This window comes from Desmodus rotundus, chromosome 5 (assembly GCF_022682495.2).
Source record: "Desmodus rotundus isolate HL8 chromosome 5, HLdesRot8A.1, whole genome shotgun sequence".
Classification (NCBI taxonomy): domain Eukaryota; kingdom Metazoa; phylum Chordata; class Mammalia; order Chiroptera; family Phyllostomidae; genus Desmodus; species Desmodus rotundus.
This window is the reverse complement of record NC_071391.1, coordinates 65,403,133-65,547,311: the sequence shown is the minus strand read 5'-3', so window position 1 is coordinate 65,547,311 and position 144,179 is coordinate 65,403,133. Positions and strand designations below refer to the sequence as shown.

General features: G+C 36.5%; 2 protein-coding genes across 4 annotated transcripts; one reads left to right on the top strand and one right to left on the bottom strand.

Moving 5' to 3' along the window:
• Positions 1-37,485: 37,485 nt before the first annotated feature.
• ANGPTL5 (angiopoietin like 5) lies at positions 37,486-62,290 on the bottom strand. Its single transcript, XM_024574649.1, has 8 exons — positions 62,139-62,290; positions 60,090-60,234; positions 56,753-56,856; positions 54,855-54,948; positions 52,633-52,733; positions 50,947-51,067; positions 48,727-48,912; positions 37,486-38,211 (listed from the first exon to the last, which is right to left on the bottom strand). The coding sequence occupies exons 1-8, from the start codon at positions 62,232-62,234 to the stop codon at positions 37,892-37,894; spliced, it is 1,167 nt and encodes a 388-aa protein (XP_024430417.1). The 5' UTR covers positions 62,235-62,290; the 3' UTR covers positions 37,486-37,891.
• A 4,437-nt stretch (positions 62,291-66,727) lies between these two features.
• Positions 66,728-136,749, top strand: CEP126 (centrosomal protein 126). Of its 3 annotated transcripts, XR_008426929.1 has the most exons (12): positions 66,728-67,107; positions 73,592-73,711; positions 87,011-87,156; positions 94,865-94,976; positions 108,137-108,335; positions 111,941-114,089; positions 120,582-120,694; positions 123,097-123,172; positions 124,954-125,163; positions 126,090-126,222; positions 131,917-131,981; positions 136,348-136,367. XR_008426929.1 is itself a non-coding variant. In XM_053925074.1 (11 exons), the coding sequence occupies exons 1-11, from the start codon at positions 66,980-66,982 to the stop codon at positions 136,408-136,410; spliced, it is 3,381 nt and encodes a 1,126-aa protein (XP_053781049.1). In that variant the 5' UTR covers positions 66,728-66,979; the 3' UTR covers positions 136,411-136,749. The 3 variants fall into 3 exon arrangements, 2 of the variants coding, with proteins under 2 accessions (XP_053781049.1, XP_053781050.1); XM_053925074.1 differs by lacking the exon at positions 126,090-126,222 and having other exon boundaries at positions 136,348-136,749; XM_053925075.1 differs by lacking the exons at positions 131,917-131,981; positions 136,348-136,367 and having other exon boundaries at positions 126,073-126,143.
• The last annotated feature ends 7,430 nt before the right edge of the window (positions 136,750-144,179 follow it).

Below are 144,179 nucleotides of genomic sequence, written 5' to 3'. Positions count from 1 at the left end.
ACAATACATTATCAGAAGTAAGCTGGGACAGACCAAGACGGGTGGTGCAGGAGCAGGGGGAACAATTTTCCCAGAAGACTGAACAGTGCCTCCCCAGGCAGACCCAGGGGTCCCACCCTCCTGATTGTGACAGAAGCTTTCTCTAGAGAAAGTGAAGGTGATACAGGAGGTGCTGCCAGAATCTGAGTGAACCAGGACCTTGAGCTGATAAAAAGCCAGAGGCAGATCCAGAAAGAGAAGTCAGAAGGCAAATACCAAATTGCTGAGATGAATTTCACCTCATTCTTCTTCAGAATTTGCATTTTTTTTCTTCCTTTCACATAGCCTTTTAATATTTCTTCTTCTGCTGCAATTGTATTCCAACTAATTCACTATATTTTTTATTCTTATTTAAATTTTATATTATTTTTTATTTTATTGTTAATTCAAACCTTACATTATACCTCCCTGTCTCTTACTCTGCTTTACCTTCTTTCTGTCCTTCCTTATTTTTGTGGTAAATTTTATTTTCACCCACACTACACCTTGTTCTTATTCCTTACTCTTATATTTCTCCTCCCTCGTTCCTCTCAGAAGCATTCTTTCTTCCTTTAGTCAGCTTACATTCTTTTCCCCTTTTAATAATATTCTTATTTCCTTTCCATCTTTATAAATTGTGGCTTGTTCGGCATGCATATTACAGTTATTGCTGTTCTTCAACTTTGTTCCTATTTGTTCCCTATTCTTTATTCCAGATCTCACAGGTTATTCTCCCCCTTCTTACTCCATCTTGTCTTCCTCCTGCCCTTGCTTATTTGAGTTAGGAATTCTATTTTTTCCCTTTCTTAGCCTGGATTCTATTCCTTACTCTTATCATTTATCCTTTCAAAATCATTTTTCTTTACTATGGACATTTCATATTCTCTTTTCCCTTTTGTATAATATTCTTATTCTCTTTCCAACTTGATTAATCTTTGCTCAGCTGTTGTTGTTATTGACCCTGTTGTGGTTTTTCTGCAATTTTGTTCCCTTTGGTTCAATATCTTTTAAATTTTATTTCAAACGTCATATCACATTCTTCCCTGTTCTTGCTCCATTTTGCCATTGTTCTTCCCTGTTTTATTTATATTATAACTTTTATTTTCTCCCTTTCTTTGCCTGTTTCTATTCCCTACTTTTATTATTAACCCTCCCTCCTCTCATTGAAAATCATTTTTCTGTCCTTCAGTCATCTCATGTTCCCTTTTTCCTATCTTATAATACTCTTAATCTCTCTCCACCTTTATTAATCTTTGCTCAATTGCTGTTGATGTTGCTGAAGTGATAGTGGGCATGGGTTTGGTTTTCTGGGTAGTATTGCTTTGTTAACTAGCTCTTGTACAATAACATACAAGATGTATCAGGGGTTGTAACTTCCAGTCAGCCATCTGGAGGAGAAAGCCCAAAAAGTAAGCCACCAATTTTCAAACCCCAAGTACAGTAAGAGAGCCCACATAAACCGAATAAAGGACAGCTCTAGAGGATCCACATGAGGAGATCGAAAAGACTGCACCACTGAGTCCCACAGAACACCTACCACAGAAGTCCACCCCATGAAGACAAGCAAGCAAAGCAGAGCAACCTGAGACACAAAAACAAAAAAATATGTGTTACCTATAATGGGAAGACAAAGAATAAATCCCCAATCAAAATGAAAGGAAGAATCCTCAGAAAAAGAGCTAAATGAAATTGAGGCAAGCAATCTATCATAAACAGAATTCAAAATAACAGTTATAAGGATGCTCCAAAATCAGTGACAACCACAAGGAACTTTATGAACACTACAAGGAACTTAGTAGGAACTATAGCAGCATGAAAAAAAGGACATAGAAACTATGAATAAGGAACAGGACAAAATGAAGAATACAATATTTGAGGGTTTGATCTCCAAAATATATAAAAAACTCATATGACTCAATACCAGAATGACAAAAAATCCAATTAAAAAAGAGCAAAGGATCTGAATAGACACTTCTCCAAGGAGGACATAGAGATGGCCCATAGATATATAAAAATATGCTCAGCATCACTAGCCATCAGAGAGATGCAAATTAAAACCACAGTGAGTTATCACCTCACACTTGTCAGAATGGCTCTCATCATTAAAAAAAACAAACAAGTGCTGGCCAGGATGTGGAGAAAAGGAAACCCTCGTGCACTATTGTTGGTGGAAACGCAGACTGGTGAAGCCACTGTGGAAAACAGTATGGAATTTCCTGAAAAAACTAAAAATGCATCTGCCTTTTGACCCAGCAATTCCATTGCTCGGGATATACCCTAAGAACCTGAATCAAAATTCAACAGAACTTTATGCATCCCTAAGTTCATAGCAGTGCTATTTACAATAGACAAGAGCTGGAAAAAACCGAAGTGCCCATCAGTAAATGAGTGGATCAGAAAAATGTGGTACATCTACACAATTGAATACAATGCAACAGAGAAAAAGAAGGCTCTTACCTTTTGCAGCAGCATGGATGGATCTGTAGAGCATTATGCTAAGTGAAATGAGCCAGTTGATGAAAGACAAATACCATATGATCTCACCTATTGGGGGGGGGTTCCACCAGCAGAGATCCCCCGCCATCACGGATGAGAATATATCTACCAAGACGTGATCTGTTTGAGGAGGAAAGGTAACCAGTCCCTCAGAGGAGAAAGGTCCCAGACATCTCCTTTCCTGCATTTGAACTGAGTTCATCTCACACAGAGATACATAGTATACACATAAAGCTCATCAACCAATGTCCAAAAAGCTACAGTCATGAAAAACTGACATCATTTACAGATAATAGTTGGAGAAACACAGGGATTGTCTCTGGTCAGAGTTGGCTTAAGCTCAAGTGTCTGTTTCATGACAGGGCAGAGCAAGCCTCAAAGGAAACAATGTATATTCTTTCTCTGGCCAGATTAGTCCCTGGGAGCTGTCTGTTCCAGTATAAGGTCTCAGCAGCTTCTGGCATAGTTTCCAAGCTGAGTCAGACTGGGAGAGCAAAGCAGCCAAGAGATTAGGAAACTTTTACAGAAAGACAGAGGACTCAGGCTATGACAAAGCCAAGGGATGAGGGTCTTTCTGCCCCTTCTCTGTAGACCTCTTAAGTCCTTCCCTGATGGGCCCATCGACACTGTGCCTGTCTTAGGTCACCCCTCCCTTGAGGGATCTTACCCGTCATTGGCTAACCTGTCATCTACCCGGACCAAGCAGGGGGAAGTGAGAGAGGCAGGGGCTGCACTCCTGCTAGGAGGAAATGTTCTGTCTCCTTAGTGGCTCATGTCCCCAAGGCCTTTTCACTCAGCACTAGCCATGGGACCTTTTGTCCGTTAAGGAGGCCATAGTTCCTGAAAATAGGCAGGATGGCTCCCAACAACCTATAAGAGAAATCTAATGAACAAAAGAAACTACTGAACAAAATAGAACCACAGGCATGGAAACATGGAACAGACTGAAAGTAACCAGAAGGGACAGAGGAGGGGAGTAATGGTGGAAAGAAGGGGAAGGGACTAGACAAAGAACATGTATGAATGACCCACAGACATGGACAACAGTGTGGGGATTGACTGTGGGAGTGGAGGTGGGATGTGCAGAGGAGGTCAAAGGGGGAAAACTGGAAATACTGTAATAGAATGACAATAAAAATGATTTAAAAATAACTGGTTTTCCTAAAATCTCCAAAATGTACAAGAGCAGAGTCGTCGAAGGAGTGGTACCTGCTTCCAAGGGAAAGGAAGGAGAAATGTGAGCAGGGAAGAATTTATTGAGTCCCTACTGTATGACAGACATTATTCTAGACATTTTATATGGCTTCTCACTTTTATCCTCATGCCAAGTCTCAAAGTAACTTCTGTTATTATCCTCCAAGGATTTTTTGAGACTATATACTCATAAATTATTATTTAATAGAAAGCATTGCATCTCAAAATCTGAGACTGAGAACAAAAATGTTCTTCTTAATACTCATCTCTCAGAAGAAATGACAATTTCCAACTTACTTTAGACAGTCAAACAATTTTAATGCCTCCCACAAGGCAACTTCCTATACCACCAATAGACTCTGACAGTACTGGTTTGAGTATTGTGGTGGAATAACTTGGTGGGAAGCTTTTTTCTTTTCAATAAATATTCATTTTCTTTCTCTTTACCCAGCTAATTCCCAATAAATAATTAGCAAAATCAATCATAGAGTTTTATACAAGTATTACAGATTGTTATTCAGAAAGAATAATATAAAAGAATCAAGCTCTATTGCATATTTTCAATGTAAAAAATATAAAAGTAAGTAGTTCTTCAGCAAATAGAAACAGTTTAATAAGTGATCTGAAAATTTCTAATTTAATATCACCCAATCAGTCCCAATATCAGTGTATTAAGATCTATTTTGAGTATTGTCATTAATGTCCTCTCAGAAATATAATTTTTCTGTTAACATTATTTTCAAATGTGGTTTTCTATTCACTTAATGTATTCTTTCCATTATCTGATGATTTCTGTGAGGTTATAGCAATGACTTTCCATAATGCAGATTAAGCTTCAAATGCAATTCAGTGGTAGCCACAAGTCAAGTACTATAATGCAGACCTGTTGCTCTTCCTGAACTAACTTTACTCAGGACCCTTTAGAGTTAGTAGTTTACTCTAGTGCAAGTGATTTATGTCACTTGTTTTCAGTCCTTTCCTGACTGGTGAAATGGACAACAAGTTTGGGATTCATAATTTAAAGAAACAGTCCATCTTTCTCTTTTTCTGTAGAACAAGTGAGCAGTATAAAGGACCCTTAGTTTTAAATTCAATTTTTTCTCTCTGTGTGTTCGCACTTGTTACATTCTTGTGGAATGTGAATACATGGCTTTGCACTATAATCTAATTATAAAAATCAGCTCTAATAATAGAATCCATGCTTGACTCTGATATATTGAATACAAGACATAGTCTAAATTTTTTGCATTTTAAGTTATTTTCCAAAAGTTTATTTTGTAGGAGTGCTCTTTAAATAGAATAGATACCAATTCCTTATCTAGCTATTTCCAACTACAGTCTAACATGCAATGAGTCCTGTGTACCACTCCACTATTTCCATGCTTTCTTTCCTACACATTCCTTAGAGATTTGTTTTCCTTATCTGAATCTCACATACTCACTATAATAACTGGGAGGTCTTAGAAATATTTTTATATAATTTAAATTATTCTTTACTTGCTTTAGACCAATTCTTACCTTTGGGTAAGAAAGGTAAGAATTGGTGCATATCATGGGTGAATTTTGCTTGAGAATGTTATGCACGTTTATGAAGAGACAATATACTCATGAGAAAAGTGAAATGATGATGTGATAAATTAAACGGAGTCATTTTGTATTTCTCTTTACTTCATTCACCTAGCATTAGTAACCTCATTTATAAGCAACAGAGAAATAAGACAAGCAGTAAATACATTTTCTGCATCTCCCAACTTCTCCTTCCTTTGTCCTACTCTCCCTTCCTCTAGCAACGATGACCCTTCCTGTCCTAATAGTTTAGTGGGGAGTAGCTCTGACCATAGCCAGGAGGACTGAAAAGTACCAGGGCAGCTTGTCGGAACAGCCCCAGAAACCAGTGGCGTTCAAGCAACAAGCTGTCTCTCTGACCTGCCTCATTTAAAGTGCCTTCATGCCCCCGCTGCCTGCATCTACACCCTCCCATGTTCTCCCATGTGGTCAGCCTTAGAAAAGTCCTGGTTAGGCAACTTGAACAGTGAAGGAGGATCTTGTTCTCATTGCATCGTTGATTTTTCCTGGGACCCTTTCACCTAGTTCAGGAGGGAGGAGGAACAGCCACGTACATTTTCTGTTACATATACGTTAACTTTTTTACCTTTACAAACTGTAAGCTACATAGCAGTAATTTCACTTTTCTAAGAGATTTCTTTAAAGATTTAAAATCTTAGAAGGAAACTGGGACTCAAATCAATGGTGTGGACCAGAAGGAAGAAACAAACATCCAACCAGAAAAGAATGAAGAAACAAGAACTTGGAAAAATGAGGAGAGGCTTAGGAACCTCCAGGACACCTTGAAACGTTCCAACATCCGAATTATAGGGGTGCCAGAAGGAGAAGAGGAAGAACAAAAAATTGAAAACTTATTTGAACAAATAATGGAGAACTTCCCTAATATGGCAAAGGAAATAGACTTCCGGGAAGTCCAGGAAGCTCAGAGAGTCCCAAAGAAGCTGGACCCAAGGAGGAACACTACAAGGCACATCATAATTACATTACCCAAGATTAAACGCAAGGACCTACATCCAAGATTACTGTATCCAGCAAAGCTATCATTTAGAATGGAAGGGAGGATAAAGTGCTTCTCAGATAAGGTCAAGTTGAAGAGGCTCATCATCACCAAGCCCTTATTATATGAAATGTTAAAGGGAGTTACCTAAGAAAAAGAAGATCAAAAATAGGAACAGTAAAAATGACAGCAAACTCACAGTTATTAACGACCACACCTAAAACAAAAACAAGAGCAAACTAGGCAAACAACTAGAACATGAGGGTTGTCAATAAGGGAGTGGGAGGGGGAGAGGGGGGTAAAGGTACAGAGAATAAGTAGCATAGATGATAGGTGGAAAATAGACAGGGGGAGGGTAAAAATAGTGTAGGAAATGTAGAAGCCAAAGAACTTATAAGTATGACCCATGGACATGAACTATGGGGGGGAGTGTGGGAGGGAGGGGGGTGGGCAGGATGGAGTGGAGTGGGGGGAGAAATGGGACAACTGTAATAGCATAATCAATAAATATATTTAAAAAAAAAAAAGAAATAAGGAGATCTCTAAAAAAAAAAAAAAAAAAAAAAAAGATTTAAAATCTTTATTAACTCTTGGGTTTCTTAACCTAAGCAGATTCTCCCTAAAATCAAATATACATACATATATATGTGTGTGTGTGTGTGTGTATACACATATATATATATATATATTACATTGTCTTTTTTTTTTAAATATATTTATTGATTATGCTATTACAGTTGTCCCATTTCCCCCCCCACTCTCCATCCTGCCCACCCCCCTCCCTCCCACATTCCCCCCCATAGTTCATGTCCGTGGGTCATACTTATAAGTTCTTTGGCTTCTACATTTCCTATACTATTTTTACCCTCCCCCTGTCTATTTTCCACCTATCATCTATGCTACTTATTCTCTGTACCTTTACCCCCCTCTCCCCCTCCCACTCCCTTATTGACAACCCTCATGTTCTAGTTGTTTGCCTAGTTTGCTCTCGTTTTTGTTTTATGTGTGGTCATTAATAACTGTGAGTTTGCTGTCATTTTTACTGTTCCTATTTTTGATCTTTTTCTTAGGTAACTCCCTTTAACATTTCATATAATGAGGGCTTGGTGATGATGAGCCTCTTCAACTTGACCTTATCTGAGAAGCACTTTATCCTCCCTTCCATTCTAAATGATAGCTTTGCTGGATACAGTAATCTTGGACGTAGGTCCTTGCGTTTAATCTTGGGTAATGTAATTATGATGTGTCTTGTTGTGTTCCTCCTTGGGTCCAGCTTCTTTGGGACTCTCTGAGCTTCCTGGACTTCCCGGAAGTCTATTTCCTTTGCCATATTAGGGAAGTTCTCCATTATTTGTTCAAATAAGTTTTCAATTTTTTGTTCTTCCTCTTCTCCTTCTGGCACCCCTATAATTCGGATGTTGGAACGTTTCAAGGTGTCCTGGAGGTTCCTAAGCCTCTCCTCATTTTTCCAAGTTCTTGTTTCTTCATTCTTTTCTGGTTGAATGTTTGTTTCTTCCTTCTGGTCCATACCATTGATTTGAGTCCCAGTTTCCTTCTCATCACTATTGGTTCCCTGTACATTTTCCTTTGTTTCTCTTAGCATAGGCTTCATTTTTTCATCTGTTTTTCGAATAGATTCAACCAAGTCTGTGAGCATATTGATAACCAGTGCTTTGAACTGTGCATCCGATAGGTTGGCTATCTCTTCGTCGCTTAGTTGTATTTTTTCTGGAGCTTTGAAGTGTTCTGTCATTTGGGCCATTTTTTTTTTTTTTTTTTTTTGTCTTGGCGCGTCTGTTACTTTAAGGGGCGGAGCCTTAGGTGTTCACCGGGGCGGGGTAATGCTGGTCGCTGCGCTGTGATGCTGTACGTGGGGGAGGGGCCGAGAGGGAGCAATGGCCCCCGCTTCACTCTCCACCGTATTTCAGTCTTTCACTCCGCTACCCACAATCAAACTGGGCCCCTCTGGTGCTGGTTCCCGAGTAAGTGGGCCTGTGCACACTCTAGGCCCCTGTGGGTCTCTCCAACAACCTCTCCTGTGAGGCTGGGAGTCTCTCCTGCCGCCCCAACCCCCAGGGGCGCTTTCAATCAGAGGTTTGAGGCTTTATTTCCCCGAGCTGGAGCCCTGGGTTGCGCAACGGTCTGCTTCTCTGCCTGCCGTTCCTCCGGTTTATCTGTGGGCGAATGTGGTGCCGCAATGTGCTATCCGCCACTCTGCCTGCCCCACTCTCCGCCACTCTGAGTCCGGCCCTCTGGGTTTATCTGTGCAAATGTGGGACCGCAGGGTCTGCTAGTGCTTGGACTGCCTGCGCCATTTGTCTCACACTCCGCCAGTCTCAGTCCCGCCACAGCCACGCGAGTCCTCTCCACCCCAGTGCCGTCTCCGCCCCTCCTACCAGTCTGGATGAATGATTATTTTCTGTTTCCTTGGTGTTGGTCCCCCTTGCTGTTCGATTCTCTGTCATTTCTGGTTGTGCGAGGAGGCGCAGTGTGTCTACCTACGCCGCCATCTTGGTTCTCCCTATTACATTGTCTTAATTGGATACCACTCACAATATTGTACATATTTGCAAGTGAAATCACTGGAATTAATGATGATGTTTCTACTCATAGCAACAAGAAATGTGATGGAGAGGTTACGTCTAGCCCCTGGGGAAAATAGGGACAACTAACAGGAACCATCCTTCCAGCTGTACTCAGCAAAATGAGGAATATCTCATCAAAGTGGTGCTAAGAAACATGACTTCCCAGATTCAGTAATTTTAGAATTAACAGTTTTCCTATCATCTTCTAGGAAGAAGTGGTTGATGCTACATATAGCTTAAAGGTGTCTTTTTTAGGTTTTGAATACCTCAGCTATAATTCAAATCCATGGAGAAATGAGGAAGAAGCCTTTCCTACTATTAAATTACATGCTTCCCAAATCATCTTGACTTAATACGGGGCCCTGTAAACTTCAGAATTCCGCCTTAGATCAGTGGCTCTCCATCTTCAGCATGCATCAGAGTCACCCACAGGGCTTCTTAGAATGTGGTGCTGGGCCCTACACCCGGAGTTTCTGATTCAGTCAAGGGGCAGTGGGGCCTGAGAATTTACATTCCTAACAAGTGCCCAAGTAATGTAGATACTGCTGATTTAGGCATCACACTTTGAGATTATAAGAAGCTTAAATAATAGGCTACTATATTTATGACATAACTCTCTAAAATTAGTAATTTTGTCATAAGAAGTTAACAGTTAAGTAGAAAGAGAAATAGCTCTTATTATAACCTGATATGGTAAGAAAAAAATTATACAAGGTGATTTAAAAATTAGCTCTTTCAAAATACAAGATGATGTCAGAATTCCTGTAACTAGTCAGCTAATGGGATAGGGTGATGAAATGCATCGCGCCAGGGCAGTTTTAGAGCCCCTCGCCTATCGCCTGAACTACGGCATGAGGTTCGCCGTGGAAAGCTCCTCAAAGGATAACCAGCCAAATGTCACCGGTGGCATTCTGACAGGAAAAAATCTCAATAAGAGTGACTGGGAATACTAATTAAAGTAGGGGGAAAGGAGGGCTGTGAGGGAATGAGGCTTTGAAAAGGCAAAGCAAAGTCTGTTATTATCACAATTTGCCTAGTCTGCTAAGGAAAACCTACTCCAAACTCTAAGAGCAGATCTTGGCTTGATATTGAAAATACCCAGTCTTTGCACAGGACCCCTGTCTTGTCCTTTCCACTTCCTGTTAGTGGACAGTTCACGTCGGTGTTTTTAATTAAACAAGATCACCATCCAGGCCACATAAAAGGGATATCTTTCACATGGTTTTATTTAAAGAGAATTCATGTTACAACGTTTCTGGAGTGCAATTTGGTTGTATAAACCAAAAGCTTTCTAAAAAGTATATTATTTTTGACCCAGTAGATCCATGTCTTAGCATTTATCCTGAGGGAAATCACCATGAATGTATCTTCAAACATTTAGCAACATGGATATGCGTCAGAGCAGTGTTTATTTTTAAAACACTGAATAAACCTAAATGCCTAATAATGTAGAAAAATATTGTAGAAAAATTTTAATTGGCATTGAAAGATATTAAGATATAACATTACATTAAAATAAATAACAAATCCAAACAGAATTTTCTAAATTATTATTTCAGAAAAATGAGTATAAAAATAGGTGAAAGGCCAGGAGTAAACACCAAAATATTAAACTGTAATTTCACTGTCTAGGAACTAATAATTATTTATTTTTTTTACTTGTCCACATTTTTCTATAACTTCTATAAATTTTATAAATAAAAAATTGAAATAATTTCAATTTTTTAATAGTTATAATTTTACTCTATAAAAGATAATGAAGACATTTGACAACTTAATAAAAGCTCACTTTATTTTCATATATAAATAAGTGCTTTAGGCCCGGTAATCTCAGGATGATAGGATCCCGCTCAGTCCATGAACAATAAAAAAAATCATCTGAACTGATCAGTGGAAATATTCAACAAAATAATTTAACTACACTTCACAAAAACATGTTTTCCATGAAAATAACCTATGGTGGATAGAAACTGACCAATTTGTAAAGAGAGTCACATTATTTTATTAAATGCAACTCTTTGGCTACTAGGGTGCTACTAGATACAATACTAGCTTACTGAAAATAAATCAGCAAAATATGTGTGGGACTTTGTTTGCTTTTATTTGGTGTCTAGTAGACAGTGCTTTTGTTCGTGAAAAGGCCAATATTCCAATACCCATTCATTAAAGAATATAAATTTAATTTCCTTTAATTACTGTGTCCTAAAAAGTTCTGCATCCAAGTATGGCTAGTGCAGTTATTTAAGCATGGAAGCCACAACCTGCCCAGGAGCACGGAGATATTGCTGAATGGTGGCTTTTTCTTTCTTTCTTCTAAAAAATCAGTGGCTAGCCTGCTACACTAGCCAGTACACATGCCAAATTCTGACAGTACTCAAAATACTAATGGTAGATTCTTCTTGATTTAAGACTGCCTCGGAAGTAGATCCGACTAGGAGAGTTCAAGTTCTGAATTTTTTACTAGCTGCGGATATGTGATTGTGATATTATCATTCAAACAATCCTAGATTGTCAGATACCTCAGCTATTGTTTGAAAAGGTGATTCAAAAAGAAGTTCAGAAGGGATGATCTCAAAAGTATAAGAGTATTTCTGGTTCTACCATTTTTATTCTAGGCACTCCTTCTTAATCATGAAATATCCATCACTTTGCACAAACTCCAAAGGCATGAAATAATTATACAAATAATTCACATTATTCTAGTTGACCCTTTTTAAAAATCTGAACTGGAAACAATTATAAATCTATTTATAAAGACTTAACATTAGAAATGGAATTTTCTATTTGCTCTGAAGTAAGCAATGAAAGACAACTTCCTATTGAGAAATAAAAAACTAAGTGAACTGTTACAGAAATGCCCACAGACACACAAGTTTTCATCTATTTTTAAATTAAAGTTCAGTAATAACTTGTTTTAAATATTTGATTATAAATTGTATTTAAGTTTTATGTTTATATGTAACTGAATTTGATCGTCACTTTTATGCACTAAAATTACCTTATATCTTTGACTTGATTTTTTTTTAAAGGGACAGAACACTGCTTCTAAAAGTTTCTGGGTACTACTTTTTTTAACTATTTCCTTGCGTGGTTGATATCAGTACTAACCCAGTATTTGTGAAGCTCTTCTAAGTTTCATGATCCATTCACATAATTTATTATTGTGAGCAAAACAACACAGATAATGTTGCACACACAAAACATAATTATTCTCATTTTTGAAGTAGAAGAATGGAGAAGGAAATTAATATTATAGTTGAGCACCTATTAGGCAGTCACTGAGCTTTTATTAAAAAATAAAAATAAAAGTTCTTATTTAAGCCTCGTAATGAATGGAATATATAATATTCTCTAGAGAAGGAAGCAGAAGCTCAAGAATTTTTAAAAGTTGTTCAAGACTGAAAAACAATAGTGGGTTTAGGGTAATAAATAGTTAAATATATAAAATGTCTACAATTTATGACTCCATTTACTTGGGTGTTTCAAATTTCAAGGTAAAATGTATTATTACTCTTTATTTTAGATATATTTTCCACCTAGTAGTCTGGAAATAAACATCCTTCTCCTTAAGGTAATTCAAGTATATCTTTGTACCTTGCAAACTAAGGAGTCTTAAATAATTTTTTTAATACTCATTTAGTCAACATGAAAAACTGCAGTAAGCAAAACATCACATATTTGTATATGCGTTATTAAAATAGGGTTCTCCAAAAGTTAATTTTGCTAAGTCCATTCGCTTTGCCAGCTCACCTTTCATATTTTTTACTTAGTTCCTCGTCAGTCCATCCCTGCCTCCAGACTACGGGCTGTGACCAAACCAAGGGCTGAGACGACTCAGACACTCCCTGCCCCCTGGGGTTCACACACAGGTGGAGGAGACTCAGAGAAAAGTATCATAATTGGGGAAAAAAATGGAGAAAGAAGAGACTATAAACATTAATTTATTTTTTAATGTACTTTTCCTAGTCTTTTGTCATTTTAAAATTAAACATTTGAAGTAATGTTTAAAATTCTGGACAAAGACCCAAAATTTCCATTTTGTATTTCAAATAGACAATGCAGCTGTTTTTAGTGTTTTCCATAAGTGTACTTTATGTAATATTATTAAAATGTTTAATATGAAGCCATAAAATGAAATAGAATTGTTATGAAAAATAACATAGTCACACAAAATTTACCCAAATCAGAAACCCAAGGTGATGGAATTTTTCACAAGCAATGATAGGACCAGACACAAGAATGGAATGTTTGCCACGAAAAGTCAAAAACTGCATGATATATTTTTATGACTTGGATAAGGAACTTCATTTTAAGAAAAAGAAAAACATGTTGTGGCCATTGCACTTTCCAATTGTACATGCTTGTAGAGTTTTAGAGCCAGAAAGAAGGAGCTTGAATGACACGACCCTCCTCCACTAGTTCTGCATAAAAGCTGGGGACCTGGTGGAGCTAAAGGGCAACGAGTTTTGTTTGAGACTCAACTTGGGGGTTGCAATGCTAGAGGGAGAACAGGAGAGGTATCAGCATATCGTTGGATAGTAGAGAGAGCTGAGATCCAGACAATGTTTGATGGCTTGAATTTTAAAGCAACTCCTGTGAGAGAAAACTGAATGGCAGAAAGAAGACTCTAAGTAACCACTGTGATACTGCCTACATTAATGCAATCAGCGTAAGTTTCTTATGAAATCTGCCCATTATCTTGAGTCACCTGAAAAGTCCATCCCCCATCTCTTCTCCTTTTAAGGTCAGCTCAAGTATCAGCAGCAGCAAAGAGCTTCGACAGTCACCTCCGCTTACACTGATCTTGTCTTAAAGAGTCAAAGTTGTGACCTGGCTGGTATAGTTCAGTGGATTGAGTGTGGGCCTGCAAACTGAAGGGTCACTGGTTCAATTCCCAGTCAGCGCACATGCCTGGGTTGTGGTCCAGGTCCCCAGTAGGGGGCGTGTGAGAGGCAACCACACATTGATGTTTCTCTCCCTCTCTTTCTCCCTCCCCCTCTGTCTAAAAATAAATAAATAAAATCTTAAGGGAAAAAAAGAGTCAAAGTTGCCTTATGGTGAAGAGCACAGACACTGAAGCTGGCTATCTGAGTTCACACCCACTTCTACTGTTTCTAAGTTGCCTGAGTTTAGAACAAGACTCAATCTGCGTTTATGAGGGAATTCATATACTCACACAATTTAACAAATCAGTACTTTCCACATTATTTCATGTGTTAATTTTGTCTACTTAGTTAATGATAGATTTTTGCATCTGAAAAAATTCTGGAGTAAATGATGAATATTGTTATATTTTATTGAAAAATTCATATGCAAATTAATATTTGAGGTTTCAAAAATATTCTTATGTAACAACATGAAGTCTCCAGTTCTGAGTACTTGAATTTGATTTCCAACAGATCTTCTAGCTCCACAAACCTTTCAGTTTACTGACAAGAAATCAAGGCTCAGAAGGGGTGATAAGATCAAAAATAAATAGTTATTTGCACAATCAATTGATTCTTTTTTTTCTTGTATTCTTTCTCTTATACCACATTGGTAAAGAAAGTTAAAAGTTTTTTAATGGTTCAAGTACAGGTCTACCTGTATGTTAATTAATTGTGTCTTAAAAGCCTTTCAAGTACTATTTTCCAAAATCAAAAATATATCAGATATTCTTAGAAGTCAAAAAGGGAGACCTATAAAAAAAGTTTAGGTACCTTTAAGGTGGATAAAATAAATAAACACACATACACACACACACAGCAAAAGTGTGAACATATGCATTTATCCTGGAGATCAGTATTCAAAATTTTAAGATACACACAATAACCCAAATTCCTAAAAAGAGTAAGAACTATTGATATAAATGATCTATTGAGCTCCTTTTATTCTAAAATTCTAAGGCTCTATCATTAAATCTGCTAATTATAAATAGCTAAATATTTGTGGCCAAGTATTTCATAATTAGCACGGATTGAAATGTAACACATACTATTTTAAACCTTTAAAAAAGGAATGAGATTAACTTCTATTTCTATGATAATGCTAAAGTAAATAGCTTCATCCTTTCTGACTTGGGGGCACTGCATATTGGGACTCAGAGAATGAATGAACTTCATATTGCACAGAGGGCACTGTGGCACAGCCCGCAGGCATGCTTGCATCCAGGAAGGCCCCGTCATCCCTTCTTCACAGTAAAGCACTGCTTTCCCATCATGGCTATCTCTAACTGTCTGCTGCAGACCAAGACCCAAGATGGTGTTACTCCCACTGCTCTGTATAGCAATCCCATTTATACCTTCCTGAACCAAGGAGATGGTCATCAGACTCCTCAGTCTAGGACTCAGTAGACCCACCATAAGCCAATATCAGCCACTACTCAATTTATTACCCAATAGGAGCCATAGTAATGCTTCTGGTCTCCAGGTATTTTACAATGTCAACTCAAACCCTGAGCCCAATATTCCTGAGAACATCTAGTGCACCATCACCCAAGTAAATAGCCATAAGTTCCTTTGGGAAAAGAAATTCAAAGAATCATCACTATATATATCTATTAAAAGAATCACTATAGACATATATAGTGATGATTCTTTGATAGATATATAGTGATTCTTTGAATATATATATACACACATATATAGTGATTCTTTGAAAAAAAAAATATATATGGTCGTATTGCAGGGTCCTTCTCCAGGGGTAGAGCTGGAAAATTTAGCAAATAAAAATACGAGACACTCACCCTGACTGGTGTGGCTCAGTTGGTTGGTCATCATCCCTCAAAGTAAAAGGTCACGGGTTCAAGTCTCAATCAGAGCATTTGCCTGGGTTGTGGGTTCAGTCCCCAGTTGGGGCACATATGAGGGGCAAGTGATCTGATGTTTCCTCTCATATCGATGTTCTCTCCCTCTCTTTCTCCCCTCATCCCCTCTCTCTAAGAATAAATAAATAAAATCTAAAAACATAGGACCTTCAATTAAATTCAAAATTCAGATCAACAGCAAATAATTTTCTTAGCTATGTGTTTTCCTGGTACTGCATGGGACATACTTACATTAAATATTATCTGTTGTTTATTTGAAGTTCATATTTAACTGAGTGTCCACTGTTTTAACTGGCAATCTTACCTTAGCCACCTCTTCAGTCAACAGTTTATGGGTCTGAGAAATGAATTAGGTCCAGGAGCTGGTATGTGATTGTGGTTGGGGGTGACTGACCTCAGTGTCCTGCCCGTGCATGTATTCTTGTAGCCTTCTGCTTTTTAAAAAGATTTTAGTTATTTACTTTTATAGAGGAGAAAAGGGAGGAAGAAAGGGAGAGAAACATCGATCAGTTGCCTCTCACACACCCCCAGCTGGGGGACCTAGCCCAACAACCCAGGCATGCGCCCTGACTGGGAATCAAACTTTTGATTCACAGGCTGGCACTCAATCCACTGAGCCACACCATCCAGGACTACTTTTAACATGTATCATGTTCTTTAACCATCTCCATAATTCCCTCAAGGTCAAGCCACTTTGATGATTTCCTTTCCAACCTATCTGACCCTTGCAGTAATTGTGGTCACATGGCTTCTGGAAGTTACATATCACCAACTTTTCTAGTGTCAGCTCTGGCCTGCAGAGTCATCACAGCACCTGTAAGCGGTGCTGGTTTCCCATTCACCACTGCCTTCCTCATGGTGAACCCATCCCTTGGACTCTCCAGTGAAATAATATAATTCCTTGTTGGGTCTTCTAGCCTCACAAAACATATACATTTCAGCATGCCTCCTTTCCTACAGATCGTCAATTACAAAATTTAATATCGTGTACTCTATTACAAAATTGCATGAGCAGGTGTAGACGATATCTGTCCAGAAAGTATCCATCCACGTAATATGAAAAATAGAGGCATTTATTAAAGAAGATACAAGAAACATTGTGCATAGGACAGTGACACCTCAGTCTCCTTCAAAGGAGTAGGCACCTTGGGACCTCACACAGTTCTCCCAATCACCATCAGCTGCCCCGTTGTAGTTCCCTGAATCTCACTGATGGTCTGAAATCTCTTCCCTTTCAAAGGTGATTCAATTTTGGGAAAAGCCAGAAGTCACAGGGTGCCAAATAAAGGCCATAGCGGTTTAAGTCACCTGGGTGATTTGATGTTTCGCCAAAAAACCTCTGCACAAGACATGATGCATGAGTGGGCGTGTTGTCATGATGAAGGTCACCAGTTGCCCATAGCTGTGGCCTTCTGAATTATCCAAATCGTTTCCTCAAAGGAATGCTCGAGGTTAATGTAAAATTTGATGCAAATTTGTTGTTCTACTCACACAGTCATTTTGAATGTGCTGGCCACACAGTATAGATGCTCACTCAATGGTATGTCTGCCCCCACTGCCTAGTACATGAAATTGTCATTGTTCGTGTACCTGCATCCAAGTCCTCTCTCCTTGGCTGCCAGTTACATCGATGTTGTGAAACCGTTCTCATTATATTAACAATGGTTGGACTTTTTCCAGACAGACCTCATATATCTGCACTCCCCAGCTACTTAGAGTATGTTACCAGTGGTTGGCACTGAGCAACAAGATTTAGGACTCTTATTCCTTTTTCATTTCTTCCTTTTTTTTTAATTGTTGTTCTATTACAGTTGTCCCAATTTTCCCCATTGCTAGAACACTTTTTTCTTTATGCTTTTAAATATTTTCTGGGATCTTTTTTCATGATAATAAACTAATTTTAAAAAATGAAAGTGATAACAAATAAGCATATTGGAAAGGATACTCTAACTTTGGGTATCATGAAGCTTTTCTTCCTTGTCAGTTTCTATGGTTATATAAAGCTTCAGGCACCATACAGGCTGAAGCAATTTGATGGGCATAGTACAATAGATGTAAAAAAAAAAACTAGGACACTATTTGTAGCCCTGTTGTATAGAAGCTTAAAAAAAAATAACAGCCCGCACAATTGAAGTTGTATTTCTTAAATTAGAGCCAGACTGTAATTCTCAGGAAACTCAATCTGTTTTCATTGTTATCTGGAGTTATCTCATGGCTTCCCCTGCTTTAATAGGACTAAATTGATTTGGACTATGCAAGTAGAAAATATGAAAAGCTTTACCAATTTTATGCTGTGCAAACAAATTCCCTATTATTGATTGATCTTTCAAATTGTAGCTCTAATTTCATGATTTGAAAATGTACTGATAGGTGCAAGTTTTGACTAGGTTTTTCTTAAAACACTGCATTGAATAGGTTCAGAAAAAACGGAGGTGTCATAGGAGATGACTTCTACACCCACCTCCCACACCAAATATCAGCAGAGGCTCTTTTTTCCAGCCATTCACCTTTATTTTATATATCCAAGCTAGCCGAAAATTGCACAAAGAAAACTAGTAAAAGAATGAGAGGACCTGAGCTAGAATAGTATATAATCACTAACTTCTCTTTGTTTCTCCTGGGTCATTCCTTCTAGCAGTTTGTAACCAAGATCTCAAGAAACCAGATCGTATCATATCAGCCTTCACCGCATAATGGCATTTGTTATCACTGCTGACACCAGGCGCAAACAATTATTTCTTCCAGCTTCATCCTGGTTTTAGAAGCCTAGATCAGTAATCCCAGGGAGCAAATTCTCCCCAAAATAAGTGTCTCCAGAACCTGCCCTCTTTGTCCCATCCCTGTCATAATATTACTGCAGTGTAAAATTTTGGAGCTAGTCTTGGGTTCAAGTTCTAGTTCTCATGTGTGACTTTTGACTAGTTACTTTACCATTTTGAGCCTAGATTTTATTGTCTCTAAAATGACAATATCTACTATATGGCATATTTATAAAGATAAAAGATAATGTATAGTAAATACTTAGCATTATAAGTAGTACTAAGCAGTTTCTCAATAAAATGGTGATTAAGTGTATGTCATATTTCAAGTCAAATCTAAACTTGATTATATGACATCCTCTGAATAGGACTCTCTGCCTTCTGTCACTTCCCTCTTTAGTCCATCCTCCCTGTTTTTGCCAAAGCTCCTGTATTTAAAAACAATCACATTATTTCCCTATTAAAACATTATATCACAATGCTTACAAGATCAACTCTCAAATCCTTGTCTCCCCATAAAGCGCCTATATGACTTGACTCTCATTTCTTCCACTCCTCTCTTTCACTGAGCCGAAGGCAACATTTGAATGCCCACTGTGTGCCAGGTATAGTAGCTGTGGTAGAAAGCAAGACTAACATCACGCATATTCATGCAGCATATGTAACAAGCTGCAGTCACTGTCAAACATTAAGTCTTCCCTGTCCAGAATGTTTCCTTACTCCATCTCTTTACACCACTTATGGGAGCATAAACAGTCATACCTTCAAGTGTGGGCTACAACAGAGACAAAGAGAAGAGAGAGATCAAATCATAATCAGGGAGCCTTCAGAGGAAAGGAAGACAATGTTAAATGGGTAAACTCAGCCTCTGGTTTTAGTTTTAATGCTAGCAGAAGAGGGAAAGGGCTACAGGAGCCACGAGAGATGGGTACTAGAGAAGAGCTCAAACACTTTGAGGTGGTCGTCAGCGGCACGTCCTAGACAAACTGTCATTAGTGCAGGACCTGAAAGGTGAATAGAATTTCTACAACTAGAGGAGCAGAAGGACATTCCTACCAGTGGGAAGAGTGTCAAATCAGGCCAATCGCCTTGCCGGCCAAGTTTAAAGTTACTGTCAAAGAAACAAATTGTTCAAATGGTAATCTTTAGGATTGCTCAGCTATAGGAATTCTGGTTGTCTTAAAATAACCATTCTCAAATTTTGGTGGGAGTCAGCGTTACCTGGAGAATTAATAATGTATACTATGTCCTGGGCACATTGAAGTGTACTAAGATCTGAAACTATTTTACCGAATCTCCCAGGTAATTCTGATACACACATAATATCAGAACTACTGCCTTAAAAGATCTAAGCCGATTGTTTTCAAAGTGTGGTCCATAACCACACCATCATCATCACCTGGGAGCTGGGTCTAAATGAAGGAAATCAAAACCCACACCATGTCTACTGAATGAAAATCTGTATTTTAATAACATTCCTATGTGATTCATATGGACATTTCATTTTAAGAAAAACTGATCTGAACTAGTAACTCTTAACCCTACTCTCACAATGGAAAGACACTAGGAGCTTTAAATATTACTGATACCTGGATCTCAACCTCAGATTCTTATTTAATCTGTATGGTGTGTCCTGGCTGTGAGAGTTTTAAAGTTTTCCTAGGTGATTATAATAGGCAGTAAAGTTTGCAAATCACTGTTCTAAGCAAACTCCAGGTGTTCCTGATACACCAAAGTAATATTGACCCCTTGATAATTTTTAATCATGCTCCCAATTTTTTAATTCAACTGAAGAAATTTGAGTTAAATTAAAGAACATTACAGCCCTGGCTGATGTGGCTCAGTGGATTGGGTGCCAGCCTGCAAACCAAAGGATCGCCAGTTCAGTTCCCAGTCAGGGCACATGCCTGGGTTGTGGGCCAGGTCCCCCCTAGGGGGCACGTGAGGGGCAACCACACATTGATGTTTCTCTCCCTTTCTTTCTCCTTCCCTCCCCCTGTCTAAAAATAAATAAATAAAATCTTTTTTAAAAAAAGAATATTACAGTAATGTAACCTTTTCGCTAATTTATTTCATTTTACATACGTGTGCACGTGGTTGGTTTACAATATAGATTATAGAAGAAGCAATAGAATTTAACAATGTATCATATATGCAAGCTCTTGAAGTTGTAGAAGTTTCCAGGTACAAAATTTAGTAGCTGGTTACAGAAGTTTCTGTTGCGTAATTGTTTGGGGAAAGCACCTGATTTTGGAAGGATTCCCCTAACCAGTAAGGTCTTACCCCTTCAAACAGGGTATGTGAACCTTCTAAATCAATACTTGCACACAGACCATGTCTGTGTTGCCATAAACCCAGAGAGAGCATATGTAATTTAGTTTGATTTTGTATTGCAACGACACTATGTATTTTATTTTTCACTTACTCCTCACAGATTTATTGAGTGACTACTGTGTGGGAGGCAGTGGCCTGGGTGATGGGCACGGAGTGGTGCATGAGGCCTTGCGAGCCCGCAAAGGAGTTTACAGGCTGGGAGTAGTAACAGCTGTGCCGTCCAGCAGGGTGGCCATTTGCTACGTGTGGTCAGTGCCACTGAGCTACTGCATTTTTAATTTTATTTAATTTTAATGAATTTAAATATAAGCTGACCAGCTGGGATCAGTTTCGTTATTAGAAAACTAATGTTCCCCAGTAAGAGTTGTGTCTGGAACAACTTGAATATGCGAGTCTACATTCTTAACTGTACATTTTATGAGCTCAAAATATGATCAAGTATTTCATTTTTTAAAAAGTCTTAAAATTAATAACTTTTATAGCTTTTAAATAGGCATTAAAAAGAAAGACATAAAAAGCCTTGGTGCAGAAAAATTATATGGGTGAAATTGAGTTGAATCAATCAATTTAATACGCTGTTTCCATCTTCTGTAAACTGATCTTCTATTACCAGTAATATTTAATATTATATTGCCACCTGCTGGTGGGTATGTTAACATAAGGATATAATGATGTGATATTTTGTTTTAAATTAAACTACTTTTTGTTATTGTTTTCAATGAATGTATGTTTCATATTACAATTTTATTCATATTAAAATTTTAAAACTAATAAAAAAACATTGCACCATCATATAAATCTGGAACAGAGTTAAGCCATATTACAAAATATCCTTTGGGAAAATACACAAACTGAGGATTTGTGTGACTTATTCATTTGAACGTAGCATTTGACCCATTGTTCTCCTCAGTTCTAAGACTACAGGACACTTAGCCTGTCACTAAAGCTAAGGTTGTCAGCAGCCACAGGTAGATATATTCTTTGGCAATGGTATCAAAGGAGAGAGAGCAGACAAGGCAAGGTTTCTTGGCAATCAGGCAAGTATAATGCTCACATAAAGACAACTAGCAACGGCACAGAAAGACAGAGAAACACAAAGTGTATATATGTATATATGTATACATATATAATATATATGACTTTATACATATATATAATTTCTATTTCTTTCTCTCTTTACATTTCTGTTTCTCTCTTTCTTTACATTTAAAATTATAAATGTATGTGTGTATCTATATGTGAAGGTTAAGACTTGTACAGAAAAAGGTAGATCGTTACACCCCTCTGCATGTGTTTGGACTCTTGTTCTCAAGGAAATAATTATGTGGAACCCATAGAGGGGGCTGACACGTGTGCCAGCTTTCAAAAAGTGAGACCACTCTCTTAGAATTCTGACAAGGCACTTACAGCGTTGCTACCAACACAGACACTCACACACTGTCCCACGTGTTAACTGCCTCCAGTATAACTTCATGAATCCTTTGTCATCTCCAGGAATAAAGCATGGACAGCTGCTAGGATTTGTGGCCAGTTTTTAGGTGTATGTTCAATGATAAAGTTCACAAATATTGATTGACACAAATAGGAGTACTTAATATTTATAAGTATTAAAACCAGATAAACACAAAGTCTAAATAAACTTTGAGCTGAGGATACTGTCATATCATAAATTCTGGGTTAGGTATTATTTTTATGCTCATAATAACCATTTTTATCACATGGAAGGAACCTACTAATACATGTGATCAGACTGCAAAGTCCAAGCCTTTACACCCTCTCCTATTCAGTTAATGGGTGCGAATTTCCCCGACAAGGGAGTGACCTTGGGTGAGGACTGACCCAGGAGTGACTTGGAGGACCACTGAGGCCAACCCTGAAGGAGCTGGCAGCTAGAAGCTTTCTGTGAGTGGCACTGCCCACAGGCCCTTGCATGAGGAGTGGGGGGTGGGGAGCACATCTCCACACTCATCACGTGGTGGCAGTAGAGGAAGAGCTGGACTGAGACTATAAAAGGAAAACTCATCTGCCAAAACAATTGAAGGATATCTCTACCTGAAGTTGGCAAAGTATGGGAAATGTCTATAAGATTGGTTTGAAAAATGTGAAGCTACTAGACCAAGTAAGTACTAATATTTATTTCAGGTTTTATATAAGTATAATTACCAGATTATGGATTCAGCAAGAAAAGCCAAAGCAGCTAGGTGTTGCTTTCTTGCTTCTCAGCTAATTGATACAAATGTGAACTCCAGGATGGCCCCATCTAAGTTCTGCCTTCTAGATTATAAACAAAAATTTCTTTCAGTTAAGGACTTCACAAGATAGAAATTCTAGGTGCACATATAACACAGGAATTAGATGATCGCTACTTACCCTCAATTACATTCTACTAAAGGATGCAGAAGGTGTACTCTCTCCATCAGGACACAGAAGATAAATGTGCCAATAGTTTTAAAGCACTAGAGCAGTGATTCTCTTTAGATCAGATATGCTGGTAGAAGATGCTTAAAACTAAATGGCCTCCAGATCCCATGTTTGAATAGGAGTTTCCTACAAAAGTCTCTATCCCTGCCCACAGCTCAGGAAATCGCCTCTCTGTAGCACTTCTGGCCTGGAGAGGATCGGAGCAACAGGGCATCTGGCAGCTCACAAAAGCTGTAATTGACTGCCGATCTGCCCACCCAGGATAAGCTATTTCCTTAGAACAAGAGGCAGATATGACACAGAATCATAAAGGAATTCTCCTTCCAGCCTAGAGGAGGCTGAGGCCAAGGTATCCTGAACATCCAGGAGAAGAGAATTTATGTAGAACCACTGTAATGAAAACCCAGGAAGAATAATGACAGAAAGGAAGAGGAACCTGAGGGGGCCTAAGAATAACCAGGAATCAGAATTCCTTTCCCCATCCCACCCCCACTACAGTAGCAGAATATTACTTCAATGCAACAAGGTGCAGGCTCCAGAGCTCACACATGTTTAGGACTTTATTCTTTTAAAAAATTAGGTTGAGGGAACGAGACATGTGCCACCTATCAGGGAGAAACAGGGATTCTGACTTAAATTAAACAAGGCTTAGAAGTCCCAGGGAAGCTTTTTTACATTATATTTTTATTGTATTTTTTCCATTACCATTTATCCCCCCCTATACCCTCTCCCACCTCTATCCACCCCCTCCCTCCTGCAATCCCAGGGAAGCTTTTGAAATCAGGAATCAATGGCTGAGAATAGCTATTATCAAAAAGATAACAAATGCTTGAGAGGACGTGGACAAAGGGGAAACTTTTTGTTGGTGGGAATGTAAATTGGTACAGTCACTATGGAAAACAGGATGGATGTTCCTTAAAAAATTAAAATAGAACTACCATATGATCCAGCGATCCCAATTCTGGGTATATATCTGAAGGAAATGAAATCACTGTCTCAGATATCTGTACTCCCATGTTCAGTGCAGCGACCTAGTGTTCACAGACAGATGAGTGGGATATTATTCAGACATAGAAAGAAGAAAATCCTGCCATTTTCAGGATGAATCTTAAAGGCATTATGCCAAGTGAAATAAAAAAGCGGAAGATGAACACTGCCTTACCTCAGTTATATGTGGAGTCTAAAAAAAGATCAAACTCATAAAATAGATTGTAGCTTGGTGGTTACCAGACACTGGGGAGTAGAGGAAATGAGGAGATGCTAGTCAAAGGGTACGTTTAATAGCTCTGGCTGGTGTGGCTCAGTGGATTGAGCGCCCGTCTGTGAACAAAAGAGTTGCCAGTTCGATTCCCAGTCAGGGCACATGCCTGGGTTGCAGGCCAGATCCTCAGTAGGGGGCATGCGAGAGGCAACCACACATTGATATTTCTCTCCCTCTTTCTCTTTCCCTTCCCCTCTCTCTAAAAATAAATAAATAAAATCTGTTTTAAAAAAAAGATGACCATTATGTAAAGATAAAGCCCACTAAGATTTCATGTCAGTACAACCTTTAGTATGGAGTACAGCATATGTCTATGCCCACAAAATTTATAACCTAGAATTATAATAAGACTTCACCCTTGATTTATTGTCCAATCTATGACAATGTTTAGTCTTTGGGCAAGGGCCAATTTTATAAGAAAATAACTAGTGTAATTACAATGAATAAATTCTGTAATGATTTTACTCTAACTCATAATGTAACCAGTATTTGGTTACAATTAACAAAATCAATTTGATTTTTTAGCAAAGCCTATGATACTGCTAATATCAACAATAAATATGCTGAGAGACCTAATTAAAGACATATACAATGCGTTCTTCCATTTGAATCTGATTTTTCCAAGTCAGATTCCTCTCTACAATCCTCCAAAATCCATGAAAGCCATGAGAACATTGGTTAAAAACATTGTCAGAACCAACTGTTGCAGAACTCTAGAAATTAATGAAAGGTTTATGATAATCTGGGAATAATTCACTCAGAAAAAAACTGCTGAATTTTTATGAGAATAGTGAACTTGTGGTTTTATATAATTTGATCCATTCCTGCCTCTCCTCCCCAGGTCAGCAATAGTTTTGAAAACCAATAACCTGCAATCACAGTGAAAGTCAGCATCCCAGCACACTCAGGACAGGGTAGAATGAGCCCAGATAGCCACCATGATCTTGGTGAGGTCCTGAGATTTGAGGGCACCCAACCCCCCAGTCAACCAGTCTTGGCAATCTGGTTTTGTAGACCACTTACTTCCTCCTCATTGTTCTTTATGAAGAGCAGCTCTTTGACAGAGCTCCATCTCTGTCCACCTGCAGCTGAATGATGGTAGTGTCATCAATGACTTTTCAGGACCAATTGATGTCACTGTCCATAGACTAAAGCATGGCCAGCTACTTCTCACACCTAACTGTGAAGTAATCAGCAGCAAGATGGGCATTGTCAATCTGCAGAACAATGCAGGCATTGTCCACAGAATCTGCAGATATGATCCCTCAATGGTCTTGAAATAATGCCCCCAGTCTCTGACCTGGGGTCCTTTCTTCTCCAGGTGTTCCTGGAATTTGCTCTCCAGTCTCTGATTATCAGGCTCCAGGCTTCTCACCCTCTCCAGGTAGGAAGCCACTCAGTCACTCAGGCATTGCATAGTTTCCTTCTTGCCTTGAATGTCCCCTATGCCTGCCAGACACCCTCCCATGCCCCCAGCCAGGCCCCCCCAACCTCCAGCTGCCCCACACACTGGTGGAGTGGGACACAGAGATCTGGAAGCCAGAGCCCCCAGTTCCTGCATAGATGTTGGCCACGCTGCTGTCTGACCCAGCCCAGTGGGTAGGCAATTGCACAGAGCCCAGGGTCCAGTAGTTGATAGAGAAGGTGCAGTGGATGCCAAAGCTCATGTTGTTCAGGGAAGAAGGCAAGAGTCCAAGACTCAGGTTCAAGCCACTGAAAATTTTAATTAGAAAGTCCAACAGCAGATTTGAGAAGGCAGAAGAAAGAAATCAGCAAACTCGAATATAGATCACTTGAAGTTAACCATTTAAGGAATAGAAAATAAATAAAATAAAGAAAAATGAATAGAGCCTTAGAGTCCTGTGGGACACCATCAACTGTATAATGGGAATCCAAGAAGGAAAGGACAGAGAGGAGCATTAAAAATCTGAAGAAATAATGATCAAAACTTCCCAAATTTGATGAAAATTATTAATCTACATATCCAAGAAACTCAAAAACTTCAATTAGAACACACTTAAAGATGGAATTAACATATTCTAAAATCTATTATGTTGATGGCTGCAGAGCTCTGAATATACTAAATACCATTGAACTGCACTCTTTAAATGTGAATTTTATAGTAAGTGAATTGTAAAGCTGTTTTTTAAAAGAAGGGAAGGAGATACTGATACCTGCTACAACATGAAAGAAATTTGAAGACATTATGCTTAGTGCAAGAAGTCAGTCCAAAAAGGAACACGTTGTATGAGTCTATTCACATAAAATGTTCATAATAAGCAGTTCTATAGAGCAGAAAGATTTGTGGTTGCAGGAGCTGGAGGGGGAGGCAAATGGGGAATGAGTGCTAATGGGTATGGGATTTCTTTGGGGGATAATGAAAAGTCTCTGCAATTACATAGTGATAATGGTTATACAATCTTGTGAATATACTAAAAATTACTGAACTGTATGTTTTTAAGGGTGACTTTCATAGTTTGTAAGTTATACCTCAACTCTTTTTTTTAAAAAGCCATTTTTTAAAAAAATCACACCCCCCCAAATTTTCAGTGGTGGAAGGAGATAAACTATTTTTAAGCTTGTACATGATAAAGAACATTCTTGTGCTAGAAATTTAGTAAACTGAAATGTTTAAAACAATACCTATTTAAAACAATATTCACTAGAAGATAGTTATTACTCTGAAAAAAATGTTCTTTTTCTGTCTGTTCTATAAACAGCCAAAATTTGGGGGGGAATGTACAATATGCAACATACATTTAAAAAGACATGACCAAATGTCAAAGGAAGATGTTAGAGGATAGTTATCTTGCAGCTGAGGCAGGACAACTTTATGCTTATCTCTAGGAATGCCTGGGATTCTGGCATTGGCTCTTAGCCAAGATAAGGGCAATGAACTAATGATTTATGACATCGTGTTTAAAGTTCAAGCTCCCCCAGTGTCAGCCAGGACTAGATTGTTTATTGATGGCTTATACCCAGTGCAACCAGTTGGACAGCCTGGCTTGGCTACGTGACCAAGACAGACATAAAAGACCCTGATGGAAACTTTTAAGAACCTCTCCCAAGATAAAGATCTACCATCAAACAGTTCTTGGCAATTCAATCTGGAGACAAAGTACATCCTTATGTAAATAAGAAAAACACTGGGGAGCTACATTGGAAAGTTTCTTGGGCTCCAGATGCTTGCTTGCACTCTCTTTTCCTGCTGTGCTATATCCTTTGCCTTCATTGATTGTGCTCTGTGATGACTCATAAGTTTTTTCCAACCTAGTGAGCTGTTTGTCCTAGTAATACATTGCATGCTGCAAACCATAATTCTTTAAATAAAAAGTAAAGGAGGAGCAATCTCAGAAATTCTATCCCACTGAGGCTCTCAAAACCCAGTGATCAGATACACACAGGCAGCAGTCCTGTCCCTGGGACAGTGCCAACATATCCAGCAGTTGTTCATGAAAAGAGATGCCAAAGAGAATGCTGCCTACCCCAGACCTGGAAACTCAAAGTTGTCCAATTCAAACCACCAAAATTAGTGCAAGAGTATAGAGCTGTGGAAGAAGAACTTAAACTGATCAAGAACTTTCTCAGTGAGTCCAGAAAGTAAGGGGCAGGCAACCAACTCGTGAATTTAAAAACCTACTTTTATGTATCAGCTCACCCCCATATCATCTAGCATCTAGACCACAGAGATTTGCATAGGCTTCCATGGCACTTCAACAAATTTATCACAAACATCATCTGACTATGTTTGGTTACAGAAAGTTTTGGGGTAAAATTTATCAGAGCAATCCTGGAGCCTGAACATCCAAATCAGGACAAGATCCCCCCAAATCTCCTATTCCCACAGCTCATAATCAGGTCCTCTAGAGCCACCGGAGCCATCATATATAATCCTGTCTCACTGACACAAGTGTTCAAACTTCTCCAAACTTCTCCAAATTCCTCCTCTGATAAGTACCAGGGACACATGGGTCCATAACCTCATTGCAGTGGAGTAGGTCTTCGATGCTTTCGTCTGTTTTTCCTGAGCTCACATTACCAAGAAGATACCCAGAAGGCACAACTCCCTGAATGTGATTACTAAACCCACCCCTTCCACTTGCTGTTTAATCACTGTCATTGATCACTTGAATTTCATCCTTTCTACCCATATAGTATATCCAGTAGACAGCCTGACTTGCCAAAACCCTAGTGGATTTTAACAATATTCTGGTTCTAGGTACACTGGTTTGTACCTAGAACACACTCTATGTTCTAATTGTCACACACTCTATGGCCATACCCTAGACCTCACCACCTGGAACCCTATGCTCTAAGACCCTGAAATCCATGCATTTAGATAGCAGCCTGGCCATGCAGCCAGTTCTTCCCACTTGCTTAGGTGATAGAAGGGACTCCCATGGCCTGCTGGAGCCCTAGTGCAGGGATTCCTTCCAGGGAATAAATACTCAGAGCCAGTGCAAATCCTGCCTGAGCCAGGGATTTGCTTCTCCTCTTTAAAATGTCTTTGGACATTTCTCTGAAAGCTGACAGCGCAAGGGAAGAAATAAGTTCTCTAAACTTTTGGCTTTGTTTGTTAATTTTTGGGTGGGAGGGAATACAGTTGATTTTCCTTCAAGACCACCTGTTTCCTAGGGAAGAGCGTGAAAGCTGAGGAACAATTATCCAAAAACTCTCCCACCCACCCCCAAAGAAAGGCTCTGGTCCTAGTCCCCCGGAAGATGACTACCTACTAGGCAAATTGGAGGAAGCAGGTGAAACGCCCACATACACACACAATAAATACAGGTGACTTCATTATTCCGCACACCTTTGTTTAGGGCAAATATCAATCCTTTTTCTACCCAAAATTCTTCCATTTTAAGATCAATGTTGTCTCTGTTGGGCCAGTGCATCTGCACCTGAGCAACTAAGAAAACAATGCAGCCTAAACCATGAGGTGTCATCTGGCCACTTGTAGATGTCTGTCCCCGGTGCCCAAAACATTTGTAAACACCCAGGGGATATACTTAGCAAAGAAATGACTGAATTGAGAACATTTAAACTAAGACAATGATTTGCATATACCACAATTGCATTATAAAGTAATACATATCTGTTTATAATGCATATTCACTTAGAATTAAAAGTTTAATTCAAGCACTGCTGTCCAGTTGGTAGAAAACTTAGTAAAGTATTTAATTTTCAGGTTATCGGCTGCTTTGATATTTTGGATATATGATACTAAGCCTGTGTACTCCCTGTACATCTAGCAGGTTTTAGGCATCGTATTTTGAGATACTTATGGAGTTTTACCCAAAGCTTGCATCCAAGTGTGAACTTACACTATTGTTAAAGATGTAAATTAAATGTTTTCAAATGCATTTTTTAAATTGTATAACAGGAAATCAAAGTTTTCATTATATCTTTTGTTTCAGTTTCAGAAGACTAGCCTTGCTGAAATATGAAATGCTTCAGGCATTAGTGGAAAATGAAATACCACAAGTCTTATTCCCAGCTGTTTAATACATTAAATTCTTAAGTGCCACGTAACAAGTATTTGACTTTTTAAACTCTGCTTTTATAGAAAAGAAAGAGCATGAATATATTAAATGTCTAAACTAGGAACCATGAAATTAAAATAGCCTTTTACACGTTTCAATATTACTAGTTTTTCTCATTTCCATTTCTCGAAGATTTTCTGGTTATGCTTGTTTATTTGAATTGGAATCGCAGGTCCTGTGATACTCTTACATCGTTCCTTGCATAGTAAGCAACCACTAAGAGCCTGAAGGCAATCTTAGTTTGAGCCAATTTCCAGACTATTAAGTTTTGTTTTTGTTTTCTCCTGCTTACCTTTATCTCCTATTACATCAGCATATGGCTTCCCATATAAATTCTTTATAACATCACTGGAAACCTATTTCAAACTAGTGGAAGGATTGACTTGTCTTCATAAGAACACTGCCTATACAATAGTGCACTGGAATAAGTAGACCGGAGGCAGGGCCATAAGTACCCCTCTGCGTTACACACCACACCCAGCTGTTTCAGCATGGTGGAAGGGGTTCGGAAGATCTGTGTTCAAAGTCAGTTCACCTACATGTAACCGGTAGAACTGTGGGTATATACTGGATTCCATTGTCTTCACAGTAAAGTAAGAATAATACCTAGCTCATAGGATTTTCTAAGGACTAAATCAGATCCATGAGTAAATACTACATGTTAGCTATACTTGAATATTCATAATGTGTATGTAGATATTTATGTAAAATTGGGATAAGCTGGTTTCTTCCAAATACTCCCCAGCTCTAGACAAGGATTATCAAATGGACCTTTCAACAAGCTTATACAAATTTATGTTACAACAAAAAGTATAAATAAGCCCATTTCCCAACTTCTGTACAAACACTGACTTGACAGGTCCAGTAGTAGGTCTTAATTTTCATGATGATTCATGACATAATTTCATGTTTATTGACTATTTATATGTTGTTTATGTTATTTGCCTATTTTGTAAGGATGTTCTTATATTAATATGCATTATATATAAGGAATAGAAGTTCTCATTTGTTAAAACACTTTTTCTAGTTTTTTACTTGTCTCTAATTTTGCTTATGGTGTTTCAGGTATACAGAACCTTCAAAGAGTCAAGTCCTCAGTGAAATTTCCCTGCCTTTGAAATAAAAAGATTTATTGTCTAATGCTAACTGATTTGGGTTTTTTCATGTATTTAGTCAATCTGAAATTAATTTTTGTACAATAAGATGTTCCTTTTTAATTTCAAATTGTTGGCCATTTTCCTCCATCACCACTTATCAATCTCTCTTTTTCCCAATATAAAACTCTACTTTTTTATATATACTACATTATATATCTTTATAACTGTAGAATCCCTATTGTACTGACATTTCTGTTTTCTCACTATAATTCTGTCACCTTATTTTGATAGACAGAATTCTAAGATAGCCCCGAGGTTCCCAGCCCCTTTTATACATACATCTTCCCCCTTTAACTCAATTAAACACTACTACTCTACATATTGCTTTGAAAAGATTTTGCAGATGTGATTAAGGTCCCAAATCACAGGGAGCTTATTCGGGTAGGTCTGACCTAACCACATAGGCTATTTAAAAACAGCATGGTTTTTCAGGCTTGTCTGGCTGGCGACAGAGGAGGAAGCTAGAGAAGTGTGTTTAGGTTGGCCTGGAAGAAAGCAATGTTCATCTTATAGACTGCCTGTGCGAGCCACCCATCAGGCAACAGCAAGCAGCCTCGAGGAGCCAAGAGCAGTGCCAGCTCACATCTAGATGGACAACAAGGACCTCAATCCTACAGCCACAAAAAAATGCATTCTGCTAACAACCAATGAGCTTGGAAGAAGTCCCTGAACCATGATGACAACTCAGTCTGGATGGTGTCTCTTTTTTATTATTTAAATATAGTTGGTATACAATATTATATTCGTAATATTAGTTTCAGGTATACAATAGTGATTCGACATTTTTTATACCCTGATTTAAGCATCATAATACCCTGAGCAGAAAGCTCACCCACACCTTGCCAAACACCACTTATAGAACTTTGAACTAATAAATGAGTGTCTTTTAAAACAACTAAGTTTATAATAATTTGTCACACAGTAATAATTTTTTAAACATAAATTTTGAGTATATTTTATTGATTATGCGATTACAGTTGTTCCAATTTTTGCCCCTTTGGCACCCTTTATCCAGTGTCCCGCTTCCCTCCAGCAATCCCTCATTTAGTTCATGTCCATGGGTTATTCATATAAGCTCTTTGGCTTCACCATTTCCCATACTATTTTTAACATGCCCCTGCCTATTTTGTACCTACCAATTACACTTCTTAATCCCTGTACCTTTTCCCCCATTCTCCCTCTTCCCCCTCCCTGCTGATAACCCTCCATATGATCTTCATATCCATGATTCTGTTCCAGTTCTAGTTGTTTGCTTAGTTTGTTTTTGTTTTTTAGATTCATTGTTGATAGTTGTGAGTTTGTTGTCATTTCAGTGTTCATAGTTTTTGATGTTCTTCTTTTTCTTAAATAAGTCCCTTTAACATTTCATATAAGAAGGGCTTGGTGATGATGAACTCCTTTAACTTGACCGTATCTGGGAAGCACTTTATCTGACCTTACGTTCTAAATGATAGTTTTGCTGGATAGAGTAATCTTTGTTGTAGGTCCTTGCTTTTCATCACTTTGAATACTTCTTTCCGGGACCTTCTTGCCTGCAAAGTTTCTTTTGAGAAACCAGCTGGCAGTCTTTTAGGAACTCCTTTGTAGGTAATTCTCTGTTTTTTTCTTGCTTCTTTTAAGATTCTCTCTTTATCTTTATGATGGGGACTCCAGCCAGCTGGGTCCGTGTGTTGTGGCTGCGACAAACAAATGCACAGGGACTACAGAAGTCCTGTGGAGAAAAAAGGACGACATGGCCAGTCTCTGAGCAAAAGAGGGCCCCACCCCTGCCTGGACAGGCTTTTATTGATTTTCTGGGTACATTACAGCAAGGATGGCCCTCATTTACTATGCACAGGTTCACTTTAGGTGGTTACCTTTTACAGATAACAAAGGAGAGGAAGTTGCTAATTACTACAAAGAAAAAGAATATTTGCAAATGCAAAGGAAAAATTGATTGAACTGGTTACACTCCATCCTTGGGAGGTTTAGCATAGATTTTAGGAAGTTACTTTAAAGATATGCAGTAAACATTTGCTGCCTCAATTCAGGGTGAGGGAGTTTTAGCAAAAAGCAAGCATCAAAGCAGCCTAGGTACAATGCAGGCCTGATTCCCCACGGGAAAACCAATCCATGGGCTAGGGTCCTATGTGCCGACTTACTCCCCACCAGTTTTCCAAATCAGGAGCTGGGGCTACATTTGCCATGCCACGTGGAAAGAATCCCTATATCTTTAACCTTTGGCATTTTGATTATAGTGTGTCTTTGTGTGTTCCCTTTTGGGTCCAACTTGATTGGGACTCTTTGTACTTCCTGGACTTGTATGTCTATTTCCTTCACCAAATTAGGGAAGTTTTCTTGCATCATTTTTTCAAATAAGTTTTCAATTTCTTGCTCTTCCTCTTCTTCTGGCACCCTTAGATTCAGATGTTGGCACTTTTAGAGATATCCCAGAGTCTTCTTATTCTCTCCTTGTTTGTTTGTTTGTTTGTTTTTTGAATTCTTATTTCTTTATCCTGTACTGGTTGACTGTTTATTTATTTCTTATGTTCTAAATCATTGATTTGAGCCCTGGCTTCCTTCCCTTCTCTTTTGGTTCCCTATGAATTTTTCTTTATTTCACTTAGTGTAGCCTTCATTTGTTCCCTATGCATTCTCTATACTCAATGAGATCTCTAAGCATCCTTATCACCAGTGTTTTGAACTCTGCATCTGATAGGTTGGCTATCTCCATTTTGCTTAGTTCTTTTCCTGGAGTTTTGATCTGTTCTTCCTTCATTTGGGACATATTTCTTTGTCTCCTAAATTTGGCAGCCTCTCTTAAGTTTCTGTTACCAGGTGGAGCTGATTTCACTCTCTGTCTCAGCACAACTGTTATGTTGTAAGGGGCAGAAGCCCTAGGTATTCACCACAGCAGGGCAATCAGCTTCACCGCTTTGTGGCTCTGTATGTGGTAGAGGGATCAGAAAAGGAACAATGCTGCTTGCTTGGCACTCACTCCATTTCCAGTCATTGCACCCACTTCCCATGTGTGATTGGTGCTCCCTCTCTAGATGCTGCCACTCTCCAAAGTGGGTGTGTTTGCAGACATTCTAGGACCTTGCAGGCCCTTTAAATAGACTCTCTTGAGAGACCAACAGTTTCTTCTGCCACCACAACCCCTACTGGATTTTTACAGCCAGAAGTTTTGAGGCTTTATTTTTCTGGGTCTGAAACCCTGGGCTGTACAGTCTGGCCTGGGCCTGGGATTGCTCTCTCCCCAGGTGTCCCTCCCAGTTTTTATCTGCCACACATGAATGTGGGACGGCCCATTCCACTGGCCACCACTGCTACTGCCTCGTTGCCACCACACCATGTCCTCTCCACCCCAGGTCTCTGTCTCTGCCCCTCCTACCCATCTGAATGAATATTTCTTGTTTAAATCCCTAGTTGTTAGATATCCATACAGTTTGATTTTCTGGCAGTTCTGGTTGTTTTTTGTTTTGAGGTTAGTTGTGATCCTTCTTCTGGTTGTGCAAGGAGGCAAACATGTCTACCTAAACCTTCATCTTGGCCAAAGCCCCCTGAAAACTTATAAATTTATAATGCACTTTCATGTCAATGCATCAAGACCCCATTGATATTTTCAAACGTATTACCTATTCTCATTCATCACACTTTCAGAAGCACTCAAATTTCTTCAAAATTCAGAAAAAGAAAATCTTATTAATTTTTATAGTGTCCTTATTTTATTTTATTTTTTATTATTATTGCCATTACATTTATTATTTTACCAACACAGAGGCCATTTTCTTCAATGCAAAGGCAAAAGTTTTGGTATTATTTTGTATCACCCTGTAAGCATGGTGACCTCATTGTTTGAAACTGAAATGGAACAAATAATCTGGCAATTCACATGCACTTATGTGGCAAAGCAATGGAAACTTTCGCATACAGACAGTACCAGGTGGTTCAGGATGGGAAAATCACTATATCCAAAAGTCCTGTGCTTTGCCCTTTTAATAGATTGAGTCCTCAGATAAAAGCATATCAGGTCTGTACACGTGAAATAAAGGACTGATTTGGGGAGGCCAGATTTTGAATTTATGGGCAAGTTTTTCCCTCCTGCATTGGATGCATAAACATAGACAACTGCATTAATAGAGTGTACTCAGTTATGCTCTTAAACAATAACTTATTTTCACTTCCCACAACTTATTGTAAGGACAATATCAGGAAAAATTAACCTTCCTAGTACCTTGTGGAAGGAATAAGCAGGAAGAGGGGAGATGTGAGGGCTGGGGAATAGACTTGCTGTCATATGAAAACCGGAGCCAGAGAATTGCTGTTGATAGCGTTGGAACACTTGTTGACAAATTAAGTGGATCAAAAGGGGTATAGTGCCTAACACCTGAGGACAGACTTGGCAATTGCTTTCAAGTCTGTTAACTGAATCGTTTTTGGAAAATTCCAGCTTAACTCTTAGAATCTCATCTGCTTATTGTAACTTTGTGATTTTCTAAATGTGTTTACAGTATGTAAGGACCGGGACCTTTTGAAACCCTGTCATTAAGGTAACACCAGAGAAAGAGAGAGAGGGAGGGAGAGAGAAGCAAAGAGAGAGTGGTGTGTCACTGAGGTTTGGCAGAACAAGAAAACAGCTCCAACAGGTCCTGGTTGTGACAGAATAGCCTCCTTCTATACTTTAAAGGGAATTACCAGAGTAGACACACCCCCTAAATAAATGTAAGTATAGCAATACATTCCAAAGCCAAATACAAATGATTTTTTTAAAAATAGCCTTTATTATATTTTTCTATTTTATTTTGTATGTATTTTTCCATTACCATTTATCCCCCCTATACTTTCTTCCTCCTCCAACTACCCACAATCATTGTGTCCTTATTTTAAATTTATGGATTACTTTTGAAATAGATCTGAATAGCCTAGGGACTCATTGTCCCCCTCTTTTGGTAGCTTTCAAAGAACAGGCTCAGTGTAATCTGCAGTGACTCAATGGAAAGAGCAGGTAGCAGCCACTGAGCTTCAGTGGACTCCCCTTTCAACCAAGGTCACTTTCTCAACCCCGAAGCTTATATTGTTACAGAACTGACTTCCCAGAACACTGTTCATTAAGATATATAGGCTCTCCTATATACCAGCCTATATATTTTTCTCAATAAAACCTATGTCATATCTGCCATTGAGTCAGTTGTGTCAGTGACCCCTTTAACACAACCTAAATTTTATCTTCCCACTACCAAGACTAAAAGAATTAAAATTTCATGCTGCTCTCTAGCTCTTTCTCTGCCTTAACATCCCAGCACTTATTTCCATTCTGCTTTTACCTTCAAAGTTTCTATTATCTCCATAGTCTTTATGGTGGAATTAAAAATGTGAAGTCTCTGGCCTTGCAGTGCAGTAAAGGAGATTGCCCCCGTGTAAGCTCAGCAAGAAGTTCAAAGTCCAGAATCCACTTTAGATGCGTCTCGCTAGGTAGCATGATTTCCTTAACTTGTAGATAAATTCTTCTGGTGTTCAAACCACTGTAGGTATAAAAGGCAGTGAACCCACAGTGCTGTGCTCCTCCAACCTGAACCTCAGCTGTGCCTCTATGAGTTGACAGGAGGCCACAGGGAAGCATGATCATGCTCCTGCAGCCTTATCTCATGTAAATTCTGTATATGATTTATTCACTCCTTGGAGAGAAGATCAAAGTGAAAGCAATTTTGAATGGTGACCATGTCATTTTGCCCACCCCTAAACTCAGATCAGATTCTGTTTCTGATCTAGGTAAGCCCTATGCCGGCTCAGACCTCACTCTGATATCTATATCCTCATGTATATTTTTAATTCAGTCCTCTTCCCACCTCATTTTTTCAGCTACTTCCTACTCTCCTTGGTACATTGTATAATCCTAACTCTAGACAAAGTCCTTTTCTGTTCAACACTAATTCTAACCTTTTTCCCTCACTTTTATCAATAATTGACACTTGGCCCAGCCTGTGCCCTGCTGTGGTTTCCCATGGATTCCAACTCCTTCCAATTTAGTGCAAAAAGTGGAGGAGACTAGCTTCCCAAAGCCACCACTCATCACTCTCTTTCCACTCTCCTTCACTTAAAGTTCGTATCATTTCTATTGACTTAAAAAGAGACAGGCATAAATGTGTTTTAGAATGCAACTGGTCAGGATATAAATGAACAGTAAATTTGTTACAAACAAGAACAAAATCATTAATTACAATAAACCGTGAAAATAAGAAGGACTTTATTTTTGCAGCAAAATTTTATTACCTGCAAAATATCGTGGAATCACCTGGCAGTAGTTAGGTGTTTAAACCATGTGAAGTTTATATATTAACCAGCACAAAGTTATTCCTTATAATTGTCTTCAATCAAAATTATCTAAAGATTATATACCATTTAGAATAAATATACAAATAAGTATAATGTTCTCTTCAATTTTCCTAACAATCTACAATGGTTGAATGCTTTAAAGAAAAGGAAAAAACCTTCTAAAAAAACATTTACTCCAGAAGACAAATTATAATTCACTTAAATTTTAGTACATATTATTAATATCATTAGTAATAAGAGCATACATTGAGCCATGTTTTTTAATTAAAACTCTAATACCAAAATCGAAGGTTTCTAATTATACTCTTAACCCCTAGTTGATCTCTGTAGCTAAATTTTGCCAAAAATGTTTGAAAAACTCGGTAAAAAGAGAACTTTGTAAAATCATTTATATATTATCAAAAATAACTGTGGAATATGCATTATAATTTAAAATGAAATTACTTAATATATGGATGGTAAGTTCTTCTGATTTTCATTGAAACAGATTTAATCTTGACAGGTAAACTGTTTTTGGTCCATGTGCCCCACTGAATTCCAGTTGCAAGCAATTTTCCGGGGAAGCGATGAATGCCATTCAGATTTGCTAGACCACATTGGCTGAACCACCAGCCAGTGTTGTTATTGAGTTGACTGCAGCTCTTCACCGCCTGACCATTATCCACACATGAGGGACGACATCCATCATTATCAACATCTGCTGTGCTGAAAGGCATTGCATTTTGATTATCTTCTTTTCTGTAGCCCCGGAATGCATCACCTGGGTAAGTTAGATTTTGTAAATGACTAAATTTAAAGGAACTTTTTGTAATTTTACCAGCCTATAATGCAAAAGCGTTGCATCTAGAAATAAGATTTAAATTATTTTCTACAAGCTGTCACATTATAAACTCTTCTCCAGGTTGAACTATACCAAAATCTGATGCTCAGTTTTTCAACATATTAGGGATCTTTAAGTGGACATTCGATATGAAATCACAGTCCAAAAGGGAAGTTTGGCTGTGTAGATATAATCAGATAATATAGGCCAAAGATGATCATGTATAGCCCTGCCATTCATTCTTCAGTGAAGAGTAATGTGATGATTGTTAATTTAGGAAAAGAAAATAATTTACACATAATAGGTTTTCATATCGTGACCATTTGTAGCCTTTTAGGTAGAGAGATGTGAATAAATGTGAAACATCTGCATTTTAAAATCTTACATTTGTAACTTAAAAATTGTTTGGTTTTATTTATTGGCTACCAAGTTTACATGAAATTCTCCATGCCCTCAAGAAAATATTAGGTACACTACTGAAATGTGCCTTTTCTTCATAGCTTTCCACATAATATTTGAACTAAGTGCATAATAATTAAAAGAACGCATTTTTTAAATTTAATCTTCATTGTATTTTTTCCTATTACCATGTAGTCCCCTTTTACCCCCCTCTCCCAGCAATCACCATACTGTTGTCCATGGCCATGAGTCCTTTTTCTTTTTTGTTCAATCCTTCCACCCCTTAGCCCCCACCCCACTAGCTGTCATCTGCTCTCCATCTATGAGTCTCTCTGTTTTGCTTGTTAGTTCAGTTTGTTCATTAGATTCCATATATGAGTAAAATCATGTGATATTTGTCTTTCTCTGACTGGCCCATTTCACTTAGCATAATGCTCTCCATGTCCATCTGTATTGTCAGAAAATTTCCTTCTTTTTTACGGCTGACTAGAACTCCATTATGTAAATGCCCCATAGTTGTTTGATCCACTCATCTATTGATGGATGCTTGGGCTGCTTCCATATCTTGCCCATTGTAAATAATGCTGCAATGAACATATAGATGCTTATATTCTTTCAAATTAGTGTTTTGGATACCTCCAGATATATTCCCAGAAGTGCAATCACTGGGTCAAAAAATTTTTAATTTTTTGAGGTATCTCTATAATGTTTTCCACAGTGGCTGCACCAATCTGCATTCCCACCAACTGTGCAAAAGAGTTTCCCTCTCTCCACATCCTTGTTTTTTATTGATTTATTGATGATAGCCATTCTGACAGCTATGAGATGGTACTTCATCATGGTTTTAATTTGCATTTCTTTGATGATTAGTAACATTTAGCATCTTTTCATTTGTCTATTGGCCATCTTTGTCTCCTCTTTGGAGAAATGGTTATTCAGGTCCTTTGCCCATTTTTTACTTGGGTAGTTTGTTTTTTTGGTGTTGAGTTTTGTAAGTACTTTTATAAATTTTGGATATTAACCCGTTATTAGATGGATCAGTGAATATGTTCTCCCATTCTGTGGGTCATCTATTAGTTTTGTTGATTGTTTCCTTTGCTGTGCAAATCCTTTTGTTTTCTTATCCATTCCACTACCCTATGTCTTTTGGTCAGAATATTTAAGCCATTTACATTTAAAGTGATTATCAATACATACATATGTAGTGCCATTTTATTGTTATACTATCTTCCTCTATATTTTTTCCTTTATCTTTTTCTTTTCTTCCTCCTCTTCTTCTTCTTCTCCTCAGCCCCACCCCCTCCTTCTTCTTCTTAAAGCAAGCCCTTTAACATTTGTTGCAGTACTGGTTTGCTGTTAACAAATTCCTTTAGACTTTTTTTTAATCTGTGAAGCTCCTTATTTCACTTTTGATTTTAAATTATAGCCTTGCAGCAGACATATCAAGAAAAAAAGAGAGAAGACCCAAATAAACACAATCAGAAATGAAAGAGGAGAGATTACAACTGATACCACAGAAATAAAAAGGATTGTAAAAAATTACTACAAAGAACTACATACCAAGAAATTTGAAAACCTAGGTGAAGTGGACAAATTTGTAGAAAAATATAATCTTCCAAAATTCAATGAAAAACAAGCAGAAAGCCTGGACAGACCAACACCAGCAGACAAAATTGAAGCAGTAATCAAAAAGCTCCCAACACAGAAAAGCCCTGGACCGGATAGTTTCACAGGAGAATTCTACAGAGCATTTAAGGAAGAGCTAATCCCTATCCTTCACAGACTATTCCAAAAAAATCCAAAAACATGGAAGACTCCCCAATTCTTTTTATGATGCCAGCATCATCCTAATCCCAAAACCAGATAAAGACACAACAAAGAAAGAAAACTTCAGGCCAATATCACTGGTGAACACAGATGCTAAAGTTCTCAACAAAATATTGGCAAACTGCATCCAGCAATATATTAAAAAGATCATACACCATGACCAAATGGGATTCATCCCAGAGATGCAAGGATGGTACAATATTCACAAATCAATAAACATAATACATCACATAAACAAAAGCAAAGACAAAAATCACATGATCATATCAATAGATGCGGAAAAAGCATTTAATAAGATACAGCACCCATTTATGATAAAACACTCAGCAAAGTGGGAATAGAGGGACCATTCCTCAACATAATATAGGCCATATATGAGAGACCCACAGCCAACATCATACTCAATGGGCAAAAACTAAAATCTTTCCCACTAAGATCAGGAACAAGACAAGGTTGTCCACTTTCACCACTTCTATTCACCATAGTATTGGAAGTCCTAGCCACAGCAATCAGAGAAGAAAAGGAAATAAAAGGCATCCAAATTGGAAGAGGAAACAAAACTGTCATTGTTTGCAGATGGCATGATAGTGTACATGGAAAATCCTATAGACTCCACCAAAAAACTGCTCAACCTAATAGATGAATTTGGCAAAACAGTGGGTTACAAAGTCAATATTTAGAAATCAAAGGCATTTTTGTATACCAATAATGAAACATCAGAAGCAGAAATCAGGGGGAAAATCCCATTTGATATAGTCACAAGAAAAATAAAGTACCTAGGAATAAACCTAACCAAGGAGGTAAAAGACCTGTACTCAGAAAACTACACAACACTGAAGAAAGAAATGAAGGAAAACACAAACAAATGGAAACATATACTGTGTTCATGGATTGGAAGAATTAACATCATCAAAATGCCCATACTACCCAAAGCAATTTGTAGATTCAATGCAATCCCTATTAAAGTACCCATGGCATATTTCACATATATAGAACAAATATTTCAAAAATTTATATGGAACCATAAATGACCCCGAATAACTGCAGCAATTTTGATCGAGAAGAGCAAAATAGGAGGGATCACACTACCTGATATCAAACTGTATTACAAGACAACCGTAATCAAAACAGCCTGGTGCTGGCATAAGAACAGACACATAGATCAATGGAGCAGAATAGAGAGCCCAGAAATAAACCCAAGTCTCTATGGTCAACTAATATGTGACAAAGAGGGAAGCAGCATAAAATGGAGTAAAAATAGCCTCTTCAACAAATGGTGTTGGAAGAGCTGGATGGCTACATGCAAAAAAATGAAACTCGAGCACCAACTTACACCATACACAATAATAAATTCAAGGTGTATACAAGATTTAAATATAAGTCATGACACCAGTAAAGTCCTAGAGAAGAACATAGGCAGGAAAATCTCAGATATTTCATGCAGCAATATTTTTACTAATATGTCCCCTAGAAAGGGACATAAAGGAAAGAATAAGCAATGGGATCTCATAAAAATAAAAAGCTGCACAGCTAAAGAAAACAGCTTTAAAATGAAAAGAGAACCAACTATATGGAAAAACATATTTGCCAATAGTACCTCAGACAAGGGTTTGATCTCCAAAATATATAAAGAACTCACACGACTCCACTCTAAGAAAACAAGCAACCTAATTAAAAAATGGGCAAAGGACTTGAACAGACACGTCTCCAAGGAGGACATACAAAGGGTCCAGAGACATATGAAAAGATAGATGCTCAGTAGCACTAGCCATCAGAGAGTTGCAAATTAAAAGTACAATGAGATACCACCTCACACCACTGAGAATGGTCATCATAAACAAATCAACAAACAACAGGTGTTGGAGAGGTTGTGGAGAAAAGGCAACCCTAGTGCATTGTTGATGGGAATGCAGACTGGTGCAGCCATTATGGAAAACAGTATGGAATTTCCTCAGAAAACTAAAAATGGAACTGCCTTTTGACCCAGCAATTCCACTGCTGGGATTATATCCTCAGAACCCTGAAACATCAATCCAAAAGAACCTAGGTACCCCAATGTTCATAGCAGCACAATTTACAATAGCCAAGTACTGGAAGCAACCTAAGTGCCCATCAGTAAATGAATGGATCAAAAAACTATGGTACATTTACACAATGGAATTCTATGCAGCAGAAAGAAAGAAGCAGCTCCTACCCTTGGCGAGAGTATGAATGGAATTGGAGAACATTATGCTAAGTGAAATAAGCTAGGCAGTGAAAGACAAATACCATATGAACTCACCTTTAACAGGAACCTAGTCAACAAAATGAACAAGCAAGCAAAATATAACCAAAGACAGTGACCAGAAGGGCTGGGGGAGGAGATTATAGGGGGAAAGTGTGAAGGGTTTGTAGGAACAATTATAAAGGACACATGCACAATAACAAGGTGGGTGGAAACAAGGGAGGGTGGTGGGGAGGACTGGGATGGTGGGGAGGTATAGGGAGTACAGGCAGAAAACTGTACTTGAACAACAATTTTTAAAATGTTAATAAACAAACAAACAAATAAATAAATAAATAAAATTATAGCCTTGCTGGATGAAGTAGCCTTGGTTGTAGGTCCTCATTGTTCATCTCCTTCAATATTTCATGCTGTTCCCTTCTGGCCTGAAATGTTTTTGCTGAATAATCAGGTGTCAGTGTAACCATTACTCCTTTGTAGGTAACTACCTGCATTTCTCTTGCTGCTTTTTGATTCCCTCCTTGTATTTAAGTCTTGTAATTTTAATTATGATATGTCTGGTGTAGGCCTCTTTGGGTCCAACATGTTTGGGGTTCTCTGAGCTTCCTGGACTTGTATGACTTTTTCCTTCACCAAATTAGGGAAGTTTCCAGTCATTATTTCTTCAAATAGGTTCTCAATACCTTACTCACTCTCTTCTCCTTCTGGTGTTGCCAGGATGCCGATATAATGCTTCATGCTGTCCAAAATACTTCTTAAGCTCTCCTCATTTTTTAAAATTCTGTTTTCTTTTATTTTTTTACTTTTATTTTTTATTTTATTTTATTTTGTTTTTTAAAATTTTAATTTTGTATTGTTATTCAGTTACAATTGTGTGCCTTTTCTCCCCATCCCTCCTCCCCACCCCAGCTGATCCCCCCTCCCTCCCCCACTTCCACCCTCCCCCTTGATTTTGTCCATGTGTCCTTTATAGTAGTTCCTGTAATCCCCTCTCCTCACTGTCCCCTCCCCACTCTCCCCTGCCCATTCTTAGATTGTTCTTAACTTCAATGTCTCTGGTTATATTTTGTTTCCTTTTTTCTTCTATTTATTATGTTCCAGTTAAAGGTGAGATCATATGGTATTTGTCCCTCACCATCTGGCTTATTTCACTTAACATATTGCTCTCCAGTTCCATCCATGCTGTTGCAAAGGGTATAAGCTCCTTCTTTCTCTCTGCTGCGTAGAATTCCATTGTGTAAATATACCATAGTTTTTGGATCCACTCATTTGCTGATGGGCACTTAGGTTGCTTCCAGTACTTGGCTATTGTAAATTGTGCTGCTATGAACATTGGGGTGCACAGGTTCTTTTGGATTGGTGTTTCAGTGTTCTTAGGGTATAATCCCAGCAGCGGAATTGCTGGGTCAAAGGGCAGTTCCATTTTTAGTTTTCTGAGGAAATTCTGTTTTCTTCTTGCTGCTCTTCCTCGGTGTTTTTTTCTACCTTGTCTTCCAAAATACTGATTTGACCCTCTGCTTCATCTAACCTACTGTTTATTCCTTCCAGTGAATTATTTATCTTAGATATAGCATTCTTTATTTCTGACTGGTCTTTTTTTATGGTTTTTATGTCTTTTTTATGCAGCTGAGTATCCTTATAATCATTACCCTAACCTCTCTCTCTAATAAATCACTTGCCTCCCTTTCATCTAGTTCTGCTAGAGAATTCTCTTGTTCTTTCATTTGGGGTCTGTTTCTTTGCCTTCTTATTTTGGCTCCTTTGTATTTTCTGCCATACTTTTAAAACTATATATGATATAGCCTTAAGTTGTAATCAACAGCTCAGCTTATGCTCCACAGTATAGGGCAGAGTAATTTCTGTAGTTGGGTCTATTGCTTTCCTGCAGGCTGATGCCACTTGGAGAGGAGTGCTCTGCCTGAGAAAGACGACCTCTGCAGTATGGGGAATGACTCAGCATAGGGATCCTGGTAGCTGTTCCTTCAGTTCTCTCCCCAGAGCCACGAACCCCAGATTCTCCTCAAGCATCTCTAGTCTACTCTGCCCTCCTTCTGCCAGAGCCCAGCGTAAGTAACTGCAAATGAAATTTTGTGTTAGTCCTTTAAGAGGGTCTCTGAGACTCCAGCTGTTTCTCCCTGGCAGACAGAAACCCTGCTGGTTTTCACAGCTGAATGTTATCTGGGTTCCTTTATGACTCTGGTGCTGTAGTCTGGGTTACTCAGCTTGGGGTTTAGATCCCACACTTCTCAGGGGAAAACTCACAGCCCCTGAAATATCCCTCTGGAACTTCAGCTGTCGCCCATGGGAGACCAGCCAGCCCTCTCACATCTCTACACTCCCTACCAGTCATGCTGGGGTGATGTGGCTTCACCATCCATCCATGGTTATAGGGCTTCTCTCCAGCTAGTGTTCAGTTGGTTATTCAGGATAATTTCTCTACAATTTAGTTGTAATTCCAGATTGATCCTGGGAGGAGGTTAGTGTAGCTTCTACTAACTCCTCCACAATCTTGGATCCTCAAGAATACAATTTTTAAAGGGCTTACATTGGACATTGTATATACAATATCCCTGATATTGCCAATGATCTCAAAAACTAAGTATCTTGGTCAAGACAAACCAGTTAACTAAGTAGCAGGGGTAGAAGTCATATTTTGTTTTGTAAAATTTATATAAATAAAAGATTCTAATTAATCCCATTGCACCTAGATTTCAACTGTAGGTAAACTTTGCTAATAAGTTTGAATTAAAAGTGAAGCTATGTAAAATCTTTGAAGAAGTCAAAGCCCACATTTGTTTCATTATGCTTTGTTTGGCATCTCTTAAGATATGTCTTTGAAGAGTTGGAGAACTTCATTAGCACTGGTGGCCTATCCTATACCTATACCCAGAGCTTCTGTCTCTGTTCTTCATAGGGAAAAAAAGTGCCCACACTGCAAGTATTTTCAGAAAGACTATATTTTCACCACCTGCATAGCACAATACATTCAGAAATTCAGACGAGAAACAACACTTATGGAACATTGCCTAAATTAAATGATCCCTCCACAGATACTTTCCCTAGACTAAGTCTAACTAACCAACAGAAGGATCATACGAAGTCTGTCCAAAGGGTATCCAGCCATGTAATATGAAAAATAGACACATTTATTGAAAAAGATACAAGATACATTGTACATAGGACAATGACACCTCAGTCCCCTTCAAAGTAGGCACCTTGGGATCTCACACAGTTCTCCCAATCGCCACCAGCTACCTCGTCATATTTTCCTGAATCTCATCAATGATCTGAAATTACTTCTCTTTCAAAGGTGATTTTAGTTTGGGAAAAAAATAGAAGTTGCAGGGTGCCAAATATGGGTTTTAAGAGGGCTGAGTCACATGCATGGTTTGATATTTTGCCAAAACACTGCATAAGATGTGATGCATGAGCAGGCTCATTGTCATGATGAGGATGCCAGTCACCAGTGGCCCATAGCTGCAGCCTTCTGAGTCATCTGAATAGTTTACATGGAGGAATGTTCAAGCTTAATGAAAAATTTGATGCAACTCATTGTCTAATTGCTCAGTCATTTTAAATGTGATGGCCACACAGTACACATACTCACTCAATGGCATCTACTGCCCCCACTGACTAGTACAGTCAAGTCATCATTTTCTACACATGTGCATTCCAGTCCACTCTCCTTGGCTGCCAGGTTACATCAATGTCGTGCAAACCATTTTTGTTATATTAACAATGGCTGGAGTTTTTCTGGACAGACCTCATACATCAAATCAGTCCCTTTCTGGGTTCTATAAGAAATTATTTCAAAAATATAATGCACTTGTCCATTTATAAAAAAGAACCTATTAAAACTCACCACCATATTTTCTGTGAGAGTATAGCTAAAGGATGTGGCACAACATGGCACTTTGTTTCCTCAGAGAACCCAGAGACATTTCTCATGAGTTTTAGAATCAGGGATGTAAGTGCTTTTTGTGGAAAATTTGTTCAAACGTTCAACTTCCATATCTCAATTTTTGCTCTGAATTCAAAGCCAAATTTGTAGCCCACATGTCAATAGAAAGCCAGTTGAAATCTACCACATTCATGGTCACATTTAAGTCCCTTGTTTTACCTATGTTTCTATCTTTACATTCTATTCACAAATGTCTCTTTATGTTGATTATATTTTGTGATCAACAATGAAAAGTTACTTAACAACCTTATTGGAAAAATAGAGTATGCCAAAATTTGAGATTTATGACATGAAAACACTTTTTTACCATTATACATTTTATTCTCTATTTAAATCCTAATCATCCTTTGGAGAAACCCCACTAAACCTTCCCTAATATAGTATGTTCCATATTCAGATAGTTTGTTACACTTTTAGAGATGAAGTGTTAAAAATTATATACTGTAACTCTTTAAAATTTTTCCTCTGTATCAAGATTTGAAAGATTTCAGTTTCACCTAATATCCCAAGGCTAACCCCCCTCACTGTTGTCATAGATTCCAACCATACCAGACAACTCTTCGTATCCAATAATCTCCCTCCCTCTGTACTTTGACTCAAGCCATTCTTTTTGTTAGCATTCATTTGCCAGAAGCCTCTCTATTCCTCCAAGTGCACAATAGTAGTTGTCAACTATAAAGATGCCAAAATATCCATTGGTGAATACCAATACCTGGGTCCATGTTACTGACTCAGATTCTGCAGGACTCCCAAAAGCTTCCCAGGTTGAATCTAATATTAACCCCTTGTTCAAACAATCTTTCCTTGATGATTTTTTGTATGTGATCAATTGGAATCATTTTCTCCCTTTATTTTTTCATGAGCAAAATGATTTATTTTCATCTGCTGATTTCTGTGACAACTGAATTGGTACACATATTGATTTATCTGTTTTTCTTACCCAGATGTCTATAAAAATCAAATCATCTTTAAATTGGATTTAGATCTATCTTGAGATTAGTATACTGAACATAAATAAATAGCATTTTCCCTTTCAATACATGTATATAACTTGGTGTTTTCTTTAAATAACCAAGTATAGGAACAATGAACCTGAAAATCAGACAGCATTGTGAAAAACACATTACTTCAAGCAAGCATTTCAGTTCAGCATACAGGATAGTTAATGCACCAAATTTATTTCTCTTTTATTCCAACAAAATTAATTTTCAGTATTACATTTTATATATTATTTTTAGTAGAACACAGTGTTACTTTGGAGAGTTGCTTTAGCATCTTCTGTTCAACTTGTTTTCTCTTTCAGTGGGTAGTAAAACAAAATAGTAATTTCTTCCTTCTTCCCCCCCCCATAGCTTTATCAGTATTCTATCTTCAGTTTTATTTATCTACCCCTCTATATTGTGGTCCTTAAAGACTTAGCAATATATATAATTTATTTCTGGATTTCTGACACTAAAAATACATAATAAACAAGTACCATAATGAGCAACTACAGAGTTGAACTTAGTAGTTCTTATCTCAGATTTGAAAAATTAGCATCAAAATATAAATTTAACATCAAGTGTTTTGAAGTTCTAACAAGTTAGTCTATTTGGAAATAAGTAGGTGCACCAATGTATAGTTTAAAAGCTCTTAACTAGTTATACTATCACCCTGTGTTCTTGCCCTGGCTCAGATGTGATGAGCTGGGAATCTTAATCTTTTAGGTTTCTTCCCCTATGAAGTAAGAAGAGTGAAGATCAGCTCTCACATTTTGTGATTTCTAAATGCCAGGCTCTCTGAACATGAAAATGTAAATAATACCCTCCAAGCCAAACCCACAGGCTCTTTACCTAGAGAATCAACTGAGATTACATGTGGCAAATCATGATGGGCTGGAACAGTCATAACACAGTTTCCAGACTCAAGACTGGCCAGTTTTCTTATTCCTACTCTTTTCTGTTATCAGTCACATACCAAGAGAAATGCATTACGTTTATCTTCACCTAGTATTGCATCAGCTACATTTAAAGCTTCTGGGTAATTTTAGGAATAAAAAACTTACCAGCATTTCCTGAATACCGTCCTAAGTGAATTTTAAAAAATCTTGTTTCATCCTCTAGCCAAAAATTATCATATGATGCATAAGCCAATGTGTCATCTTCAGATTCTAATGCCGCATACAGCATAAAACTGGTATTTTTCTGATTTACTATATAAAAAATCTTTTTTAGTCCTAGCCAAAATTCACCTGTAAAAACAAAAAGAGCTTTTTAAAATGTATTTTAATACAAATAAGGATAACCCTTTATAGTGAGTTTTTGGTGTTGTTTAATATTTCCATAACTCTGAAATGGCTCACATAAATCATTGGAGGGACTGATGGTCCTCACTCAAATTATCAGTGTTTGCCTAATTTGCAAAAAAAAAAAAAAAAATCTTCCCACTTCTACTTCTCTATACTGGAGATAACTAGACACTGTTTCATTTTTATTTCTCCAAAATAAATTCAAAAATTTATTTAAAGATTAATTAAGTAAAAAGTCAAGTTTTCCCTTAAAACATGTCAGTAGAAAGCCAGTTGAAATATTATGGCAGGTAATGAAATGATGACTACTGGTAAATATAACAGGTGTAACCTACAAACCAACACATTGTTATAATACATTTCTTGATAATGCTCAGTTGAAATTATTTTTTTCTGTCTTTGAGAATAATGCTTTGTGAATAAATATTTCTTTTTATAATGTATTTGTACCTATGAATGAAAATGTAATGTAATAATGGAGTATCTCCAGGTTTAGGGTCAATATTTCTAAGACAATTGTAGACCTAGGATGAATTATTAAGCCCCCTAATTCAGAGCTCATACCTTTTGTAAGTTCTAGCTAATGGCTTTGTACTTCTGCCACCCACCATGACATAACCTAAGCGTGTACACTCCTGCTCTAAAATGTATTTCTCTACTTGAATCATGAAATGAGGAAGTAAAGGTCTAGTCAAAATAAACCTTAAAGAGTTGGGGGGACAGTGTTACAACATTCAAACTCTTAAAACTATAGCTAAGATACTAACTCCCTCTCCGGGGCTTATAGGGGTGTTTTAGCTACACACCCACTTAGAACTGAAAATTATCCTGAAGAAGTACAGGAAAAAAGAGGGTACAGGAAGTAATACAGAAGTACAGTTGTAACATGGGTCCCTAAGGGTCTGTGTAGTGTCTCAAAGTCTATGGCTGTCCACTTTCAATGTCCCTGCCATATTTCTCCTTTCCCACAACCCCCAATTTAAGATTTAACAATATATTTTATTTAATTTCAAGTTTTTAAAAACATATATAAAAGGTACGAATCAGTCTGTTCATGTTTAGGATACCTGCTTGAAGACCTTTTTGTCCAAGCTCATATAATTTCCCCATAGAAATAAGCATAATGTAAGGAAAATGACAATCCAGAGCCGGAATTCAGGAAGAAGTACTCACTGGAAACTTGGAGGTTAATAGTGAGAAAACACAGCTATTTGGCCTTATGCATAACATCTTATTATATTTCATGTTCCTTCTAAAATCACTAGCATTCAGTGCTAAATGCTTGGGTGACATTATTATGGGATGCTAAAGATTTAAATTATAACAATAGTAATTTAAAATAGCATAAAAATGATCAAAATCACTTGCAAACATTCCAACTATTGTAAAATCTACAGTGTTCAGAAATACTGATATTTCTATACACCAGCAAAAGCTACACTGTTGGGTGGCAATAATGTAAACAAATTTTACAATTGACCTGAAGTTTACATCTTTCAAATTTTGAACATAGTTATCTTAATTGATATTTTTATAAAACACTACTTCCAGTTCACATTGTTTGAATTTGTATGCCACATACCTAAATTCTTCATTATTTACTTGTGTTGACACAACACATATCTGAAAAACTTCAAAGTTTATGACAACCATGCCCATTCAATTTTTCATTCAACAAATAGTTGTTGATCATCTGTCAGAACTCTGCTGTGTGCATAGCAGATACTTTTAATAAACACCCAATTTAGAGTTTTCACTCAAACACATTCCAACAGGTATCTAAAATTAAAGATTTCCAAATTCCAACTGAAGATCTACTCATTTAAAATCATTTGGCATATTAAGAGAGTGATTTAGTCATCTATTGATATTCACAAGGATTTGCTATTTTTACTAACAATTTGACAAAGACACAGTCTGTAAGTGTAATGCCAAAAAGAAGGAAAAAAGATAGAGGAGAAATAAATATAATTTGACCTAAAAGGTCGCCAAATCCATCCAGATAATCACACCACAACCTTTGAAAATCAATTATCCCATCAATCCTTTTCTGTATCACAGTCCATCCACCTCCTCTGTAATCCATGTCACACATTACCTGAAATAGACCCAGAAAGACAAAAATAACATACTATGACTTTGATTCTTTGATATAAAACTCATGCTTCACCCTTAAGCCTAGAGAAAGAGAAGATACTTTCACTGACACTATCAATGCAATTCTATGACATTAATATATTCAGAATTTTTAATTTCTAGAAATAATTTTATTTATCATTAAAAAACTTGTAGTTAACTAGAACATAGTCTGTATGTCAGTCATTTTTAAATATATAGGTGTTTGTAGAATGTTAAGGTTATTCTCTTATTCCTTACTTAATGCTAACCAGTTTTCAATTGAGTAATAACAGTACTGATAAGATGTGGCAGAGTGATGCATTTCTTTACAAGTTGAAAATGCTGATTCATTTTTTTAAGTGTTAAATATTCCCATGTGCTGGTCTTTGATTGTTCTTTTCTCGAAAGGCCTGGAAGGACTGTGTTTAGACTGGAATTTTCAGACAGAAAGGCATGACCGGTGTCCCATCTCAGCAGGCACTGGTAGGTCTATCTGGGGTGCTGTGTAAAATGCCCCTAAGAGGACCACTGCAGGGAACCCATAGAAGTGACAGAGGAAATCAGAGCAACCCTCTCCATCAGAAATGTCCCGCTGCCCAGAGAAAGACAGGGTGGAGGAAGTCAGGGAGCAATGCTTTCCCACATGAGGTAATTATGCATCCCACTCTTCAAAAATTAGAAGACTTCCCTGTTCACATCTTTTCAGGCCCATATTTGAATCTGCAGGTAAAGTAATTTTAATAATTTAAAAATCATTTCCCACCTAATTGCTAATTTTTTGACATCTTGTCAACAGATGTCAAAAAATAATGTTAGTAACTCTGAGGAACTGGTAGTTAGAGAAAAATTGCTTTATTGTGTAATAAAGATTATCAATAAGGTATGATATCAGTGTCATTAAACTTAAAAAAGGGACCCAGAAAAAGTATATACATAATATATATTATAATGCATAATTTCTAGTAGAAATTTCTTCTAGAAATCCTAGCATAGAACTGCTAAGAATAGACATTAGCCATTTATTTTATTCAGTTTAAGAATGGTGCAGCTTCTCAATCTGTCTCACCTTAATAGATTTTTAAATTATTAATTTCTTACAAAATCACTTGTCATACAAAAAATTATAACCATATATAGGAAGGAAGATCAAAAGTATTTTTAGTAAGCTCCAAGGCCAAACACACTATTAATTTCTAGTATCCAGAAGCTAATTAAAGGAAGTATTTGTATTGCACAGTTCTGCCCACTATAAAGATTATACAAAATCTTGCACCAAAAGGATTTACTTTGAAAAGTATAAGCAAGAAAACTCAAGTAGAAAAGGGAAAGACTCTCTAGGTCTTTTATGCATTTTGTGGTTTGGGCAAAGAATTCCAAAATACCAAAATTTTGAAACTGGAGCTTATACTAATTTATTTAAACTTTTTCAAGAAAAATAAATAAATATTAAACAATTAAAGTTTAATATTAAATAAGTTGGTTGAATAAGTTATACAAATAGGATAAGTTGCTTATCCTATTTCATATAATAAGGGAAAATTTTACCTCAAATGGGTAGCTAGATCCTTCCGGATGGATTATATATAAACCACTTGGTGTTTTGGTAATAGAGCCAACAGTATCTTTAATATCAGTACAGTCTAAACCTAGAAAAGTGAAATTAGTTATTTATATTTGCAAGTGCACATTTAAGATAATCACTTTACTGTAGAGAATTAACAGTACTCTCTGAAATTATTACAGTTTCCATTGATGACTCAATGATTTTAACTCCTGGAAAATTAAGAAGAAAATACATGGAAAAACTGGGATTAAAGAATGCATGCTGCAGTAAACATAACATCACTGTTAGTTATTAGTATTCGATACTGTATAAAACTTTCATTGGGGATTAACATTTATTTTATATATTTATAATTATACAGTCTCTTGCCCAATAAATAATGCCCTTTCAGGAATTTAGGCTTATCTTGGGGGCATCCTGTGTAAAGGAGATCTATATGTATGAGGAGGAGAAAACCCGAAGGAGTGAAGTAGATTAACTACTATAGACATCTCTCTGACTACTCTATTCAGAATTTCAGAAACGCTGGTGTGTTGCGGCCACTATTATAAGCAGCAAAGGGCGAGAGGGGCAAAATCACTTTCTCCACCAAAAAGAAATTATGCTTGAAGCTAGAGCCTGCTCTGTTGACAATAGAACTATAGCATCCTATAATCACCCTCCCCAAAGCATTCTACAGTTGCCAGAGAATTGTGAAGATATTAATGTGGATAAGGATATTACATCTTATTCTAAGATACTTTACTGTGTATTATCTTGTATAAATGTAATAAAATAAATTCAACTCTTACAAGTGTCAATTACCCAGAAAAACAAACGCATGGAAGCCCAGGATTCCAGAGCCAGAAGCCCGGGTTAGAGTCCTAGTTCCTAATTGAAAACATTGGCTGTTACTCGACCTCTTTTGTTCATGTGTAATCCCATAATTATAATAATATCTACTTTGTAGTGTTATTCTGATGATTTATATCATAAGGCTTTATGTAAAAGACTTAGCACAGTGCCTAGCACACAGTGAATACTCAAAAGATGTCATCTACAAAAAATTAGCTATAAAATTGTTTGCCTTTCCCTTCATTTACAGGAGACATTGATTTGTTGCCTTTGTTGTGAATTACTGAGACATTCTTATAATAAACTTATGCTCCAAGATATGACAGAAGTTCCCAATGAAAGACTGATCTGGATTGGAATACTGCTTTGACTTCACCATCCAAATAAGTGTGAACCAACTATTTAGATTTTTCTAGGCTGCATATTACTCATCCGATAATAATTACCATCACAGCAAACCCTTATACTGCCTTCTTATGCATCAGGCAGTATTTTAGGAGTTTTTCATATACTTACTCACTTAATCCTCACAATAAATATTTGAAGTAGTTATTGTCAGTTTACTGATGAGGGTACTGATATTAAGAAAACAATAGATGAGGGATTTAAAGAAGGCAGCCTGACATCAGACTCCACCTTGTAACACTACTCTCTTAGGGTGGTTATGGGAAATAAGTGATATACAATAAAATAATGACAAAATAACATGTGAGTGCCTATATTAATACCTGACACATTGGAGATTCTCAGTAACTGTTTATTCCCTTCCCTTTGGAAGGAAAAAGAGAGATCATACACTACTAGGCCCTCAATAATATTTAGCAGCTTGTAATTTTTTGGTATTAATTTATATTTGTAAGATTTGTGGGCATTATTCGTAGAAACCCACACCTCTTGGAATCACTATACTGAATTTCAGTTCAAAAAGTACTAAATTCCAGTTTATTTCTGTCTTCTTTCTTTTTCTTTTCAAATTTTAAGTCCCAATTTGAAATACTTTAAACATGTCAAAAAATACTTTTTATAGGTGGGAGGAACTCTGAAACTTTCTTTTCTTCTAACTGAAGATTAATTATTAATAAAATGTGAGGGGGAGCCCAGAATTCAATTACATAAAACTATGCTATTATCAACAGATTCAGAAGGTCTGTATACAGCCATGGTTTTCAAACGGTGACAAATGTCTCCCAGTTTAGGAAAGTACACAGTGTGGGCTGAAATTTGCTTCATGGCAGGCATTATTCCGCCAATCTGTTAGATCATAGTGAGCTGTATTTTTTAAACAAAACCTCTAAATGCCCCAACCTATCCAGGTAATTTTTAAGCAATAACAGGCAAGAATAAAAGGCTGAAATACTGAAGCTCTCACCATGTGACTGAACTGGTCTGTGAGGAAGAGGATCCAGCTGTTTTCTAAAAACTTCAGTAGTCAAAAGGAGGACTCGATTCATGAGCTCATTAACCTAAATATACATGCATACATTTAAGTAAATTAATATTTGAACAAACCTCCATTAACTGAATTCTACATAACTGATATCTCTACGCCTCTTAGAAATACAGCTCTGAAACATATATAATGGCCATTTTTCTACATTGAATCCTTCACTCTTTTAACAAAGCAGCAAAAGCATATCTAAATAGCAACCTTTAAATTCAGTACTGTTTACCTCCTACTCGTGCTTTTACCTGCCCATTTCTGCACTTGACAGCTCTTGCAAATCTATTCTTTATATCTTGCTTGAAGCATTGTTGTAGTTTCCTATCCGAAGTCCCTGCCCCCTTCCTCTGCTCTTCCTCAAGTCATCCTTCACACCAGCTGCCAATCTGATCATTTCATTTCCCTGCTCAGACATTTGGGTAACTCATTGGTGTGACATTATAGGAAACCATTCCAAGAGTGGGAAATATAGCCCAGCCCCCACTCGGAAAAGCCAGTGGGGAGCAAGGTCCAATAGACAGGACCCACACCCACGGATAGGTTCTCCCGTGGGGAATCAGGCCTGCATTGTACCTAGGCTGCTATGAGACTTGCTTTTGCTAAAACTCCCTCACCCTGAATTGAGGCAGCAAATGTTTACTGAGTATCTTTAACTTCCTAAAGTCTGAGCTAAACCTCCCAAGTATGGAGTGTAACAAGTTCAACCACTTTTCCCCTTGATCTGTAACATCCTTCTCTTTGAAGTAATTAGCAACATTCTTTCCTTTGTTATCTATAAAAGGTAATCACCTACAGTGAACCTGTGCATAGTAAATGAGGACCATCCTCGATGTAATGTGCCCAGAAAAGCAATAAAAGCCTGTCCAAGCAGGGGTCAGGCTCTCTGGCCCTCTCGCTCTCTCTCTTACACAGCAGCCATGCCATCCCTTTTTCTCCACAAGATTTCTGTAGTCTGTGTGAATTTGTTCATTGTAGCCACAACACGCAGATCCCGTGGGCTGGAGTCCACATCATGGCATGATTTAATTCGTATTTCTTTTTTTTTTCTTTTTTTAAGTATATTTTATTGATTATGCTATTACAGTTTCCCCAGAAAAGGTAAAGTTATAAGAGTTCATCATTACCAAGCCCTTATTATATGAAATGTTAAAGGGACTTATCTCAGAAATAGAAGATCAAAAACTATGAACAGTAAAATGAGAATAATTCCTATTTCTTTAAGTCAGTATTTCTTCTATCCTCCACTCCATCCCTGCACCAACTCAAGTATTTCCACAGAATGCAATGTCCTATCCTTCTTATTCAACCTTTGTGACCTTTGAAACATTTATTCACCTTTCATGACTCAGCTCAGGAGCACTGTCATCCAGAAAGTTTCCTCGAATCCTGGATCTTGGATATCTCTTTTATGTCTTCTAACAGCATGTGCAACATTTTCGATATATTATTCTGCTCTTCTAGACTGTATAACCCTTAAGTAAAGGTCCATTTCTTTATTAATTTCTGTTTGCTTGAAGCTTACTAGAGATGCCTCCAACATATAGGACCCTAAATAGATGTTTGGACATGAACCCATTAAACAATTAAATGATTGTACCTCTAGCTAACTACCATATTTTGCTATATAGAATGTGCACTTTTTTGCCCAAATTTCTGAGGGAAAATAAGGATACACATTATACATGGGTATAAGGATTACATACATGGGTATAACAATAGGTATGATAATCTCATGTATAATGTGCACAAAAATGTGGGTGTACACAGCAAAATATGGGTATACTGTTGTGCAAATACAATAACAACACAATACCCAAAATCCATACCTGATTAGATAAGTAATCCAAGGAAGCTTGTTGCTCATCCATTATATTCCTTAGTAGTTTTTTGGTACTTCGTGTATAAGAAATGATAGAATTTTGCAAATTTCCTTAAATCACAATAAAAAATGTTTGCTAAATATGAAGTTGTTATAGAAACCAATTACAGTGAAAATAATGAATTTCACACAATTTTGGATAAATATGTAAACAGTAATTTCTCTAAATACTCAAAACTACATATTCTAGCTAGTATATTTTTTAATAACTCAGGATTAACCAAGAACACAACCATTTTTACACTTCTTAATGAAACTATGCTTCCTAAAAATTTAGATTACCCCCAAATAATTTAATCTAATATAAGTGAAAGACAATATTTTGAATATCAATTCTCACCTTGTAAGATGAGAGGTGTAGAAGCAAGAAGTCCAAGACTCATTGATTCTTATTATATAAGAAAGTAAAAGGCCCTGGCTGGTGTAGCTCAGTGGATTGAGCACCAGCCTTTGAACCAAAGAGTGACCAGTTTGATTCCCAGGGCACATGCCTGGGTTGCAGGCCAGGTCCCCAATAGGAGGCATGTGAGAGGCAACCACACATTGATGTTTCCCTCCCTCTCTTTCTCTTTCCCTTCCCCTCTCTCTAAAAATAAATAATTTTTTTACAGGGGCTTCTTATTCATGAAGTAAAGCATTTTCTTGGGCTGATGGTGAAAAACATGAGTTCATGCTTATGTGGATCATTTTAAATTCACATTTTGGGAGTGGGGCATAAAAATGATCCTCAAACAAAACACAAGTGCAGGCTTCACCTGCAAGTTTTGAGCACCATTGGCTAATGCCCCATGCCCAGTAGGCTTCAAGAGAATAAGACACAGTAATTGTTGCTTAAGTGAGTGAGGAATTTCAGATCTGGCCACTCTCTAATTGACACCCAGAGATTTTATTTTAGAAGTCTAGTCCCCCAAAAGGGCCAGGGGATGGATAAGTGCTAGCTAGGGCTCTAGGAAGTTCTTCTTACCTGTTCTGGGCTCCCTTACGAATCATCTCCATGATTGTAAGAATTAGGCTTAAGAACTTCACAACCAAGAATCAGTGCCCTGTGGCCTGGCAGAGATTGACAATGTTGGCATGACCGGTGTGACCGTTATACAACCTCCTTTGAAGATTCTGGGAGCTCTACCACAGTGGAGGGTAGAGGCACCACCCTGGGGAAATGGTGACTATTACCACCAGGAGGGACTGTGGTCTGTTGGCCCAGCTGCCAGGAAAAGGTTCTCAGACCAGCGCAGCTACCTAACCCCTGGGCTCTGACTGCCTGAAACTTTTGGTTGAATTTTAAAAAATGATCAAACAAGGGCACACACATGTGTTGACTTGTACTGAATACAGCTGTCAAAAATCATGTCAGCAGATGTAATGGACATGGGTTGGATATGGGGGAAAGGGACATAAATGAAGATGTATGAGGGACCCATGGATGGAGCCAAGGGGGGTGGAATTAAGGATAGGAGGTGGGCGTGGGTAGGATGGAGGAAAGTGGTAGTGGAAAAATGGAGACAACCATATTCGGACATCAACAGAAAAAAGTAAAAAATATATACTAAGGCAATTATTCATACTCACAATCTTTTTATTCATCAGATGGGTCTGGTGCAGTTTTAGCTGATTTAAAATAGTTCAAAATTGTATAATTAAAAATCTTTTTTTAAAAAAAGAAAAAAGGAATAATCCCCTATTATGTTATTTAATTTTAAAATTAACCTTTTTTTTTAGTTTTTATACTATGCCATATTTTTATGTAAACAAATTACTAACACACATACACGTGCTCACATCATAAATAGTCAAATGTTTGGGTTGGTTTGTTAATGATTGAATTTTCACTATGTATTTTCCTTTTTAAAAATGATTTTATTTTAAAACAATCTTACTGAGAGAATAGTTGCAAGAAGAGTACAAAGAACTTTTTCCTAAATTATTTGAGAGCTTGCTGCCATGATGTCCCTGAGTATTTCAGTGTGTATTTCTTACATCAGGACATTCTCTACAATACTCCCATCAAAATTAGGCAATAAACATTGACTACCACATATTTATGAGACCTGATGATGTCCTTTATCACACAAGGAACCGCACATTATTGCATACATTATTCTTTTAAAAATTGTTGTATTTCTATGTTCCTTTTACTCAAGCAGTAGAATCACATTAATAATTCCTGATATTTTAAAATCTACCTCACCCAGTCTTCATCTCTCTTTTTTACTTTGTCCCTTAGTTTCTACTAGATTCTTCATGATTTTAGACATCTTTTTTTAGAAAGAACACTTTCTGTTTGCTTTTATTGAATTTATTGTATTGACATTGGCTAATAAAATTATATAGGTTTCAGGTGCACAACTCTACATCTGGAAATTATATTGTGTTCACTACCCCAAGTCAAGTCTCCCTCCATCACCATTGTGTCTCTTTTACCCTCTCCTAGCTCCCCTCACCCGTTTCCCTCTGGTAGTCACCATGCTGTTGTCTGGGAGGGTTGCTTTGTTTTGTTTTGTTTTGTTTTGTTTTTGCTTAATTCCTTCACCTTTTTCACCCAGCCCCACAACTCCTCTTCTGACAGCAGTCAGTCCATTCTCTGAGTGTGTTACTATTTAGTTGTTAGTTTATTCTTTTCATAATAGACTTAAAGCTCCACACCCTGGTCTGAGAAGCCTGAGACACTTGTATTATACATAGAACTAAGCACACTAAAGCCAATTTTTTTTTATAGTTTGTGACCTATAGCCCTGTAAGAACTGGATCAAATTACCACCTCTCCCACTTCTGAGTCCCCTTTTCCATTCCACCCCTATGCACATGTAATAGACCATGAAAATTACTGCATTGTTACTCAATAGTTTTAAACAAGAATTGAGATTTTCAACTTTTCATATTTTATGTTTTGTTACATAAATTGTTGTGAATTTGTATTATACCTTGTAGCCATTATTCAGTATTAATGAATTCCCCCCTCAAAACTAAGATGAAATTTCCTATTGTCTCAAATGGAAGAAGGAATAGCTCTGAGCAAATTGATACAATACTACTATCAGCGCCCTCTGGTTTGCCCCTTTTTTCTCTGGTCTCTTGATGCCACTGGGCTACATAGAAGGATTTGTTCATTTATCAAATATTTACTAAGCCCATACTATGTGTCAAACACAGAAAACCTCTGGCCTAGCATGATCAGGATATATATAAAATCACCCAAATAAGATGTAAGATGTAGTTTTTCTGTGTCCACCCTAGAAATAATAAAATCATATACCTTTATAATTGTGGTTATTTGTAATACTTACTACACATGAAATGTTTTTCTTCTCGTACAATTTTAGTTTTAATATCACATGATTCCTCACAATCTTCCTTATAAACAGTATCATTACTTTTACTTTCATCTTTTGTGTGAGATACATCTTCTACAATATTCACTACTGTAGAATCCTTTACGTTAAAAAATAGAAATAAGAAAAATATATGAAGTATGTTATATGGCCTAACACACAATGAATAAAAAGACTAAACAGAAAGATGACATTTCATGACATAACAAGGATGATCATTCATGAAAAAAACAAAACAATGAACTGGTTAGTTCAAACTTCTACAAATAAACCCTATGGGTAGATTTGGGTTATGAATAATAATTCCATGTTAGTTCAATACTTTTGCTTTCCTCTTTTCTTCTTAAATTCCAAAAGCCCTTACAGTCAGCCCTTGATATCCACAGATATTGGTCACAGGACCCCTGCAGACATCCAAACCCACAGATGCTCAGGTACCTTATGTAAAATGGCACAGTATTCACTTATAATCTGTGCCTTTCTTAATGTGTACTTTAAATCATATCTAGATTACTTGTAATACCTAATACAATATACATGCTGGGTAAATACTTGTTATACTATATTGTTTGAAGAACAGTGACTAGGAAAAGGTCTGTACCTGTTCAGTACAGGAGCAACCATCATAGGCCTACCTTCACCAAATTTTTCTATCCACAGTTAGTTGAATCTATGGACACAGAACCCACAGATGCAGAGGGCCAACTGCATTTAAGCTCTGTTTTCTATAACTGTGGCTCTGTGTGGCTTTAATTTTTGCACATCTGTGTGTGTGTGATACAGTGCTAAGCCATCTGTCTTCTGGGAAGCTTGCAATTTGAAGTTTCTTGAACACAGACTAAGAAGTTTCCCTGAGATACGTATAACATTGCCAAATAGACTTTCTGACACTAATTATTAGGAATCATGTTGGGCAGGGGGGGGGGGGGGGCGGCGGTGGAGGATGGAGAAATGTAGTAGAATTGTCACTTTTGTATAAGCTAAAGAATTTAGAGATTTAAAAGTAAAGTACTCATAAATTTGAAAGGTATCAGTTATAACAGAAAAGAAAGCATGAAATTTTGCTTTGCAAAATCAACAACAGATGTCATCTTACAAAGCCAGCTACAGCTGTCATTCCAACAGTATCTATTCTTGGTACTATGGTTCCATCAATGTTACAATATATTTTGATAGAAATCATATTGATTTAAATAACTCATTTTTAAAAAATAACAACAAGCTTTGTCCTCCTTTGACCTGGATATTGAGAGAAAGGTAAAAAACTAATCATTTATAAAATATATCCACCCCAAAAAGATAAACATATTTTGTTAGATAGATCTATTTTTTAACTCTTGCTCTTTCTCTTCTACTCTTATAATAATACTAGATGATTTCAAAAACCTAGGTTACAAGTATATTTCTTCAGGTTGAAATAAGATTCTTAAATATTTAGTATTTTAGAGAGTTATTAATATTTCTTTAGCTTTCCAAGAATTTATTCTTCCTTAACTTTTGAACCTCAGAATTTGGTGTCCATAGAGTGGTAAATATTTAAATACAAACCCCCATACACTCATAGCATTGTATATAACATATTAGCTATTACTCTGACATTGCTTTGAATAAAAGTTTCTAATATCCTAGGTAATCACTCACAAGACTATATTTGAAATATGAAAGTTTATAGAATAGTTTTCCAAGTGAAGTGAATTTTTTAATTACCTACCAGATAGTTCATTATCAAAATTAATCAGAAAGTTGCTAGCTAGTTTTTAACCTAGGCCTGCAATTTCTTTAAAATATTTTCACAAGAAATGTATAGAGTCAATCCTCAGTTGATGGTTTTCTACATTTTAAAATAACATCATTTAAGCAAAGTTTCAGCATTTCTAAATAAACACTATTTTTTTCATAAATTATATTGGGTAGTATAATTAATCTTTTCAAACATCTAATATAAATATTTAAAACCATATAATCATGCTTTCCTACCTAAAATAATATTGCTAAAATTCTTACCGTAGATTGATGTACACAGTTAGCTTGTATAGTTTTTCCACAAATAAAAATACATATATTTACGAACAAGAGCGAGGCTTGGGAAAGATATATCATATTTTTCTTGAAGAAATAAAAACTTCTTCAAATATCAGTCAGCTGTCTGTGGAAAGAACTACAGTGCACAGAGTCTTAAGTCAAAAACTTCTGGAAGGTGTACAAGAAAAACAGAAGCCAATACTTACTGGTTTCCCTGCCCTCGTTTGAAACTACACCCTTCATGTGAAAAACAAGGTAGCCTCTAGAGATCCTTCATTTGAAGTTATAAAAACCCCCTTTTTATCACTAAATGCATTCATTATACATCATGCTTTTGGAACATGGGCAATAAATAATTAGATAGATCATAAATTTATGAATCCATCCAGTTTTTATGTCAGATTTTTTTGCATTAGAAAAATACCTTTGATAAGAAGTATCTCAATAATTATGAACTGGTTGGAATAAAGATAATAAGAAAGTAGACATGAGTGATGGAGTGGAAATAGTATTACATTGGAACTATTTCTAAAAATACTAAGTAGAAATTTAATCAATGTGGACGTCCACAGCGGATAGGTAATTCAGAGTTAAAATATGCTTCGAACTGAAATTAGCGATCAATGATGGTCATATTAACCTCATAAATGCCAAATTTCTAGTACTCTGATTTGTATGTTTTTCATCTATATTGTTAAAAGTTAAACATTTTTAAACATAAGGGAACGATCGTTATTGAAAATTACCACTGTGAACGTTGATAGGTCAATGTCTGTGACAGGTCTTCATTCTCCCATACAATGGCTCCTTTTCTTCATCACATAAACATGCCTAAGTCTTCACTATCTTAAAATTAAGAGGCAAAGCAAAACGTTCCTGAGTTTTGCTTCCTGTTCAAGGTATTATTTTCTCCATGTCCTTTCCTAGCCTGAGAACAACAGGGTAGAGACCATAGTTTTTATGTTTCCAGCATAGTGATTGGTATACAGTAGGCCCTCAAATATAAATTAGTGAAGTAATATCCTAAATATCCTCTGACTTTATTTCTTCACTATCCGTTACTTAAACTCAAACAATTCTTATCTCTTAACCTAGTGAAACTTTCTCAGTTTCTCCAGTGAGGCGGTGTGGGGTGGTATGGAGTGCTGGCTGTGGGACCAGGCTGCCTGGGTTTGAATCTTGATTCCTCCACTCCCTTGTTCTGGAAACCTGGGCAAAATTACCTAATATCACTGTAGCTTAATTTCTTCCTTTACAGAATGGGAATGATTATGTAGATTCAATGATTTAATATATGTAAGCACTTAGCATAGTACATGAAAAACAAAAAGCCCTCAAGTGTTAGGTTGTGGTATTATTATTATTTTACTAGTCTATAATACAACTCTAACATTGCTGAAAACATTAGGAGGAGATGAGTATTTAGCTTTAATCTTAAATTTCTAGTTTAAGTCTTATGAAACTGAAGTGAAGATGGCAGAACTCGAGCAATTTTTAACCAGACAGATGTTAAAATTCTTTGTTCTTTCACAGCTTGCCAAGAGACAAATTCAGAAAATTCTTACTTGAGGAAAAAAAAAAAAAACACCTTCAGCAGAAGATGGAAAAAATAGCCTCAGCCAAGATGAAAGTGAACCTCAATAAACTGGTCATCACAGGATGACTTACCGTGTAACTCACAAAGTTATAGCAGTATCCAAATCAGATTAAGTTGTGGAACTACGCATTGTAACCATAAAGTGGTTATTATTTGTTTCTTTTGTAAATAGAACATATTTAACAATTTGTGAGAGCATGTTAATAAAGTTGAGCATATAATAGGCATCTCACATTTTGCATTTGAAGCCTAAATCTTATTCCCTCCCCCACCCTCAGCCTATCCCTCCCTATCTTAATAAAAGGCCACACATACCTTTTATCTACTTGTCCCAGTTCCAAATCTGAGAGTCCCATTTGACTCCTTTGATTTCCCACTCACTTACCACAACCATTCATGAACACATCTTATTGGCTCAAGGCTAAAATTTTGAACACTTCTTGCCACTCCCATTACTACCACTGTAGTCCAAGTTTCCATAATCTCTCATCTAGCCAACTATAATAACATCCAAACTAGCTTCACTGTGTCTAGTTCTATCAACTATAATCTAAATTTCCCCACAGCACCTAGAGTGATCCTTTTTAAAGGTTAAATTAGATGATATTACTCTTTTACTCAAAATTCTCCAATAGCACTCCCTCCATTGGAAGTTGATTTTATATTAATTTCTTGCATACTCTATAAGCCCCGTTGAATCTGAAATACATCTCCCACGCACTTATCCAATCTCCCATACTAGCACACTGTGCCTACCACACTCTGTTCTAGATACAGGGGTCTTATTTCTGTTCTTTAAACACATCACATAAAACACTGGCCTCAAAGCCTTTTGCATTTACAGCACCCTTTGCCTATAATATTATTCATTCATATATCTTAATGGCAACACTCTTTCTTCATTCAGACCTCTGTCCTAATTTCCCTTTCTCACAGGACTTCCCTGAGCACTCTACCTCAAATAGAACCGACATCAGTCTCTATTTCCTCACGCTATTCCATTTTTCCTCGTAACACTTTTCACATGATATATCCTGATATACAAGTACAAGCTTCATGAGCATAGGGACTTGAAAGTTTTGTTCACCACTCTATCTCCAGCACTGAGAAAGTGCTTAGCACACGCTTAATGTATATTTTCTTAATAAAAAATGAATTATTTGGAGTACGAAAAATTAAGCATTAAACTTCATTGGAATGTCTCTTCTGTGAAATCAAAGATTTTAGTATATTTTTATCACTCTGTTCATATTTGACTTTCCTGTCCAGATAAATTTATAAATAATTCATGTTATCTTTTTATTATACAAATATCTAAACTTAAAGCCTTTTTTAGTATCCAGGACTTTATAACATAAATAAATGTGGAAAACCTGCTTAATATTTTGAATAAAGAAATAATTTAAAGGCCAAAAAATTAGTTCCTGTGATATATTTTTTAAAAAGTTGGCAACATTGTGTTTAAAATTTTTGTCCTTGGTTATTGTAAAACAACATAGGAATGAAGAATGTTTATACGAGCAAATATTTGTAGGCAACCAAGTCATGCCTCTTAATGCTAATATATCTCGTTAGGAGTTATGAGATATAAATAATATAGCAAAAGCTAGATTTTCAGGAAGGCTAAACATGCATACCTAAATACTCCAAACAACAACCACAACCATCTTCCCTTTTATTTTCACCTTGCAGTGCCCTACTTTCTCTCTCTCTACCTTCCCCCCTGCCCCTGCTCTAATTGGCCCTACAGAAACAGAACTTGTGATAATAGCAATGGGAATAAAATCAAGGCCAATGCCTGTACCCAGGCCAGTTAAAAAGGTGTCAACATAATCGTCCACGTGTACACATTTAGCCTTTCTTTCCCAAAATTATATATTATATCCTCTTGGCATTGACCTGAAAGGTCTAAGTGTTTTGTGTTCTAAATCAAAACAGATTTGTTGTTGCACTTTAAAATCTCAGTCACCAGAGCACATTATTATTTGAGTCATTGCATCCAACTTTGCAAAAACTCCATTTTAAATAGTTTCAAATGGAAAAGTTTATTATTTGAACTCTAAAAATGAAAATATTGGTTCACAAAAGCAGAAACATTTGAATGATGGGTGAGTGATCTTTATTCGATTTGTACATTCTGCTTCCAATTTGGGGATTTTTCCAACAAAACAAGCAAACAAAAATCCCTGGCTGAAATAGAGTCATAATTTAGTCATAATAAAGTCATGTACTTTTACCATAGGCTCCAAAAGAAAGTTTCAACCTTTTCAAATCTTCACTTATATAGTCATTAAACTGATGGCTCGAAAATCCATTCAATTTTCCGTACCTCCTGAAACAATTTCAATATGATCTCTTTTGGCATATCTTCCCAGGAGATTGCTAGGTTAAATCTGGCCGTCTTTCCAGGCCATCGATGCTGTGATGGTCTATTTCCAAAATCTGGCAGCAAGGAGCCTTTGAAATGTAAGAATTTTAAGTAGGGAAATGTCCAGGAAGACGACTGCAGACGGAGTGGCAGAAGTATCAAGGAGTGGGTGAGAGAATGCAGGAAGGAAATTTCCACTTCAGAAGCTTTTTAAAAGAAGAGTGATGTCCCAAAAAGACTCACAATTCAAACCCCACAACAGGATTCGCCCTACCCTGAATTATCCCCGAGACAATCGTTTCAGAATCCCCTCGGTGGGTGTCTCTGAGGATTTTGTATCTCACTGTTCTTCATCTCTCAACGCCCCCAAAAAACATCCTCACGAAAAGGGAAGTAGAACTGAGTCGGGTTCTACCGCTCAACTGTATCCTCCACTCCTGCGAGGACTCACTTAAGTCCCTGGACACCCAAGGTACCCACCCGCCGCCAGCAGGGCACTTGGAGCAGTCGAGAGCCGCTAGAGCCTCCAATTGGCTGTTCCGCCCCGTCCGCCCCGCCCCTACACCCTGGTTTCGGTCGCGAAGGACGCGGCGTCGGTTGGTTGTCAAGATGGCGGCAGCCGGGTCGCAGCCACCGCTTCTCCCCTGGCCCGGCAAGTTCGCCGCTGCACCTGCCGTCCAGCACAGCCACCAGCGCCGCTGAGCGCGGAGCCGAGCTACAGCGGTCATTCCTCCCGCGCCCGTGAGTCGGCAGGGGAGGGACGGAGTTTAGAGAGGGACCGAAGAGGAAGAGGAGGAAGCCGGAGCTGCTATGAGGGAGGCGCTGGGGGCGAGCCCAGAGGCGGCGCCGAGGTGAAGGATGCTAACTGGGAGGCCCGGAGCGCGGAGCGCCGTCGCGGGGCTGTGCACTGAATCCTCGGACCCCCGCGACCAAGGCCCCCTCAACCCTCGGTTGAGCGGTGGGCGTCACCGACCTGCCGGGTACCTGTATCCTTCCTTCTCAGCCTGGCGGCCGGGGCCGCGCGTTGGAAGCGGGGCCCATCCTTTTTCTCGGGAGATTCCCATTACCACGGACGGCAGGTAATGGGAGCTCAGCGGTCGGTCGTCCTAGTGCGGATGCTCGCCTTAGCGCGGTCGTTGCTTGCTTCCCCCAGACCTGACATGGGCGGTTTTCTCCTGCGACCGCTTCTTCCGCCACCTTGTTATTCCACTCCCGTTCTTCAGCTTCGGTGTAAAATTTTTGCCAATTTTAAAATACATAGTGTGTTCTATGGGGATTGTTGTCTTGCCTTCTAGAATTATGCCCTATGCCCTTTTATCATATTATTGTCCTCCTGATTGATCATGCTACTTGGAGGGAAGAATTCCACAAATAAGTAAAACGTTTTGCTATATGGAAAGAGTACATTTTAACGGTTAGCCTAACACACCGCTGATTCATACAGCAGAGCTGCTAAAGCCTAGCACAGTTGAGTATTTTGTTTTGCTTTCCATCCTCTGCCCAGTGTGTTGTCAAAGAGACAGCAGGAGAAAATTAGAAGCAAAGGACCTGGCTGCTTCACGCTGGATTCTTTCTGACCTGTCCCTAAGAATTGGTGGAGCCCACCTGTCATGTAGCTGTTGAATGCACTGTAGAAAATTGAAAGAGTGTGGGTTTTATTTTCCAAGTATGTAAATCATGTTTATTCTTCCAGAAAATGTTATGATAATTAGCATTTAACCTCTGTATTCTCAAAGGACTTGGTTGGCAGTGACGGTGTTGTATAATCACCTTCTTTATTCTTGTCGGAAAATGGAGTTGTGTTTCCAAGTTAACTCCATTTTATCCACATGGCCTCGCACTTCTGGGACGTTGCAATTTTAACAGCAAGTTAACAAATTTAATTTAGTGCCTGCTCTTTGGCAGACTCAGTTCTCGGTACTAGGGATAAAAATCTAGTGAGGAAGACATATATAGAGAGCTTCATGTCTGTTAAAATATCCCTTCTCTGATCATGCTTTCCTCAAGCATTTAGCCCTTCTGTGTTCTTTTTTCCTATGGCAAGTTCTCAAAATGGTAGCCTACAATAGCATCTCCCTGTTCCTCTTACCTGTTCACTGCTAACCCCACTCACTTTGGCTTTCGCCTTTGCTACTTCCCCAAACCAGTCCTCTCAAAGATGCATTCTGAAATAAACAATATTGTGCTCTGTGTGGATTTGATTCAGTCCCCTTGACATTCTGTTTTCTTGGACACTAAACTCCCGTTATAGTGATGCTGATTTATCTCTAAATTAGAAAATAGGGAAACATTGTAAATGGCTCATTGACAGTGTATAGTCTATCATTTTCATGAATGAAATGCTTGTAGACTGAATTCTTTTCATTTTATGTAGCATGAATGTCAATACAGACATCAGAGAAATTCAGCAGTACCTCCAATGATCAAAACAAAAGAGTTAATTACAGAATTATAATAATGTAAAGACATAAATAACTAGAAGTATGATTAAAATTTAAAAAGCTATAAATGATCATTTCAATAGATCCCCAAGAGGCTTTGATAAAACCCAACAACCTTTGCTAGTATGTGTGTATATACACATGTATAAATGTGTATTATATCTATATGTATATTTTTGCTACTATGCATAAAATATATAAGGTATATATATTTTTTGGAATAAAGGAATTCTTTTTTAATGTAATAGAGACTATAACACTAAATCAACAATATCGAGTTACAAGTTAAACACTTAAGCACCTTTTATAAATATTAATTTGAATTTTCTTAGTGTCTGTAATGCTTCCCATTGATCACCTGGTACAAAGTAGGTGCTCAAATTTATTTGAATGAATAAGTGAGAAAAAAATAAAAGACCAGTAGTCTTTAAAAAAAAAAAGTCAAGTGGCCATGGCCAGGTAGCCGAGTTGGTTAGAGCATCATCTGATATGCCAAGGTTGTGGGTTCTATCCCCAGTTAGGGCACATATGAGAATTAACCAATGAATGCATAAATGAATGCATCAAATGGATGTCTCTCTCACTCACTCTTTCCCTCCCACTTCCCTCCCTCTCTCTAAAATATTTTTTAAAAATTTTTAAAAGTTCAAGTGACTTGGTAAAATCTGATTTTCAAATATTAATTCAATACTGAGAGACATCAGCTTCCTATTTGAGTCGAAAGTTTTTAAGTATATTTTATTGATTATCCTATTACACTTGTCCCATTCTTTTTTCTCCCCTTTATCCCCTTTGTCCTCTTTGTCCCCCTCCACCAGACACCCCCATTACCTCAGCATTCCCCTCCTTATTTCATGTCCATGGGTCATACATATAGTTGGCTTCTCTATTTCCTATACTATTCTTTTTTTTTTAAGTTTTTATTTATATTTTTAGAGGAAGAAAGAGAGGGAGAGAAACAACCATGTGTGGTTGCCTTTCGCACACCCCCCACTGGGGACCTGGACCACAACCCAGGCATTCGCCCTAGACTGGGAATCAAACCATCAACCCTTTGGTTCGCAGGCTGTCATTCAATCCACTGAGAAATACCATCCAGGGCTCCTATACTATTCTTAACCTCCCCCTGTCTATTTTGTACCTACCAATTATGCTTCTTATTCCCTGTACCTATACCTCATTCTCCCCTACTGCCTCCCCACTGATATCCCTCCATGTGATCTCCTTTCTGTGAATCTGTTCCTGTTCTAGTTGTTTGCTTAGTCTGTTTTTGTTTTTGTTTTAGGTTCCATTGTTGATAATTGTGAGTTTGTTGTCATTTTTCTGGTCATAGTTTTGATCTTCTTTTTCTTAGATAAGTCCCTGTAACATTTCATATAGTAAGGGTTTGGTGATGATGAACTCCTTTAATTTTACCTTATCTGGGAAGCACTGGGTCTGTCCTTCCTTCTAAGTGATAGAGCTTTTGGATAGAGTCATCTTGGATGTAAGTCCTTGCTTTTCATGACTTTAAATACTTCTTTCCAGCCCCTTCTTGTTTTCAAGGTTTCTTTTGAAAAATCAGCTGATAGTCTTATGGGAACTCCTTTGTAGGTAACGCTCTTCTTTTCTCTTTCTGCTTTTCAGATTCTCTCCTTATCTTTAATCTTTGGCAATTTAATTATAATGTGTCTTGGTATGTTCCTCTTTGGGTCCAACTTGTTTGGGCCTCTCTCAGCTTCCTGGACTTGTATGTCTATTTCCCTCACCAAATTAGGGAAGCTTTCTTACTCTATTTGTTCAAATAAGCTTTCAATTTCTTGCTCTTATTCTCCTTCTGGCACCTTTATGATTTGGATGTTGGAATGCGTAAAGTTGTCCCAGAGGTTCCTAAGCCTCTCCTCATTTTTTTGAATTCTTGTTTCTTCATTCTGTCCTGGTTGAATATTTATTTCTTCCTTCTGGTCCAAATCATTGATTTGAGTCCTGGCTTCCTTCCCTTCACTGTTGGTTCCCTGTATATTTTTCTTTATTTCACTTTGTATTGCCTTCACTTCTTCCTCTATTTTGCAACCATACTCAACCATTTCTGTGAGCATCCTGATTACCAGTGTTTTGAACTCTGCATCTGATAGGTTGGCTATCTCCTTGTCATTTAGTTCTTTTTCTGGAGTTTTGATCTATTCTTTCATTTGGGCCATACGTCTTTGTCCTGGCACCCCTATTACATTGTAAGGGGAGGGGTCTTAGGTATTCACCAAGGTGGGGCAACACACATCACTGCGATATGGCACTGTATATGGGGGAGGGATCCGAGAGGGAACAATGATGCTTGCTTGGCTTTTGGATGGCTTTCTGTCACTTCCACCACTGCCCACAAGCAAATTGGGCCCTTCTGGTGCTGATTCCAAGATGGGTGGGTTTGTGTACATTCTAGGACCCCGTGGGTCTCTCCAACAAACTCTCCTGTAAGGCTGGGAGTTTCTCCTGCTACCGCAACCCCCACAGGTTTCTACAACCAGAGATTTTGAGGCTTTATTTCCCGGCGCTAGAACCCTGGGCTGCGTGGTCTGTCTTGCTCCCCAGTTGTTCCTCCTGGTGTATCCACATGCCAATGTGGGACTGCCCAGTCCTCCAGCTGCCACCTTGCTAATTCCTCTCTGCCACTCCTACCAGTGTGGATGAATGTTTCTTCATTAACTCCTTGGTTGTCGAACTTCCATACAGTTCGATTTTTTGGCGGTTCTGGTTGTGCTTTGTTTTTAAATTGGTTGTTTCCTCCTTTTGGTTGTGCAAGGAGGCAAAGCATATATACCTATGCCTCCATATTGGCCAGAACTCAATTCATAATTTCTTGACTCTGCTATAAAAGAAAAAAGTTTTATAAAGTTCACCTAATTAAAATTAGCTAATGTGAATTGTCTCATGGTCCCTTCACACTATGCCTCTTTTTTTCTCATAAATATCTCCACTCTTTTCTCCTTTCATTTTTATCCTAGCACTCATTTTTTTCTCTTTCCTACCCAACTTATACCTATTCTTGGTTACTTGCACATATTTTCTCACTATCATTCTTAGTCTTTGCACCCTGAAAGGATGAGTAGAATTTGCCAAACATGTACCAAGAGATAATGGCATGTTCTGTTAATAAGTATCTTAGTGTGGCTGGGTATAGGATTCATGCAGGGAAATGTTGAGAAATAATGTTGAAAATTATAGAAAGTATTGTATTCCAAGAAATTTGGAATTTATCATAGAGATGATAGGAGCATTTGGAGAATGATGAAGAATGAGAAAACCAATCAGGTTTGCAATTAGCTGGCTTTATGGAGTTTCAAAGGGAGGATAAGTTTAAAAGTAAAGAGTTGAGTTAGAAGATTACTGAGGTACTCCAGGCAAGAGATTTAGAATGCCTGAGTCAAGGCCACTGGAGCCAAGGCAGTAGAATGGGTTACAGAGAAGAAAAAGGATCAGGATGGCTCTAATAAATTTGGCAGGAATATAGGTTGTATGATACATAGTTGTTTGTTACAGTAACATATTTACAACAACATAAATGAGCTCCAATTGGAAAAAGACTAAATTGGGAGAGGGAGCCATAAGGATGAGGTGGAGTAGATTATTCTATGCTTTTAATTTAAAATCATTATGTGTTACTTAATCCTGCAACCCATGGGATTGGGTTTCTTTTAATGTTAACTATATAAAAATTATGTTTTTTTAATAGGTATTTAACAATGACCTTATGGAAATATTTTATTTCTATGATACAGCTTATAGGAAAAACAAAAATTTAACCAACCATCTAACATTTTTCAAACTTGAAGATCATACTTTTAAAAGTTGCAACACAGCAGCATTCTTTATAATTCACCAGGCAAAAATTGTCTGTAACACACATTTTTATATTTTTATATAAACAAATATATACTTACACATGTGTATATGGAACAATTCATTTGATTAAATTTAAGACTAATTGTCACAACATTACAAACACTACCTTTGTAATTTTTTTTATGTTCTTACAATGAGATCTCAAACTTGTTGAACAGAGAACAAATAGACTCCACCTGCATCCTAGATCTGCATGCTTCTCACCTGACCCAAAGCAACTTCTCCTACAGCCCCGCCTCAGCCTCTCAGTGTTGCTCTAGTGTGCCCTGAAAGGGACTAGCACTTTTCTCCACTGCCATGTTGTGATTTGCAGTAACTAGCTGGCTTGTTGAAGTCTGACTCCTAATAAATTACTGCATTAGACAAGAGCAAAAGTCTTTGGCTGTTTATGTGCTAGCCAAGAACAAGGAAAAAAATTCCTTTCCTTTGTTTTCATTTTTATAAATCCTTCAAAAGAAACTTTAAGTAAAACCATCTGTGGATGTGTACTTGTATGTTTGTGTAGAGATGGTGCAAAATTTTATAATAAAATGATAAAATAAATTATAGTCAATGATATAAAGGTGGTTATTATAGCAATATTAATACAGCAATATAATTGAAAATGAACAAACTCCCATTAGAAAAGTTTCAAACATCCAAAAGTCCATGTAAACATGATTGTTTTGAAATATATGGTCCTGGCTGGTGTGGCTCAGTGGAAATATATGATAAAGTTTTTTTATAATGTTGATACTGAAAGGGTCCTGAAATCTGCTGAAAAGTGTAATTCATCTACTGTCTATTAGTAAACTATAACCTTCATTTTCCTATATATATTCCTAAGATAGTAACTTGTTTATCAATACTTAAAAATATCTATGCAATGAATGAAATGATATGCAGTCTCCTTATCTGAGCTCATGATGCTTTAAAGTAATTTATTTTTTTCCAGGGAAAATGAGATATATCTTCAGTTCTAATACCAAGTCAGAATTTTTTTTGACATAAAACATATGCTGGTCATATACTAACACTCATGTTTACACATACTAATTGTTCCACAAAAATACTATGTCATTAGTATGAGGCTGTAATTTTATTTATCACTATAGCACTGACATTCATCCTTTAAAGACATAAACCATTGTCCTTAACTTTATGCTATCATTAGAGATATGAAAATCCATCTACAGAAAAACTTAGAAGAAGAGCGCCAAATATTACTACAGCAACAGAAAATATGTCGAAATCGAGCACGTAAATATTTTGTGGAGTCAAACCGGAGAAAAAAGTAAGTAATTGAATTTTATTGAGAGTGTAGAAATTCAAAGTCATTATAAATTAATAGTTTCTCTACTTTGTAGCAGTATGAACCTAGATCATGACAACAGTTTATCCAGTCAAGATTTATGTGGCTTTGTACATTTTATAACTTTTTTCAGTCTAAAGTACAAACATAGTGGTGTAGTATCTACATTACTGACCATGACTGTAATTTTCTTTTCATAGAACTTCTGATTACAGTGTCATATACACTTCTTAAAATGACTATAAAATGTACTGTCTTCTTTATTTTTTATATCATTTCGTGATAAATTAAAAGATTACCAATTAGTATTTGGTCTCTAATAGAATATACTTTTATTTATTATTCAGTTCTATGTACTTTTCCTTTATGTGCTAGTCTCATTTATCCAGTCAGAAAAATGGGGAGAAATATGAATAATGGAAATAATTTTATAACTGACTGCCATAAAAAAGTTTTCTAGTATAAGCTGGAAAGTAAAGTAAAAATGCAAACCATCCATCACTGCTTAACATTTGTTTGAATTATTAAATTTTTTGTTAAACACAGAGTAGTTATATTTTTTATTGTTTTTGCTACCTTGTACATATTCCTTCAATATGTAAATGGCAGAAAAGCCCTTGAGTTTATTAACTACATTATTGGGCATATGTTGCAAATCCCATTTAGAGAATACAAAATTGTTTGCCTATTTTTTTTCTAGCATTATGTTTTGCTTTAGATTAACTCTCCCATTTTCTGGTGTACTGGAAATTATTTAATAAAACTTGTTTTTGTTTTGTATTTGTTTGCTTCTGTTTTTCTCCTACCTTTTTGTTCCTGAAACCTATAAAAGGCACACAACATATGTTCAATAAAGCCGAATTATCATATGTTGAAAGGGTTATGGGCTTGGGGTCAGAGATCTACGTTAAAGTCCTAGCTTTATGAGTTAGAGCAAGTTATTTAATCTCTTTGAATCCTAGCTTCTCACTTATGATTTGAATTAATACCATCTATTTTAAGGCATTGTTATGTAGAACAAAAAAAAGTAATTTTAGGGAGGGATAGCTGAGGGACATATATAAAAATAATTATCATGGTGTTTGTCACATAGCGCTTCTTTCCTATTAAGCTTATTTATTTTGTTGATTAATAAATTATTATTTGTCCATTGTGTTTTCTAGTAACTGACTTGCTCTCTGAAATAGCAGGCTGTATATATGGATTTGATATTTAAATTCCCTGCCTGTCTTCTCTCATCAAACACTTACTGGATTTTGCCGTGTGTAATGCATACCCTCATTTTTCGTGAGCATCATACATGGGATGATTATACCCATGGTAGGTAATCATTATACCCATGTCTAATATGCATCCTTGTTTTTCCCTCAAAACTTTGGGCAAAAAAGTGTGCATGATACATGGCAAAATGCAGTGTATGAATTTTGATGTGAGAACTATAAAAGGAAATTTTGGGTTTAAAATTCTAAAATTCTAAATTGTATTTTTCAGTATAATTTCATTACATTCTATTTTTCTGTTATCCTATAATGTTATGTAAAGACATAAAAATTCCTTTTTTAAACATCATTTGTCTCTATATTTCACCTTTTATTAAGGGGTCAGATTATTTATATACTAATGAATTTTAAAATATGTATCAAGCAATTTTGTTTACACAGATATATAATAAATCTTCAAATACAATAGACTGATTGCTCCCACTTTATTTCTCTTTTTCAAAATTGATTTAGGTATTCTAATTTGTTTTCCTTTACATATCAAATTTGGAATTATTTGTGTTTGCAAAACGTATTACCAGAATGTTTATAAGAATTCCATTATTACCTGTGTATCTTTGTGGCGTAGGGAGGACTGACATCTTTTCTGTTGTCTCTTAATAAATCTACTGAGTTTTTAATTCCAGTTGTGTTTTACAGTTCTAGAATTTCCACTTTGGTTCTTTATATATTCCACTTATTTTGGAGACCTATTTTTTCATTTGCAGACATGGTCATCGTTGCTTATTGAAGCATTTTTATCATGGCTGCTTTAAAATCTTTGTCAGATAATTATAACATCCCTGTCATCTTGGCATTGGCATCTTTAGATTATTTTTTTCATTCAGTTTCAGATGTTCTTGGTTCTTGGAATAACACGTGATTTCCTTTTGAAATCTGGATACTTTAATATTATATTATGAGACTCTGGAGCTTATTTCAGCCCTCGGCTTTAGCTGGTTCTCTCTGGCACTGTCAACAGGGGGAGGCATTAGGAAGCAACACCTCAGTACTGACAGATGGAGGTTGAAGTCTGTCTGTCAGCATCTACTTAACTACTCAGCATCTGTTGACAGCATGTTGGGGGAGGGGCTCTTTATTACTCCTGGTCAGTAGTGGGAGTTTGAGCTCTTGTGTACATTGACACCCTGGTGGGTATAGCCTCATTTAAAAATGTTACATTTTATTCTTAAAAACAAATTTTTCTCCAGTTGCATTTTTAATTTGAAAGTGATAGTTTATTGTGTTTTTAATTTATTTAATTTCTCATTATCTCAAAAAATAATTGAATTTTCAACTTAATTATGATTGTATGTGTCCAGAAAATTATAACTACCTAAATCTGAATTGTGATTAAAGCCACAAAAAAGAAATGCATTACAGAACTTCAGTTTTCCAGTTCTGCCTGTGTCTCCTGTGACCTCAGATACTCCTAATTCTACTGCTTGGATTCTATGGTTAATAACGTTGTGGCCATGATGGTTATTTGTTCATTTCTTAAGAGTATTTCCAACAGAAGAAAATGATGTTTCATAGTTATGGATTCCTGGGAAACCAGAACAAACAATTTGGCTTGGGGCCATTGTTTTATGGGGTGATTCTCTTTGAGCCAAGGTGATTTTATGTTTCAAGGCAGAATTGAACATGTTAAACACACCCTTCAGAAGTTGCTAAGGCATATTATTCACAGAACCCAAGATATGGATACAACCTAAATGCCTACAAATGACTACATAAAGAAAAAAGAACAAAAAATATTTTTCCATTATATATTCCATTTTATATATATATAATGGAATATTTTTTGGCCTTTAAAAAGAAGGAAATCCACCCTGGCCAGTGTGGTTCAGTTGGTTGGAACATTGTCCCATAAAACAAAAGGTCACAGGTTTGATTCCCAGTCAGGGCATGTGCCTAAATGGCAGGTGTGTCCCCAGTCGGTGCACATACAGGAGGCAACCAGTCAATGTTTCTCAGATCAATAATTTATTCTCTTTCTCTCCCTCTCTCTCTCTGTCTCTCTCTCTCCCCTCTCTATGAAACAAACAAAAAAAAAAAGGAAGGAAATCCTTCCATTTGCAACAACAGGGATGAACCTGGAGGACATTGCATGAGTGAAATAAGACACACAGAGACAAATATCACATGATCTCAGTTATATGTGAAATCTTAAAAAAAAAAAAAAAGTTTAACTCATATTAACAGAGTAAGAATGGCGGTTACCAGAAGCTGGTGGTGAAAGGGTGGGAGAAAAGGAGAGATATCGATCAAAGGGTACAAACTCAGTTATAAGATAAATAAGTTCTGGAAACCTAACATGCAGCATGGTATAATTTCCAGTATATTATACTCTTGAAATTTGCTAAGAGGGTTTAGCCCAGGTATTCACACACACAAAAAAATCATAACTATGGAAGTTGATGGATATGTTAATTAATTCGATTGGGGTACTCATTTCACAATGTAGAGATATCAAAATCATGTTGTACACCTTATGTATATACAATTTTTATTTATCAAAATAAATTTTTAAAAATTTTAAGTTGCTAAGGCAGACCATGTTTCTTTTAGGAAAAAGGCTAATTCCAGGGTTAATGGGAAGCAGCAAATACTCTTCTCATCTTTGTCATCAGAACATTCTGTTCCCACAGTACATACCATAGTGCCTGGCACATAATAGTAACTAGTCAATAAGTGAATAAACGAAGAGCTGTATTAGTCATCGCTACAATTGCTATGAAAGCTTTTTTATTATTGGGCCTATCATTGAGTTTAGGGGTGGAAACTTCTGTTTGTTGGTCACATTCTGTCCCTGGTTTAATTCGATTCAGTCTACCACAGGCTTTATTTCTTACGGTCCTGAATAGCACTGTGTGAAATTATTGTTACTACTGCATACGTTTTAGCCCAAGGAACAGGACCACTATGGAACAATATTAACTACTAGTGATGGTAACTCTGATTATATCAAGGAACATATTATCTTCCAGCTTTGGCAATTCATCATTCCTCCTTGGCAAACTTTGCTGAATTGGTGGTATTTTCTCAGTTTCTCAAACATGCTAATCTTTTCTTCTTTTTCCCAACTCAGGGCTTTTGCATGCTGTTTTTTCTGCCTCAAGCACTACCCTCTCTCCTCTCCATTTTTTCATGACTGGTGTCCTTATTCTGAAAATCTTAGCTTCAATATCATGTCTCCAGAGAAATATTCCCTGTTTACCTTATTTAATATTTACCTTACTTACCTCAGTTACCTTGGTTCTCTATTTCAGACTAGAGTTTCTTTACTTCATAGAACTTATGACAGTTAGTAATTCTTTATTTAGTTTTGTTAGCTTGCCTCACTACATTATAAATAGTTGCACAGACATATCTGTTTTTCATATTATATTTCTAGAAGATAAATTATTATTAATTCAAAGTAGTAGAAAACTGCTCTTGAAAGTGCTCTGATCTGCCCTGGCTGGTGTGGCTCAGTGGACTGAGTGCCAGACTGTGAAGCAAAGGGTTGCCAGTTTGATTCCCAGTCAAGAAATGCCTGGGCTGTGGGCCTGGTCCCCAGTGGAGGGCATGCAAGGCACAACCACACATTAATGTTTCTCTCCCTTTCTTGTCTCTACCTCTACCTCTCTCTAAAAATAAATAAATGAAATCTTTTTTTAAAAAGTGCTGTGATCTAAACACACTTCAAGGAGAACATACAAATGGCCTATAGACATATGAAAGAATGCTCAACATCACTAGTCATCAGAGAGATGCAAATTAAAACTACAATGAGATACCACTTCACACCAGTCAGAATGGCCATCATTAGCAAATCAACCAACAAGTGCTGGCAAGGTTGTGGAGAAAAGGGAGCCCTAGTGCACTGTTGATGTGAATGCAGACTGGTGCAGCCACTGTGGAAAACAGTATGAAATTTCCTCAAAAAACTAGAAATGGAACTGCCTTTTGATCCAGTGATTCCACTGCTGAATTTATGCCCTAAGAATCCTGAAACACTAATATAAAATAACCTACACAACCCAATGATCATAGCAGCATTCTTTATAATAGCCAAGTGCTGAAAACAGCCGAAGTGCCCATCAGTACCACAGTTGGATCAAAAAACGTTGGTACATTTACACAGTGGAATACTATGCAGCAGAAAGAAGGAACTCCTAGTGTTGGTGACATTATGGATGGAACTGGAGAATATTATGCTAGGTGAAATAAGCCAGTCAGTGAAAGACAAATACCATATGATCTCACCTTTAAGTGGAACCTAATCAACAAAACAAACAAGCAAACAAAATAGAACCAGAAACACAGAAATAAAGAACAAACTGACAGTGACCAGAGAGGACGGGGGAGGGAGATAAATGGGGAAAGAAGGGAAAAGGGCAAGTCAAGGACATGTACAAAGGACCCATGGGCATGGTCAATGGGTAGGGATTACATGTGGGAGAAGGGGGGAAGAAAGGGGGGAAGCAACAAGGGAAAAAGTGGGACAACTGTAATTGAACAATAATTTTTTTAAAAAGTGCTCTGATCTATTTGAAGTTGACATATGGTTAAGAATCTATTCGACTGTTGTTTATTAAGCATGTCCCAGGTGCCACACTTTGAGTTAGGCCCAGGAATTCCACAAATTAAAAGTCCCTGCATTCAATGAACTTAGAGTCTATTGAGGGAAGAGACAGTTAAAATGTAATTAACTCATTCATCAATTCTATGGAGTACCTACTATGTTCCAAGCACTATGCCATGTGCTGACACAGACACTATCCTTCTTATGATAACTTAGAGTCTAATAAGCAATACAGAAAAGTAAATAAATAATTACACTTCAGTGATATATATATATAGATATATAGATATATAGATATATAGATATATAGATAAAGCTAAGCTGTATAATAACAGGGTTCAATGGGAAAATGAATTTCATGTGTGGATGTTGGGGATAGAAGTGCTTTGAGAAAGAAGAGAAAAATTACAAAAAGGCTTTTACATTGTGTATAATATAGTGGTTAAAAACCTGGTAGAATCACACTTCTTAGTTTAGACTCTCAGTTCTTGCATTTAGCAAAAAGGACAGGTAGTGGTTAGTGGTGTAAGTGGATATGTTCCTTAACCACAATGAGACATCACCTCACACCAGTGAGAATGGCCATCATCAAATTAACAAGTGCTGGCAAGGATGTGGAAAAGGGGGAACCCTTTTGCACTGTTGGTGGGAATGCAGATTGGTGCAGCCATTGTGGAAAGCAGTATGCAGATAAACTAAAAAAATTTAAAATGGCACTGCCTTATGACTCAGAAATTCTACTTCTCAGAATTTATCTGAAGAAACCTGGAACATTAATTTGAAAGAATATAAGCACCCCTAGTTCATTGCAGCATTATTTATGATCACCAAGACATGGAAGCAGCCCAAGTGTCCATCAGTGTATGTGTGGATAAAATAACTATGGGACAATTACACAATGGAATATTACTTGGTTGTAAAAAAGAAAATTTTACCCTTTGTGACAGCATGGATGGACCTGGAGAACATTATGCTAAGTAAAATAAGCCAGTCAGAGAAAGACAAATACCATATGTTTTCACTCATATGTGGAATCTAATGAACAAAGTGAACTAACAAGCAAAATAGAAAGAGACTCATAGAGAACAGGCTGACAGCTCTGAGAGTGTTAGGGGGTAGAGGGATCAAGCAAAAAAGAAATAGGACTCATGGACATGGACAACAGTGTGGTGATTGCAGGAGAAGAGAGTTATAAGGGGGATAAATGATAATGGAGAAAATACAATAAAAAATATTTGTCTTTCTCTGACTCATTTCACTTAGCATAATATCTCTGGTTCCAGCCATGTTATCACAAATGAAGAGATTGCATTCTTTTTTATGGCCACTTAATATTCCATTGTATATACAAGGTCTGTCCAAAACAATGTCCAACCATTGTAATATAATGAGAATGGTTTGTGCAACATCAATGTAACCTGGCAGCCAAGGAGAGAACGGGAATGCACATGCATGAATAATGATAACCTCACTGTACTAGTCAGTGGAGGTGGGGGCAGTAGATGCCATTGAGTGAGCATGTGTACTGTGTGGCCATCATATTCAAAATAAGCAAGTAGAGCAATGAATCTGCATCAAATTTTGTGTTAAGCTTGAGCACTCCTCCGCGGAAACTCTTTGGATGATTCAGAAGGCTGCAGCTATGGGCAACTAGTGATTGGCAGCTTCATCACAACATGCCTGCTCATGCAGCACATCTCATGCAGAGAACTGAAATCACCTTTGAAAGTGAAGAGATTTCAAACTGTCAATGAGATTCAGGAAAATACAATGGGGCAGCTGATGGCAATTGGGAGAACTGTGAGGTCCCAAGGTGCCTACTTTGAAGGGAATTGAGGTGTCATTGTCCTTTGTACAATGTTTCTTGTATCTTGTACCTTCTTCAGTAAATGTCTCTTTTTCATAGTGCATGACTGGATGCTTTCTGGACAAGCCTTGTGTGTACCACAACTCTTCAGCCACTCTTAAACTCTTTAACCAAGTGCCATTAATGGGCACTTGGGTTGCTTCCATGTCTTGGTTATTGTAAATAACACTACAGTGAACAAAGGGGTGCATTTATCTTTTTGGATCAGTGTTTTAGGTTTCTTCGGATATGTACCCAGGAGTTGAATTCCTGGGTTACAAGGTAGACAGACTACTTTTCATTTTTTGAGGAACTTCCATACTGTTTTTCATAGTAGCTGCACCAATTTTGTATTCCCAACAACAGCACAAGAGGGTTTTCTTTTCTCCACATCCTCACCAACAAGTTGTTTGTTGATTTATTGAGAGATGTGAGGTTATATCTCATTGTGGATTTAATTTGTATTGCTCTGATAATTATGATGTTGAGTATCTTTTCATATGTCCATTGGCCATTTGTTTGTCCTCTTTGGAGGCATGCCTATTCAGGTCCTCTGACTATTTTTTCATTGGATTGTTTGTTCTTTCAGTGTTGAGTTGTATAAGTTCTTTATAAACTTCGGATATTAACCCCTTATCAGATATATCACTGGTGAATGTGTTCTCTCATTTAGTAGGTTGTTTTTTCATTTTGTTGATGGTTTCCTTTGTTATGCAAAAACTCTTAATTTGATGTAGTCCCATTTGTTTATTTTTTCTTTTGTTTCCCTTGCCTGAGGAGATATTTGAGAAAAAATATTACTAAGAGAAATGTTCAAGATTTTATTTTCTATGTTTTCTTCTATGAGTTTTATGGTTTCAAGTCTTATATTTAAATATTTAATCCATTTTGAGTTTATTCTTGTATGTGGTGTGAGAGGGTGGTCCAGTTTCATTTTTGGCCTGTATCTGTCCAATTTCCCAACACCATTTTATTGAGTAGACTCTCTTTATCACATTGTAGATACTTACCTCTTTTGTCAAATATTAACTGACCAAATAGCCATGGGATTCTTTCTGTGCTTTCTATTCTATTCCATTAATCTGTGTGTTGGTTTTTATGTTAGTACCAACTTGTTTTGATTACTATCATCTTGTAATATATTTTGATCTCCAGTAGTGTGATTCCTCCAACTGAAAATAGTTATACAACTCCTTTCTCAAGATTGTTGTGGCTACTCAGAGTCTTTGTGGTTTCTTATAAATTTTTGGAATATTTGTTCTAGTTCCATAAAAAATGCCATTGGCATTTTGATAGGAATTATAGACTGCTTTGGGTAGTACACACATTTTAATGATGTTAATTCTTCCTATTCATGAGCACAGTGTATGCTTCCATTTATTTGTATCTTCTTCAGCTTCTTTCTTTCATGTCTTATAATTTTCTGAGTACAGGTCTTTACCTCCTTGGTTAAATTGATTTCTAGGTATTTTTGGGGTGCAGTTGTCAATGGATTGTTTTTCTTAATTCTCTTTCTGATATTTCATTGTTGGTGTATAAAAATGCAACCAATTTCTGAAAGTTCCTTTGTATCCTACTACTTTACTGAATTCATTTATTAGATCCAGTAGTTTCTTGGTGAAATCTTTGAGGTTCTCTCTATATAATATGTCGTCTGCAAATAATGGCAGTTTTATTTCTTCCTTTCCATTTGGATGCCTTGTATTTCTTCTTGTCTGCTGGCTGTGACTAGGACTTCCAATAATATGTTGGAAAAAAGTGGTGAAAGGGGACCTCCCGGCCTTGTTCCTCATCTTAAGGAAAATGCTTTTAGTTTTTCCCCATTGAGTTGGCTGTTAGCAGTGTGTTTTGTTATATATAGCCTTTATTATTTGGAGTTTTGTTCCCTCTATTCACACTTTGCTGAGAGTTTTTGTTATAAGTTAGTACTGGGAGTTCTGGCCAAGCTGGAGGCGTAGGTACATACGCTTCACCTCCTCACGCAACCAAAAGAAGGAAACAACGAATTTTAAAACAAAAAGCAACCAGAACTGCCAGAAAATGGAACTGTATGGAAGCCCAACAACCAAGGAATTAAAGAAACAATCATCCAGAGTGGTAGGAGGGGTGGAGATTGGCATCCGGGGTGGAAAGGAAGCTGCAAGGCAGTGGCTGGAGGATAGGGCAGGCAAGGCTAGCAAGGCAGAGGCTGGCAGACTGAGCAGTCCCACATTTATGTGCAAATAAACTGGGGGGAACAACTGGGCAGTGAGGCAGACCACACAACCCAGGGTTCCAGTGCAGAAAAAAATAAAGCCTCAGAACCTCTGGCTATAAAAACCTGTGGGGGTTGTGGCAGAGGGAGAAACTGCCAGTCCCTTGAAAGGTGGCGAGAGTGGAGCGGGCAGCATTGTTTCTTCTCTGATGCCTCCTCCACATACAGTGCCACAACTCAGCGAAGTGGATTGGCCTGCCCTGGTGAATACCTACGGTTCTGCCCCTTACAATGTAATGAGTGTGCCGAGAAGAGAAATATTGCCCAAATGAAAGAACAGATCAAAACTCCAGAAAAAGAACTAAGTGACAAGGAGATAGCCAACCTATCAGATGCAGAGTTCAAAACACTGGTAATCAGGATGCTCACAGAAATGATTGAGTATGGCCACAAGATAAAGGAAGAAGTAAAGGCTATACAAAGTGAAATAAAGAAAAATATACAGGGAACCAACAGTGAAGGGAAGGAAGCCAGGACTCAAATCAATGATTTGGACCAGAAGGAAGAAATAAATATTCAACCAGGACAGAATGAAGAAACAAGAATTCAAAAAAATGAGAAGAGTCTTAGGAACCTCTGGGACAACTTTAAGCATTCCAACATCCAAATCATAAGGGTGCCAGAAGGAGAATAAGAGCAAGAAATTGAAAGCTTATTTGAACAAATAGAGAAAGAAAGCTTCCCTAATTTGGTGAGGGAAATAGACATACAAGTCCAGGAAGCTGAGAGAGGCCCAAACAAGTTGGACCCAAAGAGGAACATACCAAGACACATTATAATTAAATTGCCAAAGATTAAAGATAAGGAGAGAATCTGAAAAGCAGAAAGAGAAAAGAAGAGCGTTACCTACAAAGGAGTTCCCATTAGACTTATCAACTGATTTCTCAATATCAAAAGAAACCTTGCAGGCAAGTAGAGGCTAGAAAGAAGTATTCAAAGTCATGAAAAGCAAGGACTTACATCCAAGATGACTCTATCCAAAAGCTCTATCACTTAGAATGGAAGGGCAGATAAAGTGCTTCCCAGACAAGGTAAAGCTAAGAGTTCATCATCACCAAGCCCTTATTATGTGAAATGTTAAAGGGTCTTACTTAAGAAAAAGAAGATCAAAACTATGAACATTAAAATGGCAACAAACTCACAACTATCAACAACTGAATCTAAAAAACAAAATCAATCTAAATAAACAACTAGAACAGGAATAGAATCATAGATATGGAGATCATTTGGAGAGTTATCAGCTGGGAAGGGGAAGGGAGAGGATAGGGGAAACAATAAAGGGATTTAGAAGCATAATTGGTAGGCGTAAAAGAGACAGGGGGATGTTAAGAACAGCTTGGAAATGGAGAAGCCAAAGAACTTACATGTACAGCCCATTGACATGAACTAAGGTCTGGGGGGCGGGTGGTACAGGGGATGCTGGAGGAAAGGGGAGAACTGGGCAGAGGGGAGCAAAGAAGGAAAATTGGGACAACTGTAATAGCATAATCAATAAAATATACTTAAAAAAATTTTTTCTTACCAGATTGTTTGCTGTTAGTGTACAGAAACACAACTGATTTTTGTGTGTTGATTTTGTATTCTGCTGAATTTGTTTATTACTTCTAACAGTATTTATGTGGAATCTTCCAGTACTGTGTTGAATCAAGTGATGAAAGTATGCTTCTTTGTCTTGACATGGGGTGGGGAGGTTCTTGAAAGAGTTTGTTTGGAAAGGTAAAAATCTCCCCCACCTATGGCACTCTATTACTGCCACCTACTTACACAGGGGTTAGACCACTTGAAGATCTATAGCACCACTTGAAGATCTATACTTTGGAGAAGTATAGTTCTCCAAAACTGTTATTTAGACTGGAATAATGCCCCATCCAGTGGATGTCTTTGGAAAGATAATTAATGATAACCTATGACATTAAAAATCTTAAAGAACTCTTACCAACCACCCTGCAACACCATGCATTCTAAAGAGATCACTTGGAGATTTTTCCACCAGTGAGTTGCAGGCTTGCTTGTTTATTTTTCTAATTATCTGGCAAATAATTATTGAAACACACATATTTTCCACAGATGAAATCAGTTCTTTGAAACAGTTTAAACTAAATGACAGCAAACTCACAGTTATGAACAACCACACCTAAAACAAAAACAAGAGCAAACTAGGCAAACAACTAGAACAGGAACAGAACCATAGAGATGGAGATCACATGGAGGGTTGTCAATAGGGGAGTGGGAGGGGGAGAGGGGGGGGAAAGATACAGAGAATAAGTAGCATAGATGATAGGTGGAAAATAGACAGGGGGAGGGTAAGAATAGTGTAGGAAATGTAGAAGCCAAAGAACTTATAAGTATGACCCATGGACATGAACTATAGGGGGGGAATGTGGGAGGGAGGGGGTGGGCAGGATGGAGTGGAGTGGGGGGGGGGGATGGGACAACTGTAATAGCATAATCAATAAATATATTTTAAAAAAAAGAAAGAAACAGTTTAAACTAGTTTAAATTAGATAACATATACTCAAGTCCCTAGAGACAATCAGAAATAAATGAAATGGGAATGTTAAAAAAATAGGGAATGGTAAGGATTACAATAGGTATTTATAGCCATAAGTGAATAAGAGTCCAGGGTTGTCATGTCTTCCCTATTTGCAAAATAGGTTAGAAATCAAGGTTTTTATGTGAATTGTCTGGATTTTTAGCACAGTTCAGACTTAACATTATGGCCAATTTTAAATTTTTGGTGTAGAAGAAAAATATACAGTATTTCCTTGACTGCCCCATAATTTGCAAGACTGCTTCTTTCACCAATGAATTAGTTTTTCACATTACAGAAAATAAGGTAGCTTTTTAGAAAAGAATTTTTCCAAGCAGGGCTTCAGATGAGAAATTAGAAAGAGGCTCATTTCAGAGACTTTTCTTTGACCTGGTTTAAGTTCTTAAATTACCACTTACAATAATATTTAATTTTTTTATTTTTGCCAGGGGCTTTTTCAAATTTAAAATGTGTTGTTTTGCCCTGGCCAGGTGGCTCAGTTGGTTGGAGTGTCATCCCATACACCAAAAGGTTGCAGGATCAGTCCCCTGTCCGAGTGCAGATGGGGGCAATCAATTGACGTTTCTGTCATGTCAATGTTTATCTCTCTCCCTCTCTTTCCTTCTCTCTCTCTCCCTTCCTTTCTCTCTAAAATCAATAAACATAGCCTCAGGTGAGGATTAAATAAATAAATAAATAAAATGTGTTGTTTCTAGATAAATTTTTAAAATATGTAATGCATTGTTTTGAAACTATTTTCTGTGTTGAGATTTTAAAAACTTATTGCCTAATTCTGTTATCTTCTTTATGTTTTAAATATAGAGCTTTTGAAGAGAAAAGAAAAGAACAAGAAGAAAGAGAACATCAAATTAGAGAACAAATACTTCAAGAAAGAAAACAGAAGTTTGAAGAAGTTACTGAAAAATTCCAGCGTGCCCATATTCCTCTTTCACAGCGGAGGAGAGCAGGTATCTTAATTTCTAGAACAATATGAGAACAAAAATGAAAGTTATAAACATATTTGATTTGAGTAGACAATAAAATAATAAATTAAGAAACAAAGTAGAAATTCAAACTAAAAAGACTAGTATCCAAGTAATAGAACTTTAACCAAGTGAAAAATTACAATTTAATTTATATTTAATTTGGATGATTTGTTGGCTCTATTAGTAAATTTTGAATTTTCAGAAGTTTGATTCTACTTCGTACTGACTTACAATGTTTTGTTCTTTTTAAATTGATCTAGTATATAACTTCATAAAAGGACACTTTAACATTTAGGTTCAGTAAATTTCACATTTATTCTGGCATTTATTCACATTTTGCTTCAAATTCATATTTAAGAGACTGGCAAAATAAAAAGAAAGTCTATAGAATGATATAATCCAACAATCTAAGATGTCGAACCAATTAAAATTTTAAATATGATTATGGTTGATTCTTTGGTATCCATCTACATTTTTTAATAACTTAAAATTGTAACAGAATTAACAACAAATGTCAAAGCTTCAAATAGAAAAGGGACAAGCAGTACCTTTATTTATTCAACAAACATTTTATACTAGGCTGCACTTAGCCCTGGGCTAAGTGAAGATACAGAGAAACCTAATTGTACTCTCCCACTAAAGATTTCACAGCTTATTTTGAAGATGAGAGTAATAAAAACAAAATTAATGTCAATAAACATAGTGGTAAATATAGTGGCAGCAGAATATATAAAGTACTGTGAGAACACAGAGGAATGAGCAGGAAACCTATACAGGAATATCAAGGACATCATCCCTGGAAAAATAACTTAATTTCAATCTTAAAGAATGAGCATTTTGCCAGGCAAAGAAAAAGAAAAAAAAAACTTCCCAGACAGAGGGAATACTGTTGTTTTTGCAAATAAATTAACATATGTCAGTGTGTCTAAAGCATAAGATTTGGGGAAAACAGAAGAAAAGTACATTTCAGTCTAGAAAAATAAGTTGGAACCAATTCTCAAAGAGCATTATATGCCATGCTAGGAAGTTCATCTTTATCCAAAATGCAATCAACTTGAAGTTTTTTAACTAGAACACAAGCCATTATTGTATCAGTAAGAGATATTACTGTCAGTAAGCACAGCAACTAATAGCTTAAATATGATAGGGGTTTATTTTTCTCTTGTGCAATATGAAATTCTGAGGTAGGCAATTAAAAGCCATTTTGATGATTATGTAGTGTCACTGGTAACCCAGACTTCTGTCCCTCAGCTCAATCATCCGTAATATGTGGTTTATATGTTCATCCTCATGGTCACATGATAGCTGCTAGAGCTCCAGCCATCATATCAATGTTGTAGGCAAGGAAGAAAGAAGAAATGTAAAGGACAAAAGGTTGTACCTCTGAGCTACCTTTAAATTGTTTATATATCTGTTTATATCAAATTGACAACTCCATGTGCAAGAAATACTGAAAAAAAGTTTGTGTGGTTATATCACCACCCATAACAATATAGAATCTCTTGCCTAGGAAGAAAGGAAAAATTGATATTAGGTAGGAACCTAGTGTTCTCTCCTATAATTAGATTTATTTGTTAGAAAGATAATTACAGTTACTACATGGAAGACGTATTAAAGTAGAGACATACTGAAGTAGATAATAGTAGTAGGAGATTATTTACATATTTGAGGCAAGAGGTGTTAAGCTGCTAAATTAAACCACTTCACTGGATATAATGATAAGAGGTAGTATATTCAGGAAATAGGATTGGGTACTAATTGACAGAGAGCAATTGGAGAAAGGCTAGAACAGTGCACCTAGTACTTAATACAGAGCCTCACACATTTTTAGCACTCAGTAAATACTTTTAGAATGTATTAATTATTTTGGTGGCTGATAATGTTAATTAAGTTTACAAGTATAGAAGAATTGGGTTAGAGATGTGAAAGATTATTTATTAGTTTTAAGTGCATTAAATTTGAGCCTCCCATGACTCATCCAAATGGGGAATTCAAATCAGCAACTGGAAATATTGGTCTGAAATTTAAGAAAAAGATATGGAATAGAAATGTATATTTTCCCCTGGCTAGTGTGGCTCAGTGGATTGAGCGCCAGCCTGTGAACCAAAGGATCACTGGTTCAATTCCCAGTCAGGGCACATGCCTGGGTTGCAGGCCAGGTACCCAGTAAGGGGTGTGCAAGAGACAACCACACATTGATGTTTCTCTCCCTCTAACTCATCCTCCCTTCCCCTCTCTCTAAAAATAAATAATTAAAATCTTTTAAAAAAGAAATGTATATTTAGTAGTCACTAATTAGTAGATGATATAGTTGATAAATGAAGCCATAGGAAAGGTAAACTAAATAACAGAGTATAGACCAAAGACTGAGGATAGGGCCTAAAATAAAACCTTTTTGCACATTAGTATTTACTGTAGGTAGAGCAAGAAAAACTAAAAATGGATTTTGAGAAGTAGTTATCAAGAAAGTGTATGGGAACCAAAAGCAAACAAAGAATATAATTATACAATATAAAGTATACGAAAGCAAAAGAGAAGGTCGTTTTAGGAAAGAGGATGTGGTCATTTGTGTTAAATGCCTCATAGAAGTAGTCACCACTCATGAATATTATTTGCCCCAAAAAGGGTGCTATCAAAGGGTCTAAGTACAAAAAAACAAGTGTTTTAGCAAAAACAAATGATATTCCCATCCACACAATGGAATATTGTGCAACTAAAAAAATAATAATGGGGAAAGTCTCTATGGACTGAAAAGGGACTATTTCTAGCAAAGACAGATTTACCATGAAGCTAAGGAGATTTAAGCTTCGGGAGCCCTCATTGTCATGACCCCTAAATATAATTTTATATTAGTAATTTTGCATTATGTTTTCTTAATGAGGGCCCCCAAATTGTACGTGTTATACTTTCATAAAACTTAGATCTGTCCCTGATTTCCAGAACATTTAAAGAATAAAATCAAGGTCCAGATCAGTATACATAATATTCTGCCTTCCATGTGAGAAAAGGAGGAAATTGCAATATGTATTTATATTTGCCTAAAGAAACAATGAAAGAATATATGAATGACCAATGAGAACAAGACTGCCAAATGTATTCAATATCATATTTTTATTCCTGAATATGAATATATTACCTATACAAAATGTTAAATTAGTAATTTAAGAAAGTTCAGTGTAATTTTTAAAAACGTCAGTGCTATCAACAAAGAGCAAAAACAAAGCTGTGTAAGACAACTGTTGTCTATTAGTTTAGTTTATTCTCTTAGGAGAGTTGAACTAAAGATTCACCCACATGTGCATGATAGCTGGCTCTTCCCATTGCTACAAAGAAGGACAACAGATTGAGGGCTCCAGTGGGACCAGAAAATTGTTAGAGTGATAATATTAGAGTAAAAGAATGAGAAGGATTGGAGCTAGTGGATTAAAGGAAATAATAAAGCCCTAATACACAGTGGGTACTCAAAAAATGTAGGTTTAAATTGTTAATGAATGAGAGGTAGTTACTGGGAGGTCACGAGATTAACAGCAACAAGAAATAGTAATAGTGGTTGTAAATTTACCTAAGTTAGTTTTTAAATTCTCTTTGAGAGATAAGTGGTAGAAGTTAGTAATAACAAACATCAGACTATAATCTAGCATGACTAGACATGCATTAGCAAAGCAGATATAAAACAATTCATACAACTCATTCAGTAAGCTCAAGAAAGTCCCAGTTTTCTCTCCTTTTAGGTTGTCTGCACCTTAAATGAAAGGGCCACTCATGCATACACAACCACATTCCAGAGACAAAAGATTCTGTGCCTTCTTGCACTGGACAATCAGAAATGTTCCATATTAATGGCTGGACACAAGACTAGAGATCAAACCTCAAGTGCAGTCCCTAATTGTAAAAAGCATAGACCTCCCTAAATTCTTATTCTTTGTTCATGTAAGGGTTGGGAGTGATTAAAATATGTTTAGGGAAATCCACTTGTTTTGAATACCTTTAATTTCTTTTTTTTAAATTATTTTATTGTTGTTCAATTACACTTGTCTGCATTTTCTCCCCACTCCTCTATCCTTTAATTTCAACAAAGAAAGCCCACATTTAATAGTCACCCGGCTACTCAACAGGCTATTATGTTTACCAATAAAAACCCATTTTGGACATTGAGTGTGCTACTTAGAAAACAGTCAAAATCTATAGCTTGATAGTAAGCTTGATAGTATCTGCCTCAAGAGGGTTGGTCCTTTATGATTCCAATATCCGGCAAACCATCTCATAATTGTGTATTACTCACTAGTATATTATGCTATTATTCCTTGATTAGGAAAATGAACTATCTTTAGAGTTCAAGTTTCAACTAACACATACACAATAATATGCTCATTTTGCTGAAACATTTTAGGGTAAATAACAAACATTATAATAGGGGAGTTTATTTTTTTATATTTTATTGATTATGTTATTACAGTTGTCTCAATTTTTCCTCCTTTGCTCCCCTCCACCCAGCACTCCCCATTCTCTCTGGTAATCCCCACACCATTGTTCATGTCCATAGGTTATGCATATAAATTCTTTGGCTATTCCATTTCCTATACTGCAGTTTACATCCCCATGGCAATTCTGTAACTGCCTATTTGTACTTCTTAATCCCCTCACCTCTTCACCCATTCCCCTAGACCCCCTTCCCATCTGGCAAACATCAAAACACTCTCCATATCCATGATTCTGTCTCTGTTCTTGTTTGCTTAGTATGTTTTTTTAGATTGAATTGTTGACAGGTATGTATTTATTGCCATTTTATTGTTCATAGTTTTGATCTTCTTTTTCTTAAATAAGTCCCTTTAACATTTCATATAATAATGATTTGATGATGATGAACTCCTTTCGTTTTTTCTTGTCTGGGAAGCTCTTTATCTGCCCTTCAATTCTAAATGATAGCTTTGCTGGGTAGGGCAATCTTGGTTGTGGTCTCTGCTTTTCATGACTTTGAATATTTCTTGCCAGTCCCTTCTAGCCTGCAAAGTTTCTTTTGAGATATCAGCTGACAGTCTTATGGGAATTCCTGTGTACTTAATTATCTGCTTTTCTCTCACTGCTTTTAAGATTTTTTCTTTATCTTTAACCTTTGGCATTTTAATTATGATGTGTCTTGGAGTGGGCCTCTCAGCATCCATCTTGTTTGGGATTCTCTGTGCTTTCTGGACTTGCATGTTTATTTCCTTCACCAAATTAGGGACGTTTTCTTTCACTGTTTTTTCAAATAGGTTCCCAATTTCTGGCTCTTTATCTTCTTCTGGCACCCCTATGATGCGAATGTTGGACAATTTGAAGTTGTCCTACAGGCTGTTTATACTATCCTCATTTTTATTTTTTGGTGGGGGGATTGGATTCTTTTTTCTCCTTGTTGTTCTAATTGGTTATTTTTGCTTCTTTATGTTACAAATCATTGATTTGATTCTCAGTTTCATCCACTCTACTGTTGATTCCCTGCAAATTGTTCTTTATTTCAATTAATGTATCCTTTGTTTCTGACTGGATCTTTTTTTATGCCATTGAGGTCTTCACTAAGTTCCTTGAGCATTCTTATAACCAGAGTTTTGAACTCTGCATCTGATAGATTGCTTATCTCAATTTTGTTTAGTTCTTTTTTGGGGGTTTTGATCTGTTCTTTTATTTGGGCCATGTTTCTCTGTTTCTTCATTTTGGCAGCTTCCCTGTATTTGTTTCTATGTATTAGGTAGAGCTGCTATGACTCCGTGTCTTGATATCATGGCCTAATATAGTAGGTTCTATAAGGTCCAGTGGCACAGCCTTCCCTATCACCCAAGCTGGGTCCTTGAGGTGCATCATTGTGTGGGCTGAGTACACCCTCCTCTTGTAGTTGAGCCTTGGTTGCTCTTGGCAGGTCAATGGGAGAGATTTACCCAGGCCAGTCAGTTGCAAGGATTGGTTCTGACCACTGACCACCAACCTCCACCATCTATGGAGGATCCACTATGCAGAGGCAGGGTGGTGGTGCTCCTACATGGTCTGTAGCTGTCCAGTGGGTGCCCAGTCCCTTGGGTTTCCCAGGTTGTGCAGACCAAGGTCAGTCCCCACCTGTGTTTTGCCCAGGGCCACCCTACCTGAACTATAGAGCAATCTGAGATGGCGGCTATTTGTGCTGGGCTTGGAGATTCCCAAATAAAACGAAGGTGTGAATCTAGGCTGTTTGCTGCTAGTGCCATGCCTGGGGCCACTTGGCAAGAGGTATGGGGTTGGGGGTCTGGAAGCTCACAAAGATCAGCTGTTTCTTGTTTGAAAGGATTTAGAAAGTTGTGACACCTGAGCCAAGAACAGCCATTCATATGGAAAAGTTACTGTTAACAACTGTAAGTTGGATGGGACAGAGCCTCAGGGAATCTGCAGGGTGGGTGGAACAGTGTTAGCCAGGTTGATGGAGTCTCAGATATGGCACCCTTCCAGCTCTGTGGCTCTGCCTGCCTTTGTGTTTGGGAGAAAGCTATTCCCCAGCTCTTGCCTTGATGCCAGACACTTCAATTCCTCCCTGTATGCCACGGGTACCTTTCTAGCTGCTACCCAGGTGCTGAGTAAGTTCATGTGTGGGTTCTTTAACAGGAACTCCTTGAGACTCCAAAAATTTCTTCTACCAACTCAATCCCTGCTGGTTTTTGCAGCCAGAAGTTATGGGGACGTATCTTCCTGGCTCTGGTACCCTGGGCTCGGAGCCTGGTATGGGTCTGGGACTCCTCACTCCTGAGATTTCCCTCCTGGATTTTTATCTACCACATGTGTATGTGGGGCCAACCCATTACATGTCTCCCTACCTCCCACCAGACTGGATGTTTGTGGTTTCTTTAATTCCATAGTTGTCAGACTTCCATTCAACTTGATTTCTACCGGTTCTGAGTGATGGTTATTATATAATTTAGTTGTAATTTTGATGTGGTTGTGTGAGGAGATAAGCTATGTTTACCTATGCTACCATCTGGAACAGAAGTCTGTAATAGGGGTTTTTAAAGAAGAAAGGAGGAAATACAGTTCGGATGTGTCAAGCCTTGAATTAAGGATAGTATGTAATCAGAGGAAAATCATGTCTCCACATCAGAGGGCTTCAGAAAAATAATATCCTTAAAAGACAGCTGTGTTTCAACTCAAAAAAGAAGGTAAATTAGAGGTGCAAAATATTATGGGCGTGAATGTCTATGTAATGTATGACTTTGAGCAAGTCATTTACCTTCTATATGCCCCAGTTTCTTCAGTTGCAGAATGTAGATTCAAATAACATCCAATGCCTCATAGGCCATAGTGAGTATTAAATTAGATAATACTTACAAAGTGCTTAAAAATAGCTTTCCCTTTTCTTCATAAGAATATTTATAAATTTTGTCAGAAAATTATGGAACTCTGTCATGAAATACAATGAGTTTTGCATGCCAGAACAAAGAATCTGGACATTTCTCAGAGTTTCTTTTTTCCAGATAAATATTCTTAAAATTGCTGATAAGAATTTTGAGGTAACAATTTCCCTTTGGGGATTAGATTTCTAAATTTAAACTATTTAGACTATTCTAAAATGAAAATTCTTTTTACCAAAGTTTTAAAGTAGCATTTTATCACTGGCCAATTAAATTATATATCAAGAGATCATTGAAGTTGAAGTGATTCTGTACTATTTGATCTTTCTCTATTATCCCCTTAGTTTTTCAAAAACCAGTGCCTCCATTAGAAGAGGCCCTCAAACAAATTCAAGAATCCAACTTAAAGTCAAAAGTGAACTTTTCTTCTTCCCACAGACCAACAGTAAACCAGAGGTAAGTAACTTGTGATTATTATGTATAATTATTAGCAGCTTTTTAGTTGCTGAGTTTGTAGGCATTTTCATCAGTTACTCCTTCCTCCTGTTTTAGTTACTATTTTACTTTTCACTGATTAAATTAAGGTAGAGTGGAATATAAATTGCTTCAAGAATAAGGCAAAAATTTTAATGTTTTCTTTGGTATTACAATGCTGCTTATTTTGAACTTCTATGGAAACTGTGATGAAAACCATTTAAAAATATTAATTTTCATCTTTACCAAGATGAAAAAAATATGTTTAATTGTAGTGATATAATTTTAATCAACAGGAGTAATTCTATGGTAGAAATGGGTTTTCCCTCACTGAAAATCTTTTCTTGGTGCCTTGTAAAAGCTAGAGTCTCCTGCTTCATCTTCAGATTAGCTAAATGAGTCATCTAGAAGCAGTAGGATGGACAAACCAACTACAGAGTACACTCTGACATCCTATATTTTCCATTTATTTACTATAAGTGTTGAAGCTACTACATGCATAGCACTAGATTGAGCATTATAAAGGGGATATGGAGAAGTATTATACTGTAAAATACAATCCCTACTATATGATCTAGAAGAAAAGAAAAATAATGCTTCAGAAGTATACAACAGTACCAAACAAGTAAAGATAATAACATTTAATGTTTATTTATATAAAAATAGCTATAATTCAGATATAAATTGTTAATATTGTACCTGTACATGTTATTTACTAAAGTACCTCCATTTTTAGACTACCTGTGGCCAGTAGTTCCCTCAATCATAGTTAAGAACTATTAAATTCATCCTCTCATTCTTCAGTATAGTTCAGGAAAGACCTCATGGAATAGGAGGACACTCTTCAGCAAAGCTTTGAAGAAAATAGGAGTTAGTCATGAAACAACTGGTAGATGGCACTGTAGAGGGATGTACAAAGGCCAGGAGTAATGGAAGGAAAGATGTGTTCTAGGAGTAAGAGTATGGCTGAATGATAGAATAAAAATGCCACTAGCTTGGCTAGATAGGAGATTGGTGAAATAAAATTTATCTGTATGTTTAGGAATATAATCTTCATCCTGAGAGTTTAAGAGATGCCAATGAAGTATTTTAAGCCAAAAAGTGATAAGATCATCTTTTCTTTCTTAACATATCATTCCAATTTATTGTGAATAAGTATGGATAATGGATTGAAGAGGACAAAACAAGTTATTTCATCACATGTAATTGAAATTATATGGGTCTTGAGCTAAAGAGAACAATCTAAGCTTAAGATATTTGAAGCTAAAACAATAGATGAGATCAACCATGAAGAATATGTGCTGTGATGACAAGACTAGGCTAGAACACTGAAGAACAGTAACATTTAAGAAGTAAAAAAAAAAAAAAAAAAAGCTTGCAAATAGGAATAGAATGGTTGATGTAGAGCTAGGAGAGGGCAGTATCATGGAAACAAAGGAAGGGTAGAATTTCATGGGGCAAAAAACAACTTAACGGAGATCAAATGACTTCTAGGGAACCAATAACAAAAGTCATATCCACCAGGATCCTGGCAGGAAACAGGTGACCCATTTAAAAGGGGTAACTAAAAAGAGGTTAATAAAGGAACTGGAAAGCCAACTAAGGACGGTGAAGCACCACTAGAACTGACAACAAAGCCAGTATTACCACCATAGACCTGAACGGAGAAGAGCTGTGTCTGTAGAAGAGTGCTGCCAGGCGAGCCCTGTGGTCCTAGGTAGAGAAACATTCCCACTGCTAACCAGGCCCAGCAGAGAGGAAGCCAGAGGAGTAATTATCAAAACCTCTTTTCTCTGTCACACTCCCATTTCTTGCTAGTGCCTTCCTTTAGCCAAACTCAGCCACAAAATAAAAACCCAAGGATCATTATTCAGTCTCTGCTTGGCAGAGACAAGTGGAGAAGTGAACCTGAAGGGGCAAAGAGAGAAAATCCAGCATAGAAGCAATGTGTCACTATACTCCACAACAAAAAAGTCACACTGGCAACTTTTGTCAAAGCAATGTTATTGGAGGATGGGGGTACAAAAGAAATTGCAATGAGATGTAAAAAAAATAGAGCAAGAAAGTAACGATAATAAGTGTAGCTTGGCTACGAAATGAAAAAAGTGATAGAACAATAGTCTGACAGAATAGAAATGTGAATGATATGGTTCTCTCTCCAAGAAAGTTTTGCAGTTAAATTATAATACTGTGTAATGATAGTTACATTGTAATACCATATAAAGGGGACTGTTTTGGAAATATTAGCATAATGATGAAAAAGTACAAAATTTAAAGTTGGGAAGAAGACTTAAAGGAGGAGTATGAATTGTCTACTAAAGAAGCATATGTTGAGTTTAGGCATGTTTAGGCCTACAGTGTTGTAAAAGTCACAGGCCCCTAAGGAAATAGAACTTGTTCAGAGTGGCAGAACTATAAGATGTGTTGCTGGTAGGACAGGAAATGATCTTGAATGCAGATTGGGATTAGACTTGAAATGCTATGTGTGTAGCTTTAAAGCTTGAACTTTATTTTATAACTAGTAGAGAATCAGTAGAGATTTTTAAGCAGAGAGTGTTACAGTCCTCTTTATTTAGAAAGATAACTGGTGTGAATGTTGGAGAATGAAAAGGATGGAGAGGAATTGGAGGAAAGGAGATCAGAAAAAACAGTGGGATAATCCAAGGGAGAGGTTATTAATGTCTAAACTAGAATAGCAATATTTTGTATAGTGAAGAAAGGACATCTGATAAAGAATAAAAATACTTTGAATAGTTAGGAGAAAAGGATGAGAAAGAAGAAAGAATGAAAATGCCTTTCATAATACAGAGAAGTGACATAAATAAGGGTTTTAAAATGTTGATCAAGAAGAAGTACAGGAATTAGAGTATGGAGAGAATAGTGGCAGGAAAATCAGAAGGATCCAACTATGAATTTAAAAGGACTAATGTTAAAATCATTATAGTGAAGTAGAAAAGAAGGAAAGCATAGATTATGACTTTGGTATATGATGGAATAAGGAAAATGGAAAAAACAAAAAAAAGTCAAAAGAACCTGAAATTTTGATTGGGGGGATTTGGTAACTTTAAAAATAAAAAGGAGTATAATGAAAAAGAACAGGTTTGGCAAGATATTGCTAAGTTTTATTTGAGCCTTCTGAATTCAGATAAACATCTAAGTAGAAATGTATAAAAACAAATTGACCTGAAATTAAATGAGAGGTCAAGGCTATAGAAATAGATTTGAAAGTCAAGATTATATATGTTGTTTCTTAATTTTTATATGTACTTAGGTCTCCCCAACCAGATTGTAATATTTTAGAGAACAGTAGCTAAACCTTACACCTATAGTGCTTGATGCAATGCTATGCATGTTGGAGATAGTCAATAAATACTTTGAATGGAGAAGAATTACTGACAAAAGTAAACACTTCCCAAGAGTATAAACTTGACCTGAAACTTAATAAATGAGAAGGATATGCATCAGAGACAAACATTGACAAGTCCAGAAGAGGAATTAAGTAGTGTGTGAAAAGGCAGGAAGGCATGAAAGGACATGTTGTGTTAAGGTAGCTGAAAAGAATTCAATTTGCATAGCATGTACTTTCAGAAGATAGGTTCGTTGAAAAAGAAGATTTGAGTCAAATCATAAAGAGCCTTATTACAGAGTTTGTCCTAAAACAGTTACTGAAAAAACTTGAAGCAAGCATACAACATTCATATTTTAGAAATATTGCTAGAACATGAAAAAGTAGAGTAAGACTAAAACTGGGAAAAAATCAGATAAAGTGGTGCTTTAGTTAACAAAAATGATGACTGCTTGAGAGCTATTAGGAGGTTGAATCAACATGATTTGCTAACTGTTTAAGAACTGGAAGGTGATTGAGAAGAGTCAAGGATGACTATGGAGAGTAGGTATGGTTAATTAATGAATAGTGCAACCATTTATCAAAATGAGGACTATTGGAGAAGAAGCTGTTTAAGGGAGGGAGTAACAGGAAAAATCAAATTGTGGGTTTGAGACACTTATAGGATATTCCATGGTCAGTTTCTCATGGTTTGAAATCTGAGCCACACGTATAGATATGAAGGTTGCCAACTAATGGATGATACGAAAGTCATAGTTCAGTTCCCACCATTGGTAATCTTGGGTTCGGCTAAATGAACTCCCATGACTACAATAAGCAGCGTTTGGCTTCAAAGGACAGAAAATACCTCATGTCAACAGTCAACATTCTTCAATAGGAGGACTCTTCATGGCAGGTCACAAAGCATTTAAGAGTTAGATTTTTTTTTCCTTTAAATTATTTTTTTTATTTTTCAACTACAGTTGACATACATTATTATATTAGTTTCAGGTATACACCCCAGTAATTCGTCATTATATAATTTGCTAAGTGATCATCCCAATAAATCCTGCACCCATCTGACACCACATATAGTGATTAGAATATTATTGACTATATTCCCTATGCTGTACTTTACATCCCATGACTATTCTGTAACTACCAATTTGTACTTCTTAATCCCTTCACCTTTTTCACTCATCCCCACAACCCCCTCCCATCAGGCAATTGTCAAAATGTTCGCTGTATCCATGAGTCTGTTTCTGTTCTGCTTATTCACTTATTCTGTTTTTTAGATTTGATTGTTAATAGATATGTATTTATTGCCATTTATTCGCATTTTTTTCACTTTAAACCTGTTTATTGGGAAATCACTCTAAAATACATAACAATAAAAGATAATCATACTGCATGAAAGGACCTAACAGCATAAAATAAATTATTAATTTCCTTGCCTCATAGAGTATACTTTTTTTTGAGGAATGGATTTTATATTTTTTAGAGTATACTTTATTGATTATGCTATTGCAGTTTTCCCAATTTTTTCCCCTTTATCCCTCCTCCACCCTGTACCCCCCCAACTCTCCAGCATTCTCCCCCCACTTAGTTCATGTCCCTGGGGTGTACATATAAGTTCTTTGAATTCTCTGTTTCCTATACCATTTTTGACTACTCCCCATCTATTTTATGCCAACCAATTATGCATCTTCTTCTCTGTACCTTTTCCCCCTATTCCTCCCCTCCCCCTCCCCACTGAAAACCCTCCATGTGATATCCATTTCCCTGATTCTGTTCCTGTTCTAGTTGTTTGGTTAGCTTTTGTTTTTGTTGTTTTTCTTTTTGTTTAGGTTCATTTGTTGATAGTTGTGAGTTTGTTGTCATTTTATTGTTCATAGTTTTTGATTTTCAATTTCTTAGATAAGTCCCTTTTAACATTTCATATAATAAGGGCTTGGTGATGATGAACTCCTTTAACTTGACCTTATCTGGGAAGTACTTTATCTGCCCTTCCATTCTAAATGATAGCTTTGCTGGATGGAGTTTCCTTGCAAAACCTTCTCTTCTTGGCACTGGAACCCTGAGGTGGGCAGCCTGTTTTGGGGTTGGGACCCCCTCACTCCTCAAGGGGGATTTCTGCCACCAAGATATCCCTCCCAATTTTTATTTGCCACACATGGGTATGGAATTAGCCCACTCTGTGTCTCCACTCCTCCTACTAGTCTGATGTGGCTTCTTCTTTAAATACCTAGTTGCAGGACTTCCATTCAGCTAGATTTCAGGTATTTCTGAACGATGGTGGTTCTGTAGTTGTGGGAAAAGGTGAGTACCACATTGATCTATCTGCCATCTTGACAAGAAGTCTCAAAGGGCTAGTCTCTACTATGCCCTTCTCACAAAAGACAGCTCAGCTGTAAGGAAAAGATGTCACAATGGGTGGGCATATAGACACTCTGGATTAGAAACCCCTTGTTTCAAACTAGACCAATATTTCTTTTAATGGCTCCATATAAATAGCTTCCAGGTCTATGCAAGAGACATGGCCAGCCAGTTATAAAACTACCCCTCTCAGAGAAACCCAAAGCTATAGCTTCCTACTAGATACCTATGGTTTATTAACAGTCCTCCCAGTCCAGATGCAGTTTACCACTGAAGGGTCATTTTTAACATAATCAACATGCCTTATAATATAGTTTAAATCCTACTAATAATCCAGGGGAACAGCTTCAACCCAAAGCCACATTGGTCCACAGAGAAGAACATATTTTGTTAACTCTTCACTCACATAGAGATATATGTAAGATCACAGAAACAATATAAATAAGGTTATATAGAAAGTAGATATGAATATATAAGCAAAGAAGAGGGCCACATATCTCTCAAAAATTCTAACATATAAGAGACAAGCAAAGAAAGACCCTGAGAACAACAATGGGAGAAGTAGGAAAATAATCAGGAAAGCATGACGATATGGAAACCTCAGGAAAGATAGCAGTCAAAAGTGTATATTTTTGCAATTATTGGGTTAATTAGTTAATCATTAGCAAAATCAATACAGTGAAGTGGTAGAGGTAGAAGCTAGATAGCAGTGTGTTGTAGAACACATAAAAGTTAAGGCATTGCAGACAATATACTTCTAGATCTCTTACGGAAAAGCTTATCTGAAAAGGGAAGATGGCAGACAATTAAAGGGGGTTTAGAGTCCAAGGGGAATTGAGAGTGTTGAAAATTCCAAACCCTTTAGTGTAGAAGTAATGTGCATTATTGTATGCAGTTTATCACGCTCAGGTTTCTTTATCAACTGTTATCCTTTGTGTTATCAGATATTTTTAATAAAAAAGCTCTTCGAACTATGAATGAAAAGATAGGCTTTTTTGCTTAACAGTGTACAGTTTCTTAAAGTCTTAGAAGAGATAAAATATCAGAACAACTTTGATTTCCTTGTTGCAAACAAACATATAGTTATCATTACACCAAATTTGTGCTAGGACCATTGAATAACATATATCATCTTAGTTTTATGAGAAATTGTCCTCATTCTAAATTAGAAAATATAGTTTTCATATTATTATTGTAATATACTATATTGTAATAAACTGTTATAACAATGACTTCATGATATCTCTATTTGTATATACATATGTACACATATAAATGTTATATATTTGAAAACAACAGATGAATACAATTTATAGAGGAAACACTATGGTTTACTTATTAAAAAGTTCAACTTTTCTTCACAGATAATTAGCAATATTAAATGAGGTGTGTGAAAATACCTCATAAACTGTAAAATGCTATACAAATATGAGATATTGAAATGTTAATGATCAGGTATAAGGTTAATAGAAATATTTATATGTACTATTTATCACAAATATAATTAAGCTGAAAATATTCATGAGCTATTGTTACATTAAAAATATATTTTCTGTGGAGTACAAACCTAAAATGCATTGAGAAATAAAGTACAGTCATGTACCAGTTAACGACCAGAATATATTCTGAGAAATGTGTAGTTAGGCAATTTTGCCATTGTATAAACATCATAGTGTCCATACACAAACCTAGATGCTATAGCCTAGGCTATATGGTACAGCCTTTTACTCCTAGGCTACAAGCCTGTACAGGATGTTACTATAAAAAACAACATGAAATTAAATTAAGCACAAGTGAAAATGGTACAATCAATAGACACAATAAAACCCAAGATGTAAGAGGCTACTGCCAGTATAACATGGCACATGTTTTACAGTAAATTTTTTGTAAGTAAAAAGATCATTCTCTAAAATAACAATAAAGCTCTCCTCCACAGACTTCTGGTCAAGATGGAGGCATAGGTAAACACAGCTTGCATCCTTGTACAACCACAGCAAAAATTACAACTAAACTACAAAACGACTATCATCCAGAATTGTCAGAAAAGAGACCTGTATGGAAGGCCAACAACCAAGGAATTAAAGAAGTCACATTCATTCAGACCAGTAGGAGGGACAGACACACAGAACAGGTGGTCCCATACCCACATGTGGTGGATAAAAATTGGGATAGATGTATCAGGAGTGAAGGATCTCAGCTCCACACCAGACCACCCAGCTCAGGGTTCCAGTGCCAGGAAGATAACTCCCCATAACTTCTGGCTGCAAAAACTAGTGGGGGTTGGGGTGGCAGAAGCAACTGCAGGATTCTCAGGCATCTCCTCTTAAAGGGCCCACAATAGACTTAGGACTTATGCAGACTTAGTCCCTCTGGGCTCCAGCACTGGGGCAGCAGCCTTAAGGGCACCATTGGCATACGGGGATAAACTGAAGTGTCTGGCATCAGGGCAAATGCGAGGGCATAGCTTCCTCCTGGACAAAACTCCGGAGGACAGGCAGGGGCCATTGTCCTTTTCTGAGCCTTCTCCCACACAGAGCCACATATCTGAGACTCCATCAACCTGGTTCACACAGGTTGCCCCACCCAAACAATAACCTAAGGCTCTACCCCATCCAACTTACAAGCACGCTTCCCTACATTAGGCCTCACTACTAAGATAGGGAGTCAAAGCAGCTCTACCTAATACACAGAAACAAACACAGGGAGACTGCCAAAATGAGACAAAGAAATATGGCCCAAATGAAAAAACAGAACAAAACTCCAGAAAAGGAACTAAACAAAATGGAAGTAAGCAATCTGTGAGATTCAGAGTTCAAAACACTGGTTATTAGGATGCTCAAGAAACTCATTGGGTACTTCAACAGCATAAAAAATACCCAGGCAGAAATACAGGTTACACTAAGTGAAACAAAAATTTACAGGGAATCAACAGTGGAGTGGATGAAGCCAAGAATCAATCAGTGATTTGGAATACAAGGAAGAAAAAATATTCAATCAGAACAGCAAGAAGAAAAAAAGTCCAGAAAAAACAAGGATAGGGTAAAAAGCCTCTGGGACAACATTAAATGTTCCAACATTCAAATCATAGGTTGCTGGAAGGAGGAGAGAAAGAGCAAGAAATTGAAAACTTATTTGAAAAAATAATGAAAGAAAACTTCCCTAATTTGGAAAAGTAAATAGATATACAAGTCCAGGAAGCACAGAGAGACCCAAACAAGTTGGACCCAGCGAGGACCACTCCAAGACACATCATAATTAAAATGCCAAAGGTTAAAAGTAAAGAATCTTAAAAGCAGCAAGAGAAAAGCAGAGAGTTACCTGCAAAGGAGTTTCCATAGACTGTCAGCTGATTTCTCAAAAGAAACTTTGCAGGCAAAAAGGGACTGATAAGAAGCATTCAAAATGATGAAAAGCAAGGACCGACAACCTGGATTACTCTATCCAGCCAAGCTGTTATTTAGAATGGAAGGGCAGATAAAGTGCTTCCCAGACAAGGTAAAGTTAAAGGAGTTCATCATCACCAAGCCCTTATTATATAAAATTTAAAGGGACTTATTTAAGAAAAGAAAGAAGATCAAAACTATAAATAGTAAAATGACAACAAACTCACAACTATCAACAACAGAATCTAAAAAACAAACTAAGTAACAGAAACAGAATCATAGATATGGACATCATTTGGAGGTTTATCAGCTGGGAGGGGGAAAGGAGAGAATAAGAGAAAATGTGCAGGGATTATGAACTACAAACTGGTAGGTACAGAATAGGCAGGAAGATGTTAAGAATACATAAGAAATGGAGTAGCCAAAGAACTTATATACATGACCCATGGACATGAACTAAGGGGGCGATTGCTGGAGGGAGTGGGAGATACTGAGTGGAGGGAGGCAAGGGGGAACAACTGGGACAACTGTAATAGCATAATCAATAAAATATATTTTAAAAATATAAATAAAAGAACAATTAAGAGTATAGTATAGTAAATACATAAACAAGTAACAGTCATTTATTATCGTTATCAAGGATGATGTATTACACATAATTGTATGTGCTGTACTTTTATATGACTGGCAGTACAGTAGGTTTATTTACACCACCATCAGGACAAACACATGAGGAATGTGTTGGGCTAAGATGATACAATAGCTACAACATCACTAGATGACAGAGAGTTTTTATTTCCATAATAATCTTACAGGACTACAGTCATATATGTGGTCTGTTGTTGACCAGGATGTCATTATGTAGCAATAACTGTAATGCCAAGAAACAGGGAGCTCCAAAGAAATGGGGATAGATCAGCATTTATAAATAATTGTTCTAATATGGAAAATATTAATATTAGATAAAATAATTTAAGATGTTAGTAATGTGGTAATCTAAAGGAAAAATTATATGAAAAAAAATGAAAAGCATTCAAAGCCTAAGCCTCAAGAAAAAGCAGATAATGTGTTCATATGAAAATCAAAGTTGCCTCAGGAAATAATGAGATACAAGAAGGATAATAAGGGACTTACTTACATTAAACATATAAGTAATCAGCTTTCCACCACATGCAAATCTTTATCACAAAGATAATATACTTAACCCTTCTGGTAGATAGATGTAGGGTAAAAGAAGCTACATTTACCCTCACGTTTAATTTTTATACTTTAAATGATGTTGTTCGATATCTATCTCCAATATCCATGTATTTGTGGTGAGACCATTAATTCTAAAACACATGCTACACTGAGAAATCTGGCCACACCTGAGAAGTGGTCTATTGGACCCCTGTTTTCCCTTTGTACTAGATAACCTGGTTCAATGCAAACCAGATTATCTAGCCTATATTCATTACCCATGTGACTATCAGACTTCCAAAAGGTGAAAATGGTGTAAGAGCAAGGAATGAGAAAAGGGGAACCTGAATAAGCTATGTACCTTTCTTAGCCTGTATGAGAGTACACTGATTGAACAAAGATCATGCATGGACCCTAAGGACAAAAACTAATATTAATAAAAAGCCTAGAGGTAGCCCAATGTACCAAAAAAACATCTTAATAAGGCTGTCTCTCTACCTGCCTGTCCAAATGCTTTTCCACCTGTGCAGATCCATTCCTGCCTGTGCAGCTGTCTCCACACCTTATCCCTACTTCCCTGATCAGCCGTCTGTTTCACGGGCCCCACTGCTATCCCACCATTCCCAAATTCTTCCAAGCTATCCAACTGTTTCTCCCACCCGCCAGCCCCATATCCTGCCTTTCCGTCCATCTGTCCCCTCTACTCTTCGGAAGACCTTTTTACCAGCCCCATTATTGTCCTACCCAATTAAATACCTTCCTCGCCCTCCAGCCCCAGTTACTCCCAGCTTTTCTAGCAGTTTTCCTTTTCTGCCAGCCCCAATTCCTTCCGGCCCACCTGACCATTTACCACAGCCTCCCCGAAGTTCCCCAACCATTCCTGATTCTGACTCCCAAAGCAAGTTATTTTACAAAACTTTAAGGCACAAACATTTCCTTCCAGCACAACATTGTACCCCAGCCACTCTAATGCCTGCCCTTGTTCACCGTTCCCTTCCAGCTCACCTGGTTGTTTCCCCAACCCCTTTGGAAGCTCTCCCAGTTTTGAAACCTTCTAGTTTATTCAGTCGTCCCTCTCATCAACTGGTCCCCACTCGTTCTTATAGCACTTCATTGCCTGAACATCCTGCTAGCTTAGAACCTTTTCAGTCAGTCCAGCAATCTCTTCCAGAGACCACATTATCAAATCTTCCCCAGGCCTTTGCAGACCACCCACCTGCCTCAATTCTCTCCCATCCACCTCCCTGTCATTCTCCATCATCTTCTTTGTCTTTGTCTTCATCTTCTTCTCCTTCTACATCCTCTTCTTCACCCTCTGTATGGCGTCCTTCTTCATCCATTCCTGCTTCTCCTTCACCTTCTTCCTCTTCCTCTCCATCCTTACCTCCCTCATCTATCCCTCTTTTTTCCTCACCTTTGCATTCAACTCCCTCTCCATGTTTACTTCCCACTTATTTAGATTTTCCCTCTCCAATTTCTCCTGTATCTTCTTCCTTTATGATTTCTTCTTCCTTTCCCCCCATGCTTCACTCTCCCTTTCTTTCTACCTCCCCAACTCCTTTTATTCCAATCCATCCCTTTAATCCTCCTCCCTGGGGGAAGAAAGTAGAGAAGAGAAGAGAAGCAAGTGGAGTAGCGAAGAAAGAAATAGAGAAGAAAAAGTTGAGAGACGACAACTGTAAAGGTAAATAAATTGAGTTTATTAGATAATTTTGTAGATGTAGCAATATTTTGTTTGGGAAGGGTGGCTGAAGGAAGGAATATGTAAGACTAGAAAGGCCTAAAATAAAGAGACAGAAACATACTTTCAGTGTTTAGAAATTTGTGTTAAATAACTTCTTGTCACCCTGATTTCCCTGTGGTCACAAAAAGATAGTCAGGAATCCAGTACTCATTGACCCAGACTATTTCAGTTTGTCCAAATAAAGATATATGTGGGTATTGGAGATAGGTATATGTCGCATACCTCACCTTCCAAAACATTTGTGTCTTCATTGACTTGAGTAATTGAATTCAAATGAATTAGAAATAAATGCCCTTGGGATTCACACTTATGGCCCCAGTACAGCAGCAGTCAGCTTTTTTATATACCTTATCCCCATCCCACCTCCACCCAAAACCTTCCCTTTATTCTTTGTTTTTCCTTATGTACATATGCTGAAATGTAACATGCTATAAGTTTCTAGAAGATGCAAACTTTTAAAAGAAGATGATATCATCCCCTGATGATTTGGGGGTGGCATTTTGGCACACTAAAAGTAGACTGTACATTAAAGGTACCCTCTGTGACATAAAAAAAAAAAACATGCTTATATATGGGATACAACTAAAAACAAATGTATGCAAGACTCCTCCATGGAGTAAGATCCAAGCACCCAAACCTAGTAAACTAAAATGGAAATTCCTGCCTAACCTGACAATCAATTTTTATATTTTCTACCTGCCTGAATCTTCGACTAACTTTATTAGAGTTATAGGAATAACTACCAGCCATGATTTCAACTTAGAGCTAAGGGTAATGCAAATTATTATTATCCAGATAGGAAAGCTCTTAAAGAACTGAGGACTGACTCTACATATCTAAAGGAATTCCTCCTATATCCTTCCTAAACAATACAGGAATTAGATTTAATAAAGCCATGAATAACTGGGCATTCCTACATGAAGGTGGAGTCCTTTATTAGAACTATAATCCCACAACCATTTTTATTTTACTATTGACTGCCTTAAATTCCCATCCTAATATGTCTATATGTTTCTCCAATATCCGTATATGTGGTTATCTGGACACACACACTACATGAATGTGTCATTTACGTGTATATAAAAAAAGTTAACTTTATTTCAATGTACTAAGCATTTTTGTGTATGGTTCACAGAGCTATAGATAATACTTTACCTTCATCACTATCAAAAAATGATCAGAAGCATCAGGAACATCTCTTATCCAAAACCAATTGTGATAAAGAAATGAAGGAAAACAGAAGGACAGACTTGGCTGCTAACAAAGATGCATTCCAGCTTAAACTAGTGGAAACTCAGAAACTCCTAGAAGATCAGCATCTAAGCAGTTTGCAAGTATGAAACTATAAATATGGTATTAATATTTTAAGGTCTAGTAATAATTCTGTCCATTTTGCATTGTTTTCCACTAAAGAAATGTATGCCATTTGCCAAGTTTAGGCCATGAGAGAGAATGTGAATGAATCAGTACATATTCATCACAGATACCAGAAAAATAATTTCTTAGATTTTTACTTACCCTTTATTCATTTTTCTCTCTGCATTCTCTATTCTTTTTTATCTCATATTCAGAAAAATATTCTTTATGAATGTTATTGTCTGACAAACATGAAAGCTATTTGAAAGTACAAAATAATACATGTTGCTGTTAGAGATTGGATTATAAAATACAATCTGAAAATTATAACACATGTGGACATTAGTTTCTTAATGAAAATAGGGTACAATTGGCTGGAAATGGTGTTTCTATTCTATCTCTTAGGGCACTTGCTATGTTATTATCCCGCCAATGAGTGGGGTTTAAGCTGATTTTCCTGAAATGTTCATGCACTTTATTTTTCATAAGTAATTATATACATTTATCAGATTCTTAGTAGGCTGATATCAAAATTAAATTCCTAACTTTATCCTGATTCATTCACTTGCTAAGCAATTGTGGCAAGGATAAAATAGCAAAGTGGGTAACTTCTTCAGGCTATGATAAACTACTTTCCTGCCATAAATAACTACAATTCTGAGTGATGTGTATGAAACAAATGTTTTTAGACATTAGATGATAGGTAGTACAGGATATGGTCTTGGAAAAAAGGGAAACAAATGAGATAAATCCTATGATCATATAACCTTCTTACCTGGACATATTCTCTGGATAAGCCTCAAAAAATTCCATGGGTTACCCAACTGCCTGTTAAAAAAAAAAAAAGAAGAAGAAGAAGAAACTTAACACTCTCTTAAAGAAGACTAAAATCTAGACACATGACATAGTGCTCTCAATGTCCAACATTCAATCACAACTTATTAGACATGTGAAAAAGCAGGAAAATATAGCCCATAAATAAGAGAAAATTGGTCAATATAATCAGATGCAGAAATGATAGAGATGATGGAATTAACAGGCAGGAATTTAAAACCATTTTTATAAACATTTTCAAGGAATTAAAGTAAAAAGGAACATAATGAAAAAGGATATTTTAGAGGAACCAAATAAACCTTCTAGATCTGAAAAGCATAATATTTAAAATGAAAATTTCACTGGATGGGCTTAACAGTGTAGGCATTACAGGAAAAAAGATCAGTGGACTTGTAGACATGGCAATAAAAGTCATCCAACTGAATCTCTGAGAGAAAAAGACTAGAAAAAATAAGCAGAATATGGACCTGTGAGACCCTATCAAGCAATATAGGATATGTTTAATTAAAATCCCCAAAAGGGGGGAGGGAATATTTAAAGAAACAGTGACTAAAAATGTTTCAAGTTTGATAAAACTATAAATCCACATATCCAAGAAGCTCAGTAAACTCCAAGAAGGATAAGCAAGTACATGTATGAATACACACACAGGCAAACACATCAAAGGCACATGAAAGTCAAATTAAGTGAGAAGAGAAAAAGATAAATTACATGGGCATGAACAAAGATAAGGTGGACCACTACCGTTCAAGCCAAAAGACAGTGAAACAACATTTTCATAGTTCTGAGAGAAGAAAAAAATGACCAACCCAGAATCCTGTATCCAACTAAAATATCACTCTGAAATGACGGCAAAATAGGCATTTTCAAATAAATAACAACTGAACACCAGTGCACTACACCAGCATCTGCACTACAAGAAATGCTACAGGAAGATTTTCAGGCAGAAGTATCTATTGGGACAAAAAGCAGATTAGTAGTTATTTCAGTGAGTAGGGATTGACTACAAGAAGCATGAATTAACTTCTGGCAGATGGAAAAGTTCTATATATTGTTTGGTATGGTGGCTATTGGTGAAAAATTGATCAAAATCCATTCAACTATACATTTAAAATAGATACATTTTATTGTAGATAAGTGTCCTCAATAAAATTGATTTAAACACAAAAAACACAAAGCATGTTAATTCAAGTACAATTTATATCAGTAACTTACAAGCAAAACTTGAAGCTTATCATGTTCCATTGTTTAGTGGTGAGAAAAATTCTGGGAAAAAAAATATAGTTTAGTGAAATCAGAAGTTACTGAACTTCTTTTGAGATGCTTTGGGAGATGAGGCCATTACAGGCCTGTTCAAATGGAAATTTTAGAGCCATGGACATCATTCATTTAGAAGGACCTTCTAACCCAGATTTCTACATCTCATTATATGCAATCTCAAAGGAAGTCAGTCCTCCAGGACTTCTAGTTTCCTTATCATTATTAATTAAAGTAACTCAAATTTCAAAAACAGGCATTGAAGGAGCTGTGCTCTGTTTTGTCCTCATAATTAGATTAGATTAAAGTGACCAACACTTTAAAAAGATATCGCAGTACTGAAGGATGTGATGGGCAGGTGCCAAATCCTAGTAATAGCAAACTTTTACGAATTCATTTTCAAAACTTGCTTCACAATAATATATCAATCAGTAAATATTAACTATGCAAATGAAAATACTTCTATAACTGATTTTATTGATTTTTTAGTTTATTTTCTGGGCTATAAAAATAATTATTTTGGTTTAATATCAGAATATTTAACTTTTATAAAATTTGTGAAAAATCTTACAGAACACTAATTTTCTTTCTTTGAGTCCATCTAACTTTTTTACTACATTTACAATTTAAAGTCTCCTTGAATTTATTTCTACATATGTAATACAAAATTAGTGTATTCTAGATGTATGTAAGAAATTAGAAATATTTTAAAATATTAACATACTTTGTAGTGATAATGAAATTTTATTAAAGACTGATAAAGTCCATGAACATTCAGTGAAATAGTTATGAGAATGTCTATGGGATTTACAGAAATTATTACTCTGCTAAATCTCAAAAAAAGAGCCCCTAAAAATCAAGTTTTCAACCCTAAGTCTATATTAGAATTATCTGGGGAATTTAAAAATAATAATACCAATGCATGGAACCCATCCAAATATTAAGTCAGCAGGACTCAGGCATAGATATTTTTACAAAGCTTCTTATGTAATTCAAACATGCACCCAGAGTTGAGAACTCTGCTCTGTAGACCATGACATTAATTTTTATTAAAAAAATGTAGCCTTCCAAAAGGAAATTCACATTAAGATCATAGAGCTTTTAGAAGCTTCATTCAAGTCCAGTGAATATTTCAGGAAAAAAATACCATTTGTAAATAACATTTTCAGGATTTCACATGCTGTTATGAAATCTTCACACTATGAATGTAATAGCAATAGCAAAATTATTTTCTAAGCTATAACTGGCTAGAACAATTGGGTAGTTACCTTAGGCAACAAATTTATTATTAAAGTCTTTGTTAGCTCCCTCTTTTTCATTCTGAAGAGTGCTCTAGGGATATAGACTATTTGTATGTTACACTGTAAATAATCGTATTACTGTATTTTACATCCAAGAAGAAACAGGCTCAGTAATAACAATGTATTGAATGATAAATTTTGGCATTTAAAAAAATTTCTAAGCTATAAAACCTTGTTCCTTTTTCTTTCAGAAATTTTGTGATGAAGTTTATCAGATAACAAATTCTGAAATCCTCTCAAGTGTAGACAGTCTTGAGGCTGGAGAACATGAAGAAATCTATTTAACACTTACTAATAAGGAGCCTTCCACATCAATTCAGCAGAATTCTATTTTCCTCAAATCAGCAAATCTACAATCAACTGATCTAAGCTGCTTTGATGAAGATAAACTGTCATTCTCTAAAACTCAACATATAAATAATTGGCTAATAAATTTAGATGATGCAAATACTCAAAATGCCAAACCTTTCTCAGATATTTTAAGTAAACCTACTGTACTACCTTCACGTGAATATTTTCGTAGTAAAGAACAAAATACATCTGCTCTATGTAGAACTGTGGAAAGAGCTACAGATACTACCAATAATCTAGTAGGCTTTGTATGTAGTCCACCCATATTTATACATGATAAAAAAAGCAAAAAGACCTCTGAAAACAGCACTATGAGGACAACTGACTCCTCTTCTGGGGCATTCAAAAGGGAGAGCCCTTTCGGTTCTGAGAGACCAACATTTAAATTCAGCAAATCCTGGGACACTCCAGATTGTCCAACTCAAAAGATGGCTACAATTTCAAACAGTGTGAAATATTCTGAATTAACTCAAGAAAATAGAACTACTTCAACTCCTACTTCATTTGTACCTGTGGCAACATCTTTATTTTTGTCACCTCATACACAATCAGCTAAACCTTTACCAAAGAATAGTATACATATAAAAGAAATTGACCCAGTGCAGTGTTCTGATAAATTAGGAGAATTGAAAGATGTTAAAAATGAAAAGATAAAATATTTTAATTGTAATAAGGAAGAATCGCCTTTATTTTCAGACAATTTTCCAGCTGCCTATATACCTCACAACTCGGATTCAAAAGATAAAAGACAGAAAGTAACTAAAACATCTGCATCATTGTCTAATATAATTTCTAATTATGACTTAGTTGGTCAGCACAAGAAAATGAGATACAATATTCATGAAAGAAGCAGTGTGAGGTTTCTTAAAAGTATTTTAAAAAAAGAATCTAAATATGAACATGATTATTTTGAGGCACTAGTTATAAATCAACGCTTTAAGTTAGGAAATGAAAAAGCAGAAGCTATTAGAGATAGTATTGAATTAACAAAAGAAAAAGGAAAAAGTGCAGAAGTTCCAAAGACTATTAAAAAACTGAGGTGGTTTGATGAAACTGGAGATACAGGAAAAAATGCTGAAGATAATCATTCACTGGAAAATAGAATAGAAATATCTCAACAGTGTTCTCAACCACTGCACATTCAAACTGATAGTGGTACTGCCAACAATATACTTAGTGTTCCTGCTTGTACTGTAAACTCTACTAACACAAAAAAGCCCATGGGTGATTCAGTCTCTGAAAATGTTGCTGCTTTAGGGGGGTCTGGAACTAACCATGCATCTTTGAACTGTTCTATACCTTCAGATTTTAACATTGCTAAACAAGCCTGGTCAGCCTCAGAAAAAGAGGAAAGTAAATCTCCTATACATAGCGGTAATTCTAAAACTCAGAAAGCTAATCTACAAAGAGATAGAGCAAAGGTAATTAGAACAAAATCTGCTAAAGTTCAATCGGGGTTTGTATATCCAAACAGAAAAGGCACAGTTATTCAAACACAGTCTGCAAGCAAAGCCAACACATTTTTACAAGCTCAGGGTAAATTAATTGTACCTCATCCTCCTAAATCTCCATCAAATACTAGGAGTGATAAAAATATACAAGTATCTCCGTGCCAGTCAGAAATGCCTGAAAACTCTCAAAATGTTATTACAAATAACTATTTTAATTCAAAACATGTGCTTCCAACAGAACACAAGTTGAATCAGTGGAATAAAGAACGTAATCTTCCACTCTCACATGTTTATTCTGACTCAGTCACTGTGATGCCATCTCTACCATATTGTTCTTCTGAGTGCCACACTTTGGCAAAAATAAATTATTCAAATGGCACTGAAATTGTTGCCCACCAAGATGGAGCATTATATTGCACCCAAAGATGTCCTGTTTATGAAGAAAGTCATCACTCTGTGGCTTTTAGACCTATTGAAGAATCTGTTCCCTCATGGAAAAGACAGCATAATATTCTGAGTCAAAATGAGAAGGCTGCTGGTAAGAATAAATTTATATATTTTTATAGACAAAATGTACATTTAAAATTCATGTGAAAATTTTCTTGTTAAGGTATAGCAATATATACTTTATAGATACTAATGTTAAATAATAACTTCATAGAAACAACATTTTCCTTACTATTGTATCCTTGTCTATCAAGAAGCGGAAATTTTTAGTTGAGCAACATTTGCTCAACTAAAATCAGAAACTTGTGCTAGCCTCCATTTTTTCCATGACTTTTCTTGTTAGTTTAAGAGTGGAAGGACAAAGAATAGGGTCTAATTCTTATCCCATGTCATTCTGTCATCACCCCCAATATTACAGTCAAAATGTCTATCAAGTAAGCAAAATAATAAACAGTAAAAATGTTTAAATTATTCTAAATAAATGGATAAATGTTTTAATGCTTTCCTTTACTTTTTTAAATGTTTGTTAATTGAGTTATTATAAGCTAATGATAGGTGTGCCAATCCCTTCTATCCCCTTTCAGAAAGAATGGCAGCTCTACTGTTATGTTATATATGTTTGTTTTCATATAGAGAAAAAATGATAGCATTCCTTTAAACATTTTTGAAAATTATTTCTGTACAGAATGTCATTGCCCTTTGTCGCTGGTTGATGCCTCATGAAGCTACTTTCCTCTGAGGGAATGGACCCATAAATTTTTCTACCAGTGGGAATCAGTTGCCTGCTGAACAATAGATAGGACTTAGAGGAGGGGTGGGGAGAAGAGGGGAGAATCAGAAAAGCAATGCTTTCCTTTTCCCACAGATATGAATAAATATTGAAGAGGTATAAATTGGGAGTTAATTAAAAATTGAATATTTAAAGTCTTCAATTAGACCATGAGATTTTAAGAACAAGGGACTTTTTTGTAATTTATCACTGCATCCGCAGGTCTTAACTGTGCCTGGAACTTAACAGACACCCAAACTTCTCTTGAAGGGAATGGGCACAAGCCATATTGGCAGACGGAAAGCTTTAATCTAAAAATCTTCACAGTATCTACCTATAAAAACCTAGATTAAAAAAAATTGTATCTCTCACTAGAGTGGAATCACAAAGGAACTCTTCCACTGTCACACATTTGCTCTAACTCACTGTGATGCCATCACTTTTTATCCAGCCATTTCACAATGTGACTTCAGTTTTCATACTGCCTCTGAAAAATGAAAGCATCATACAGATTTAACATTCTAAAGTGGCAGTGACAGATAAATTATGATGCTTACCTTTTTTGAGTTCCTCCTCTGTGCCAGTAACAGTGTCAAGTGTTTTATACTTATTGTCTCATTTATAATTTCATGACAGTCCTGAGAAGCAAGTATTTTTATAACACCATTGGCAAAAAAGGAAATACATTGCTCAAGGACAAGAACTAGTAAATAGCAAAATTGGTATTTTAATCTAAATATTTATGACCCCAAGTTTTTTCTACTAAAACTATATAATAAATATAGAAAATTTTATATATATTAAGTAAAATTTATATCAGAGTCTAAGCTGATCAGGAAAAAAATTAGGAAACATAGTTTGCCAATAGCTTAAGCATAAATGCGTAGCATATTAAAGTTATATTTTCATTCTCTGATAAAAAATATATATGTTTGTCTGGAGAAACCAATATTTAATCAGATGAGATAGCTCTTAAGGATGTTTGTATAAGAGACAATGGAAAATTTAATGAATTGTAACATTTTTCAGCCATGTTTTTAAAAAGATAGAAGTATTCAAACTGTTCTATATATCTATACTCCATAATATAGTGATTATACTTAGAAAATCTAATATTAACAATACTAAATAATTTGTACGTTCAGTCAAACTTATTTTTGAAAACAATTTAAATACTAAGCATTGCAAATGAACCCTTTACTAATACTGGATTATAGTTCAATGAGCATCTGTTCATTTTTTTTCCTATTCTCCTAATTACCAGGTGATTTTTATTCACACTCAATGTATCCAGGGTTGGAAATTATGGAGCATCTTCTTCTCCATTAGCATTTCCAGAACTCTCAAACAAAACTCTTCAGTAAAAACTTGATTCCCCTGAGGCCCAAGCCATTCAACTATACCACCTCCTGACCTCTCAAGTCATTTCTTCCCTCAAAGATGACTTTGGCATCTGATTCACATTCTACCTTTCTGTGCAGTCTTTGCCAAAATACTGCTGATTCAGCATTTATGTGGATGAATCATCCAACACTGATCTCTCAATTCTTTCTCATCTCTAATGATTTTCTGTAACATTCTGCCTCAAGTACCCATTCCCTGTGCCATATCCTGGATCTTGTCAACACCCATAACTCCTCTACATCTAAAATCAGTAATTCAGTTTACATCCTCCTCTCTGACTACAGTATGGTATCTGCACAAGCGTGTTTAGACCATTAAATAGAATACAGTCTAGAAACAGACCCACATATTTTAGACCTACATGCTTGATTTTTGGCAAAAGTGATACTGCATAGCAGGGAGAGAAGACTTGTCTTTTCCTTAAATAGTGCTAAGTCATTTAGATGATCATATGGTATTAGTAAATTGACCCTTAACTTACACCATACATAAAACTCACTTCCAGGTAAACTGTAGATATAAATATGAAAAGTGAAAAATAAATGCTTCTAGAAGATAACACAGACTTTAGAATGGGCAGGGATTTCTTACCCAGACATAATAACACTAACCATTAAGGAGAAGATTGATAAATTGTACATTAAAATTAGAAATGTCTTTATCCAAAAATACCATTAAGATATTGAAAAGGCAAACCACGGAGTGAGAGAAGATATTTATAATATATAATACTGACAAAGAGCTCATATCCCAAGTACATAAAGAATTCCTATAATTAATAATAAGATAACCCAATTATATCAGTCAGAGTGCAACCAGAGAAACAGAACCAATAAGATATATTAGGATTTATTGCAAGGTATCAGCTTCTGTGGAAATAGGGGCTGTCTAGTCAAGTCTGAAATTTTTTAGAGCAGCTTATCAGGAAAGGAGGAGTAAACTGAAATTTCTATCCACAAACAGAATTTTTTATTCTCTCAAGGAAGCCTCAGTCCAGCTTTTAAAGCCTTTGAACTGATTGAATCAGGTACATGCACTATTATTTAGGATAATCTCCCTTAACTTAAAGCAAACTGATTATGGATTTGAATAGCATCTATAAAATACCTTCACAGCATCACCCACATTAGAGTTTGATTGAATAACTGAGGACTGTAGATTAGGTGACACATCCAAAATACCATCACACTGTTTTTTTAAAGCCAAAATATTTAAATGAGTTTTTCACAAAAGAGGATAGCCAAGCCGACAATAAAGCTCAGCCTCAGTCCTCAGAAAAATGGGCATTAGGACAATTAGTGTACAGGTTTATTTTTATTTTTGGTAGTAAACCTATCATAACTAGGGTTTTTATTGAAGGCTAGAGATTTGGCCACTGCAAACTATATTATTTTTGCAAAAATAGCAAGTTTTTCAGCTATTATATTAATTAGTAGATAGTATTTAAGATCATGTATGTGAGTGGAATAATACATAGTTTTAAGCATATACTATATCTGTTCCTGGGATCAGTAACATACAGTCTCTAAAACTGAACATCTACACAAAGAACAGTAAAGCACAAAAACAAATAATTCTATTACAAAACAAGGAAGTATAAAAATGTTAGTAGGCCTTGCCTCTAGAAGATTTATGAACAGGCTGAAGGAAGGGAAAAATTCTTGATTTAGCAATTATATAGCCAAGTTAATTTTCATTTAGGGTATTTTTAAAGGTCTTCAAAAACGCAAAGATAGGGACTTCATAAAGATAGGGAAGACAGTTCCAAGCACAGAAAACAGTCTGAAAACTTTATTGCTGTCCAGATTATCTCACTAGAAGCTGTAACATTTAGAACATCTAGCATCTATCCTTATTTAGCATTCAGCACACCCACGTAGGTGGGAACAAACATAATGCAGTGCTTTCTGTAGGTGATGACTTATGAGTGGATTGTGAAATCAACCTAGTAAGTGGTAACCAGATTTTTTAATGAAATACAGCTTTAGAATCAGAATGTTCTAGAATAAAAATTACCAGAGTACATCATATATTGTAAGGGTAAATATGTTTCACAAAACTATATATGCATCCTGGTTCACAATGCAAGGTGTGTTTCTTTCTGTGAGCCAGTCAAATCAGAATGAAAATTACTAGCGTGGAGGGTGAGAGCTAGAATTTTAGATTTTAGAGATTTAACTGCTTGAAGCTAAATCCCAGATCTTGCCCTTGACTGGCTCTGTGACCTGAGGCAAGTTATTTATCCTCTCCTGTGCCTTAATTTATTCCTAACAATAGTGATGATAATGGTGCCTATAGCTTTAGAACAGCCTGGGCAATTATAAATGCTCAACAAATATTAAGTAGAATTATGTTACTATTTCTTACTCTTATTATTACTTCTTACTCTAAAAGATCAGATGTTCAGTTACTAGCCAACTTTCTTAAAAGTTGAAAGCTTTTGTGTCTTTGTTATTATATAGATTAGAATGACATACAGTTATATGTAGTTATAGTTGTATATGTATAGTTACAGTATATGCATATAACTATATACATATGTATGGCTACAATATGGAAAATATATAATTTAGCTATAGTAACTAATTGGATTCAATATTCACACTCATGTTGTCTAGTACATAATTTCAGGGCTAAAAATATTTCCATTTTTTATCTCCTACCTGGACTTTTATCGCACAAGTACACATACACACTCCCATAGTACTTTTCAAGACATTTGTGTGCTTACACACACACTCATATTCTGTGCCCCGGACTACTTGAATTTTCTACCTTTCAGCCCCCCCAAAACTTCTTAACATCTTCAACATTGTTAGTTTGTGGCTTTGCACATGATGTTCTTTTTGACTGAAAAAGTCCTTTTACTTGGAAAACTACTCTTCCTTTGAGACCGAGGTCAGGCTTATATAACCTTCTCGGTGAAACCTGCCCTGATTCTTACAAGGACACTCTGTCCTCTGTACTTTCACTTAATTCTGTTTAGAGCTCTACATACAATTTATGTGTATGCATTTTACTGGAATAAGCCATTTAAATCTTTCTAAACTAGTAGACGCCAAGATTTTTTAAGTATCACTATTAGTAAATATTTGGAGCACTGTATTTATGCCATACGCATGTATTACTGTACTAACACACATTAAGCGCCTTAACCAGAAAGAGAAATTTTTAAACACTAAGGTAAATACAAAGTAAAGACTTCTTAAATAATTCTGAAATTTTGTGTTTTATAATATAGTTTAATTATAAAATAATTTTATTATATATAAAATACTTTTTCTAACAAATTATTAATAATCCTCTGAAAACTTCGTTCAAATGTCTTATCAATTTTGATGACTTCATTTCATATACTATCGTTAGTTAATACCTCCAGACACAATATGTATTTAGGATTAAGTTTATTATTATAATTTGGGGGTAATTTTTATTTGTGATCCTATCCTTGTTATAAACATAATTATACTGTCATTGCTATTATGTGGCAAAGAGTTAGTAGTGAGAATAAGAGATGCGTCAGCTGTGCTTTTCTTATTTACCTGTGCATGCATTATTTCTGTTATCTTTGATCTATGGCTTTGCAAGATATATTTTAATTAGTTTTACACATAGAAAAATAATACAAATACTCATACATCCACCACTCACCTTAGATAATAAAACATTACCCATGTAATTGTGGCCCTACAAAAGTCCCTTTTAGGTTTTTTCTCATTTTATAAGGACTCGTTCAGATACTACAAAATATCCATAATCCTCTTACTAGAACACAAATAAAACTTAGCATGTTGAAGAAAGCAAAAAACGCATTAATGAATAACACTGCCAACCTCACACGCTTAGAATTTCTACTCTTCCTCCAAGATAACTTTGTTTCTGTGTGCAATAAATGACCATTTATCTTCCAGTCTGACAAGGGTGCCGATGTTAACCATATACAAATTTCCTTCCGCAGTTGGAAATCCGGGCGTGCCGAGGGCCAATTATACAGGATTTTGAACTGCATGGGCAGCCAGCGCCACTAACGCTGCCCACCCCGCATTACTCAAGGGTCAACTGCATTACCATAGTATAAAGTTTCATTATTAATTTTTAGATCATAAATATAAAGTAAAATTCTAATATGTTCTTCCTGCACAGCAGTGATTTATTTTGGAGTTGCACCGCACTTGGAGGTCACTGCTCTAAACTGTAAACCCCTCAAAAGCGGAGATTCTGTTAGATTCATCCTTGAAAGTGTGCCATGCATAATACATATTAAGAGAATAATATATAAAACAATAAAAGTTTGCTGACTGCATGAAACAGAGTTTTCTGTGATGTTTGAAGGTAATTGGGAAGTTTGTGTTGGATATATACTACCTACTCAATCTGTATAAACTTGACATTGTGCTGGCATTTTTTAAGATTCTACTGTTATGAGAAGAAAACGAATTGTTGGAAATAAAAAGAGAACTCTTTTAGAGCAGAAAAAACAAAACCCTGGATCTGTAGGACAGAAGTGCAGTGAACAAATGAGTGTAAGTACATTGTTCTTACATTCACCCTATTGAATGGTGGAAAATTGCTTGGAACACAGAATGTTCTTAAAGGACTGTCCTCTTGCTGTAAATTGTGTGCTACAACACAAATAAAAGTGTATCCAAAGCTGTTGTGAAGCAGCCTTGGAATCTATGCTAGGAGCTTGCTGTACTAACTTATTTGCTATATAGTCACCTGTGGAAAGAAAACTGAGGTTATTCACAATAAAGTTATTAAATATACATTAAGAAAGAAAAAAGAAAAGTAAATTAGATCTATATTTAGAGGAAGAAAGTATGCTAATCATACAGACTAATATAGTTCCCTGTGTTTAAATATTCTATTTGGATCTGAGCTTCCTGGAAGACATGGTAAAAAGGAAAATAAGATGATGTCTAGGTCTCAGAAGATATTAATAATGATTTTGTTTGAGGTATACTATTTAAAAGACTTTTCCCATTGAGGACCTTAAAGTTCATAATGGACAAATCCATATTAACAGTCAACAACAAATGAATAGGGAGTTTCATATGGCTGTTTGAAGTAGAAATCTTTAATAAAAGTCAAAAGCATAATACTATTAATTTTAAAATTAGTGGAGGCAATTCTGAGAGAACTAAGTAAATGTGACATAAATATGACATTTTCTCAGAGTCTAATTTGATCCAAGGATTGAATTTAAAATATTAAAAATTCTAGGTGAGTGAATAGCATTTCACTTGGAGTTTCTACTATAAATATTCTGATTTTTTTAATAGAAGTGACAGTGCCTTATGAAGAATTTATATTCCAAGTTGTAGGTTGAGGATTCTATTACTTGTATGTTATAGAAACTATTGATTTTTTATATGAACAAGATTATTAATATGGAGAACAAACATAATATAACATTAGCAAAACAAGTCATTTATTTATGCAAATTAAGTTGTTCAATTACCAATATCTTCTTACTGCTTAATACCAAACATAGTACTTATTATAAATATAACTTCCTGGTTACAAATGTTATAATGCCTAATAAGTCCTCTTTTTAACTTCCTTATTGTTCACATCAAACATCTCAAAATCTATAAGCTGAACAAAATTTTTCTTTATTTTTATTTTTATTATTTTAAATTTAATAGTAACATGTAGTTATAACAAAAAAAAAGAACAAACTAAATTTTAAATGGCCATTATTAGTGTCTTCTCTAAATTCATCTTTATTTTTCTGAGTCTTATCCTGTTCTTGTCTTCCTCCTTTATCTTCTGTATCATGGTCTTTAGAATTCCATTTTTGTCCTTTCCAAAAGCCATACTTTCCACTTTCACGTACGCATCTTCCACTCACATACCCACTTTACATAGGTTCTGAAGTTAGCTTTAAAAGTTAGTGTTCCTGCATCAAAATCAAGTTTGAAGTGTAATTTTTTTTCAATTTTATTGTTTTGCTTTGATTTCGGGTTTTGGATTTTGAGGGGTTTTTGGGTTTCTGGGGTTTGGGGGGTTGGTTTCTGGGTTCAGTTACTATAGCACTGACCTGTCACCTTGTATTAGGAAATATATTTTATCATCCTGGAATTCTTCCAGCCCACTGCTTCTATGTGGAGAGAATCTAAGAAAACAATGAAAGATAGAAAAAGCACAATTACCACTTCACTCCAGGGTCTCAGCCCGAGGTGTCTCAACTCTATGATGGAGATGAGGCAAGGCTACAAGAGCTATTGAAGGAGGCCTGTTGCAGAAACCTGCATCGGTTACTCTTTAGCTCAGAACAAAGGCGAGGTCTAGTCATAGCCTGGCAATTTTATCTCTGAAAAAGTAATTTCTTAAAGTGGAACAGAATGAGAGTAAGGAAGTAAAGTAGAACATAGCTAGGGAAGGAGAGTTGGTATCCCCCAGAGAATGTTAAATGGGTATACTAATCGCCAGTGCTCTGAGATTGCCCGTTTCCCAGTGCTATGCAGCTTTGAGGCAGCTATTTCTGATTTAAGTTTTGTCATCCAAAATACTTGACCTATCCTTGACAATAGCCATAATCTGAGGCTTTAGGCTGGTAGGTGTGATTCACCCTTAACTATGATAAATCAACTAGGTTATAAACATTAAGGTAATTCTTTTAACTTTTCTTTAATTAGCACTTTTGATTGTCACCCAACTTCCCTCTTCCATATATCCAAGACAACACTGAAACCTGAAAAGTTTTCAAAATTGACATAAAACATTTTTTAAATATTGAGATACCATAGAAAGGCCTTATTTCAGTTATTCTTAATTTCTACTTCAGAAAAAAAGAAATATTCAAGTTACATGAACAGTGATAGCTGAAAATATATACAGCAAATAACACTTTTTACAAAGTCAATGTATATATCATGAATTTTAAATACAGAATTATGTTGATTTAATATTCTATTTCTAGAATTTTGGACCCAGTATCCAGCTAAGTTCAAGTCAGCCAAAACAAACTACAAGGGGTACTTCTGATATTGAAGAAGGTATGTTTTAGTTTAAACATTCTCCTCTAACCTTTGTTCCCAGGGATGTTTTTTTCTTATATGTATTTTTGGCAAATATTTACATACCATGTGAGTGTTAAAATGACCATTTGGGACTTAATTCTCCTTACCCTGCATATTTGTTTCCAGTTTTTCTTTATTCTAAGTAATAATTTACCAAATATCTTTCTACATCAAGCCTTTTCCTGACTTTCCAATTATTTCCATAAGGTAGCTCCCCAGAATTAAAAAATACAGTAATTGGCATGTAATTGGCACCTAACAAATATTTATTTAATGAAAATCTGTGTATTAAATAAAGTCTGGATCAAAACATGTAAGCATTTTTATAATTTTTCATATATATTCCTAAAGTATTTTTCTGACTGTGTTATTATTTAAAATTCTTCTGGTATGTGTGCTAACTTCAGGTAAACCTATTATTTGCTTATATCACAGGAAATGGTGTTCTGTTAGTTTGATTTGGACATCATTTATTAATATGCTTAATTGTTTCTGCTTCAGTATTTACTTTTGGTGAATTATTTCTTCAGATTCTTTTTCCCTGTTGATGTTGGAGTTTTGGTACTTTCTTACTGATTACTGTAAATTCTTTTCTTTCCTTATCCTCACCCGAGGACATGCTTATTGAGTTTTACAGAGAGGGAAAGGAAGGGAGAGAAACATCAACTGGTTGCCTCTTGTATACACCCTGTCTGGGGACTGAACCTGCAATCCAGGCATGTGCCCTGACCAGGATTCAAACCCATGACTTTCTGATTTTCAGGACAGTGCCCCAACCAACTGAGCTACTCCAGCCAGTGCTGTAAATTTTTTGAATATCAAGAACTCTAATTTTTATATTAGTTGAAAATATTTTACAACTTCATTATTTGCATTTCATCGCACTTGTTTTATTTTTACATATAGAATTCTTGTTTTTTTAATTTTTTTAGTCAATAAATGATTATTGAGAGCTAATTTCCTGCCTGTAACTAAACATTTTGGATATACATAATGAACAAAACATACAAAAGTCTTGCCCTTCAAAACTTTAAAGTCTATTAGGAAGACTGGCTGGCCTTAAATAAATATGTTTTCAGTCTTTCTTCCTGATTTCTCCACTACTTTTAAACTCAAAAAACTTCTCAATATAAAAATGTATAAATGTTTCTTCTAGATTGCTTTAATAGTTTGATTCATTAAATTTAATTCTTTAATTTATTTGGGATTTGTTTAAATGGATGGTGTGGAGTTCAATTCCAAATTGATTATTTTATAAACAAACTAATTTATTGCATCGTCTTTTTTTCTCTCATCTTTGATCATATTATATTCTTATATCTACTTTGATCTATTTCTAGGCTGGCCTGTTCAGCTGATCATCTAATTTTCTAATCTTTCCATAAGTTTTTTTCTCTTACTCTTTTATTTATAAATCATATTAATTGCTATTACAAAGGCAATCTACTTTATCTTTTTGTACTACCAGTGAATGACCAAAAAAATAATAACAGAATGTATTTTTTCTTGACTTCACGTACACTTTGGGAATTGTTATTATCTCAGTGCCATCATTTGACTATCTTTTTTTTAATTAGGTTTGGAGAAGTGCTAGATAGATATAGGAGATTCTGATAAATAAAATGCAAAATTACAGAAGATTCACTGGGTTTCTGTTAGTGAAATGAATACATACAAACATGTCAGTTAAATATGTATAAGTGCTGATCCTACAGACAAATAGGGATCAAAGAATAGTTAATGTAAAATCTCTTTAGTTTCAGACAGTACTTCTGAATTTTTGATGGCCGAAAACCTGGTGAAGTCTTCAGTGCCTGAGGATGAAATTCTAACTGTCATGAGTAGCAAGCAGCTGCAGAAACCAGATCTGGCTTTAAATAAGACCCAGCAATTCAACATTTGTGCACTCTCAGCCGAAGAACAGAAGATTCTACAGTCCCTTGATCGTCTCAATGAAAGGTTATACTGTAAGTATGGAAGAGAACCTTTTGTAAAAGTGTTATATTTTGTACTTAAGATTATTTTAATTTAACTTAAAAATTGAAAATAAAAATATAAAATGTATCTAGATTATCACCTCTTACATCGAATACATGACAAAAATATATTTGAGTATGCCATACTATTATACCATATTCATGTACCATATTAAATACCAAATTCATATTCATATTAAATATACCATATTTAAATGTATAAGTAATACATTTAAAACATAATATGGAAAAGCTTAAAGCAAAAAAGATAGAAAATATGTAACAAGCAAATCCTAACCAAAGGAAACTGGTTCAGATGTATTATCAGACGAAAATAACTATAAAGCAGAAACCATTACTGAACATACATAAAAAATAACTTCATGATAGTCAAAGTTTTAATTGTGGAGAAATATGTAAAGTATTTTCACTTTGTATGCATGCAGGAACATAGCTTCAAAATATATAAAATAATTTTTAGCCATGGTGAGAGACTTCTTTTCACATTGTTAGTAATTGATAGACTAAACCAAAAAAATCAAATAGATAATATAATAATCAAACATAATTAACAAACTTGATCAAAGACACATGTTCTTTGTAAGCACACATAGAACATTTATAAAAATGGACGGTATATTATACCATAAAACAAGCTTTGACACATTTCAAAGATTTGAAGTTATATACATCCTCTGACAACAATGCAATTTAACTAAGTATGAATAACAAAATGATAATAACCATTAAGAAACACATTTCTAAATAGATTATGGTTCTGAAAAAATACCATAATGGAAATTTCAAAATATTTAGACATGAATAGTAATAACAGTATTTTGCGTATGAATGTATATATCATGGACTCTTAACCTTGACACTACTGACATTTTGGGCAAGGTAATTCTTTGTTGTAGGGGGCTGTCCTGTGCATTGTAAGATGTTTAGCAGCATCTCTGACTTCTCTACCCACCGAATGCTCTGGTACCTCCCAGTCATAACAAGTGTCTCCTGACATTGCCGAATGTTCCTTGAGTAGCAAAAAATCAGGTATGGTTAGTATCACTGGGAAAAAATTCCAACGCATATACACATATACATTTTTATATATACAGTATACATTATATAGTATACAGTATTCAGTATATAGAAATGTATGTGTATGTATGTATTGTGTGTGGATTTCACTTCTATTTAAAATGTAAAAAACTGTGATGTGTCAGTCCCACCCTAAGACTAAGAAAAAGCAAATAAACAATAAAAGTATAGCTTTTCTTGAATGGATTACAGAGCTGAAGTCACAACCCAACTAAGTAACCTGACACCCAAGGAAAGACAGGAATTTCCAAAGAGACAGAACATGATTACCAGCTCACCTTGGCACAGAGCATGGGAGAAAGAAATGTCAGGTTCCATATAAGCTGATTTTAGGAATTCTGCTTGGATTTTTAACAAATTACAAAAGGATAAGGGTGAACTATCGTGAGAATATAAAATCCCTGGGAGTCACAGACACAAGAAGAGTTCACAACCACTCACAGTAAATTTTCCAAGAACCTACATTGTGCATTCATGAGAAGATTAAGGGGCAGAGCAGGAGATTAAAGAAATCTTCCTCAGTGGGGCAGCCTGGAGGAGGGGAGCAGCCATTGCTGTAGGCAAGACATGAAGCCCTGTGCAGAACCTTCTGTCCTACAGAATAAAGGCCAAAAGGTCATGGAACAGAGACAGGAAACTTTGTTATTTGCCCCCAGGGCAGAAGTAAAGACTTCCAAGGGTAGGGGAAAGGTAAAAGAACAAAAAAGTCTCTTCCTGTGAGAGAGGGGCAAGAGACTGGCTTGGGCCCAGGTCATTAGAGGTACCCTGCTGTTAGAGGAGGGGCACAAAATGCTCTTGGACAAAACCCGGCCCAAAGCTACTAGAGAAAAAGGTGACTGCCATGAGAAGGAGCAGGATGACTAAGAAAGGTATAGAGGACATTACTAAGGCGGAGACTGGACCAGGACAACAGAAAATACCCCCTCCCTCCCACACTAGACCAGCAAGTGCTAACTAACAAAGAAAGAAATCTGGAAGATGAGCAGTAGCATAGAGAGCCTCCTTATATTGTGCAGACACACAAAAAGGCCAAAAGGTGAGAGCAGAGCAGGAATATTGAAGAAGAAAAAAAACTCATGACCCCTACAGAAACAAACAAACAAAAAAATGCCAGAGGAATTTGAAACCAGTGGTGTACTGAAGGTAACCATAGCAACAACAAAGCCTAAACCCAGCTCAGTCCCTAAGGTGATTACACACACACAATTGCCTAGCAGAAGAGGCACTCCCATTTCCAGACACAAATGCTATTTACCTGAGTACCTGCTATTCCAAACCTAAAGTCCATCATTCAATCAAAATTATGAGATACACACACACCGAAAAAGAACAAAGAAAGAACACACTGTCAAGGGACAGAGGAATGTACAGATTAAGACACAGAGATGACCCAGATGTTAGAACTATGAGGTAATTTTAAGTACCTATGACTAATAACAGGTTAGAGTGGAAAAAGTGAACAATATGGGACAGAGAGACAACGTGCATGAACAGATGGAGAATTTCAGCAGAGAGGTAAAAACTAGAAGAATCAAATAGCAAAGTGAGAAATAAAAACTGTAACAGAAGGAAAAATATTTTCTATGGGCTAATCAGTAGACTCAACACAGCTGAGGAAAGAAGCAAGAAACTTGAAGAAAAGTAATAGAAATTTTCCAAACTGAAACCCCAAGAGAGAAAACAAAAAAGGTAGGGGGAAAGCGAGAACAGGTGATCTGAGAGGCGTGGAACAATATAAACTAGTCTAACAAACATGTCATTGGAATCCCAATGTGAGAAATTGCAGCTTTTTTTTTTTTTTTTGCTGAAGAAGGATTTACTTATTTCATAGGAAGTTGGATTTAGGCATAGCCCCTCTCATATGGGGTTGAAAACCTGTCCTTGGATGCCAGCTATAAAGACCTTACAGGGTCATTTTGAGATAAGCTGATTGTCACTCCATATTGGAATAATTGGATACCAAATAGAAAGAAATTAAATTGAACTCCTACTATATACCATACATAAATTAAGTCCCAACGTGATTAAAGATTAAATGTGAAAAAATATATATGTATAAAGCTATTAGGGGTTAATGTAAGTAAGAATTTTCTAGCCTCAAGGTAAGGAAGGATTGTTTAAGCAAAACAAAAGGAACGTAATCCATAGAGGAGAAAATTCATAAATTTATATTAAAATTACAAACTTCTGTTTATATCAAAACATCATTAAAACAATGAAAAGACAGGCCACAAATAAGAGAAATTATAATACACTGAATAAAGGACTCATTCAAAATATGTAAAGAACTCCTTTGTAACAATAAGAAAAAAAAGACAACTCAAAAAAATAGGGCAAAAAAGACTTGAACAGGAATTTCACAACAAAGGAAATGCATATTAAAACAATGAGATTCAGTTATACCCTCATCAGAAAGACCTAAATTTTAAAGCCTGGCAATGCTAAGTGTTGGTAAAAATGTACAGCAATTGGAGCTCACATATAATGCTGGACAGACTGTAAACTGCAACAACCTATATAGGAAGTGTTTTGCCCCCACCTAAAAAAGTGAATATGAACATACCCTACAACCAGCAGTTGTGCTTCTAGATGCATATCCTAGAAGAAACCCTGCACATGTACATCAGGAGATTTGTATAAATATGGAGAGATTTTCATTGTTTAAAAGGCAAACTCTGAAAACTTGAAGTGTACTGGAATACTATTCAGCAAGGTAAATGAACACACTACATCTACACACATCATCATGGATGGATCTAAAAATATATAATGCTGAGCAAAACAAGGAAAATCACAGGAAAATAAAGATGGTACAATTTATGTGAACTTCAGAAAGAGGCAAAACTAAACAATATTCTTTGGGGAATGTAAACATAGGTGTTAAAACTATAAAGAAACAGTCAGTACAGTGGGTACCTCTGTGAGCAAGGGAAAACAGGGCAGTCTGCAGGGTAGTGTGGAGGTGGGGAGTCCCAAGGAGCTTCTAAAGAAGGGATAATGCTCAAATGTATTGATCTAGGTGGTTACAGAGACATTAGCTTTATTATTATTAATTAAACTATGCATAAATGTTTTATATACTCTTGTGTTAACTCTAAAATTAAAATTTTTTAATAATATATGAATGAAAGGTTGCTACAACCACAAAAGCAAGATAGAACGAAAGCTGTAAATTTAAGATGCAAAATTATGCAGATAAAGAGAAAAAACCCTCAAGTCAGTTTTCTGGAGGGTTTTTTTCCCTATTATATAGTTGCATATATTTAAATGCTTCCTGTAAAAGATCCTGCCTGAATTTTTCTTTCTTTTGCCAAGACTCTTGATATTATATGGACAAAAACCTAAACATTGAAAAGGCAAGAATAGACCAAATAACTTAACTTTTTTGTGCTTCAATAGCTAAATAAACATCTCCTCCTCTTTCCTGAGTTGCTCCAAGATTGATATTCACATCTTTGTTTTCTTTTTTTAAAAAGAAACAGGAAAAAAGGAAAGAAAATCTAAGCATTTGAATAAATATTGTTAAAGAATAGTCAAAGTATTAGAAATTCCTTTTTATCACTAGAACCAAGATGGCGGCGTAGGTAGACACACTGCGCCTCCTCGCACAACCAGAACTGACAGAGAATCGAACAGCAAGGGGGACCAACACCAAGGAAACAGAAAATAATCATTCATCCAGACTGGTAGGAGGGGCGGAGACGGCACTGGGGTGGAGAGGACTCGCGTGGCTGTGGCAGGACTGAGACTGGCGGAGTGTGGGACAAATGGCGCAGGCAGTCTGAGCACTAGCAGACCCTGTGGCCCCACATTTGCACAGATAAACCCAAAGGGCCGGACTCAGAGTGGTGGAGAGTGGGGCAGGCAGAGTGGCGGGTAGCACCTTGCGGCACCACATTCGCCCACAGATAAACCGGAGGAACGGCGGGCAGAGAAGCAGACCGCTGCGCAACCCAGGGCTCCAGCTGGGGGAAATAAAGCCTCAAACCTCTGATTGAAAGCGCCCCTGGGGGTTGGGGCGGCAGGAGAGACTCCCAGCCTCACAGGAGAGGTTGTTGGAGAGACCCACAGGGGCCTAGAGTGTGCACAGGCCCACTTACTCGGGAACCAGCAACAGAGGGGCCCAGTTTGATTGTGGGTAGCGGAGTGAAAGACTGAAATCCGGAGGAGAGTGAAGCGGGCGCCATTGCTCCCTCTCGGCCCCGCCCCCACGTACAGCATCACATCGCAGTGACCAGCATTACCCCGCCCCGGTGAACACCTAAGGCTCCGCCCCTTAAAGTAACAGACCTGCCAAGACAAAAAAAAAAAAAAAAAAAAAATGGCCCAAATGACAGAACACTTCAAAGCTCCAGAAAAAATACAACTAAGCGATGAAGAGATAGCCAACCTATCGGATGCACAGTTCAAAGCACTGGTTATCAATATGCTCACAGACTTGGTTGAATCTATTCGAAAAACAGATGAAAAAATGAAGCCTATGCTAAGAGAAACAAAGGAAAATGTACAGGGAACCAATAGTGATGAGAAGGAAATTGGGACTCAAATCAATGGTATGGACCAGAAGGAAGAAACAAACATCCAACCAGAAAAGAATGAAGAAACAAGAACTTGGAAAAATGAGGAGAGGCTTGGGAACCTCCAGGACACCTTGAAATGTTCCAACATCCGAATTATAGGGGTGCCAGAAGGAGAAGAGGAAGAACAAAAAATTGAAAACTTATTTGAACAAATAATGGAGAACTTCCCCGATCTGGCAAAGGAAATAGACTTCCAGGAAGTCCAGGAAGCTCAGAGAGTCCCAAAGAAGCTGGACCCAAGGAGGAACACACCAAGGCACATCATCATTACATTACCCAAGATTAAACGCAAGGACCTACATCCAAGATTACTGTATCCAGCAAAGCTATTATTTAGAATGGAAGGGAAGATAAAGTGCTTCTCAGATAAGGTCAAGTTAAAGAAGTTCATCATCACCAAGCCCTTATTATATGAAATGTTAAAGGGAGTTACCTAAGAAAAAGAAGATCAAAAATAGGAACAGTAAAAATGACAGCAAACTCACAGTTATTAACGGCCACACATAAAACAAAAACGAGAGCAAACTAGGCAAACAACTAGAACATGAGGGTTGTCAATAAGGGAGTGGGAGGGGGAGAGGGGGGTAAAGGTACAGAGAATAAGTAGCATAGATGATAGGTGGAAAATAGACAGGGGGAGGGTAAAAATAGTGTAGGAAATGTAGAAGCCAAAGAACTTATAAGTATGACCCATGGACATGAACTATGGGGGGGGGGGGAATGTGGGAGGGAGGGGGGTGGGAAGGATGGAGTGGAGTGGGGGGGGGAATGGGACAACTGTAATAGCATAATCAATAAATATATAAAAAAAAATTAAAAAAATAAAATAAAAAAAAAAAAAAGAAATTCCTTTTTATCAACATTAAGTTTTATGTATTGTTTTAATCAAATTGCTTATATGCCCTAATATAAGATAAGTCTAAAGACTTCTGGGAACAATAGAAAAAAAGTATCATACTCAATTTTGAATGTTTCAACACATCAGAATTTACTATTTGATTTAGTCATTCTTCTCTTTCAATATGCATAACTAAATTATTTTTGTATCATGGTATAATTATTTCAGATGTACAAGAAACCATTTGCAAAAATCCATCCATCAAAAATACCTTACAAATAATACCATTTCTGGTAAGTATTTTAAGAAGCTTTTTTCTTTTTTAGGAAACTTCATGATTCTATGTATAAGAATCCTATATTGATATTAATTTTTGAGATTTGTTTTTAGGGAGTTTTTCTCCCCAATAAACTTTTACTTATATAAGATGTTCTGTTAGAATCAAACAAATCTCTCATTTAAAAAATTGTAATGTAAATATTTTTACATACAGAGTATTTCATTACTCACGAGAACAGAAACAGATATCAGTGCACTACCCTTCAAATAATTTTAAATATGTAGACTAATTGGAAAATTGTTAAGACATTTACATTAGCAATGATCCCATCCTTGCCCATATACCTTCCATGTCTTCAGAGTTTAAAACTAGACATTACTATTTTGAATTTTATTTTTTGCCTTGGCACTGGATGCTGGTGAACATATACATATAAATAAAAAAACAGTGATTCAGAAATTTTCAGTCTAAAAGGAGAAAGACACACATGGATCATATATCCAAATAACTGATACAAGGTAAGCTAAGACTGTGCTGCACAGTCTGAGGAAATCACAGAAGCAAGAAGTCCTGGCTGCCAGAGGTGATCAGGAGACGTGCTGGTCTACAGAAAGGGCATATCCCTTTCTACGTCATGTTTTGTTAGAGAACCAATTGCACGTTTGCTCAATTGTTTTTTCATTATGTGCCTTCAATTTTGAAACCTTAACAGGAAGAAGTAAGATTATGCAAGTATACTTCATTTCTTGTTATTTACTTTCACATAAAGTTATGTATTTCTTACCCATGCGTCAGACTTTTGCTATGCTCTGAGTCTAGTAGTGAATAACAGTAAGAAAAAAACTGTCCCTGCCCTCGTGGAGCTTATTCTGGGTACGTTTCTTAAAGGTGGCCTTTTTGGTGTGGCATTTTTAGTGCTGTGGTTTATAGACACCACTCCTTTGGCAGTGGTCACTTTGACTCCTGGTATGATTTTTTCATGGTTACTTTTTACATGCTAGTTTGGGTTTTGCTCAAATTTTCATCTCCATCAATTCAGCAATTTAAGTAATTTTTCAGTGATAATTTTTGTGTGTCTGAATTTTAACAGTGACTATTTTCTGTTACGATGTTTATAATTCTTACTTTAGTGAGCTAAGACATTCAGTGACAGATCACTCTCTTCTATACACCTCAGCTCAACTCGAAAACAGTGTACTAACCACAGAAAACTAACTGATCAGGAATTGTAAACACTAGGAAGGGAATCAGCATATTCCTCCACTGTACATACTGGTGCACTGTGTGATAGAGTATCGGATGAATAACCGAAAAGGTAATGGTGCAGATTAGGGACCACTGGCAGACTTGAAGTCATATTTATCTTACATATTTTTCTTTCTTTATGACGTGTGGTAACCATTAGCTTTATTTGGGCTCTTTATCTCCAGACATGTTAGTCTTCCTTATTTTAACATCACTAACATAAGTCACAACCCTTCCATTTATTTTTCATGGAAATGGTATAAAATCACAGAATTATCAACTGCCTCTTTAGACAGCTAACATCAAAATCACCCCCTCTCCCCCATCAAAACTCATTTGCCATATTCTGCATGGGATTTGAACATTTTATTCTTGTTTGCCCTTCCTTCCTGCTATTTTTATTTTATGTTATTGTACTCTTCACTTGGATTCACAAATTATTGACATTTTGCCACACTTGCTTTATCTGATAGATGGATGGGTGGCTGGATGATGGATGGATGAAAGAATAGAATAGAATAGAATAGAACAAGAGATACACACACAAACATATTTTAATGAACAGTTTGAAAGTAAAAGATATAGTGATATTTCCCCTCTAAATACATAATCATAATGCCATCATCCCACCCAATAAATTTAATATTGATAGAATATTATCCGATAGTCTACAGCCATACCATCCTGAAGGCGCCCGATCTTGTCAGAATATTATCTGATACACACTCTATATTCAAAGTTCCTTAGTTGTCTGAAAAATAATGTTTTCGGTGGCTATTGTATTTCTCTGATCCAGTACCCAACCCAGGATTATACATTGCATTTGATCGTCATGTCTCTTAATGGAGAAAAGTCTCTTTGCTCTTTTCTATCTTTCATGCACAATGACAGTTTTGTAGAGTCCAGACCAGATGTCTTATTGAATACCCCACAATCTGGATTTGTCTGGCGGTTTTCTCATTATAGATTCAGGTGAACATTTATGGTGGATTTGTAGTTTCAAAGTTTATGTTTTTATAGCCTTTATATTTTCTTTTTATCACCTGGGATTCCTTCTACCTCTCTCTTGCCTTCAAGCCTTCTGTTTTGCTGCTTGTAATTTATTTTGAGCCCATGAAACATATGTCCAAACTTCTGGAGTTATGTTTAAAGCAAGAATACATAGGTTCTTAGTGCATCCACTGGGATAAAGTACATGGGCTATAAATATATTTTGGTCTTTTAAAAGCTCTCAAAATGTGTTCCTGGATCCCATCACATTTCAAATAAATAAAATTATTTAATATATAAGTTCTCAAAAGGCAATATATAACCTTAATTCTAAATATTTTGTATGTATGACACAAGAGACCACCAAAACTGTATTGCATTTACCAAGACAAATGTGGTATAGCCTAGTTCTTCAATAGGGATGTTCCTAAAAAAAAGATTTTTCTTTCTCCATAAAATGTCAGAAATATCTATTTGGGAGTATTTGTTGTTTTGGAGATGATGCAGGTAAGTTTTTTATTAATGTTTTTATTTTCTTTTACTTTTAGCTCCAGTGTTTTTATACCCATATGAACTTACAAAAAATTTGTTTTGAAATTATAATGTGTCATAAATCTAGCTTTACAATTTATATGTGTTGTGTAGTTAATTCAGGAACTGCATTTCTCCACCTAACAACATAATACTTACTGGGTCCCTACCATTGAAAAGTACTATGCCAGATGGTTTCACACATATTCTGTTGTTTAATCTTCTGAACTAAGGACAACAGGTAATTTCCTCAAATCTTAAAACTATTCATTGACAGAGCCAGGACTTACATTTTCCCCTCTCCCTCCACCCAAACTGTGTTCTACTTTCTGTAATTCTTATTTCATTTAATGACTCCATCATCCACCAAGTTTTTCAGACAAAAATTTATGTCTCATCCAGGCTTCTCATTCTGCCATAGCCCTAGAAATAAATCCTTCTAATAATACTCACCTAAATGCATCTCAAATCCATCTCTTCTTCTCCATTCCTACTGATAGTATCTTAGTTTAAAAATTCATCATGTCTCATCTGGGATTTCAACAGCCTTCAGGTTTGCTCTCTCCAATGCTTCGTTCATGCAATTATTACCAGAGTAATTCTTTTTAAAACACAAATATGGACACAGCACTCTCCTGCTTAAAACCTAACCTCAGTGGGTACCCATTACCAAAAAGATGAAACTCTGGAGAACTGCATTCAAGACCTCTCCCCCTCGCCTCCATTTCCTCCTCAGCTCAGAACTTACACCCTGTTGAGTACAGGCACATCTCCCTAGAACTCTTTGCATGCTTCCCGGGCCCGTGCTGCTCCCACTGCCCCACAGGAATTGCTCTCTTAACAGCCTTTCTCTTATTTGAGAATTCACTGTAGTGTCATCCCCTCTAGAAAAGCTTATTCAGCCCAAGCTTTGATTCAGTATGTCCTCCTTTGGGCAACCATAGCAGCCTGATTTTTTTTTTTATAGCAGTTATCTTATTGGTCTCTTCATTGAACAGATTGCCTAAGTCGTACCATGTGTCAGGCACTCTACTAGGGGGGACTAGGAAGAGGAAAACACTTTCCTGTCCTCTCTACATTCTAGTAGAGATAATATGCAGACAATATAGTATAGTAGGGTTGCTATGGGACATTCTCAAGATGGCTGCCATGATTTTTTTAATGCCAAAGCTATGAATCTTAGAAGCAGAATTTTCATTTGGAATATTTTACTTACTTTTTTAAATAAAATAAGTTTAATGGATTTTTAACAATCACCTTTCCAAGCAACTTCTTTAGCCCAATATGTGTTGTTCAACTACTCCTAGAGTGTTACATGAGTTCCAAGTACTTCCTGTAGAAAATAAAATTACTAAATTTCAATGATTTACACATCAGATTATGATTTTCAAAAACCTGTTAAGCACATTTTAACAATAGCAAAGAGTGAGGATTATGAATTATTATAATTAGTGCCTTACATAAAGTGGTACTCATTATGCTGAGATTGCCACATATGTAACATTTGAGTATTTGAATTGAGTTTAATCTTACTAAAATCTGTAATCTATAAGGAGATCCACCTTAAAGTCTATAATACAACATTCAAAGAATATTCTGAAATTATGTTACAGAACATCCAGCCAAGGACGAGTCAATCTCCCGATGTTGGATCTAGATTACAGAGAAAATACTGATGAAAGACTGTAACAGTAACTATTAAATGGAATCATTATTTTTTAGAATCTCCTGTAAATATGTAATATATTTTTGCAATTTGTTAATGATTAAAACACTATAACCATAAAATAAGATAAATTATAGTGTGTAATGGGATAAATTAACTAATTTACATTTATGCTACAAATTATAGTTTATTATGGATTTTATTGATAAATACATTTTAATGAATGGAAATAATTTATTATTTTTAATGAGATGCTACTGGAAATAAATTCATTGTATTTCAAAACAAAATGAAGGCTATTTTGTTATTCAAATTATGTATTAGCTACTGTTGAGAGACATTGTTTTCCTGAAGTTCCTAATAAATTCTATTAAATTTTTGCACAGTGGTGTAAAAAGTTTATGATTAATAATATATCTCATAAATAGGAAATTTGTTTAAGACTTTGACAGATCTCCATTCTTTGGAGATGGTATCAAGGGACCTTGTTCTCAATTCTGCATGTTCAGAAATTAAAGTTATCACTATATACAGGGTGATTGGTCTCTAAAGAACCAACTACACTAGCAAAGCTCACAAGGTAAATGGTAAATATAAAAAACTGTAATCCCCACTGAATTACTTGAATTGCCTAGTCAGTATGTTCTTTTCCAGTAGAAATGTCTACAGGGAAACCAGGTTTATATTAGAAGGTTGTTTTTAAAAGTATAGAAACAACGTTAAAAGTTGTATAATTACAAAAAATATCACAAAATTAGTCTCATACATCCTTTTATTTCCCCTCAACTATTTCTACTCTAGGCTCTCATTGTTAATAAACAGGGACCAGCCCAGAGTGGGTCTGCCTCAGGCCAGCCTGTCATGGGTGGGTTTTTGTCTTCATGTAGGAAAGATTTCACAAGTCCACCTGATTTTGAGAGTGTGTTTGTTACACCTGGCGACAATGAAACAAAAGAAAGACTTAGGGTAGAAGAAGCAATAGGATAGAGCCTAGGCAAGGCTGCTTTGATTCCTTAGAAGTGTTATAGGAAAGAAGTGAGCCAAGGTGGGGCGGCTGCTAGTTCACAGGGGAGTCACAGAAAAGGGAGGCCTTGGAGACAAGATCAGGGGGTAAGCCTAGGATGAGCTGCCAACGTCTGCTGCTCTCCTGGTTGCTAGTCTTATGGGGACCCTTAGGGTTTATGAGGAAGTAAAAAGTTCACGCCCAAGAAGGGGCATGGATAAACTCTAGAGCAAGCCCCACACCCCATCTTTGTTATGAGGGTTTTTCTCTCTTCTGCAGATGAGAATCTTAGGGGAAGGTTTCAGCAGAATATTCAGTACCATTCAGGTGCATTTTTAATATGTTGATGCAGCAAAATGAGCATACAGGGGAGCTGGGGATTATTTTTTGGTCTGCTCTACTGCTTTTATCTTGGACCTATTTCGCTCCTATGGGGTTTTTGTTATTTGTTCCCCTAACTTCATCTATCCTTGGATTAGCTAGCACAAATGACATTAACTGGGTCTCTGTTCTCTATTTCCCAGACCAGAGTGATTTAAGCTATGTATTCTATGGCTAGGGAGGAGACAGATAAACCATCTGCTTTCAAGGGTCCTTGGTTAAGGAAGCTAAGGTCTTGGGATTCACTAGTTGGCTGTAAGTCGTTCAAAGTGTTTAGCCATGTTTAATTTTCTTGTCTCAGGCTCCCTATTCCACTTGCCCAGGACTTTTCCTAGATTCTTACTTTCCTGTCACATTATCACCTCTCGTCTGGACTTTTTCAAGCTGAATTTAACTTTGGCACCAATAAAACTGCTTGAATGGCATTTCTAAAGTGTGAGCAAAATGGCCAGAGTGAAAATCTGTCTTATCAAGTTCATCTGAAAAGTTTTCAGAGCTTCCCCTTCAGCTACTGGGAAACAATTGCACTCTAGCATGGCGCATAGGGCTGTCCATAGTCTGAGTCCACGCCGCTTACCTAGCGTCATCTTCACCACCTTTCCCACCACATCACTAACTCCAATGCCAAACTCTTCGTATTTCCCCAAATACCACCTGCTGTTTCCTGCCTCTCTGCCTGGACATACACTATGCATTTAGCTTGGAGTGCCTTCCCTCTCAGTCTACCTACACCTGCCTAATAAACTTCTATTATTATTTTAAATTCTGCTCATGTTGAACTTTCTCCAGTTTTTCCTGATAATCCTCTCTACTACCTCCTCTATATAAATTCATCCTTTGTACTCTGGATCATAATTTTTCCTGTGTATATATGTCTGCTTTTCTAGGTTAAGAGCTCTTGGAAGGTAGAGATTGTCATTCATTTCTGTGACCTTTGGAATTGAAATACGGCACATAGTGGCAGATCAGGATAATGAATAAAGGAAAAAGTTCAATGGAAAGTTCATTTTAGCAAGCCCCTTTATGTACTAGGTACTGCTCTGTGTTGTAGGGATAAAATAGAAGCTAAAACTAAGTATTTGCCATCATGGAGTTTAAATTTTAGTGGTGAATACAGATTTTAAAACATAAGAATACACCATGAAGAAAATATACCACCAGGTGATTATAAAGTATACTGAATGGAAACCAGAGCATGCTAAGGGGACAGTGAGTGATGGCAATACTATTTTCAGTAGAGACGTAGAGTGTCAAAGAAGGTCTCTGAAAAGGTGACATCTTACCAAATAGTGAAGTAATAGAGCTAACCTTGGTGACAGTGGGAGAATAGCGTTCTATACAAAGGGACCCAGTGCAGAAGACCTTATACAGGAACATGCTTAATATGTTTAAGGAATAGGCAGGCTAGTGTGGCTAGTGAGCAACGAGGAAGGCAAAATTAGTGGGAATGAGGTTATAGAGGTAACCACAAGAGGATCTTGTAAACCACAGGAGGGACTTTGGAGTAAAATGAGTGAATCCTTTGCAGGGTTTAGAATAAGGGAGGGATGTGATACTCTTGAAGGATCACTATAGTGTCTGGAGAATACACTTAGGGGAGGGGAGGTGGGGCAAGTTTTTAAGGAACAGGATCGATTAAAGAGCTTTTGCAACCTAAATGAGAGAAGTTTATAGCTTGGATCAGGATAGTAACAGTGGTGGTAATAAGTGGTTAGATGCAAGACATATTCTGAAATGCTTTTGATGGATTGGATGTAAAGTATTAAAGAAAAAGAGGAATCAGGATAATTCCAGTGGTTTTTCAGCTTGAATAGCTATGTGAACGATGGAACCATTTACTGGTGGAGAATACAAGGGGAAAAGTAGGTTTGGGTTGAAAACCAATTTTTAGATTTAATATGCCTATTAGCTATGCAAGTGGTGATATTGAATAGACAAACACACAAGTCTGGAATTCAGGGGTGAGGTCCTGGCTGAACATATAATTTGGGAATTTTCAATGTGTGGGCGGTATTTATGAATTTGGATAAAGTCACCTGGAGAGAGAGTGTTGATAGAGAAGAGATCTGAGGAGCCAAGCAAAGAAGAAGGGCCAAATTAATGGATCAGAAGCCAATAATAAATTTAAGCTAGATTAAGACTAACAAACTACCATTGGATTTGGCTACCTGCAGGTCAGTGGTGATTCCAGAGACCAACTGGGACAAAAACCTAGTTGGAATGGGTTCGAGAGAGTAGAAAAAAGATAATAGGGTATTATTAGCAATTTTATGGTAAACTGAAGTTAGACAAAATAGAATTGCTAAGCAGAATAGTGATCTCCCAAGATATCTGTTTTTCCTTGAAACTTGTGAACACATTGTACTACTTTACATGGCAAAAGGAACTTTGCAGGTATGACTAAGATAAGGATCTTGAGGTGGGGATATTATCCAAGATTATCAGGGCTTGCCCTGTGCAATTATAAGAATTCTCATAAGTGAAACGGAAGGCAGGAGAGCCAGTGTCAGAGTCAGCAAGACCTGAATACGCTAAATTACTGACTTTGAGGATGCAGGAATACAGGTGGCCTCTAGAAACGGGAAAAGGCAAGGAAACACATTCTCCCTTAGAGCCTGCAGAAGTAACTAAACCTTGAATTTAGTTCACTAAAACCCAGTTTAGATTTATGACCTTCTTAACTATGTGGTAATAAATTTGAATTGTTTTAAGCCACTAAGTTTGTGGTAACTTGTTATAGCAATAATAGGAAACTAATTTTACATATTCATGAGTTCTGGGGATTAGAATTGAACATCTTTGGGGAATCATTACTCTGTCTACCATAATCCACCTTCTGGCCCCCAAAGACATACATCCATTTCACATGCAAAATATATTCACCCTTTCTCAAGGTCCCCAAAGATCTCATTAGATTACAACATTAATTCAAATTCAGAAGTTTCATCTAAAATCTCACCAGATCGAAAAAAAGACCCAAATCTCATCATCTAAATGACATCTATATTAGGTATGGGTGAGACACAATTCCTCTGCATCTGTTTTTACCTGTGAAACTCAAAACCCAACTTACCTGCTCTCTAAGCACAGCAGTATGACAGGCGTACTATATTAGTAGTGGGCATTTTCATTCAAGGGGAGATAAAGGAAAAAAGAGCCACTAGTCATAAGAAATTTCAAAATCCAGCTGGACAAACTCCATTAGATTTCAAGTCCTGAATATAACCTCTTTTGTCAATGCCCTAAGCTCTGGCTCTCTGCTCCACATGCTGGTCTATCCTGTCTCTCTCATGAAAGGTAGCACATGTTTGCTGCTGAGTAGTCCTATCAGTCCATTTCATGCCTGTAGAGTTCAGGGTGTCAGACAGCCTTCTTTCATTTCCCCTTCTAGTCCAAGTTGACACTGTTTTTGCTGCTATAAAATTCTCAAAAACCCTGTGGGTCTCCTGGGTATGCTATAGGAGTTCACTTCATTTGATGGTCACACCAGTATTTTTGGCTTATGCTAAGATAGTGGAGGGGATCTGTAAGTCACGCACTGAATCTCTTTACAGAGGCATGTTTGTGGCTGCATACTGTAATCTTTTCATCTTCCTATGACATTAGGAAAAGATTGTACAGCTACATCCTTAGCTTTTTCTATTCCGATAATCTCTTAAATTTAGTATCTTTTAAAATCTGGTCAGGCTGCGAATTTCTCAAATCATCAAGTCCTATTTCCTTTTTCCTTAACAGTTCTTCCCTAAGTCTGTCCTTTTCCCCTGGCATGTTACTGTAAGCAGCAAGAGGAAATCAGGCTGCGCCTTAACACTTAGAAATCTCAACAGAATGGTTTCCTGTAGGCAAAGGTGCCACACAGGGGTGCATTTTATCTCCCTGTTTGTTTAATATGTACACAAAACATTTCATACAAAAAAAATGGGCTAGATTCAAAGGAAGAAGAGTGAAAACTGGTGGAAGAAATATTAATTACATAAGATATGCAGATGAGTCTATTTTACTGGAAGAAAGTAATGATTTAAAACAACTTCTGATGAAAGTGAAAGTAGACTTCATTTGAACCAAAAGACAAAAATCATGACTACAGAAGAAATACACAACTTTAATGTAAATAATGAAGACATGGAAATTGTCATTCAAATGAAAACTGGAGCCAAGAAATCAAGACAGAGTTGAGACTCAGAAAGGCAACAAAGGGGATATGTCATTAGAGACTAAAGCTAAGATCATCCACACATGTTCTCATATTCTCAATTACTACGTACATATGAGAAAGTGGAGTCGGTGAAGAAGCCTGATAGGGGAAAAATTGATTCATTTAAAATGTTGTGTTGGAGGAGAGCTCTGTAGATAACCTGGGCCTCCAGAAACAAGTGGGTTTTCAAGCAAATTAAGTCTGAAACGTTGCTGCAAGCAAAAATTACAAAATTGAAGCTGTTCTACTTCGGGTATATCATGAGAAGGTGGGGTTCTCTGGAAATGACAGCCATGCTGGGGAAATAGAAGGTACCAGGAAAAGAGAAAGACCAAATATGAGATGACAGACTCTATAAAAGAAATCATAGGCCTGTGTCTACAGGAGCTGACCAGGGCTATTGGGGAGAGGACATGGTGGACATCATTCGTAGAGTTGCCAGGATCAAAGTCTATTCAACAGCATGTAACACAAATTCTCACCTTTCCATTTAACTGCAGGACATAATTCCTCTAAGCTTTCTGCCGCTTGAATAATAAGGATGCCCTTTCCTCAAGCTTTCAATAACATGTATGTATTTCCATTCTGAGTCTTTACCAGCAGCTCCTTTAACATTCCACATTTCTACCATCGATCTGTTATGATGATTTACGTATTTTCCAAAATGATATACATTTTCTCTACCATGCTCTTCACTTCCTTCTGAGCCCTTACCGGCAGAGTAGTTAACATCCATATTTCTTCTAACAGTCTGCTCACATCACTCTAGGCTTTTTTTTTTACCTTCCCCATAAAAATTCTTCTAGCCTCTGCCCATTGCCACTTCTACATTTTTAGGTATGTATTATAGCCACACCCACATTTCCAGGTTAGAATTGGCCAAAAGAGGAAGGTGGAAATGACCAGAAGCCATTATTAGAAGGTCAGCATGGTCAGTCACAATGGTAGACACAGAGGTGCCCAACAGGCCCCAACTTGTCTTTACTCTTCTCCACTCTACAGCATCTTCCCAACTATGGACCCTGCTGACCAACAGCAGCCCCCACCCCACAGAGACAGCTTCTCCCAAGCAGAGCTTTCCTCACATGAGGCAGTTTCCATAGATTTCTCCAAGCTCCCTCTTCGTGTTTCCGCTTTGGCAGCTGGGCATGCTTGGATTATCAGATGTGCCTGCAAATGGCAACTTGCCCACCAACACCAGACCTTCAAACACATGAGTACTGACTGTTTCTCTGACCCTCGCTGGCCTTCCTCACTAGTGCAGGCTAGATTTTGATCTCCTGCCCCCTGTCCTCTGGTCCCCCAATCCTCCCCTTCCAGACCTTCATTTTCCCAGCTCCTCGCCTATTTAGCAAAATGTCATTCCTGTAATAAATTCCTTAGTCCCATAATTTTTACTATGGCTTTGTTTTCCTGACTGATAGTCTGATGGAGGAGACACACAAATAAGTAGGCACTTGTAAATCAGTGTAAAAAATGCTAATTTCATAAGCTTTACAAACACGAGAGATGACTGACATTCTGAAATCTAAAAAAGAGATTCAGAGTTTGCCAAGTGATGACTGCTTCAGAAAATGAAAAGGAAAAAAAAAAAAGAAGAAGAATGTCCCAGGCCTAGATGAAACAAAGAGCCGGGAAAGAGTGAGAGAAAAAGCCGGAAAGGGAAGCAGGGGTTCTAGCACTCCATAGGTCTCCTTCTGAAGTGCCCTCACTGCATGAATTTGGATGTCATTTGTAAAATTTATCAAATGGCATTCCAATGGGGTAAACAGGCCAAAGGGGTGTGCCATAACGTTTATGAAGCATCCTGAGCACTTCGAATAAAAACTCACATTTATTTTTTAATGATTTATATGTATATGCTATTATAGGTTTACTCAGCAGCATCCTTCATTACAAACCATTTTCACAGTTAATAATCTCTAACTCCTTTTATTAGTACACCAAAGAGTGTCTCTAAACAAAGGATGGGTAAAATTAGTTAAAATCCAAAGTCAGGCTAGGCCAAAAAAGCTTAACTAGTAAACTGGTGGAGCAGGACAAGATTTGTATTTTATTAGTACTTGTGCTTTATGACCCTGTCCCTTTATGAAACTATGGCATGAGGAGAATCCCTGTGCAGTACCGGCTGTAACTCCTCCAGAAGGAGATGTTAGAATTTTAGTAGAATCAAAGTAGGTCTATTAAAGTGACAAAAGTA

Bases quoted from the DNA above. Each gene is read 5' to 3' on its own strand.
- CEP126 (XM_053925074.1), top strand. From the start codon at position 66,980: ATGCTAACTGGGAGGCCCGGAGCGCGGAGCGCCGTCGCGGGGCTGTGC. The intron at 114,090-120,581 runs GTAAGAATAAAT...GCATTTTTTAAG, and splicing joins TCAAAATGAGAAGGCTGCTG to ATTCTACTGTTATGAGAAGA. The intron at 125,164-131,916 runs GTAAGTATGGAA...TAATTATTTCAG, and splicing joins TCTCAATGAAAGGTTATACT to ATGTACAAGAAACCATTTGC.
- ANGPTL5 (XM_024574649.1), bottom strand. From the start codon at position 62,234: ATGATATATCTTTCCCAAGCCTCGCTCTTGTTCGTAAATATATGTATT. The intron at 54,949-56,752 runs GTATGGATTTTG...ATGTATATTTAG, and splicing joins TGGATTACTTATCTAATCAG to GTTAATGAGCTCATGAATCG. The intron at 48,913-50,946 runs GTCAAATTATAT...TTGTTTTTACAG, and splicing joins TGGATTTGGCGACCTTTTAG to GTGAATTTTGGCTAGGACTA.